Source organism: Homalodisca vitripennis, chromosome 2 (genome assembly GCF_021130785.1).
Source record: "Homalodisca vitripennis isolate AUS2020 chromosome 2, UT_GWSS_2.1, whole genome shotgun sequence".
Classification (NCBI taxonomy): Eukaryota; Metazoa; Arthropoda; class Insecta; order Hemiptera; family Cicadellidae; genus Homalodisca; species Homalodisca vitripennis.
In genome coordinates, this window is record NC_060208.1 from 195,891,029 (window position 1) to 196,023,727 (window position 132,699).

A 132,699-nucleotide genomic window follows, 5' to 3' on the forward strand; every position below is an offset into this window, starting at 1 on the left:
CAGCCAAAAACTGTTTCAAAAGGTCCTGAGTTCGGGCAGCTGTATGCGGCCGCGCATTGTCATGCAGGAGAACTATGCCCGAAGTCAACATTCCCCGCCTACGATTCTGTATAGCCCTTCTCAGTTTTTTGAGAGTGTCAGAATAGACTGCAGCGTTTATGGTTGTCCCTCTTTCCATGAATTCCACTAGAATAATCCCTTTTTTGTCCCAAAACACTGTTGCCATAAGTTTTCCTTGTCGAAAATGTTTGGGCGACATTTCACGGGTTTTCTTGGCGATGACGTGTGACCCCATTCTATTGATTGTCTCTTTTGTTCGGTATTCACATAGGAGACCCATGTCTCGTCACCTGTCACAATCTGACTAAGGAATTCTTCACCTTCTTCATGGTAGCGCGAAAGAAAGGTTAAAGCGGATCCCACTCTTCTTCTTTTTGTGCTCATCAGTCAAAAGTTTAGGGACCCAACGAGCACAAAATTTGTGAAAACCAAGTCTCTGTGTCACTATCTCATACACTAGAGTTCTTGAGATGTTAGGAAAAAGCTCAGAAAGTTCTGTAATCGTGAATCTGCGATTTTCCCTAATCTTGCGGTCAATGCTCGCAACAAAGGTCGTCAGTAATGACAGATGGTCGGCCAGATCGCTTTTCATCGCGGACATTTGTGCGTCCATCATTAAAACAATTGGCACCACTTTCATCAAGGCAGTGTAACTCATAATGTTTTCTCCATATACCGAACACAACTCACGACTGAATTTCCACTGGTGGCATTTGTTTTGCCCACATGAATCAGATAACCGAAACGTAACTTCACAGTAGGCGGGAGACTCGATAATGGCGGCCATTTTGAAAGCAAGGTTGCAGCACAACAAATAACGTCACGACCTTCACAGCGGCACTGCCAGACGGCGCACTGAACGGAGCCACACAGCGCTACTCGGATCATGCCGCTACCCCCACCCGTTCGCCAACTAGCCGACAAAGAAACTTACTTTCTGAACAGCCCTCGTATATATATATTATATATATTTATATTAAATATATTATATATTTCATATATGTATGAAACTATGTCAGTGATGAATCATGCTTAGGCAAAAGTGGTGAGAACCATAGTTATAATACACGAAATAGAAATAATATGGCAGTAGCTTTAACATAACTTACATTTTTTCTGTAATAAAATTGCTGTCAAGCAATATAAAATTAACAGAAAATGATAAATTATTTAAAAATAAACTTAAAAGCTACCTGACTGACCGTGCCATTGTACTCTTTACACTTCTTGTACAGTTTTTATTACAATTCACAATAGTTGTTACTATCATTAAAATTATATTGTATTAGATTTAATTAGATACTAATGTAAAAGCATATTTTAGTAAACTTAACCGTTTACTTTCTTAATCATGTGATGCCATAAGACTTCAAAGAACTCAATGCGAGGACATTCAAGACTAAAAGTGAGACTGAGGCTGCTACAGAAATCCTTTTATACTATTGAAGAGTACTTTAGAGGAGGGGAAAACTGACAATTAACTGGACTCTGACCTTACAATTATAACAGCTGTAGTTTTTTCTCCGAAAATGTATTGTAATTTTAGTTTTTTTTTTCAAAAAGTTTACAATTCTCGAAGAATTTGTAAATAAAGTATGTGTCTATTGTAACATCTTTAACACTTTTAAAGACATTTATAATATGTAGTATTTACAATTTCAATTACAAACAGATTTGAGATAGAAATTTACATAGTATATAATATATATATATTAAAAAATTTGAAAGTGTTTAGATATAGTTAAAATTATTATTCTTATTATTATTATTGTAGTAGATTTATTTTATTGCTGACATGTGTTTGTAAAAAATTGTAATCATTTAGTTTTCTAGAGAATATGCTAAACTTACCTTTTTAAGCATTGCTTCTTAATCTGGAAATGTGCATACAACCAAAAATTAATATTTCTTCCACAAATTTTTAAATAGATTCTAAATTTCTTCTACAATTCATACTTGCCTGAATATTTCCTTTTGTAATGAATTTCTTTATGCCGTTTTACATCGAAAACTAGTGTTGTAAAATGCCCACGTGCAGTTGTTGGGTAGTCACACTGGAAAATAAACACTTTATTGTAGAGAAATTATCTAAAATGTATTAACATAGTCAAAATACAAGGGTTATAACTCTCAGAAAGGTTATAAAAAGTCACAAGGGACTGACTGATATAATAAAATAATATTATTACTTGAAAATTATACTTCTTGGGCCACTCTTCCAAACATAATAAGGACATTCGGATTCTACTTTTTGTCATCGTATAGTTTATACAACAAACGCGGTAACTCATGATCTCTTGGCTTTTCCTCTGGAAATTTATGATTTTGAGATTCAAGAATGTATACAAACGCTTGCTGCAAATTGCGAATTTGTGCACCAGTTTGCTGCCAAACTTGGTGAAAGATCTGTAGAATGATTAACATTACGTTAGAAGTAGAAGTTAAGGGCGCACGGCAGTCTAAGAATTGGACATAATGCTGACATAACTGCTGCAGAACAGCTGTAACTCTCTTGTACAATCTGACCCTAAGTCAAATCAAGTAGTTATATTTACTGCTTTGTGATCACTCGTTGCATCCCATGAGTTGTAACTACTCTATTGGGGTAAAAAAAAGTGATAATATCTTACACAACAGTAGCTATCTCCAAAGTTCTATGAAAAAAAAACACCGGAAACACAGGCATATAAAAAACCAAATCAATAATACTTTATAAACATATATTTTGTTCTTTGGTAACTCATTTTTTCAAATATAATAGATCTTATTAACACTTCCCGAAGAGAAAGACTCCAAAACTTCCAAAGTGTTAATCCTACACAACCATAAGTAATATGAAGTTTATTTTCCCTTTAAAAACACATATCTCCCTTTTGTCTTAATTGAATGTATTTTCTCCTGTAAACTTAACCCCAATCAAGCAGTCAATCTTATTTCTAATTATCTATTTTAGAGACCTTTTTGTTTTTCGAAAAATTGATTGTCAGTTTATGAGGACACCTCCGATAGTCCTTTTTTCTAGGATAAGAAAAGAAGAACTCGTAAAAAGTAATTAGAAATTAATTGCACTTGTTGACTTTTGAATATAATGAAATACGTCAATATTTGTAATCTCTTGTACTGCTAAAACAGTATTTAAAAATTGTAAAAAATATCATTATCAATATGTCATTTAATTTATAGTGGCATAATTTTCCTAACTTGTCCCCACACTGATTAAATGCTTAATACACCACTATTGTCACACAATATTTGAAATACTTTTGACAAATAACAGTTCAATAACGTTTTCTGAATAAGTTCATCACCATACCAGCAGGTAATTATTATATTTTCTACCTATTAGTAAAAATATTTATTTATCCATTTATAAAGTGGTGTTATTATTCATCATATTCTCTTATAACTCTTGTTGAGACCTATCTAAATCAGAAAATTCTAGAAGTTTATTTTATTATTTCTTAAAATATTATGATAGGTCTCTGGATTCTGTACCCTGGTAAAATACAAAAAACCTGACAACGTATTATCAGGCATGCTCCTGGTATGTTTTTACAAATGTTAATAAAGAGTGGACTACATGTTTCATTACTAGGTTCAGGATATTATTTTCCTGACCACACTGGCATAGTGGTTGGTTATTTTTAACCACATCGTTTGTAAATAGTAAAGCCCACTTTAAATAAGGGTAAAAGATGATTGATAGGGCCCCTTCTCGTGATAATAAACGGTTCTAATTGAAATAATGACAGGATTTTAGTGACTTTAAGCCAAAGCCTTAGTTTTATTGATTGGAACACTGGTATATATAGTTTAACTGACTGTACATACTCACAGCCTTTGCAGTGTTCGTGTCATTGTTTCGTCTCATTATTTTAATATATTTATTGTCCTATCTATATCTAAGATTTTCACTAATTGGTACACCACAAGGAAGATTACAATTTAATGCGTTCTTTATATGTTAGGTGTTGTTTGCTGATAAGTGGAAATTCAAAACCTCGTCCATTGCGGACAAAAGTAGTTTTTAAGAACTTTTAGAAAATTGTTACTACCAATCAACAAATGATTGCTGTATTAGACCTACAAAACAATTTATTTATTAAGAACTTGCAAAAGTAAATACAAAGACTGCCTGGAAAATTTGTTGTACAGACACAGGTAAAATAAGTGGAAACCTGTCTTTTAAGTTCAGTATGTGTAAAAAAAACGTAAAAATCGTAAAAATACCTATTGTCCCCAAACGAAATAATAATTAATTTTTGTGAGAATGTACCTGGTAATAAGAATTCCTGTAATCAAACTAATTGTAAATAATAAGATACATTTTAGTGGATTTAGTGCGTAATTTATCAACTAATACAAATATTTCTCATAGTTTTAGGTGAGAAAATGGTAGCTGATAAAATGGTTAAAAATATTGTTGTTAAACTTAGTAATGCTCGTAGTGAGGATGTCTGAACTAAATAATTTGAATAAGCCCATTGCTTCCATGCTTTCAAATTATTTAGTTGAGAACATCTTTGGTAATAAATTATAAACACCACTTACATTTTTGTATAATTAATCTAGTTAGTGCATCCAGGCGATCAGTATCGAACTTGTTTAAAATTTGCATAAGGTAACCTAAACTCTATTTTTTAAGAATCGTCTTTGCGGGAAAGAATTATCATCCCATTTGCTATTATTTATCCTGTGTTTAGTCATAAACAATAGAATCATGTTTAATGACTCAATTCTGAAGGAACCAACAGGATTTTTATGACATTTGCCATCGTTCAGTGAAACAGAAATCAGTAACACTACGTTTCGAGGTCTGCAATCCTGATCTCTTTTTCTGGAAAAAGAACTAACCTAATACATAATTACACAACTAGGTTAAAATAAAACAAATCTTACCAAAGCGTTGGTGGGCACGCCTAAGTCAGGACATATGTCTACATTACATAAAATTTATAAAAAATACATGAATTTAACTATCTAATCATGAATTTAGTTACGAATTCAAAATTAGTAAAAGATGTCCTTAAATATACCATAATCAAGTAGCTATTGTAGTTAGCTACAATGTGACGCAAATTATTGTATAGACATATTACTTAAATGGTGAATAAAATCTGATTCTGATTCAAATATTTCTAAACTCTAATTAAAATATTTATAGTGATAATATCTGGATTGTTTGGTTAATAAAAATGCTTACATATTAACAAACATAAAAAGTGTGGTATTTTAGCTTTCATAGCTGTTTTAATTGTATTTTTTTTTTTCAGCAATTTAATAATGTTTTTTTTTTTTTTTTTTTTTTTTTGAAGGCTAATCTAGATTAAATTTTTTGTATTAATCAATTTTGTTGTTAAGATGACGTGGCAATAATCAAGCAGGGCCTATGTTATTTATAAATAAATAATTCACTGTCTTGTGTATCGCTCCAGGATCAGTATTGAACTTGTTTTAACAAACATGAGTGAAACCAGTAATATAACATCTAGTCTTCCTAATACTTCGTTTCTGTGGAACAATCTAGATGACATCATTCATTGTTTAGTAAAATAAATTGAATCTAGTTCTAGGAGTAAACTTACTTGTAGAGATTGGTAATGTGGAATTTGCCATCGTTCAATTACAATGGTATCAGTAAACACTTACGTTTGAGGTCTGCAATCAGGTCTCTTTTTCAGTACAAAGAACTAAGCAAACGCATTAATCACATCTAGGTTAAAATAAACAAATCTTTACCAAAGCCGTATGTGGCAAACCTAAGTCAGGACATATCTGTGTTACATGTGTATTAGGAAATACTGTTGTTTTGCCATGTTTGGGATTAGCTTATCGATTCAAACATCATAGTAAAAGATGTGCTTACTCAAATGTAGCTATCTGATTGAGTATCTACAATTGTGAGGAACATTCTATCTAGTAATTGCCCTGGTTACTTAATGCTAAGTAAACCAGATGAACTCTGATTTTATGTCTAACTGACGTAACTTAAAGGTGTTTCTGATATTGGACAATAACAATAGGAGATGATTGAAATGTTAAGAATTCATCTGGATTGTTTGACGTTTAGAGGTCATGTTTTGTATACTGGAATACAAGTGCAAGCTTCACTAGACTTGTTTATATTATTGCCAGGTACTCTTTTCTCAGTCAATTTGGCAATATGGATCCTTGAAGGCTAATCCTAGATTCAGACATTTTTTTGTTTAATCAAATTTCTGTTGTTAGATGAGTGCGCCATAAACCTTCCGCCTATAGCTGTATGTTATAAATGTAAGAAATAAATTTCACGGTATGCTCACCATGCTGGATCGCACAGTCTAAAATGTCGTAGTTCAATCAATTGTGTAATTTTAAATGAGATCTTCCTAATCACCTTACTCACTAAGCACTGATTAAATAAAATTGAATCTAGTACGGTACTAGGAGTTTAAACTTTACTTGTAGGATTGAGCTTAATTTCGTAGCCTAGGTGTGCATTACAATGGTATTCAGGACATAGATACAATTTCCTCAACAAAAAGGCAGACTAAGAAACCCTTCCCATCCATATCTGTGTTACCTAGGGAAACTTGCTGATGTTTGCCATGCTTTGGGAATTGTATACTTAAAAAATCATGGCCACAGGTTACTCTAATGTTTCAGTCTTCTTGTTGAGATCCTTTCAGAACAGTCTCGTGGACTTACAGATTTACCAGGAGTTTCTGCTAAGTAAACCAGATGTCTAACTCGCAGATGCTGAAACGTAATTACAGGTGTTTGTCTTGATAGCTGGAAATTAAACAATAAGAGATCAACATGATCATGAATTGAGTTGTCTCCTAGAGAGTAATAATGATTTCATTGTATCACCGAGAATCAAGGCTGTGTTATGTGCTTAAAAAGCAAATAACTTGTTGGTACTTCCTTATGTTCAGTCTTGCTGGATCCTTAAATGGGCGGATGCCGTAATGCAGACAAGTCCAGGATGTGAGACTTTGAGTGCACCGACCAATATGCTGTGTTATAAACTTCTGAACTGACTATGCCATCTACCATGCTGGATCGCATCTGATGTCGTGGTTGACAGTGGAGTTGCCTTCGATTTAACTGTCAAGATCTCTTCTATTCACAGCACCAAGTATGTTGGGTCACAACCAGTATATCGTAGATTACAGCTTGATTTCTGCTGGCACACAAAACGACTAACATTTCATATGCATTACCAAGCATATGAAGATGTTGTCATATACTTAACAATTTCCACAGGTACTCTAATGTTTCAGTCTGGTGGAAATTTCATACAGTGTGGACTTCAGAATCTCAGGATGTTCAAGTCTGTGACAGTGTCAAATCATCAGATGCTTAACCCATTTGGTAGACCACCCTAGTAACAAAACTCAACATTCATATTGAGTAAGTCAAGTAATACTGATTTTAAAACTAATGGTTAAAGTGATTGTGTGGTTTTTTAAAAGGTTTCATCAATAAAACTTATTGGCCTTCCTGTATGTTATACTGACCTTAAATGGGCGGATGCCGTATATATGCCTGCAGGATGTGCCGTACACCGTCTAACTTTTAGTTCTGAACACTAGGGTATAAAATTTGCATTTCTGTATATTGGTGAACAAGTGGGAAGGGTGACATGTTCTTCACATCAGCTCACCAAGTCGATTTCACAAGTATATCACCTTCCCTCACCTTACCGATCATTTCCCTGCCTTCGCCCACAATATTAATGCATTGGAAAAGATAGATGAGATGGACTTGTTACTAATATAATAAGTTCACTTAAGTTTCATCAACATTATCAACACTACGGGCGGGTTATCCGCTTTCCATGATCATTTGGAGACATTTACGATAATAGATTCAACATTACATAAAAATGTAAGTACTAATAAACTTAAAATAATGAACTTTTACTGATTTGTAATGGGTACAACATCTTGGAAACTAGTTAGTCCTACAACAATAATAACAATATTTTCTGAAATACCTTATAACCCTCAAAAAAATTTTGTCGTATAAAATGGATTTTTTTTTCCTGATTGGGCCTTTTTAACTTGGAAATATAGATGGTTTAAAACCATTGTTTAACTTAACTTACAGTAGAGTTCCCGCTAATTATCGAACACGTGTCAATCATTTCCGAGACGTCGGTTAGATTCGAACAGGCTCCAGGAAGAATTATTTTATAACGATAATGAAACAGTTATAGGAAACTTTACTGCTACTTACCAAATAATCTTGAAACTAATGGGTGCTCATTTCCCCTACAACAATAATAAACAATATTGAAAACTGTAATTACCCACATAGACATACAGTATTTCTATTAGGACAAATTGTGTATCGGTACCAGTAAATAAATGTAAATAATTGTTAACTTAACTAATACAGTACAGGAGTCCCGCGAATTGAACACGTGTAATCCGACCGTCGGTTAAGTATCCGGGGTCCATGAGTTAAAGAATTCTGTATTAACGATGTGTATAGGAATCAACAAAAAATTGGAACATACAGTACTGATCCATTATCGTCATTGAGTAAAGAATATTAATTGTTAAAAAGACATAGTTCAGTTATAGTCTTCTGTCGCATTAGACAAGAGAGTCTGTTTTTGGATGACAGTACATTGCTTAACATAGAACTCTCACACTAAATACGGGTTTTACCAATGTGAAACTTATAGGTTAAGTATGAGCACAAACACATTTATTATGTCAAGTGATAATACAATGCAACAGTCAGAAATACATGTTTTAATAAACAATGTACTGATATTATTTACTAGTACAAATATTAGAACCCATTTCTCAAGTTTAAAAGACATAAGTTCAGTTATTCTGTACTTCCTGTCGCATTGAAGAGAGTCCGATGACTCACAATTGTCACATAATCCGAATAGGGCTCGGTCACTAATTACGGTCGGAATTATCGGGGCCTCTACTGTACATTTCGCAAAAACACATTAACCAATATTTGTCAAAGAAATTTTACAATTTTTTGTATTGTTGTGAGGGCCATGTTGATAGCAAACTAATGTTGATGATGTGTTTGAAGAATAGACCCATTCACGTATATTTTAAAACGTATAGGATTTATTTATTTAAACTAAATAATCGAACTAGGGCTAAACAATTCGGATTACGGAGACTCTACTGTTACAGTTTAAACACATCAATACCATATTCTAAAATATTTTTATTTTATGTGTTGCCTCCTTCGATATTAAAGCTATCTTTTGTCGATGTGGTCTGACTGAACATACGATATAGGGGCTATCAAAGGCCTCCTCCACAACTAAATATAAAGTTTTAAATATTGGTTTCATGTGTTTAAATGTACATGTTAACAGTAGCACAATAAACAATGCACCTTCTTCAACAACTGTTAACTTTTCGTTATGCCTGTTCACGATATTAAAGCTTATCTTTGTCAGAGCAGTTCATGTTCATGCCAAAGGGGCTATCGACATTGTCAGACACATGACTATAGTTTTACAAATATTGGTTCATGTGTTTAAATGTATGAAAGTTAACAGTAGCCAATACAAGCCCCATGTTCAACATGTACGAACTATTCGTATCTGTCATACTTTCGTGAGCAGTTCATCTATCTATCGCACAGACATGTTCATTCACAATAGACAATATACAAAATATGTAGGAAACTTTTTATGAGTATTATCAGTCAAATGTTACTTGATACGAACATTCTTTATTTTGATTAGTCTATCATAAGAATGTTCATTCACAACTTATACTTTAGTAATAATCTCTGGCATGTACTACTTAATCATCTATGATGTACGTGCATAGTCCGTCCGCATATGTTACGATGTTATGAAAATAGACAATAAAATAAATGGACTTCAAGTATATGTGGTTACAAACCCTATGATAGTCCTCCACTTATTTGGTTATCACCTATGATTTTTGGGGTATACATTTGATCAAATAAGTTATGCTATAATATAGAATAAATATCCAACAAATGTATTGTGTAACCTTTTATATTTCAAAAGATTGACATTCTCACCAACTCAAACCAATCTTCAAACTGATCAATATATAAAAAAATATATTGTTTGTTTATAATTTGTTAAATATAATATACAGTAAAAATAATATTGCACTGTTTACTATCAAACAGTTTACAAAAAGCCTAAATTTTTGTGTACAAAGTACATCTTACTCTGTGTTTTACCTATCCTCCTTATTTTACCTACACCTTCATAGATACCACTGTTAACACATCACAGTTAGTAAAAAATAACAAAGAAACACTCCATGAAAATTCATTAGGTACATGGTAATTATTAAAGGTACATGGTTTTTTACTGGGAAACAACAATATATTATAAGTTTTGATTAACGTTAGGTGTCTACATTCTTGTACTAGTCAAAAGTCCGCCACCCGAACCAGTTTACATCAGACACCGTTGATAACTATCATAGCTGCCTGATTACGATACCGGCTTACACGCTTCATTTGCAGCGTCGCTTGCTGCAATTTATTCTTATGTTCCTATTTCCATTGGTTCCAGCAATTTAATTATTTAACATTTACAAACAATTACGTGATCTGAGCTTGAATTGAGGTGGTATCTCGAGAGATGATTTTCTTTTGTTTGCCAGAAATGCATGGTTTTTTTAGCCACATAGCCCACACTTCTGGACATGGCATTTATGATCAATATGTTTCAGTACAAATCATCTATTGTGATCTGAGCACATAAAACGAGTAGTGTACGATAAACAAACCCAGTTTTTTTAATTGAAATTATCAAACCATATTGAATAATAATATCTATCCATCATCATTAACTAATACTATTTAATTTTAACAATAACTAAATTATCTCCGCTAACTGTAAATTTATACATTTTCATATTCTAAACACCATTTTATTTTAAAAGTTACTTTTTTATATAAAAAAAAGATAGTTAACTTTTATAAAACAGAACAAAATTACATTAAAGGATGATTTAACTATGTCTTAAGATATTTGTTTTCTCTGTTATTTAAATGACATTTGTTCTCTCACCTGTCTTAATTTTTATCATTTGGTTAATGGTTAATAAAACCGGGTCTATTTATTGTATGCTACTCCAGGAAAGTACCGATCAGAAATGCCCCTGAACAGAAGTGTGGATTTCGGTGGTGCCTTCGGCTAACTATTAGAAACCTCAATCAAAATAAAATAATATTTTAATAACTTATATTCATGGGAATTTTACATAACCTAGTGTAAAAATGTAAAGCCCACCTGTTGTAAAATCTCTGAATCACATGTATAAAAGCTAAATACATTTTTAAAGTAATTAACCCTTTGAGTGCCAGAGCATCGCTATTTGCGATCCTGCAAGAAATGCAAGAAATGCCAGGATCGCTATTTGTGACTTCTCTGCAGTAACACTTATATTTTATGTAGTATTTATCTAAATTGGCTCAATGACTATACATACACATTCCAAAGGCTTCAACGTTAACTTTTGATGAAGGTTTTGTTGCATTCTGATTAGATTCTGATTTTTACAGTGATTGTAAAGAGAGCGCATCAGTCGAGTTTAGAATCGACAGCTACACACGGACAAGCTGTCACATGTTTTGTTTGCGCTGGGTGCAAATGAATGTAAATATTGAAAATCTTTTAAGTGTAAATGGGTTTGTAGTTAGCATCTTCGTATTATTTCGTTTGTGTATGTTGTTCTAGTCTGTCTGTAAGTAGAACAATGACTTGACCGTGATCATGAACAGCTAGTACTTAACTAAATACATTTGTATAGTATGTTTTTTGTGTTTGTTCAGTGATATTTATAAACAATGAGTTGCAAAAACATTGTTGACAATGAAAACCTAGTATTGCAGGCATTAGATTTAACCATTAGCAGTGAAGATAATTACACACAGAGTGTTAGGTTAGGATAGAAAATTTCTAGTTTTTGTAGCATTTCATATTTTCATATTTTCCTAACTTTATTTAAAAGTATAAAAAAAGTATTTATGTGTCTTTTGGTAAAGAATTAAATTAAGTATAAGATAGAATAACTGAAAGTGAAAAAATAAAATATTTCAATAATACTAAGTTATGTCAAAATAAGAAACAAAATGTTTTTTGATCATAAAGTTTTTTGTTAATGTTTTTTTATGGGTATAAACACGTTAAATAAGTAATCAATGTATTATACCTATAAAGAAAATATATTTATCTACAAAAAAAGCAAAAACCCAAAACATTATAGCAATAAATAATTTTTTTATGAATTTTTAACTAGACCTTTGTAAAATCAGGCATTTTCGTTCGGCATTTTATGCATACCATATAGCAAAACGCCACGGCACTCAAAGGGTTTAATAATATGTTACAATTATTTTAACAAACTCACAGCAAGGAATTTTCCAGAATTTTTTTCCTTTCTTAATTTTTTTTTAATTAGGCCTAAATATTTGTTTTTAAATTTTTATGGTGTATAGTTGGTAGCGATTTATTTCACCTGGACAACCATATGTCCAGCAGAAAACACATATTATGCAGAAATGAAGGTATTAGTTGAACTATTATTTTATAGTTGGGAATATGTTATTGTATCTAAAACACTATTAAAAACCAATTTATTAAACTATTAATTATATTAAAACTAAATGAAAAAAGATTTTTTCTTGTTTTTTAATTAGTAGTGATTGTGCGCCTGTCAATATACACAATATATTGTGAGTCATTTTTAAAAGCATAGGCTCATACATATTTCATAAATCAAGAAAGGCAGGTTCAAAAAACCATACCAGTACATACAACAGTGCCTAAAACATATACTCAATCAGGTGTACAACATACTGTAAAATCCCAATATGTAGCTTACCCAATTAAGAACACCTTGGATAACAGATCACGTTGGAAAATCCGGTATGGGAATGCACCCATTAGAAATGTCTCTTTTCCATCAGTACGGGCTAAGCCATCCCGAACTTCTGGCGGAAAGAGAATAACATCTCTAAAGATATTAGGACACCTAAATTAAAGTTCAAATAACGAAAGCTGTCTAAAAGTTTAATTTAACTCTGTTTTCTTTCTTGCCCATGATATGTATATACTTATCTACTCATAACATAACACTCATTAAAGGCTATAATGTGTATGTTTTAAGTTAAATATCACTTTGTATGTTCAACAGAAAAACTTGAATCACATAATAGCAAATAGTAGATAGAGGATTACTACGTCAGCTTCTCAATATATAATGTATTATTATTGTTTAATTTACTTCATCTTTCTGATAAATGCAATCATCTTAAGTGTTATGTTATTAAAATCATTTACATGGACAGACTTTAATAAGCGGCCTACACTCGTTATTCAGTTGTTTTTAACGAATTGTTCGATGTTTTTATCCGAAGACATAATTCAATATTACAATTTATTTAACTTAGCATATGATTTCACCTTAATACTTATAGCAGCTTTAATGTAATCAGTAAACAGCAAGAAGTAATTAATATTTTGAGATTGAAAATGGCGATGAATATGAGGAAAATATATGAGATATTTCTCACAAGTGATGAGATTAGTTTAAGTGGCATCAACATGTACGTTTGGCTCCTGGTAACCCATGGGGAGAATTCTTTCCTCCATTTCACAAAAGCTGTTACTCATTATTATCAAACAGGATAAGTTGTAAATGTTTATAAGGTTTCTTTGATATGTAAATCTAGGCTTTAATTGGTTTTGTTGTTTTGTAATGTTAGTGTTAAATTTATGTTTTATAAAATTGTAATAAATGAGATTCTTCTTGTTACGGCAATTTATTATAACTTATTGTGTATGATTTGTTCATATCGAAGTTGAATAAGGTATTTATTTACCATGGAAAATGGACTTTGTTACATGGGTTGGGCATTTATAGCCAAGTAGTATTATTATCACAGGTGCATATGAACTGGGGGGAAAGTATATTATTGTATTATATTGATGCCTTTCGGACATTATTGCGTTAAGGAGCAGGGGGCATCACGTGATCTGGTATTCGACTTTTGCAAGCTCGAGTTAATTTTTTTTCTAAAAGAGCAAGCAGCAGTGCGCAGTGCGCAGCAGGCAGGCATCGTTGACAGGATTAACGTATTAGTCAGCATCATTTCAGTAACTTATCACTTACCTGTTCAGGTGGGTACAGTTTTGCAGCCACAACCCAGAAATGGTGGATCCGCTCATTGAACTGTTCAAATATGGATAGTGTTGCCAGAGGTACAATAATTATCATAAAGGTACGATAATTTCATAGATTTTATGCGCCGGTAAGATACACGATGGTTAGTTATTATCGTACCATGAAAGATTTTTGACAAATTTATACAAGTAAAAAACCAAAAGTTAATTAAGTTATAACATAATTTATTATACGAACACAACACTTTTTCATTAAATGTGTTTGGTACGATTATTTTATATGAAAGTACGATAATTTCTCGTTGTTGGTATGATAATCGGTTTTTAAAATTTGGCTGTACTGAATTTGAGCAGACGCGGAGTTATAGGAAACTGTCAAAAACTGAGTTTTCAGAGGATTTAAAAAAATCGTAGCTCCTTTGATTTTCGTTGCCAATGAAGTTTTTCTTCAATATTGTTTTCAGGAAAAAAAACATACCTTTCCATGGTCACGTTAATGTAAATTGATACCTTGAATAATATATCGAACAATTCGACAAAAAACAACAGAATAATGAGTGTAGGCCGCTTAATTAAGTCTCCCCATTTACATTCATAAGAGTATATTCCAGTAGTGACAATTTTCAGTTGATACAGTTAATTGTAGTTTTCTTGACGTAAAATTAATTATTAATTAAAATTAATAATGAAACTGAAAATGGGCTCCAATGCGTTAAATCGCCCTTTGAACAATTCACAATTTAGACTGCTATAGCCTGAAGGTAAAAACTATTTTGAAATTATTCTTATTCTACTTACCATTTGTCTTGACGAGGCCACAGTCATCCTTTTTGGACATAGTGGACAACTGTCCATTAACAGAATTAGTTGCTTTCATTATATCACTTGTTTTTCCTTTGTAAATATTCTCACCTTCATCAGTTTTTATAACAATTTCAGTTGTATTTACAGATTTATCAGTTGATATTGCAACAAGAGCAACTGGAAAACTTTTCTTTTTTTCTTGGGTTCTTTAGGAACTACACTAGTAGGTCTAATAGGTCCATCTATGTTTTTAGTCAAAGTTTTTGTTTGCAATGAGCTATTGTTAATTTTTAACAAACTACGTGTTTTGATTGGTCTTAAGTAAGGAGCTTTTGGAAGCTTTAACAGGTTTAAAAGGTAAAACCATAATTGTTGGTTTTTTCCATTAACATCACAAGATATAGATGCAAACTGACTTTTTTTCTTTAATTTTGAGAGATCTTTTGAATTGAATCTGATATACAATTTACCTTCGGAGATGGTTTTATCGTCTGTGTTGAAGAGTGAAGCAATGAGAGAGGACTTTTACCTGAAAGAGTAGAAATATGACTTTTTCCTAATATTCTTCCTTTAATTAAGCAGTTCATTGGTATTTTAACCAAAGGTAATTTCTTTAAAAATCTCGGCGATGGCAAAGGCTTACTCATGCAAACGTTAGCTAATGCTTTCTCTGATTGTATATCCTTTTCTGAAATGATTTGCTCTTCACTCGGTTCTGATTTATTCAGAGAGCTAGAGGCTGTTACATTAGGCGTATTTAAAAATCCGTCAATCTGATGTAGTTCAAGTTCGCCAGATGAATTGATTATATTGAGACCTGTTGAAATATTTGAATAATCAACTATGTTTTCATCACATTTTGATTCTAAAAACAAAATCTTCCCAATTTTCAACATTTAAATTAAGTTCCTCAATCATAACATTTGAAATATTTGAAATATGGGGTAAAATAGCACCTGAACCTTCATTGTTATGTGCAACTGTTTCTTCACTATTAAAATTTAAAAAATCATAGCTTTTTGGCTCATCAAAATCTTCACTCGGTATTAAGTCTGTTTTATGTTTCAACCACTCTTCAACACTCTTTATGTCGTTAAAAAGCACAGCACTTTCATTAATAATTGTTTCCTCTATTTGTTTACAACAAACACTTACAGACCCCTCATAACTTGCAAGTTCTTCTGTTGATCGACCCATTGTGATGAAAGAACTATTTACACTATCACAGTTATCAATTGACACTATATCTCCTATAGTTCTCTGTTTAATTTCCCCGCTGTTTTCTTCTAAATCGTCTGAAACTCCTTCATCAGACATTTGTGGGCCAGAAATAAACAAAGGGGTCTACAAAATCTAACCCATGAAGTTTGGGTGCAAAGGCATACATACAGAAAATAGAAGTTAATGCAAGTGTACCAACATACGTTCAGACACTTTAAAGACACGTTTGATGACAGCATTAATACAAATCTTTGCAGATATAACCTAATAGCAAAATGGTCGTAATGTTTCACATTAACCATAACCGTCATGCAATTGTATTAAGAAATACCATAATTTCTAATGAAAGTGCAACAAAGATCTCAGTCTTTCAAACTGTTAATATTCTCCTTAAAAACATAGGTACTACTATCTAAAAATTGCATATCATATTATGACTTATTTGCTTTAGATTTATTTTAATTTAGTCTGTCCCTATACACTAAGAATAGTAAAGCAGAAATGGTATAACGCATCCAACAGCCAAAACTAGATTGTTGTAAATATTTAATCTATTAATGACTATTTTCTGTTTCAAAAATTATATACCGAATGTATAGAAGACTATTTTAAGATATATTTGTTTTCTTGTTTTGACGAAAACACATTATTCGTTGTTTTTCGCCACCATACCTATGTAAAACAATTTTACTCCAAAATCAGGAAGAATTAATTGTTACCCAAATAAGTATAGAATACCCCTTCAATGTTTTCATTAAAATTACAATTTAAAATACTTAAATATTTTCTTCTTAGAATTTTTTCATATGAATGTATTAAATACGACCTGCGTTTCTGGCAACCAGTGCAAAAAGATTCCTCGTAGTACCAGTCAGGTAAAATATCGATTTCTAAAAGTTTTAATTGTGACTTTTGCCAGCTAAAAGTGAGGACTGTGGCAGCACCGGATGCTGGCAACAAGGAAAACATCCCTTGAAATAGTATTCATCAGTTACCTGCTAGTTATGAGCTCGGCGTGCGCCATCTTTCCTCAAGAGATTCATTGCTCTCAATCCAGATTCCTTCTTAGCATCACTTATTAGCAGATAAGAGGAGGTGAGATGCAAAGGCCCACATGTCCACCAAATGCAACTTAACGGTATAACCCAAAAACGTGAATAATAAAAATGACAGAGCAATATGAGCTAAAGTTGGTATTTCCTTATTCTTCTCCGCAGGAACCATTCTAAGTTAGTATACTAAATCGAAATATCACTGATTATTAGTTATAAGAGATTAAAATTAGGACATGTGGGATTTTGATTGAACAAAATGGACATGTGGGGTTTTACATGGCTCAAATAAAGAATTTGTGGGGTTTTGATTGGAACACACTAACATGAAAGTTGTTTTATAGAAAAACCATAATTGTACCTTATTAGACAATTTGGTCAATAATATAAAATCGGTACTGAGCAATATAAAACTGTAAGGAATTAACAAATTTTAACTTTTGATCTATTTTAATAATTTTTAAAATGTCAATCTTCTATTTAGGACTAAGTTTTGTAGACGGTTGATTGATAATTTTAAGTCCAATGGCATTTAACTGTATTTTAAACGTAAATTAATGGGTTTCAAAGGTGGGTTGCGTGGTCATCCTCACGACACTCACAAAAAACTTAATTAGTTACAGTTGTAGGACACTCAGAAATTACCTTTTTATATCACACACCAACTTTTCCATCACTTTTCCAGTCTTTATCAAACAAGATAGTAAGCGGTTGGTCCACATCTTTCTTCCTAGCTGCACTAATAGGGTTAACCAAGGGAAGTTCTTGTAATGGCTTATTTAGAATACCAACCCAAATGATACATCTTTTCAATAACGCGTATTTCTTTTCAAATCTTCATCTTAAAAATCTGTAGGACTCTTTCTCAAATCCAGTTATTCCTATTTTACCTCTTCTATTTTTTCGATTAACTACAATCCTCTTCTTTTCATTGATCATATGAAGATTTTTCAAACTCTTCCCGAGCTCTTTAATGTCAAATAAAGCCCAATCTGTTCCTGAAAGCTTAAAAAAACCCCCCCAACTCTTCAATGTTCTTCATAATACTCATATTTTTCTACTATCGTGGGCTTCTTTCGTTACAGCTTCTCAACTCCTCCAAATACCTTATCATAGGGTAGAAATGAATGTCCTCGCACTGGAAACTTGGATGTTAATTTTTCTGATGTTTAATGGTCCTTTGTGAGTAGCCAAAAAGTGCATAAGGGCATGGAGCACATGATTGTTTTTATTTTGACCGGAACACCAGTCGCTGAAGAAAATACCGTCGAACCAAGGCCAGCCTGCTCCTCAATCCACATAAAAATGTTGGCTTTTTGTTTTGAACGTCCACGATATAAACATTGTAAAGTCCAAACTGCCGAGCATAAAATGCTTGTTGAATCAAAGTTCTTGGGAGAGGCTGCACTTGATGCATGTCAAAGTATAGGCTAACTCCATCCTCTAGTTTTACCTTTAATAGCTCATAATAAAATTATTTTGCCCTTAACTTGTGAATTCGATTTTCAGTTATAAGCGTTTTGTTTTTCAGTTCCCTCTGCAGTTTTAACCTGTGGCTTAGCATAGTGCAATATCCACAAACATTACTAGTTGGCGAACGGAAACCAATATTAAACTCTTGAAAAAATGTTACGAAACATTGACCTTCAAATACCTTCAAATTTGGTTGAGTTGATACATTATAAATAATGTGGAGCTTTCGTATGTTGAGACTACAGTGGATGTATATTCTTTTAGATGTTTTCCTATTAGTGGCTTTCAGCACCTCGAAGGTTTGCAATGATTTCTTGCACTGCATTTTTTTCTCTACCGATTTGTGGGTAACGCCCCCCTCATTTATTCTCACAAATATGCTTTCCCAGTTGAATTAGTTTCAAAATATACCTTAATCGATCAGCAGAAAATTTAGTTAAACGTAAAAATAGTGTTTTGCATACCGTGATTTCCTAGTCCTCCGATGGTCGGAAATAAGTTGTTGACAAACTGTGTCACACTGTTTAGTTTAGGTTGAGGTAGAGCTAGGCCTAGAGGAGCGGGACGAGGTCTAGGGTGTTTCATTTTGAGAACAGTGGATTACTAACTACTACTAACTATTTGATCTTGTTTCTGATTATCATTTGTAATTTAAAGTTTGTTTCTGAATTGTAGAGCATCTGCAGGTCTGGTTTTACAGCATTGTAATTTTTTATTCGCACGGTTGCACGGGGTAAACAAATTACTACTAGAATGCTTGCAGTATCTTAAACCCTTAGCAACTTCAAAGTTAAAGTCAAAGTCAAAATTCTTTATTCAATACATAATCGAAATAGGAATTGTCAATAAATATAATTAATTTAACACTGAAATAGATTTAAACAGTAAGATTACAACAGTGAAAATTATTTTTAATTAAATGTAAAATAGATTATTTATAAAAGAGATATTAATCTTATTAGTTAAAATATTGAAATACCAACTCCACATCACTGTTTAAAAATTCCTGAATTGTCTAAAATGGTTTTCTTTGCAACCAATCAAGGATCCTGTTTTTAAACTTTGTTAAAGGAGTGTTTCTGGCTGAACTATGTAATTTGTTCAAAAATCTAATTGCATTTATCTGGTGAGATAATTCAATTTTAGCCAATCTATGTTGGAGTATATCTAATTTGTATCTGTTGCGTTTTAAGTAATTATGAATTTCATTCATGCTTGATAAAATATGAATGTTAGTTTTAGCGAATATTAAAATTTGGTATATGTAAAGATTAATGATCGTTAAAATTTTGCTATGAATAAATAAAGTCTACAATGATTTTGTGGTGCCACTCTACAAAAATAGCCCTCACCACCACCTTCTTTTGAAGAAGCAAGATCCTATGAGTTGCAGCTGAATGACACAAGAGAATAAGACCATACGATATATGTGATTCGAACAAACCAAAGTAGCAAGTTTTAAAATATTCTGTGGATATTAAGTCCCTCAGCTTCCACAACAAAAAGCTAACTCTCAAGATTCTGTTACATAACTTGTCTACGTGATCTGACCAAGTTAATTTAGTATCGATCCAGATCCCCAATAAATTTACTGACTGCGACTGTACTGTTGACGAACTGAGAAGAATATTTTGGGGGTTTCCTGGTTACAGTGAAGCCCATTGGAGCTAAACAAGTTTCCTGCTTCCAGTTATGCAGTTTCAATACTAACCGGCAAGTCATTTATAATTCTATTATTTGCAAAAAGCATTATGTAGTCTGTGTAGCTGACTGAGTTTAGATTGAGGTTGTTCGGAAAATCATTTATTATAACTAAAAATACAAAAAGGACCAAGAACGGAATTGTAATATTTCTTTTAGTGTTTTCTTGACTTAACTGTTTGCCAAATATCTAATCGCTCTCAGAAATGTAACCATCCCATGATTTGTACTGACTAAATTCCAATACGTTAGAGTTCGTCCTAAGCGAGGAAATGTAATTATGATCATGTTTATGAGCGTTCTGTTCCATAATGGAAGACAGATAAACAAGTTCCCTAAAAAAATAAGAATCGGAATATATCAAACCGAGGAATGTTCATAATTGAAACTAAACTAACGCACTGACTTTACATGATTAAATTCATCCCGCTTTAACTAATCAAAACACAAATATATAAATAAAATCAAACAAATAATTAAATGATTTTCCCAGAGAAAAATGAACGTGTGTGTATATATATATATATGTTGCTATTCTTGCAACAATACATTAAGAACAATTTAACTCAATATGATTATTGAAGACTCTTGAAGAGCAATTGGAAAATGTTTTAAATATTACTGAATGCATGCAAATGTTTTAAAAAACAAAATTTTGTGGAGTCGCTTGTGATGGTTTTGAAAGGCCTCGTCCAAAAAATAAACAATTTGGAAAAGTATTGTTTTTATTATCATTTAGTAATATACAGTATGATTAGATTATGTTTGTATTGATATATCTTCTTTTAATATTATTGTATATTGGGTTTACCGTTAGAAGTGAAATAAATAAATAAATTTAATAAGTTTGGCGAGAAAGAGTGAACTCTTTCCTTTTTGGAACACTCTCGTCCAGGCACTGTTCAGTCGTTCACCTGAGTGTCTGATACATTCCAATTAAAGGGTCATGTCATGACTAAACGAGTGAACGACACATCTCTACTTGTTTTGAGTTTTTAGTTGTTTGTTGGTTGTTTTGTTTCGTTGGTCCCACGTGCATTCTTCTGTCAATGACTACTCTCTAGTCTATACTCTTGTGATTTGCAAATCGCACAATCGCAGTGCAGTAAAGTAAACTTACCTGGTAGTGGGTGGCGGAGCGGAATGTGCAGACACTAATTTCGTGGATTTATGGACTATTTGGAATATGCATTCAAATATTGTTCAAGACATTGTCCCAACTAAAGACTAGTGTCAATGAACAGACAAATTGATTTTATTTTTGTATTTAATCAAATTGTGTGAATGGAAGAACCTCGAGTAATCATAGGAGTAAGAGGAGCTGAACTTTTGTTTTACGATGGATATTGCTATAGGAAGCGACGATCTGACAGTGTCAAACTGGTCAGGTGGAGATGTTCACATTTTACGCGGTTTTTCGTGTAAGGGAGCCATGGTGACACAAATGCCGGTAAGATTTTTATTCCCACATCTATTCCATTTATTGTATAACGGTAAAAATGTGGGGATGACCCCCCAGGCCCTAGGGGGTTAGCCCATTTCCCATGACAATTTATTTGAAATTTTGCAGATCTGTGTGTTCCTATTGACAGTAAATAGGGAGGTTTATGACTGACCCACTTTTTATTGAAATTGTAAAGTTTTGGACATTTTTTTTTAAACTTATAAACTACAGTTTCATTCAAAATTGTATTTAAGTTATTATTTTTAAGTTCCTACCACGTGATAGGGCTACAGTATAAGCGACCACCAACACAATTGGATTTGGGCTACAGTATAATAAGCAACCACCACCACAATCGGATTCGGATTTTAAATACTGATACTATCGAATATGACATTTGACCTATAGATATTCATAAATAATAATCATTGCCAGCTTTCTTTATTTAGACTAGTGAAGTCATTACCAGCTGTTGTTATTTCGTTTATGCAGAAGTCTAGTGACAAAAATTACAACGGCGATGAATATGCAGACATTGGCTCAAAATGTTTTTATAAACTCTGAGCAATGTTCTAAATGGTTTCAAGATAATGACCTTACTCTTTGAAATCTGAATTGCCCAGCTTTTTATTGATGAGATGAAAACTAGAATTAAAAGGTGGAAATCAAATAGTGTTTCTGTAAGAAAGTAAAGAAACAAACACGGCGTATCTAAAAATGATCTTGAGAATACTTGTTTTGAACATTCTAAATTTGGTATTATGAATATAATAAAAAATCGTGTACAAGGCTATTTTAGATTAAATCAAACAATTACTTTTTTAATTAATGAATGTACTTTTGACGGCATCAGTACCTGCAGAAATACCATTTCAGATTAGCTAAAGTAATCGTAAGTACTACGCTGCTCAAACGTTGTTTAAATAAAGTTTAGTTATTTTATGTAATTTGAAGCAAATACATTTATTTAACATATAAAAGTATAGCTTTCACTATAATACAATTTTAAAAGCTAAAACTTAATCTAAAACTTAATTCAGTTTCGACATTATCACTCAAAATAAGTTTCAAAGTGAATTCGTGTTTGGAAATAAATTCAAAACTAAAATCATGTGTTTCGTTATTCACTAATGGCCGCAAAAACAGTGACGTACGTGTCTTCTTTGTTTCACAAGTAGTCACGTTTATCCTTGAAAAATACATAAAGTAAGTAAATATATATTATAATTATAATTTGTAAATTTTATTAATATTTACACATTCATTTCTAAGATTGAAAACTAGCAAAACCATATTGTTGTTTGAAATATTTATTGCGTTATTTGTTCGGTACATTTTTCGGTCTTTTGGATGGTAATGAATATCAATAATTTGAATCATTCAACAATCATAATCTGGTTGTGTTGGTGGCCGCTTATAATACTGCAGCTTGTGATAGGTCATGAATTTATACACAAAAATTCGTTTCATTAATTTTTAATGGCAAAGCCACGTTTTAGAGTCAAATTTATAACAAATACAGATAATAATAACAATATCAAGATAAATAACAACAAGTACTGTAACAAATATAAGCTAACTCTAACAATAACAATAAACATAAATACAAAGTATTAACGATGAAGGAAATAACAACAAATACATATGTGAGAATAGTGTGTTCATGTATAACATTATATTTTTCCGCAGTAAACTAATGTCAATAGATTGTAAAACTTTTATGCGCTTGACAGCAATACTGGAAACAATTAAAACAAACTAAGGCTCATTGATATGGAATATTCCAGATATATTATTACATAATATGTGTAAAAATGTACACTGCTTTTTGTTTTTCATATAAAAAAACAATCGCTGAACAAAGGACCGGTGTGAAACTGCCAATGGATTCCACAAAGGGGTTTCCCCCCATCATACTTTATTACTAGTTCCCACTACTTCTGTCAGCAACTGGAACAAAAATAATCCATAAAAGTCACTAGCTCATAATCTATTTTCAGCAGCAGATTTGAAAATCAAAGATTTACAGATTTGCACGTACACAGTCCGAACTTTTCCTCAAAAATACAAAACGACTCTAGCAAGACGCATATACTGTGTAGAAGTACATAATATACACTACACAATGACGTATAAGTTAATGCGCATCTGGTTATATGCACTGAGAATTTTTTATAAGGCTACCAATGAGTATTCTTTAGGTTTTGTATGTGGACAGTCAAAACTTTTGTCCATCTCAAAAGTACAAAACGGCTCCATGATGACACATATACCAAATGAAAGTACTCAATATACACTACGTTATGACATATAATACATCTGGTTTTCAATTATACAATCTGGTCCTATGTACTGAGAAATTTTTTATTAGGCGCTATATTTTTATTACGTCTGGTTTTATGCGGAGTGTAATTATAAATGATAAATTTATATTAAGTTATGTAATGTACCAACTCGTAGATTCTTAATTTAGGAAACAGATTACATTTGTAAGTTTAGAGCTAAGGTTTCAATGAATGTCATCCACAATTTTCTTTTCTCACTTCGGTAAATAGTGGGAACTGGCTATGTAGTATGTTGGGAGAAGTGAGGGAAAATCAATTGGTGGAATCCATTGGTGGTTTTACACATCTGTAACAAATGGTACTTTAACATAGCTAAACTCAAAAATTCAATTGAATCGACCAAAAAACAAAAACACACTTTAAACAAAGCAATCATAATGACATGTAATTTTCACAGTAAGTAAAATAAATTCTATTCTTTCTTAATAATGTAGCCTTTAAGGTGCCAGGTAAAACGATTATTCCCAAAATAATAGCCTCTGGATAATACTGAAGTTACAGGACAAAGTAAACAATGGTACTACCTAGACGCGTATTTCACATCTGAAAAATTTATTGGATGGCACACCATAACAACATCATAGTTAACTTAAATTATAATTCCAAAGACTTTAGGAGGGAAAAATGGGTATTAAGTGATACATCAAAACATATCAAATGCATGTGTGCTGCCAGTTGGTGTAAATGCAGTTATATGGTTATTTGGATATTTCAATTGTATACTACATTAAATATGGCCTAAATACGGATCATCTAGCCAATAGGTGTCAGTAATTTGCAGAAGTTTTCTGAGTCTATTATCCCGCAGCACTAAAATGGTGAATAAACGATATTGCATAATTACCCCCAACAATATAATCAACAAATACATAATAGAATAGTGAAGTTAAGTCATCTGTACTAACATAAACACATTTTATTTTAAGATTGTAAACATATTTGATAAGTGACTTCATTTAAATAAAAGTGTTACTTAGGCCTAACTTGATAGAAAAGTGCTAGAAAACTAACCAAAATAGCATTGAAAGATAATATCTTAGTTTAAATATGTTTGTATTGTTATGATTATTTAAAAATTATTTAAATGTATTATTTATTACCTATCCTAATAGTTTGTTTAATGGTTATAGTGCCTCTATTAATCGATTTTGTGATATAGATTAATAGGTTTCTATTATGTGATATATACAGTATCAGTGATGAACCGAATCTTCATATCTTACTCAGCACTACATTTTTTACAAAATATGTTTTAGTCTCTATTTCTTTGCAAAAAAAACTTTAAAACTTTACAATTTACTTTGGAAAAAACACCACCAAACAACATGATAAAAGGGTTAGAGTAGGCTTTCAAGTATTTGTACTAGTTTGATAAAATCTAAACTTTTCAAATACGTAATCACGAAAAAGTTGATTAAACAGTCCATGTTTCCAAAAGACTGTTGGGGGGTTGTAATATGGACCCCCTCCTTTTATAAAAGTTGTCCGATTTTGTCTTTTAGTGCACTCGGATGTTCAGTTACAATTGCACTCACACACTTACAATTATAGTTTTGATTAACTAAATTTGAGAAAATAACAGTCATTATGTTTTTACAATAAAACTAGAGAGGATGATCTACTTGCTCTGCATATTCCCCCAAATATAAGATCTGTATAGTAAGGGGAGTAGAAAGTCTATATAGTACGTGTTTGGCAGAACTGACAAAAAGTGCACTGGTTCAGAGAGGAATCGAGCACTTGCTATTTTGAATCTAGCCTCATGCACGGCCAGCCATTGTTTCTCTATTGAAAACAAAGCTTTTCTTAATCGTAAGTAAAACAAATGTAAACTTATTCATTTACCATACTCAGTTTAAATCATACATTAGTGTCTTGTGTTAGTACAACAACCCACGGGTACTGGAGGAACATAACCACCCGCCCAACAACGCTGAGTTCGAAGTCACACTGTTGAGGCTAAAAATGAGAGATCTGGCAGCGACGAGCACAGGTACCCTAAATTCTTTGGTGAGGATGGTGCTGAGAGAGGCATCACAGGAGGCCCGGAATCTGTTGGAGCCGATACTCGATGGCAATCAAACGAGACCTGCGTCGACTGCGACAAAAGCTGACATCAGGTGAGGAGACGAGGATGTTCTATAGATTTTAAGTGACAATTAAAAAAGTAGTTTTGAAAAATATAATTACAGTTTTGGTTAATGATGCACATGGCATAAATTTCTTCCTTATTTCACCTTTTGATTAGATATGGCTTGTAATAGTATAAAGAGTTTAATGTACACATATAAGGCTTAAAATTATATAAATATCTTGCACACTAAACAGGTGGATCTTTTCCTTTTTTATATTTTTTATGTATGTTATTTTCTTTTAAATGATAGCCTTCTGAGTCATGGAGATATCCTTTTATTTTTAACTTATGAACATCTCGGCTGCAATATCCTTCCAGTAGTTTGTCCTATTTCAATCTTTTACCATAGTACTTTCATTGGCAAATCTCCTCCTCCTCTTCCTTGAAGCAAGTAATTGTGAGAACTATCATGACCACTACATGAGGAATTAGTATTGCTTTAATCTTTTCACGCTGCCATAAATAATATTAACATTGATAAAAATTAATCTGAAAAGGTTCAGAAAATAGCCTATTGTAGGCTATTTACCACATTTTTTCATCTGGAATGAGATTGTAGAATGATTGTAAATGATGTCATTGGCCAGTCCATATACTCTGCCTGTATTGTGAAAATGTCTTTGAAGGAGCCAAGCCTGAAGATGTGCTCTGAAACACCTTGATTCAGTTGTCTTGATTTCTGCAGGCAGTTTATTGTAGAATTTACCACCAGCCTATGTAGGCTTCTTTTCAAATCTTCCAGTCCCTGTGAGAAAGCAGATTGAAGTGATTGCATGGCCTAGTACCATAACAATGGAAGTGTCCATTCCGTACAAGGGCTTTTGAATTAGCTAGGCAGATAGTTTCCAATAGATAAATGCCCTTTGCAGTTAATATTTTACCCTTGAAGGTATCACTCACTCAAGGTGGTTGTTGTGACGAAGCCCCCCAAAGCACGATGCCATACCTTAAGTGTTTCTCAAAGAGTGCATGATAGCTAGTCTTGGCTGCCTGAGGTGAGGCTATAACCAACATCCGTCTCAAAACAAAGAGTGAGCTGCTCAGTTTGCTGCATAATTGGTCAATATGATTTGCCCAGGAAATATGGTCCTCTAGTATGACTCCTAGATGCTTAGTTGACTTAGCACATTGTAAATTAGGAAGAGCACGAATGTCATCTCTCTTGCTTCCAAAGTTTATTTGTACACTTTTGCTTTTCATTTAGAGCAAGATCATTGGAACTGCAATAAACAAGAGCCATGTTGAAGGCTATGTATGTCAAGATCCTCCACAACCCTTGATGAAGTCACAAGGACAGAGTCGTCAGCATACACCACGATTCGACAGTATTGTTCTGTAAATTAAGGGAGGTCAAAACTGAAAAGTATGAACATCCTTTTATAAAACAGTTAGTTATAAAACATAAGGTAAAATATCGACAGTTTATGTTTTCACACAAACCACAACAGCGAAATGTTTAAATTAGGCTTGTATGCTTCTGGTGAATAATTAAGGTCAAGAAAAGAAAAGGCAATTAAATTATTTATTTACCCAATAACAAACATTTAATTAAGTCAATATGTGTAAATTTGCTTACAGATAATTTGAGGGAAGTTAGTATTCCTCAAAATGAAGCGGCCGAAAAACGCATAATCTTATCATCATCGTCTTTGTTATCAGTTTTATATTTTCACTGTCTACCTCATATTCACTGACACAGTCTTCGAATGAACTTCTGTCTCCCAGTCAAAATACTAGTCTCTCTACAGCTTCCCCCAGCAATCATTCTTTGGTCCAAGCGATATCAATAATTATTTTAGTATTCTCTAAAACTATTATCCAACAATCAAGTGTAGTCTTTTCCAAAGCTTGTTTCACAAAATTATGTAATAAAAGTAATACTGAACAACTTCGTATTTTTGCAACATTTCCCTTAATTTGAGCCCATATTAGTTTCTATCGCGTGGAGCTTGACTGTCACTAGAAGTATCATATTTGAACTAAAGTGAACTCCCTTTATTGTAAACCATTCTGTGATTTCTGCCTTATAGCTTTAGCTCCTAGGTGCTTTACATATTTGTTTTGAATGATACGTTGCATTATCCATAGCAATAATTATATCTTTAATAAATATAATCCACTAATAGGGGTTGAAAATGGACTTGTAATTCTTAGAAGAACTTAATTTTTGTTTTTACAACTTCCCTATGTCCTACGTACATGAAATGTGGCACACACGTGCCTCATAACTTACATAGAAAGACAAGAGCATCTTAATGAAGTTTAATTGCCATAGCAGCTAAAATATGATTTCAAATCCTAGAAGAACTATATTTTTATTTTTCATCTTCCCGCTGTCTGAAAAAAGTTGAAATTTGACACACACGTTTCTTGTCATATAAATATATTACAAAAAGTATATTAAAGAAGATAAACCCAGGAATACGGGTTTACATAGGAGTTGCGACCCCTATAATAACTAAGTTTTGTTTTGTAAACTTCCCGGTATCCTATTAATGTAAAGTTTGACATTCATGTGTATTATGTATGCATCAATGACAAACCAACCCGGGGAGCCCATTGTCTTGATAATATTTTGTTTAACTGCCCAGATCAGTTTATTTTATGTAACATCTTTGATTTTGTTTTCTCAGATCATAATGGGCTAAATATTGAAATTAATACTTTGTCTAAACATCTAAAATCTTGCTAAATCCAAAAGGACAAATGACACCTTTTGTTATAATTGTTCCAAAATCCTTGATTGATGATCTGACAATCAATTTGAGGACACATGATTGGAATACCCTACTTAATAATGAACAAGTATCCTAATGCCCAACAATGCTTTCAAGCATTTTTCTCCATTTTAGTTAATAAATTAACATTTTACTCCACAGTGAAAAAAGAACGTTCCACAGTTAGAGATCAAAAGTCGAAATGAAAATGATGGGTATAGTGGGGAACTGGCCCAAATGAAAGAAAGGCTCTAGTTTTTCGACAAATTGACAAAACATTCTACTTGTGATTGGCTTCGTGCTGACTATGTGAATCTCAAGAAATGTTATAAAAAGTCTATAGAAGATGCATAGCAAACTTATAATGTCGCAAAAATAGAAAATAGCAGTAGCAAATATAAGGTCGCTTGGGAAAAGAAAGTACAAACAATTTATCATCTCAATAAAATATAAATATCAGTCAAGATAACTTTAACAATTTTTTTGTCAATTTGGTTAACCAAATAAAGGATAGTATCAAAAAAGCCTCATGTTAATGAGCTTAATAAGAAATTACCATATTGAAAGAAACACATTTATCTTTGTAGAAGTCTCAACTGATGAGGTCATGAAAGCTGTCAAAAGACTTAAAAACTTAGAAAGCAAAGATATTTTTAACTTATCTAACAATATATTTAAACACATTTACCATATATTTTTGAACCCATTAACTATATGTATTAATAAATAAATGTATGAGAAAAGGTATTTTCCCTGATGAATTGAAGTTGTCACGAATCTGCCCGATTTTTAAGAAAGGGTCTAGAAATTTTCCTGAGAGCTATCGCCCAGTATCAATTATACCTGTCTTATCTAAAATAAATAGAAATTGTAGTACATGATCAACTTTTGTGTATCTGGAAAATAACAACTATATAAAAATTTTCACAATTTGGTTTTAGAAGAGGTAAATGCAACATTCATGCAGTTGGTTGATTCACTAAACACTTTTGAGAGTAAGGCCTTTGCTCAGGCAACATTTTTTTACCTGAGCATGGCCTTTGACTGTGTTGACCATGATGAACTGATCTTAAAACTGAACTATTACGGTATTACTGGCAGTCCGGCTAAGTTCTTTAAACTATTTATCAAACGAAAAGTTTGTTTTAATGTAAACTGGTCCAATGAAATGGTGATCAGGAATGGTGTAGCTCAAGGGTCAGCCCTGGGCCCTATTATGTTTTTATTACATATAAATGTTTTTTCCTAGCGCTGTTAAGGCCAAACCTTGTTTATATGCTGACGACACAACTCTTTTAAATATCCATACAAACTTGACAAACTACAAGTTCTAGTCAATGAAACAGTTGAGGAAGCCTCAGTGTGGTATAGATCAAGTGGATTTTTACTAAATGAAGTCAAATTTCAAAACATGTTGTTTACTACAACAAACCCCTTCCATTGACACACCAAATGATTTCTTTTCTTGTGCTAAATTTCTAGGAATATTTATTGACAATAATTTAAAATAGAATCTTCATATTGAATATATTTCAAAAAGATTGTCTAGAGTAATTTTTTTACTTGTGTTACTGAAAACTATGTTAAATCTGCATACTATGCTTATTTTCAACCAATAATCAGATATGGCCTAGTATTATGGGGTAATAGCACTAAAATTAATGAAATCCTTATCTTACAAAAGAAAGCTATCAGAGTAACAACAAAATCACAACCACTAGAACACTGTAACCCACTTTTTATTAAGCTTGAATCGCAAACTGTTATTAATTTAGATAGTTGTGACTCAGTATTATATATTTTCTAAAACATTTCATCATTCATTTGACTAGCAACATGCATAGTTATACTACCACATACATAAAAATAATGTTGTTATTGAGCATTGCAGATTAAGCAAAAAACAAAATAGTTATGTTATAATTACTCAGAAGATTTACAATAAACTACAAAATCTAGTTAATAATTATCCAATAAAAAATGTTCAACATCAAACGGTACAATTTTCTTCTCTAAAACCCATTTTAATGATTTGTCAGAGTTTTTCAGTATGGAAGACATTAACTTTTAGATAGTTTATTTATACTGTATAAAGTATAACTATTTACTTTTTTTTCTGCTTAACGTTATTAACTAATACATACAAAAAAGTTTACTAATAATAATAAATAAATAAATAAAAATGCCTTTATTTCTTAATTGTTTCTCAGTACATAACTTTTTTCAGAATAACTTGTGTCAAATGATATATTTCTAATAACTACTTATCAATTAAATAACAATAACATAACTCACAAACTATAACAAAGGTTACAAAACAATTAAAACACTATGAATTAAATATTTTAAAGCAAGTCAAATACAGAAGTGAAAATTATGTAAATAACATATATAAAAGTTCTAAAACCTTCAAACTAATATAAAAACATCACCACTTAATATTCACCATTTTATAAATAAATGTAATCTGTTTTTAGGTGTTGCCAGGCAAAACATATCCTATCCACAAAAAATACAAGGGTGAGTTGTTTTTTCCTTAGCCAAATCTTGTTTAAAGACATTTTATTTTTCAATATGAGTAAGCATGCTGTGGAAAGATAATATCTGGGTTGTATCACAGAATACCTGGGTAATCTGCACATTGATCAAGCCATGTACTTTATTTCCACTCAAATACATATGAGAAAAATATTCTGTCCATTCAGTAAGTTGAACACTATTTAATTTGCACTAAGGAAAAATATAGATTTCATAAAATTTTACATGTAGGCATATACATTGATAAATATATTAGTTTTAAAATGTTAGTTTTTATTAACTGTTCGTGACCTGAAAAAATATGACGGGAAAGGGGAAGGAAACGGGGGGGGGGGAGAGAGAATAACTTTATTGCTTTAGTGCTGAATTCAGAAATGGGTCAATATAAATAACAAATAAAATCAAATGCAGTGTCAGTGGTCAATTTAGGTAAAAGTTTCACAGCGGCGACAAATTCACTCATGCTGTGTATGGAGTCCTTTAGCAACCAGGTAAGGAGTCTTCTCTTGAAAAAAACTCATATACAGCTTTTTCATTCCAAATTTTTTTTTTTTTTTTCACACTTGCCCCAGTATCTGTCACCTCAGTAGTCTCCCAAGAATGTGGCCATAAATTCATCTTTTTTCTGTAAAATGCTTTAAGTGCTTCAGTGCTGTTTTCAGACAAGTTTTGAATGCCTTTTGCAGCGTTGTTGTTTTTTATGGAATTTGGCAGTGTGTTTGACAACTGAACTGCTGCCTAAAAGTTCAAAAGCTACCATTCTGTGTCTTCCATTTCAGTAGCCTCTGGTTTCATAAGAGTATGTCAGTACCCCTCTTATGGGATTGCACATTGACTTGAAAATAAGAGATGTCTCAAAAATATAGAGGCAGGATAGTGTCAACAGTTTTAATTTCTGAATTCTGGGCTTCACATCTCTCTGTTGGCCGTTTAACAGTAGTTCTGATTGCTTTCTTTTGAAGGATAAATATTCTGGAGAAATGTGTGTTTGCACAGCCTCCCCGCCCTCACAAGATCAAGCAGAAGGATAAGTGGTGGGTAGATAAGTCCATAATTTGTTGTTATGAGGACCTGAGTTGGACAGTATTTTTTATTTGTTTAACTGCCTCTATACATATATGCCTGAGGAATTTTAATTAATATTCAATAAAAACAATATCACAAAAGTTTTAAAAATGACATTGCACAAAATGTATTACAGAATTATAAGTCTATGGTCCATTAAAAGGTAATTTTTTACAATTATAAAAAAAAACAATATTACAAAAGTGGACTCTAGTAAGATAAGCGGCCACCACATCAATTCAATTATTGTATTATTGGTTAAAACTATAAAACAAGTAACAATAAAAATCAATGTAAGAACCAAATTACACTAATTATAAGAATTTGATAGTATAGTTTTAGCTATATTTTATATCTATAAAAGTAATCATTTAATTAATTAGTTAAACTAGAAATGGTTTGGTTGATATGATGATCGCTTATTATACTCCAGCCCAAAAGTGTTTTGAATCATCGCACAATATGTATTAATTACTATTACTATTGTATGTTATTATAAACTTGTAATTATTATGCAATAAAAAACAATTTTACAACAGTTTTAGACTGTCATTGCACAAAAATTTATTACTTTACAAAAATGTAATACCTTTACAAAATTATGTGTCTGGGTCCATTCAGTTTTGGAAAAAATTCACTCGCAAGGAACAGACATTGATAACCATGGGAAAGTGTTTTTGTACAAAGTTGAGGTAGGCATGATATTTAACTGCCCACCACCTCAAAGGATCTTCTTTCTTATCCATCACTTCTTTCCTCCAAATAACGTTTGCACTTCAATAATTGAAATTCAATAATTCACAAGGCAATGACTCTGCCAATTGAGCCACTTAGCACTACAAGGTCTAGTCAGTTAAAAGTGTAAAGCTTTATCCTCAGGAGGGTTTACTTCTGGCAGGTTTATAACCTTCAGTTTAAACCTATACTTACTGGGGTGCAGCAAAAATATATGTATCTGGGCAACTTTATGGATGCCCAACAGCAGCATATCCACTAACTGCGAATGTCGATATACTGCGATAGATGACTTTTGGAGTTGGTGTGGGGGCTCCCTAACAATGTTAAGGGTTGTTAAGGGACGGGTTCCATCCTTGCCTGCTTTGACTAGAGAGGCTGGTAAAAGAGCTGGCTTTCTCCCTTTTTTTGGTAGGAGACAGGACTTAAGATTAATGCAAAAAATCCTTCCTTGTAGATCTTGACAGGAGGTGACCCCTAGTCCCCAACTTTACCCATCCACAATACCTGTTAACTCCAGAAAGGCCAATTTTGTTAGCTTCTTGTTCTAAGAGAATAAAGAAAATGTAAAACTTACAACATTTATATTAGTTTTTGTATACTGTTGCAGGTTACCTTTGAAGCTAATTTATAAATATCTTAAATATTAGTGTATTGATCACTAATATGCTATTCACTTGCATAATTTGCTATCACAACAAGTCTTATAACTCTTTTTTGTAAGTCACTGGAACTTTAAAAATTCATACTTGAATATGTGGAGTTAGGTAATCAAAACACACCCCACAATTAACCTAATTTACTCCACAAATTTGTTAAGAAGGGGACATCTTAAGACATCAATATTATGTTCATCCCTATAATGCGGGTGGGGGGGGGCTCTTTTGCACTGCAAAATGCTTCCTCAATCCGCATAGTCCAGCAGGCACTTGCTCCCCATATGAAGGTACGTTCCCTGTGAGGTGAGACAGCTCTACCTGATTGAGTTGAACGTTCAGTGTCTGTACACCCTCTTAGCAGTAACATAGCTCTTCGTTAAAGTTGTTTCACAAGTATGATGAATGTGGCTGTTGGGAGGAAGGTCATGCTTCTGCTGTAGGATTCAGACAATGATCCTGGATAGTACTCTGCATTGTTTTAACTGATTCTTATAGATACCTGAAGACAATGACCTACCTCCCAGCTGCCACAATCGTTGGTCCCTACCACGAGGACGAAGCAGTGGTCGGTCGGAATTCTTCCGTTCGTTGAGAGTGCTATGTTCAGCAGGTCAGCGTTTGGGTTTGTAGCCACCTGATTGCCAGCTCTCCGATAAGGTGACATGTGTGAAATTTAGGTATTTTTTTATCCAGAGTTTTGTTTTTTTTTTCTTATAATTTTTATTATTAATTCCTTTGTTTTGAGTATTTTGGTACATTTAACTTGGTCCAGCTTGCTTTAATCTAGAATATATATTTTTATTTCTGTTTCTTTAAATGAATCTCTATAACAAATTCACTTTCTCTTTCTCCTCATCTGGACTTATCTCAGAAATATTCTGAGTGGTGGAGTATCTAACAGGAATAAAGTTGGATATTTTTGTGAGTACCGGTAGTTGCACTTAGTTTCTTTAATGAGATTATAAGATCCTCAAGTATTTCACTTGTTTTACATGGCATCATTTTGTCTCTTTGAGTGGTTTTGGTTTGGTGTTGTTCGTCTTGCTGTGTAACTTGTGTAATTCAAAAATTACACAAGATAATCAAAATATAATGGTGATACAAAACATTTCATTAGTATATTATCAATCTGAAATCTGATTCAACAGATTGGTCTAAAAATATTTTTCATTTTTTCCTGCATTTTAAACCTACTCAGCTTTGAGTTTGCATTTTTGATGAGTAAATCTTCTGTGAACTGTAGTTGTGAAGAGTGAATAGTTGACAGGGTTTACTTGAGTTACTGATTCTGAAAGTTGGAGGAGCTCAAGGTCAAGTTCCCAAGATGTGAGAATATCATGAACAACAACTTAAGAGTTAAAAGAATAGATGTTGGTAGAAGTGCAAGGCGTGGATGAGACCCGTTAGGTGTTCTCTTGCTCTCTTGACATGATCATTCTCATGGTAGTAGGGTGAAAACCTGAAGTGCCCAGTTTTTCCCTGTAAATGAAGGTTTAAACAATAATGATTTGAAACTAAACTGAAAGCATTATCTGATTATAATATACAACCCATTTCGTTTTTAGATCTGGTTGGAAAATTCGCAGCTGGAGAAAATGAGGTGAGTGGTAAATAAAGTTTTAATGATATTATTAGAACCAAAAATTCTAAGCTTGTAGTGTTAGATCTACACAAGGGACACAATTATTCGAAGGTAATGGGATCAAGGTTATTTTGAATAAACCGAAATAGCGTATAAAGCAGGCAGACATTAAAAACTTGCTTCCAAGTTTCCAAGTAGCTATATATATATATAATAGCTGTAGTATCACACACACACACCACACATGCACATGTATGCACTTATATGTGAGGATCATTGTTCATTATTTATAGACTTAGAATGTGATAGATTCTTAATGGAAAAAAGAAAATAGCATATCGGTAATATATACAGTACTAAGGCTAACTTTGTTAAGTGGGAAAGTTTACTAAATATCACACATTTATTTACTAAACCCTAACAATATTCTGGGCTTGCACGGGAAACATTGCTACGGCCGACACCACAGTCTTGCTTCTAGCAGCAGTCATTTTACAACTCGCCCACTGCTGTAAGATAATATACAAAACAAACTTTGCAGGGTTTTTATTTAGATGCCCCTCTTTGTTGGGGGGGGGGGGTGTTATAACACCTGTGCCTCAGGTCGCTCAGAGAAGGTTGTGGGTCTATAAGTAGAAGGCTGGTTCTTAGTAGTCTTGAAGGGATATTATAGAAATAGAGCATCATCTTGTTTAGAAACGGTCCAAGGTAGCAAAACAAGAAAAGATACCCAGACATGGAATAGGTAGATAGGATTAGCAGAGCATTAAAATACACTCCTGGACAAAATTATGTGCACACCTCTTTATTTCTTAAGATTTTTATAGGGAATCACTGTTAATTCAAAGCTTATGTTAAAAATTTTGAGTTAAATATGTGAAATATGAATAAGGAGTTTAAAAAAATACAGATCATAGGATATAATAAACATTATTTTATCATGGAGTAAGAAGAGGTTATAAAATCAAAATTAAGCACAAATTCTAAAACAAAATTAAAAAGTCATAAAGAGCACCTCACAACAAGGATAATTGAAGAGCTGTTTTCTCAGTATTCGCATTTTATGATGGCCTGCATAAGTCTTCCCTTTCCTTTGATGAAATGTTAGAGTTGATGTTGAGGGACGTTGTTCCATTCTTCTGTAACGGTGGCTTTCAGTTGAGCCATGGTGCTAGTTTATTTTACCAAGTGGACTTGTAAATGTTTATTTTATTTTCACAGACAGTTTGATTAATATAAGTAATTCAATACTCATAATTTTTTCTGTTTGAAACCACCTGTTTTGGAACACAGTTGTGAGGCTTAAATCTAACTGTGGAACAAAAAGAAGCTATATTTTCTTGTTTGCAAGTTTCTTCTAGTATGCAGATTTACATTTAAAATTCAATATTGGTACCCAGGAACAAAATTAAATACTGGTTTTAATTATATGGCTTACTTGCTTGACTAGTGTAGCTGCTTCCTGTTGAATGTTGGAAACTTATACTCATTAACTTCAGTTGTTCATTTAACTGTTTAATCATTTGTTTAAAAATATGCAACAAAATTCCAACATGCAGATACTTAAAAATAATAATTCATAAATTATTAATTAATTAACTGATAATAATTTTAAAAGCACAATAAATTAGTTCTGAGTTGTGACACAGTGAACTTGAAACTTGGCTGTGAACAACACTGTATCTTGACAGTTGCCAGTATCCAGTTCATTCATGTCTTCTGTCAGGGATAAACCTTCTTATATAACATGTCACTGATTGGAACATCTGAGTACAAGTAAACAAGAACAACCAAGGTCAAGCTAGTTGAACATAGCTGCAGACAACCACTTGTTTACACTGGATTAATAATCAAAATATCTTACCTATAAGAGAAACTCAGATTATTTATTTATTCACTTGATATAATGGTGAATTGAGTAGCTATATGCCAGGTGTTATATGCTTTATAACCAAGAATTATTTTGTAATATAGGCAGATTTAAATTAACAAAATTAAATTAAATTAAATTAAACAGCATAAATTAAATTAACAAAACTTGGAAAAAATATTAAAAAATGGATGCAAGTAAATTCCATGAAGGTGATTTTGTCTTTGCCAAAATAAGGGGCCATGCAGCCTGGCCTGCTACAATACAAACTGTTGAAAAAAAGGGAAATATGTCCATATTTCATGTTATGTTTCTATAAAACCTAAAGAAACGGGCAAATGTCGTTTAAGTGAATTGACTCATTATAGAGAAAGCAAACAACAATTTTCAAAGGGAAAAATTATGAATAACAAAGATTTTTGTTTAGCAATAAAAGAGATTGAGGAGGAAATCAATATAAAAAACAAAAAATGAGAGTTTCTATAAGTAATAATAGTGCATCTATACGGTGCTCAACTCCTGTTCTCCAAAGCTCTATAAACCGATCTAATGTAGGAAGTGACGAAATAAATTTTGCAAGATAAGGCTGTTAACACTCCTAGATATATGGATCTGAATTTTCAAGTAAAAGCTTTGACTGAAAAATGTATAAGCTTAGAACAAAGTATGATAGAAAAAGATGAAATAATTAGTTTGGAAAAACGAATGAAAATATCTTCTATGCTACAAGAGGAACATAATACAAAAGACTTTCAAACTCAAATCCTAATACGGGAACTCAAAGAAGCTAAATATAGAAAATGAAAACCTAAAAAACTGTTATAGCTATGATGCAAAAGGATTATACTGACCTAGAAAACAAATTTAAAAATACAAGAGAAAATACAACTTAAATGTTTAAACTGCTTTCCATGCTTAGATCAAGTCAGGACTAATTCTAATCTTTCAATGAATTGGCAAAAACCTACACATACATCAAAAGTTCAAATGGAAAAACATAGTTCCACAATTTATTGCCAAAACAGTTTTGAGGTTCTGTCTGAGGACAATAGGTGAAGAGGAAGAAGAAATTTAGCAACACTCCTGATACCATAAACTCCCTTAGTAAAAGAACCAAAAATGTAAGTAATACCAGGAAAGTAAACATATTGAAGAAAATCTCTGCACATACTCATGTACCTCTGGCTGCAAAATCCAAATTACTAATAATGGCTGATAGCCATGGGACAAATCTCAGTAATCTAGTGCAGCAAAAGACAAACTTAAATGTAACTGCAGTTGTGAGGCCAGGTGCAAAGATAAATGGGGTAATTAAAGAAGTAGAGGAACTTTCAAGTGGTTTCAATGAAGATGATTTTATTCTTGTAATAGGAGGCACAAAACAATGTTGAAAGCACTGGAAAAAAGCATATCTTGGAAGAGTTTGGAAGGTTAATGGAATGTACAAAGAAAACAAATCTCATTGTTGCGACCTTGCCTATGCGTCATGACAAGCCAGAATTAGACAGTAAAAATTGATACAATAAATACGGAACTAACTACCAAGATTTCAAATACGGACACAAACATTAGAACTACTAGAACTTCATCTATTACCACGTCATCTATATACCAACCATGGTATGCACTACAACAAAAAGAGGAAAAAGAAAAATTGCTGAAGAAGTTTTGAGAACACTGGAATACTCTCGCTCCACTCTGACTGCAACTACGACTCCACAAGTTGTAAGTGAATCTCGGCTCTCCCATTCTCCTCCAAACACTGACTACCCTGCTGGAATTGGACTAGTGACCCCTTCAACTGCACCACGCATTCCTGCTATAATCTGTAGTCCCTGTAATCTAGGATAGTGATAAGAGTTTTTTAGAAAATGTAGAAAACATCAATGAAGGAAAATCTAATATCTGGAAAAAAAGATAAACAGTAGTATAAAAATAAAGGATAATAAATGTCCCGCTATGCTACATTACAACATCCAAGGTGTTAAGAGCAAAATTGGATGAACTAGAGTTGTTAATAACAAACTGTAAATATGATGTACAAATAATTTGCCTTAATGAACACAACATAAAAAATTCTAATCAAACTTTTTTAAATAAATTAAATGGTTTTAAATTAACTGACGGATTTTTTAGAAATAGATCTAGGGGAGGGTCTTGCATTCTAATTAAAAAAACCATTTACAGGGTACTCCTAGACCGGATCTCTCAATCCTAAATGAAAGAGTTCATCTTTGAAGGATCATTTACAGAAATCAAATCTCTGAATTGTTTAATTGTGGCAATATACAGATCACCAGGCTACTCAATGACTAACCTCTTTATACATAAATTAAAAACTTTTAATGCAAATACTTGAAAAAGGACTCAAAAACAAAATTTGTAGCTATTGCTTCAGACTTTAATATTAATTTGTTACAAAGTGATAAATTTTCAGAATCATTTCAGGATTTAGCAAAACAATTTGGATATAAGATAAATAATAGAGAACCAACTCGAATAACTGATACAACAATGAGTTGTATAGATAACATATTAACCAGTTTAAAATGGGGCAGTAGCAGTGTTCTCAACACAGATCCTGGCCTCTCAGACCATAATGTACTTATCGTTTCCTTACCATACTCAAACAATTCTCAAAATTATAAAAAAACCAACAAAAAATATCAGAAATATATAATGGAGACAATTCATTTTGTTTCTTAATAAACTTAGACCGTGAAATGAATGAATTCCATTTCCTGGATTGTGTAGAAGCAAATTATAAGTGTTTTCTCCATAAATTTATATCTTGTATGAATGAGGCTTTTCCTTTAAAGACTGTTAAAGTAAATAATATGAAAAAAATAAAATGGATTACGGAAGGTATAAAAACGTCTGCTAAGAGAAAAAGAGAGTTACATGTTCATAGCCAAAACAAACAAAGATCCAAAATTCCAAAACTATGTTAAGAACTACAAAAAAATGTTTTAAAAAAGTAGTAAACAAAGCAAAAATTATAGCAAATGAAAAGTTTATAATCAATGCAAAAAATAAGTCAAAAGCCACTTGGGCCATTGTGAAAAAAGAGCTAGGAGTACAATGTAGCAGGGATGACAAAATCATTTTAAGCATTAATGGCGATGAGATAAGAAAACCCCCGTGCACTTGCTGAACAGTTTAATGCCCATTTTGCTAACGTTGTTGATACGCTACATATACCAAAAACAGTACAAACACATAACATTGATGCTAGATCAGTAAACAAACTACCAGAGTTAGATTTTCTTCATTTTGTATCAGTTACTGAGGTAGAAAAGTTAATTCTTGATTTAAACAATAGTAAGGCATGTGGCTGGGATGGCATACCCATATCTTTACTGAAACTTTCGTCCAAAATAATAAGCCCAATATTGACCAGGATAATAAACCAGTCATTCCTCTTAGGACATTTCCCAGATAAACTAAAGTTGTCTGAAATCATACCTGTATATAAAAAGAAAGACTCCCCTAAGGACATCTCAAACTATCGACCTATCTCTTTATTGAGCAACATTTCAAAAGTCTTTGAAAAGGCAGTACATTCTAGATTAAACAAAATTTTTAGAAAGAAACAAATTAATATGTGAATGAGCAGTATGGTTTCAGAAAGAACAGAAATACAGAGTTAGCTATGGTTTCGTTTGTAAATAGTGTTTCAACTTCCTTGGATCAGTCAAAGTATACCGCAGGTATATTTTGTGACTTATCAAAAGCCTTTGATTGCGTAAATCATAAATTGCTCCTCTCAAAATTATATCAAATTGGAATTAGGGGTCTAGTCTTTGGATTATCTGCAATCATATCTAAATAACAGGAAACAAAGAACCATTATCAATGAGGAATTCACATAGAGTCACAATCAGATTGGGAAAATATTCTTTATGGTGTCCCCTCAAGGCTCTATTTTAGGGCCTACCCTTTTTCTTATATATATTAATAATTTACCAATCGACATACCAACAAACAATTTATTTTATTTGCAGATTGATACAAAATGTTCTTATTACAGAAAAAAACTTTTTCAATATGGAGGAATATCTATAAACAAGAACACTCTTCAGTTGTTAGAAAATTGGTTTAAATTCTACAGTGGACTTCTGTTAAATCAAACTAAAACCAATATAATAAATTTCAGACCTAGTAACAATGGTAATAGCTTCTTAGAAAATTCTTGGATTAAATCTAGTGGACTCTCACAAATTTTTAGGTATCAAAATTGACAAAAACTTAAATTGGAAATGCCATGTAAACCACCTTGTAAACAAATTGAGTTCGTTCCGATTTGCAATGAAGATTTTAGTAGAATCCGTATCTATAAACACATGTAAAATTGTATACTTTGCATATATTCAGTCAATTCTTAAGTATGGTATAGTAATATGGGGATCATCTCCTGATTTTAAAAAAGTTTTCATGGCACAAAAAGCAGTGGTAAGAGCAATGATGGGAGCAAAACTTCAGAGAAAGCTGCCGTCCTATATTTAAAAAAGCAAAAATACTTACACTGCCATGTTTATACATTATTGGACATTTTTAAATCTGGTCCACAAACATCCAAATATTTATAGTTCATACACAAACCAGCATACCTATAACACCAGACATAAGGATCTTTTTGTTGTTTCCAATTCATAAAACTAACCTTATTAGAGAAAAGTCCTTTATATATGGGTTATTCGTTGTGTACAATAGTTTGCCAACACCATTAAAACATCTTGAAGAAGCTCAATTTCATAAATGTATTAAAAAAATATTATTGAAAAAAGCCTATTATAGTACAGATGAGATATTAAATGACAAGACAATTATATTTTAAATAAATAAATTTATTTAAACATCCCAGCACATGCACAAGCATAATAAGTGTGTATGTTGAATACTTCCTGTCTTACTTTTAGGAAATTCCACTGTTTTACTTTTAAATTTAACATTGTTTATTAAAATTATGACAATGCACCTGTTTGTATTACAAATTGTAATAATGTTCAAATGTAATGTGCAATAAAGACTTTGACCTTTGACTTTGACTAGGTGCTGGCTGTCGGGTGTGAACACGGCCTTTCAGCTCGTTCTAAACATGCTCTAGTGTCCCCACCCCCCCCCCCCCCCACCCCCCCCCCCCCCCACCCCCCCCCCCCCCCACCCCCCCCCCCCCCCACCCCCCCCCCCCCCCACCCCCCCCCCCCCCAATGAGGATGTACGAGGTGTGTTCAAAAAGTATTGCGAATTTTGAATTTTCGCGGGTTACATATATTTGAATTTCGATTTTTTTTGTGGTGTTATGTTGGTACATATGTCTCCTCACTTAATAAATAAATAATTTTTGAAAATACACAAAATTCGCGATACTTTTTGAATATAGTTTCGTATTTACTCCTTTAATATAAATACAACTGAAGCACTTGGTTCGGTTTGTTATGGTATAACATTGGGTACAGTTGTAAGCAATACTATTTCTGTATTAGAAGATCAATTGCAACTGACTAATCACCATTACTAATTATCATTAAAGTGATCAAATCATTATTTTGGCTCTGTAATATTTATCTTTTACATGTTGTCTTTAATCAGTCGGACAAGACTTAACTAAATGAAAATAGTAGTTCTAAACAGGTAACAGCTGGCATTCAAAATGTCTAGTGAGACATGAATATGTTAGCAAACATATTACATGGATAATGGTAACTAATAGTTGCCATTGCAGTAACGTGTTATACCACTTTATTATATGTTTATACCACAGATCTAAAAATATCATGCATGATCCCAGTAGCTAAATTCTTAACATTATCAGTTTTGACCCATTATTAGATTATGTTTGTGCTGTCTTAAGTGCCTGATCAGTAAGTTAGGCAAAAGTGAAGTAGGGTATGTTATACATTTATTTTTATGAAATGTTCTCAATAAATACTTTTCATACCGGTGTAATGCGTTAATAGCATATTTTTACTAGTCTTTTTTTATTTAGCAATACTTAGAAATATTCTTTAATATGATAAAATTTAATTTATTGCTTTATTAGTTAAGTTTAAAAAATTAAGTTCTTAGTATTTTATGCAATTGTAAAATAGTGCATATTTGTTTATATAAATGACAATAGATTTAATTATTTTATTCCTGTTTTTAATCATAAATTTTTATATCAGTTTATGACTTCAGTCATCATCAAGGCTGAGTATTTGTTTGTGAGTAGCAAAATATTGTGTTAATGTAGTGAAAATTCCGTTATGATGTTGTCTTCAGATATTACAAGTGTCATCGAAGTTCACTTTGATATTCTTGTGAAGTTGTACAGAATGGAGTAATAATTGTAATTTTTTTTAATCAATAATTGACTAATTACAGAAAGGTTTTTACTACATTTTACCAATTTTTATCGAAACATTCCTCTGAGTAGAATAGATACTGTTATCACAGCTCTGTATTACAATGTTCTAACTTTTTTGAATTAAAGTGTTGAAGTTGACCTACATTGTGTTTATTTGAAAACTTGTAGCTCAATTTATTCTCAAGGTATCAGGTCTAGCACATTGGTTTCCGGGGAGTACAATCACACAGATGTTTCAAGGCCATCATTTCCATTGACAAAATGTTACTCAACATAATCCGTCAGAAAAATACGCTGGTCTGGATGTGCCTTGGCATCAGAATAAGTCATGAAATATTTTGATTTCTTAATTATAAAAATAATTTTTACCTCTGTTACCAATTTCTTTTTTTTCTTAGGACAAGGATCTTATAAATTGCACCTAGTCCTATAATGACCTTTGCGCTGCTTCCGGAGTAACAGGGTATTCTGGATGGATAAGGTTGGAGGTAGGGGCAACCTCCAATCGAAATCCATGAGGAAGAATTTAGGGCACTAATCCCAAGTCATGTCCCCTCGAAAGAAGGGGAGGCCAACTCTGAACCAGCCAAAGCAGGCAGGGGGTGGCACACTCTTATGTTGAGACTAGGAAGAATCCCTGACACTTAAGGAACGAACCCCACCAACTCCAACAGCCATCTCCCACAGTAGACTAGACCTATTGAATTATCCTTGCACCCCAGAATCTCGACATTTGCGGTTAGTGATGTGCCGCTCCTGGACATCCATAAGGTTGCCTAGATTTAAGTGACACATCATTTTTCATTGCGCTCAGTGGTAGGTTTAACTGGAAGGTATAAACCAGCCAGAAGTCATTCTTGCTGGGTTTTCTGTTACTTTTGAAAAGCAAGCTGCTGATACAATTTCTATGTTGGACATCACACTGACGCTATTATCAGCCTGTGTAGACTTACGACTTACTACAACATTGTCAATAGTGTAACAATGCCGCAGTTGTGTAATGTGATCTGAACCGGCTGAGTTTATACTGTCTTGAGACAAGTTAGTTTTACTCCCAACAGCTAAAACTACAATTATTCCTGAATGCCTCTAAGACTGAATCTCACAAGGTGGGCAATGACATCAACTTGAGGTCCACTAAGAAAGGCTCAACACAATTAGACTTTTACCACCCAGTGTTTTCTGTCTTAGCGACCCACTGCACAAGCCAGTGGTCATGTACCATAAGTGGATGGCTAGGTCGATTGCCATTATGTCCACACCGGTAAGCAAGGTAACTTGGGTCGTCCTTTCAGAAGTATGGTGTGGGGACTCTATCGTTTTGTTTGATATATGCATGTTATTACGCATTATTGTGTGTGGTCTTATGTGAACGGAAAAAAATAATCCTAGTAATTTCACACAAAAATTTCTTGACACTGTAAAACCGATCTGGATAACTCAAAGATCCCGATAAGTAAGGACCTGATTAATGAGTTTATTTTGTATTTTTATTGCTTTCACAAAAGAGAGTCAGGCTTGCTCAACAGCCATGCTCTCTGACTCAGCTGTTGTCGGCTGCTAGCGCAGTATCCTGCGTTTGTTGTTTGGCGTGAAACATCCGCATCAGTATTGGCGGAAGTGCGCAGTCCGTCTGTTTGTTATTTGGCACTGTTCAGCAATTTAGAACTTTTTAATGCTTTCTCACTGTTTTGAGTATTTTTACTGTTTGACTATGTTTCAGTAAACAGGATAAAATAGGTTCTGATGAAATATGTGAACTTTTGTACGATGTTAGTGAGTGTGATCAGCTATTATAATCTGATGGTGATGTTGTTGGTGAGGCTGAGGACTATACATATGACAATGTTATTAGTGACGTATTGAAGAGTTATAGTGAACCTAGTGAAAGCGAGCAGAACATAAACAATTATAATACAAAAACAGAAAAATGTGGTTTGTGCTCATGGAACCATAATGCTGATGGATTTGAACCTAAGACATGTGAATTCGTTAAAAGTAAAGCTGTTTTCATCATTGATACTACTGGATTTGAAAGTAAAGAAATTGATTTATTTCATAATTTGTTGGACTATGATGTAGTTTCACATACAGCAGAAGAAACAAATATGCGCAACAGCACACGACTGAGTTTTCAAAGGTAAGGCGTTGGGTAAAAACCAATCCTGACGAACTTTATTGTTTTTTGCTACTTTGTTCCTCATGTATCTTGCCAACATTTCTTACAAGTTGTACTGTTATACTGACCCCTTGTTAGAACTCCAATTTTTTGTTCAATTCTCAACCAAGACAGATTTTTACTCCTATTGAGAATGTTACATTTAGATGACAATTCACTTAAAAATGGAGGTTACAAACTCTATGAAATTTGTACTGTCATTGAAACTCTCAGAAGAAAATTTACTTCCAGTTATTGCAATGTTGCCCTCTGTGTATATCCGTGTTTCCCAGTATTTCACACCAAAAAACACTTTTGAACATATTGATTTTGTGTGTGTGTGCTATTTTAAGACAAACACAACAATATGCATATTACAAATATGGATGTAATCTGTATATGCATACAGACTTTTGCCAAAAATCAACTAATAAGGATTAAAATTTATTGTATAATTTCGAGTTATTTTGGTTTTTTATGGGTTTTATAACAGACTTTAAATTTATTATATATATATATATATTCTTGATTGGGATATAATGCAAATATAATTAATGGGGAAAAAATACGTAGACTAGGGTAAATTAAAATGGCAATAAATATACACTTTTTAACATAATTTCTTGATCGTGGCAACAAGACAAACTCAAAAATGGCATTGGAAATACAATTCACATGCAAAATCCTAGTAGTTAATAAATTATTTTAATTAGGCATAAATTGGTTCTTTACATGCTGTACTGCTACAATTTGCTCCCAAATAAATTGTCTAGAATAGCAAAAATAAAGCAAAACAAAAATATTATAACCAGGAAACGGGAACATTTTGAAGGGATAAATGACACAATAATTTATGTAAAAATAAACTTTAATACACATATGGAATTTAACATCAAGCTAAGAAATAAGCAAATACTGATATAATTTAAGGCAAAAAGGTTGATAAATATAATCTGACATATCTAAGATAGGTCTAAATATTCTAAACTCAATAATAATCGTAGCTATGATAATTCTGTGCCTGTTTTGAGGGAAAGGGCGCCAGAGAAATTACAGAGACGGAAGACTTCCTGTATAAGATAAATGAAATTAAAAATTTGGTACACAATAATTATTTGGGGTCTAAGTTAACCAAGAAAAGTTTGAAAATTTGAAATCTCCTACCCCTGATAGATATTTTAAATACTTGTTAATCAATTTAAACATTTCTTTCAATTTATTTCTCAGAACTATTCCACAGAAATTCTTTAAATAATGTGATCTCCATTAGATTTTTTATGTTTGTTCTAAATGTTTTCCAAACTACCAAGAATTATCAGTGTTTTCAGAAGTTCAGATTTTGCCAATAAAAACAATTGTCTTTCTCTTATTACAGCCTGTGTTGAGAAAACTACTTTATAAGTGGATCAATCATGTAAAAATATTGTCAATAGGCAATATAAATAATGCAATAAAAATACTAAATTTATTCAAAGCCAATTACATAATTTGTTTTAAAACAAATACTTCAATATAAAATATATTATGTACTGCAGAATACAGCATCTGATAAAGTCTTCAATTTATGTAAGTCTACTGGTGTCATTTCCGTTGAATTATTATTTAAGTAGTATATTTAAAACATTTATAAATTAACCATGTTTTATGAGCAGATGAATCAATCACAGTAAAATTCTATTTACTTTATTACTCATTTAAAAAATAAATACATGCCTTTGGGTGAAATTTTATAATTATTCTGCTTCCATGATTTAACCCTCTCCCGCATATAAGATAAATGGGCCAATGCCATTGTGGATTGACTTGCACTGCTTTACCATCTTCTTTTGATAAGTCTTGTGCTCTAGTGACAATTTCTAAATTATTTTTGTGACAGTGATAATTCGAGTATATTTGACACTAATTCTGACAAGGCAGCAAGAAGGTATTGGACCAGCAAACAGTGTTCTACTATGTTCTGTAAACACCTGCATTTCTTTATGTATTATCATAAAAAATAATTGAATATAAGATAAATGGGCCAATGCCATTTTGGATTGACTTGCACTGCTTTACCATCTTTTGATAAGTATAACAATAACAAATAACAATTTAGTTCGTACGAGTAGATATTGTTAGGGTTGATTAATAAATACTAAAACAATATAGCAAAACCTGTGTGAGCCACATGTACAGCGAGTTATGTGTTCCACATCGGAGTAACGAATTAATGGTGACAGTAGTAACGTTTTACTCGGTGAGGGATCAAGGGAGGAGGTCTCGTGACCATGGCCCATTTGAGATTTAAAAAAAAAAAATACATTTTTATGGGATATAATAATCACACCCGTATTTTAATCACAAAATAACAACTTAATGAACTAATCTTTGAGTATGAATAAATTTCTTTCTAAAATTGTTCTGTATCAAAATTAAAAATCTTCTATTACATTAAAGATAATGGTGAAATAAAACAAATGAAGCCCTCAAGAAAATCAATACTGTTTCGCACCTGGTTGTGCCTGGAAATATTATGAGCAGAAGAGGGTTGAATCTTTCAGTTATTTTGGAACAAAATATGTAACTACATTTCTAGAATGCATTTTTAATACATTTTATTCTAGATCACAGATTTACAACAGTAGCTCCTGAGCAACTCTGGTGTAAGACTATAAGACTATAATACAGCATTAGGAACATTCACCTTAGTGTCTAGCAGTCAAGACTTCTGTCTGTATCATCTCTGACAACAGATGGACGGATAACTCACTCCCTTTTTTTCTTGATTATGATAAAATTGTGCTTCACTGTAATACCAGCTATCACATAGTTACATAATACAAATATTTTTACAATTAAATGTATATTTATAATAATAACTTAGTTATAATACGTAGTAAGTTTTAATGGCTTATCTAAAATTTAAGAAAACTAAGATACTTAAATGCCAAGAAATTGTGAAATCTTTGTTTATTTTTTATTAATCATCAAAATATATTTTTTAAATAAAAAAATTCATTACATTATATGTGTATAATAGATTGTTTGAATTTTTTATTCTAAAAAAAAAAAATTGTGTTTAATAATTCACAAATTAAGTGACACAAATGGGACAACAAAGAAAAGAACCTGTGCTGCACAGTAACTGCAGCTTTGTGCAACTTCTGACCTCAAACGGATATACCAGGACATTATATATGATAAGAAAATGGGGTTTATACAGTCAGTATGATAATTTGTGGTAACAGCTGATACACAAATTAGCGTTGGATTGTAGAGAACGGGAGGAGGGAGGTAGGCAGTGCACAAGGAGAGAAGAGGTCCTCGTATATGTAGAGATAAAGGAGAAAATGCTCAGATCCTTTTCCTTGTTGCTTCTATATTTTACTACATTTTGAATTGTTATATTAATTTTTTAAATGAAACCAACTTCTCTTAAGTACAATTTAAATAAATACCAGTTAATTTATTCTAAAATGAATAGTTATTACTTATTTTTGATATAAACATATTTGTTAAATCAATCAATATTGCTATGTGGTATGTATCCTAAAGTTGAATATTTTTTCTTATTACATTTTACAATTCTTTTCTTTACGAACTCGATGAAAAATCACTATATTCCTCTTTCAATTGTGAGTGATACTGTAGCTTATTCTTCCAACGACTGTGAAAGAAAACGTAAAAACTCATCGACCACAAAAGTAGGTGTTGATTGCTCTATGCGAGGTCATCAATGGGTATCTCATTAGTGGCCCCTTGCAGGGTCTTGGCCCTGGACTCTGCAGCTGCAGCTTGCCTTCTCCGTTGCATTTCTGCTAGTTGCCTCCGCAGCAGACTGAACACGCAGACGGAAATGTGGAGCACGAGGACAAACACAATACACAGCTGGATCACGATCAGGGTTGCCCTGGGTTTCTGCCAGTCCATGATTTTGTAGATGTACACGCGCCCTTTCCTGGAAAAATTACAAAATGTCAGTTTACCTCTTGTTGTAAATGAGTGTTTTTACTGTTGGAATATTTTGTTGTATTACCATTATTTTCCCGAATATCACGGAATATGGAAATTATAAAATACATAAAAAAGTGATTCCAAAAAGATTCCTGTTGTATGTTTCTAATTTCACAAACAAGAAATACTACAAGAATATACTTGATTATAATTATATTAGTTTCTTTATAATCAGGCCAAAAATGTGTATACACAAAAACCCTTAGTGAAATGTGTAATTGCATTTCAAAGAAACCACTGAACAAATTCAAGAAATCAAAAACACAATCTTGCTAATTGCAAAGTAAATACATTTGTTTACAAGATGAATAAACAGGAGCATATAACCAGTTATCAAAAAGCAGCAGGTTTGATTATTATGGACTCAGTTTGTACGGCACCGACAACCTCCGTGTGGTGGGAGATTCTTATTATTTAGAAAAGCCTCCATCTCAACAATAACAGGAGGGGAGGTCACCCTTTGCAACACTTAACCAAACCAAATAGTTATTATACAAGAGTTTGTTTCAATACTGGATGAGAAGGTTACATCTATTTTGGATCTAATTTGTACAATGGAGTCAATCACCTTCATAGTTTAAAGCCACTGTCTTTTATTGGTCTCAAAAGAAAAGTGAAGTTGATGTACAGTACATGTTTGTATGTTGTTTAATCATATGCTGTATTTCTTAATATGTTATACGTTTTATCTTAAGAAAATTATTTACTTTTTAGTTTTAAGGCATGGCATTTTTGTTAAGTTTGCAATATACATTTGACAGGTATACTTTAGAAAAGCAGATGTATCTCAAAAGTTCTCAACTAATAAAGACAATTTGAATTTGTAGTTTCAAAAAGTAACTGTTGGAAATCAACTAATTCTTTACGGATATATGTACATATCTGTCTTGAAAACTAAGAGAAAATTTTATAAAATTAGTAAACTTTTATAAGCATCTCTCAACTCTATGATATGGGCAATGCTTATACCAGCAGTATGTCAGCTCAATATCTTACTTTAATTGGAATGGTAACTCAATTGAGTATGAGAAAACAAAGGTATTGGTGGTCTATCTATTTCAGTGATTTTACAGCAAATTTGAAAAAAAAGCCAAAAGAATATTTCCTTAAGTGAACATAGAAGTGATAATTAAGTACTTACACACTTAGATATTGAAGATAATCTGAGGTGTTGTGTTTCGCTTAATCTTATACTACCAAAACATTCACACCAAAAAACATTAATAACATTTGGTACCTATTTTTTATTTCTAATACCACTCATTCACAAAAAAATATGTATAAACTTTATTGGTATTGTAGATATAAAGTAAAAGGGTCTTCTTAAGATAATCTTAAAATATTAAGAATTTGAAGTTTCATAAACAGCATAAAAGTTAATGCACATGCACTACCTGTCCGTGCCACCAGCCATGTAATAAATGAAATTGAATATAACGTAGACAGAGGAGAAGATGATCGGCCAGTAGAAGTCTATGAGTCTGACAGGATGGGACACAACAATCAGATCAGTCAACATTAGAACAGAGTTTCCAGCATGCATCAGCAAGTTCAGTGCATCCAACTTGTTCTCAGCTGAAACAACAAACAAATGTATAGTTAAATATAACAAAAATAGTGGAGAAGATCGGACAGTAGAAGTTGATGGGTCTGACAGGATGAGACACACAACAATCAGATCAGTCAACATTAGAACAGAGTTTCCAGCATGCATCAGCAAGTTGAATGCATCCAACTTGTTCTCAGCTGAAACAACAAGCAAATGTATAGTTAAATATAACAAAAATAGTGGAGAATATCGGACAGTAGAAGTCGATGCTTCTGACAGGATGAGTCACTACAATCAGATCAGTCAACATTAGATCAGAGTTTCCAGCGTGTATCAATTAATTCAATGCATCCAACTTGTTGTCAGCTGTAACAACAAGCAAATTTGTTATTAAATACTAGCGGGCCCGGCGCGCTTTGCTGCGCATTTCAATAATTTTTTGCAAAAGTTGCCCGCGGCTTCGCACGCAATTTCCCGTTGAAAACAGTACACTATATTCACTTATTCTTTTTCTATCACATTCTAAACATTGCTGAGATAATTGATAGTCGTTCCATCGTGAGCCTCTTGGGCGTATTATGAAGGTATGTACCATATTCCTGCCTCTATCTAGCTGTTACCCACGGCTTCGCACGCAAATCTTAAGAACCGAAGTCCTTATATATTACTTAGTAAATTTTTTTTTTACTATAATAAATTTTAGATTAAATTAGTTATATCTCCGATGCCACGATTGAGCTTGCTTTGTTGTCTCGATCGAGAGAATATGTACACACGGAGTTTTGAGAACCATACTTCTGTCAAAAAAAACAACTAAGGTTGATTTTATAACATTCTTTATATTTGTAGCCAACGTAAGATAGTAATTATGATATCTGCATTACTCTTCTGATCAAGCATGAGCATGGTTTATATTAAATAAATATTGCAGTTAAAGGTGAATTTTTACGTCAAATTTGAATTGTATTATCTGGATAGTAAAGTCTATGTTTAACAGTGATTGCAAAAACAGTTTAAACAAAATTTGTCGTTTCTCTTAAGCTTACTCTATGCTTTAAAACTATAAGTGTAATATATGTTTACAAAGAACAGCTGATTAAAAATTTGAAAAGACGTTAACATATGTTTGCTGCAATGCATTTCTTATGGGTATTTCTGTAACCAGTGGGGCGGAATCCTGAATCGGGAAAGGGATGGGCATAGCTTATAAACCTTCTCCGTGGAAAAAATACATATACGTACAAATTTTCATCATGATCGGTCCAATAGTTCACGATTCCATAAAGGACAAACATACAAACATTCATTTTTATATATATATAGATAACAAAAATAGTGGAGAATATCGGACAGTAGAAGTCGATGATTCTGACAGGATGAGACACTACAATCAGATCAGTCAACATTAGATCAGAGTTTCCAGCGTGTATCAATTAGTTCAATGCATCCAACTTGTTGTCAGCTGAAACTACAAGCAAATGTATAGTTAAATATAACGAAAAAATAGTGGAGAAGATCGAACAGTAGAATTCTATGAGTCTGACAGGATGGGACAAAACAATCAGATCAACCAACATTAGAACAGTAACAACAAGTAAATTTGCAATTGAATATAATGTTGATTGAAAGAGCTGGTATCTTACATGCGATATATTTTACTGATTAAAGTATTTATCAAAGTACAATAATTTATGTATTTTTGTTTTTTTTTAAATTATTAATCTTAGGTGCTATGCAATTAATTACTATGTTGATATAGATCCATTAAAAAATAATCATAAATCCACTGTTTATAATAATTGGTATTATATTTTCTGATGGTATGATTTTAATGTTATGCTATTCTTTAAATTATAAAGAGAATTCTTCAAACACAAAAATCATCATTATTATATTTAAATACTGTAAAGAGTAGATGTTAAGAGGTATGCTAAAAGTTATGAGCCTTTACATACGTGAACTGAAAAGTAAAAGCTCCTGTCCTGAAGAGGACTTATTGAGGTTAGTAATAAGACTTCTCATAGGTCACAATTCCCTTCAGTGACATCTTAAAAACATTAATGTGACTTGTTAATAACTTTCAACACGTTCCAGGTATATCATATTTTTGCCTGGTTCAGGAAGAGAATACAAAAACTAGTAGTAATATACAGTGTCCCACAAAGAGGTTTAAACGTTTGACTTTATATTACTTGCCCATTTATGCACCAAACATTTCAAACTCTACACAATCAATAAAGTGGTTTTAAAAAATATTCTGTGAAAATTAAAGCTCCCTAACAATTGTAGAAACAAAATGGTGAAAAATTGAAAATTTTACACTTGTTTCCTATAAAAATTCATTTCTTGAATTACCTCATTCGATTACTGCGTTGCAGTTTTAAAGAACAGCTGTTTAATAAACCTCATTGTTGAAAACAGCTGTTTGATTCAAGTATATTGCTTTTGCTATAAAAAACATAACCTAACCTCCTCCATTTGTTTTCCTGATATTGAAGTTCGAGAAATGGCTTTTAATGTTGAACAAAAGTGTTGTGCGTGAGCTATTGCTTTTGGCAACATTACAGAAGCAATTAGACAATTTCAGGTTGCCTACCCAGGAGTTGAACCACCTAGCAATCCAACAATAACTAAGTGGAAAAATCTTTTGTTAGAAACTGGAAGTGTTGTAAAACAGTACTCTAGAGGATCAAATGAGGAAAGAGAAGTATTAGTATGCACATCAATGCTCTGCTCTCCAGGTAAACCAAAATCACTAAAGAAAAATTGAACTTGAAACTGGTGTTCCAAAGTCTTCAATACAGAGAATAATTAAAATCAAAATTAAATTTTACAAAAGTCACCTAGTCCATAATCTTCTTGAAGATGATCTGGACAGGAGAGTGGAATTTTGTTCTCGTATCATTGAATTTCATGAGCTAGATCCTAATTGGCATACTCAAATTGTTTTTTCAGACAAGTCCACTTTCTACCACAATGGTGCTGTATATAGCCATACTTGTAATTATTAGAATACCAGTAATCCTCACATTTTTGGACAGACTCTACTCAAATCAAAAGGAATTACTGTTTGGGCAGCTGTTAATTGTAATTGGGTATTATCTGTATCATGACATTTCAGACAGTACAATGGCTGGGAATAGGTATGAACAGGTTTTAAATGAACAAGTCTTGCCTCATTTTATGGTTCCAGAAATGGATCAAGCAATCTTCCATCAAGATGGTGCTCCTCCTCATTTCGCAAATCCTGTCAAGTGATTACTAAATGACCTTCATGGCCGTTGGATTGGTCATGGAAGTGATTTTTTTAGATTGGCCACCCCGATCCCCAGATTTAACTGTGTGTGATTTCTTTCTATGGGGTTACTTAAAGGAACAAGTTTAAACTTGTAGCTTCAATAATGATGAGGAATTAAAACAATCAATTGAGAGGAACTTATCTGGATACTGCAGAATTTCTTTATAAGAGCTTACGATTCATTTGTTAAGCGCTGTTATCAGTGTTTCGCTGTGGATGGATTACAGTTCGAATAATTGTGTACTGTAATTATAGGTTAATGAATTGTGTAGAGTTTGAAAATGTTCGGTGCATAAATAGATAAGTAATATAAAATCAAACGTATAACCTCTTTACCTGTTATACTTGTGCAAAAGACAGTTTAACTTGCTCTCTTAGCGAGTAGTCGGACTGTGTGAGTGGTCATAAGCACAAAGAGCCATAAGGCCTATATGGCACATACTGAAGGCATGATATTTGCAAACCGGAAATAAGATGAGACAAAAAATGTTATATTGTTTGTAAAATAAAATAACAACTGGTATTTGTATCTCAGGGATCGATACCATGTGGTCTTCACCTGGGTTGTAAACGAAGAGCCAGTAGATGCCTGTTATGGCAAAGGCTCCCACAGTACCGCAACTGTGAAGGATCCAGTACGCTCGCAAACTGCCATCCATCTTCATCGCACCTCCATCTTCTTCCTTGTCTATAACCGAGTTCCAGATTAGTACATTTCATCAAAAGATCTCATTGTGAAACTGTCACCCTTTGGGCATTTTAAAAACACTAAAATAAGAGGATAAAATAAATGTCCTTGAGACTGACCTTGTTGTAAACGGGCTGAAGTGACGAGATACGCCCCTAGTACTGCTTGGATGGTGCAGACGGTGAAGCCCCAGTGTGTCAAATAGATTGGCCACTTGGCATAGTGAGCCACTGTGTTCTCTGATCGCCCCACATCCACAATGGAGGCCAAAAGGATGCTGAGAAACATGCAGGCAACAGTCCAGCGATACACTAAGTAGTACATACTGATGCCTGCAGTCTTCTGCCACTGAAACAGGAGGAAAAGATGAATTTACATCACATTCAAGGAAGAATTGGCAATAGCTCAATCTTTCATTAGTACTAAAATATTAATATTAATTAGAATAATATTTCACAGTGATGATGGTGGCCTGCAGTCTTCTGCCACTGAAACAGGAGGAAAAGATGAATTTACATCACATTCAAGGAAGAATTGGCAATAGCTCAATCTTTCATTAGTACTAAAATATTAATATTAATTAGAATAATATTTCACAGTGATGATGGTTTAATACCAAAACACGTATCTGAAATAAAATAATTTTCAAAAACTGTTTTAGTTCACAATTCATTATTCTAATACAAAGATAACCCTTTAATGCGGGTTAGTAACATAATATTAAATAATGTACCTCCAAACATCGGACAAGTTATTTCATCACCTGGGTTGTGTTGAGATAATACATTGTAATAAAAGAGAAAAAGGTCCTTTTGCACCTCTTAAGGACTCCAACCCCCATAAGGAGTTGCTTTACAAAAGGCCATTGCTGAATCAAGAATATTCTAAGAATAGCAGCTCTTTCTGCATTCCAACATGAAGAAACCATCCTACAGCATCTTCACTATACATTGTTAAAATCAGCTTAAACTGATCCACTGCTTCACAATATATATATGAAAACTTACATTGGTTCTATTTCCCAAGATATTACAATCAATTTGACATGCTTCTTTCTCCCCCTCAAGATATTAAATTCGTATGATATGCTTAAATTCTATTCCTCAAGATAATACAATTCACATGATAAGCCTACATTATCTCCTCCCAAGATATTACAATCCAATTTACATGCTTCCTTCTCTCCCTCAAGATATTAAATTCATATGATACGCTTAAATTCTCTTTCTTAAGATAATACAATTCATAGGACATGCCTACATTATCTCCCCTCAATTTATTATTACAATCCATTTGACATGCTTTCTTCTCACCCTCAAGTTATTAAATTCATATTATATGCTTAAATTCTCTTTCTCAAGATAATACAATTCATAGGACATGCCTACATTATCTCCCTCATTACAATCCATTTAACATGCTTCCTTTCTTCCTCAATAAATTAAGTTCATATTATATGCGTAAATTCTCTTCCTCAAGATAATACAATCCATATAACATGCTTATCTTTCAAAATATTACAATCTATTTTACATGCTTACTTTCTCTCTCTAACGATATCACAATTCACATGACAAGCCTAAATTCTCTTCCTGAAGATATTACAATACACTTGACATGCGTACATTACATCCCTCAAGACATTCCCATGTTTCTGTAGTCAGTTAATTCTGATATTGTAATTAATCTCTAACTACTACGGAACAATTTCTATTGAGAGTTTTAATATAAAAGCGTTTGATGTTACTAATCTCTCACAGTTAACCAAAAAGAGGGCAGATTGTTGTTGGTAAACCATAGAGATGATTTAAGAGTTCAGTGTAACCTTATTGTAACTGTAATGTTCTTAGAGATTTCTTGAATAGAGAATGAGAATAAAATTAAAAAATTTGATTTATGAATGAGAGATTTGAATTCATACAACATTAAAACTTGAATCAAACCTTCTGATATAGTTGTGATCAGTTCAGGATCATATGATGTAAGTTTGAATTGGGACAGGGTGCTTGTACCATAGTTGTTGTAATAATGTAATAGGTATTAAGTCAGAATCTCTTTCTTGTTATTATAAACAGTTTAATTAGCTTTATCATATGAATCTGTAAAAATACAATGTAAATGTTTGTAAAAATATAAATATTTTAACATCCTATGGCTTTTTGACTAGGTTGTCTTATATACCTTTTAATCTTGGAATTGTTATTAAAGTTTTGGCAACCAGATTTGGAGCTTTTTGTGTAGGAACCAATCTTACAAAATTATATTTAGCGTGTTAAATAATTTTGCTGTAATTTAAAACAATTAATAATAATAATCTTTATTTCTCAAAATTGCATATGGCAAGGTAAGTAAGTATGACATACTTCTTACAGCTAAGTACAATAATAAGTCTGTAATACTGGTACATACAGTAAAAGAGCATGCTTAAGGAAATATATAGGACTCTAAGGCAAGTCTGTATAGAGGTTTCATCACTGAAAAATGTTATCAGTTTCAGCACCAGAATCAAAATTAAAATTATATAATTTTGTGTTTCACAAAACGTTAGTCATCACAGAATATAACAGAATCGTAAACAATACACACAGAAAGTAGCAAAGAAATATGTGATAGCCAGTCGAAGTTACAATTATATGTATTTTAATTGTTCCCAACATTGGAATCCATATCAAACTACCTGATACATTGTGAATCAATCATCTAAGACATAACACACCTTGCATTGAAGAAAACCATTTTAAGAAAAACATAGAGTCACCTATTTTTAACTTATTTTACATTTCAACGGAAATCTTCATTTTTACAGTTTGAACAAAGTAATAATTACATTCTTCTCAAGTGACTGAAAGTATATATATCATATTAACTGTGAAATTATGAAAGTAGATAAATGTAGATAATAGATTATGATAGAGTGTAACATACAAAAGAACCCTAACCATTGAATTAACAACGCAGATAAAAATTTAAACAGTGAATAATTGATATGAATAAATGATAATAAATAGAATAAACAATAACATTTAATAAATAAGGATAAATAATGATAGACATAGAAAAGTATGATAACAAATTAACAGGATAAAATATATAGAGGTTGTTCAAAAAAAAGATGTCACAAACTTCTGTGGGAGATAATATTCATTATTTCAAAGATAAAATGAATCAAGATCTTTATTAGTCTTTAAACACAGTACACATATGCAATTGACTTTGTCAAAATACTTATCAGTAATAATTACAGTTATTTTATACAACCACTCTAAAGTTTAAAATATTAACAAAATAAAAGATTTAATAAGGATAATAAATAATTAACAACAAGAACATTACAAATAACAACAAATAACAAAAACAAGAGAATAAAAACAACGAAAGAATGAAACGTGTCTAAACACTTATATCACTAGTATCACAGGCAAAGTATTGATTGACACAATAAAATGCTTTTTCTTTTAACCAGCTATTAATTACAGACTTAAACCTATCAGTACTAACTAACCAAGCTCCTGGCAATTTATTAAAAAGTTTTATTTCCATATAAATGTGACTTTTCTTAGTTTTTTCTAGTCTAATTGGTAAGTCAAGCTTATATAAGTTTCTTGTATTATAATCGTGAGTATTTCCTCTGATTTGATATTCATTTAAATTTTCTTTAACTTTCATGAGACAATAAAAAATATATATACAAGGCAATGTCATAATGTGAAATTCTTTAAAAATTGGCAAACACGTCTCTCTGTCTGGTACTCCTTTAATTATTCTAAGAGCTTTCTTCTGCCACATAAAAGCTTTATTAGATACTCTACTGTTACCCCATAAATTGACACCATATATCAAATGTGTGTGAAAAAAAGCATAGTAAGATATAATGAGCATGTCATTACTAACACAGAACTTAAGCTTACGAAGTAAAAATACAACTCTAGTTAACTTTTTACAAACATTTTGTACATGGCAATCCCAATTTAACTTACTATCTAAATAAATACCAAGCAGTTTAACAGTTTTAAAATTTTCAAACATATTATTCATTGTAAAACAAATTTTTTCAGTTTTATTTTCATTTACTACTAAAAAGTTAGCTTGAAACCACTTAGCAGCCATTTTTAACATTGCATCTTGTTCTAATAAAAGATTTTCAATAACATAATTACTATGTAAAAGTGTGGTGTCGTCAGCATAAAGGACAGATTTACATGGAACATTACAGGAAAAGTCATTGACAGCTATAGTAAAAAGAAATGGGCCAAGTACTGAGCCTTGAGGCACTCCATTTTTAATTTCATTAAAGTTAGACTTATCATCACCTTGAACAACCATCTGTTTCCTACAGCTAAGATATGATGATAAAAGATTCAGTTCAATTCCTGTAATACCATAACGAGTCAGTTTATCCAAGATCAAAGTATGTGAAATACAATCAAAAGCCTTGGACAAATCAATTAAAGTTGCAGACTGTACAGCTTTATTTTCAAAACTTAAGATTATGTCATTAACGACAGATTCAACTGCCATTACAGTGTTACAACCAGGCATGAAACCGAACTGTTCATTACACAAAAGATAATTAAGTGAGAAATAATCATACAGTTGCTCCTTAATACAATACTCGAAGATTTTACCAATGATGGGTACCAAAGATATGGGGCGGTAGCTAGATGGATCTAACTTGTCTCCCTTCTTATATATAGGAATTATTTTTACCAGCTTGAGAGCATTTGGAAAAACACCTTGTTCTAACATCTTATTATATAAATATACTAGAGGATCTATAATAACAAAAATGATTTTTTTAACCAAAAAATTAGAAAACCCATAAAAATCTTCACTCTTGGATGAACTAAGTTTAGATATACACAGTTTAATGTCCTGTTTTACAATTTTTCTCTTAAAAAACACTTATCAAGAAAATTATTTAATAGTTGTAAAGCCTCACCATTATTTTTAGTAATATTCTTATTGAGCTCATCTGACACACCCACAAAATAGTCATTAAACTTTTGAGAATTTATATTAGATTGCTGACTCAGGGTCAAACTCTCCAAATTAGTTTTTATAATACTCCATGTAGCTTTACACTTATTTTTGGAATTTTTAATAAAATTATTATTTGCAGTTTTTTTAGGTTGGTCGATTTTGTACCTATATATTTTCTTAGCATGGATATAATCTTTTTTGTATGTAGCTTTATTTTCTACATTTACACAGTTCTTAAACTTATCATATATAACCATTAAAATATCTCTCATTTGCTTTAGTTCTGGAGTAAACCAGTTTATTTTTTGTTCAGATTTGGTTGATTTTCTTTTTACAAGTTTAGTAGGACAATGCAAATTAAATGTAGGACAATGCAAATTAAATGTATCTGTTAAATATTCTATAAATAAAGTAAATGCATCATCTATATTTGAGAATCCTGTTAAATAATTCCAATCAGTTAAAAATAATTCATCCTTAAAATTATTAACATTATCTAACCTTAGGTTTCTAACAGTACTAAAGTAAACATTTTCATTCTTGACACCACTATTGTCAATAAATTTTGCCGAAATTCCAGCATGGTCTGATAAGTTTGGCTGATGTATAATACAATCCCTGTTCTCCACTCCATGGTTAGTGATTACATTATCCAGACATGCACTCTTTCGAGTCGGATGTGAATTGAGACAAAATAAATCGTGAGACCTCAATAAATTTTGAAAACTTTTGGCTTGCTGAGTATTTTTATTGATATCAATATTAAAATCGCCACAGATAATTAGTTTACCCTTATGTTTATTTTTCACAAATTTAATAAAATGTTCAAGTTGATAAAGAAAAAAAACATACATCAGAGTCAGAAGTACGATAGATGCTAGCAATAACAGTACTATTATTAATCACAGCCAGTGGCGTCGGGCCGGGGGGGCACGGGGGGGCACGTGCCCCCCCCCAACATTATGCAAAAAAAGAAAAAAATAATATAAATTATCTTTAAATTACGTATATGTATACACTAAAAGTTACGAATGAATAACTAATATAGATCCCCCGTTAGTCTATTTTTCTGTATGCATCTAATTTGATTCTGTGTGTGTAAAGTATGCGCGTGTTACAACTAAATTTACAAGTGCCGGTGAGCCGACTCTGGCCGGTTGCGCCCGAGCTGGAGCAGCCGATCGAATGCACCCGAGCCCAGCCGACGCCGGCCGAGGGCCTCCGAGCATTGAGACGCCTGGCGGAGGGATATCATACCAGCTCAGTGCGCGTGTGTTGTGTTGTGTAGGTGGTCGCCACGTTTTATTCGTTCAATAAGCTTATTGTTACTAGCTGAGCTGCTATTGTTTGTGTAATTTTTGCGGATGTTCGTTTGTTATCATGTCTAAGAAACAGTCCTCTGTACTAACATTCTTTAAAAAACTTGGAAATTCAAGTGAAAGTGTAAATGAAGATAGACATTTAGCGGGAAGTAGCACTGGAGGTAGTGTTGGTGATGAATCGCCATCTTGTTTACGCCCAGATCGTGATGCTACATTCCAGGGCGAAAGTAGAGATCCTTCATTGGGAGTACAAAGTGCAGATATTGCAAAAGGAGCATTTCAGCCTGTTGATTGTTTTAAGGTAAGCAAGATTCAATCCAAATCGAGGCAGTTCAAAGAATCCTGGTACAGTGAATTTAATTGGGTCGAATATAGCCCCATTAAAGACGCTGCATTTTGTTACCCATGCCGACTATTTTGTCAACATAAGTCTGGTCGCGGGGAGGAGTCATTCACTAAACTGGGCATGAACAATTGGAAGAAAGCTTTGGAAAAATTCAGGAAACAGAATAGTGAAATGCATCAAAAATCTAAACAGTTTCTCAATGAGTATAGAAAAGCAGGAAGCACGGTAGCAGATTCGTTGTCCTCGGCACATACTAAAATGGTTGAGATGAATAGGAGGTATTTAAAATTCATAATTGAAAACATCCTATTCCTTGGAAAACAGAATCTTGCCTTAAGAGGACATGATGAGAGTACTGCTTCATTTAACAGGGGGAACTTTATAGAACTGCTACAACTGAGATCTACTCAAATGGAGGAAGGAATCCAAACATTAATGAAATCCCCAGTCCATTCATACAAAAGTGCCCAGGTACAAAATGAGATAATAGATTGCATAAAAAGTGAAATGCTTCAACAAATTGTCCAAGAGGTGAGTGAGGCTTTGGCCTACTCAATTATTTGTGATGAAACTACGGATATTTCAACCCGTGAACAGCTTAGCATTTGCATTCGATACATTACTAAAATAGATGGACACATTAAAATCAATGAAAGGTTTTTGGGCTTCGTTGATGTGTCAGACACTACTGGTGAAAATTTACATCACACTATTAAACAGTATCTGCAGCAGTTGGGTATAAGCTTAAATAAAATGCACGGCCAGGCATATGATGGAGCTAGTAACATGAGCGGCAAATTCAAAGGTGTTGCCTCAAGGTTCCAAGAAGAAGAGCCTAAAGCTTTGTACACACACTGCCATGCCCACTTGCTTGATCTGGCTGTTCAGAGATTTTGTGAAGAAATAAGACAGCTTCGGAATTGCTTATCCATAGTAAATCACCTGTATAACTTAATTAATGCATCAGCTAACAGGTTTTCAATATTTGAATCAATATGTAAGCAAAGCGGAGAAACAAAAATGAAAAGACTGGTGAGCTTGTCTCGAACTAGATGGACAGTTCGACACAAAGCAATCCATGTAATTCTAGAGCAGCTCCCTGAAGTGTACGAAACTTTGGAAGTTATTGCAAACGATGTATCAAATCGTAAAATTGCAGCCGAAGCTGATGGTCTAGCCAAACAAATCAGCACATTTGAATTTGTATTCAGTTTAAAACTATTGCACAGCGTTTTGAGTCAGGCTGATATACTCTCCAAAGAACTGCAGAGTGAATCTCTTGACATTTCTAAGGTTTTTGCAAAAGTTGAATCAGTCATTGACTGTTTAAAACTGGACAGAAATGATGATGGCTTTATTCAGATGTGGAATGAGTCAGAAAAACAGTGTAACAAATATGGTATGAAAGGTTTGTCAGTTGAAAGGCCTTCACTACCACGCAAACGGAAGATTCCGAAAAAACTTGAAGCTAGTAGTAGCTCTTCAGATGCTGCATTTCATCAATCACCTGAACCTGAACCTGAACAGATGTTCAAGACTGGCATTTACTTTGCTGCTTTAGACACAGTAATTGTAAACCTGCAATCTCGTTTTTCCAAGAACGATTATGATAAAATCAACTGCATTGCCCAGTTACTATTTAATTGGACCGAAATTGACAACAACGCTGTTATGGCAATCCAAAAGTTTTATAACTTGTCTTTAAGTTTCTCTGTACATCTTAAGTTTTTTCACTGTTATGCAAAGAACAATTTTGTCAAAACAGACAAAGCAACCACAAGAATAACGTTCCAAGAGTTGGCTGATTTTTTTATTGAGAATGATCTTCAAGCCAGTGCACCAGATGTTTGGCAGCTACTAGAAATATCACTTTCGTGGCCTATCACAACAGCAAGCGCAGAAAGATCGTTTTCTACACTACGAAGGCTAAAGACATTTCTTCGAAGCACCATGACAGAAGACCGCTTAAGTGGGCTTGCCCTGATGTCTATTGAGCAAGAATTGACGTCTGAATACATGAAAGATAAAAAACTAGATCTGTTAGTTGACAGATTTTCAAATCTAGCCGATAGGAGGCTAATGCTTCATTAGAAGTAACGAAAATTGGTTCGTTGAAAACCATTACTGTAGTTCTGTTCACCTTAAAACTTTGTCTTGTACACAAATTTGTTTTTGTGTTATAAATGTCCTTGCAGTTATGTCTAGAATAGAATAAACTTGTATAATTTGAAATTGAGTCTTTTTACAATCCATCAATATAGTAAAAATTGATTAAAACCAATGTTTAACAAAAATACACATATACTTTACTTTAGTTCTTAAGTGGTAGTTTTCAAAAAAGTTTCCACGGGATCACCCCCCCCCCCGGAGACCCCGTGCCCCCCCAAATTATTAGGTCACGCTACGCCTATGATCACAGCTGCAGTAATTTCAAATACTTTTTCAATACAAAAACTATTTACATTGAAACTTTTAAATTCTATACTATCCTTCACAAATATACAAGAACCCCCTCTAGTTAGGGCAGGACATCTACAATAAATGTCGGCTATTTTGTAACCAGTCGGAACATATAATAAACTTTCATCTTGGTGCAACCAATGTTCATTTAAGGTTATGACATCACAATTTAACTTATCTAATATTAGTTCTAAGGGTAAAATTTTACTTCTCAAGGACTGAATGTTGAGATGAAACACTTTCAGGAGCCTGAAGTCGTCTGTGATGACTGATGGTGGTTTGCCACAGTCGTTGTCAGCTGATCGTTTCCCGCAGGTGTAGCTACACTTGCAGGTTGACTGTCACCAACATCCAGTGCTTCGCAGATCCTCTCCGCCAGCCACCGTTTACCATTCAGATTGAAATGCATTCCATGAGCAGTATGCAAATGTCGTTCCGCACTACTGGATTCCACAAAGATCACGTTTGAGTAGTCCTTGCTCATGATTTTTAGGGCAGTATTTGTTTTTCTTATCTCAACATTAATACAAGACCATTCTAATAAATCATACCTGTTTGGGATGTCGACCAGTACTACTCTTTTGTCCCTAACTTGGTCTAAAGTTGTTTTAATACCTGAAAGAGCCTTGTCTGCCTCATTCTTCGACACGTCATTTGTGCCACAAATTATGACCAGGACATCCTGATTTTGTGTTAGTTCTTCTTTAATGTTTCTTTCATTTAATACACGATCCGTTCTGCCACCCGGATTCACAAAACCGACTGGTGTAAATTTCTTAGAGTTTTTGTTTGAGTTCCACAATTTCTGCCTTAGATACCAGGTCAGGTCTCTACCATGGCTATCTGCGCATATTAACAATTTGTTTTCCTCTTGCTCTTCATTTTGGCATTCATTGCTTTTATCTTCCTCCTCGTTGTCAACAGGTCTTAAGACTTGATAAGGATTGTTACAAACAAAACTATTTTGTATTGTAGGCCTATGTTGAGCACAAGGAGTTGGTATAGGTGTAGGCAGTTGTTTGGATTTTCCAAGAACTACGGATGAAAATAGTTTTTCTTGGGTTGTTTTTAATGTTGAATGCTTAGCCCTTGATATGTTGCTATTGATTGGTGTAGAGAAAAGAGGTAAGCTAATCTGGTGGCGCGATCTCTTATGTGAGACAGTGATAAAAGAAGAGTCAGTTTCCTTTTTATTGTTTTTATATTTCTCAAGTTCTCTAAGCTTAATGATTTCTTCTTCCTTTTTCAATACTATTGTTTCTAGGTTTATTTTTTGATTCCGTAAATTTTTAATCTCTTCACGAGCTTCAGACAGATCTTTATCTAATGTACTTAAGATGTAGTTGACATTTTCAAGTTGTTCTCTTAAAATCTCTTGATTACTTGTATTAATATCAGATTCATCATCACTGCAATCTAAGTCAATGTCATATAAATATAGGTCGAGAAATGACTTGTTTAGTCAGAAACCACCATTTTGCATTTTTTATAAAATACTTATTATCTCTAAAACTAGTTAGCTAAAAAACTAACATTTGCCACATAGTCATGAATAGATAAGAGGAAAATTGTGAACAATAATAATTAATTGTGTTATTGTTTTGAATATTTAAAAAATAGTGTCTGTTGCAGATAAGTTAATTTAAAAAAGTAACCCGTACAGTTACAACACATTTATTAGACAGCAACTATTTGAATAATTTTATTAAAATTCCAGTGGTACTTGTTTCAAAGAAATCTGTCATTGCACAAGCGAGCATGACCTCTCAACTGTAACATGTTAGGGGATAGCTGTATTATGTGTAGTACTATAATTCTTGACCATTGTATTTACCTGACTTTTGACAAACATATCCGGAGTGTAGTGACCCATGATTAACATGTTTGAAGACAACTTGTAGCACCATGCTGCAATCTTCATCACCAGGACATGTGCAAACACCTACACCTGTGGACAAAGATTATGTGAGCATCATAGGTGTATCCAGCAGATGTACCACCGGTGCCGTGGCATCAGCAGGACATGTGCAAACACCTACACCTGTGGACAAAGATTATGTGAGCATCATAGGTGTATCCAGCAGATGTACCACCGGTGCCGTGGCATCAGCAGGACATGTGCAAACACCTACACCTGTGGACAAAGATTATGTGAGCATCATAGGTGTATCCAGCAGATGTACCACCGGTGCCGTGGCATCAGCAGGACATGTGCAAATACCTACACCTGTGGACAAAGATTATGTGAGCATCATAGGTGTATCCAGCAGATGTACCACCGGTGCCGTGGCATCAGCAGGACGTGCAAAAACCTACACCTGTGGACAAAGATTATGTGAGCATCATAGTTGTATCCAGCAGATGTACCACCGGTGCTGTGGCACCACCACTAGATTGAAATTTTGTCTGAGCAGAATGCGATTTTTACACAGAAATCAGATGGCTGCAAGATTTCCATGGCAAAACCTTTTAATAACCGATTCATATATTTATCTAATTATCTTTCATTTTGTAAAACATTTGCCACATATATTAAATGTGTTGTCAACGGCCATTGTGATAGTAGGTGTGCTGTGGAAATATGTTGTTCCATATAAAATAATGGAAGAGACTCGTTGCTTTACTTCCATACATACACAACTAAAGAAGAAATGAATTTTTTTACTTATTCCCCTGTTTTAGACCCCTTTGTAGAAAATATGAACACTCTATCTGATCAAGAAACAAAAAAGTGATCTCTGCTACAGAAAGATTGATGGGATTAAATCTTAATAACTGTTTTAAATGTGAAAATGAGGATTTTTAAATTCTCACAAAACAATTCAATGTTAATTATGCAGAAATGGCAGCAGAATTTAAGCTGTGGAAATCAAAGAAGTATGGGAATACATACACATGTAGTCAGAAATGAATTGACGAAGGAACAAAGTTCCCAAAGTCGTCTCAAAACTCAGCATCATGAAATCCAAGCTCAGATCTACAATGCGACAAAAACTGGCTGCTAACGTAAGAACATGTGATATAATTGACATCTTCAAGAACAGTGTTGCATTCGACCATTTGTTGGATGACTGTTTCACTACTCTGACCACATTGAATAAAAATCACAATTTTATAATTTGTACTGTAAATAAATAAGAAACATGCTGTAAATGAAAATGTTGCTAGGAGGTTTTCATAAATTAGATTTAATGTGAAATTTGGTCAGCATCAAACTATTTACATAGTCTTCATATAGTTCCAAATTGTCTTTTTACATGATATAAAAATAGCTTTTAAATGAAATTTTTTGAAAAATACAAACTGTGACATTTTAAAAACTTAATGCAATGCCTCTGAAGAAAGAATTAAAACAAAATCAATTAACTATTTTTTTTTTCAAACTAGTGTTCTAAAAAAATTTATTATGTAAAAAATAAAAACTAAAAGGGTCTGAAAGCAAAAATGCACATGCTAGCCTATATGTAAAATTGGGGTAAATCGATTTTTTTAACTTTGCGGGGTTTTATGCCAAACATACATCCACACAAACTCATTTTCTAAACAAAATTATTTTGTATCAGAGGATATTAGAATAATTTCATTTAATAAACTTGTAAAAAACAAAGACATTATTTTCTATTCTGTATGATATACAGTATTGTGTTTACAGAAAATGTGCCAAGTAAACGATTACCGCTTTGTTAAATGTTGTTTCCTGCACCGCGACGTGTGATTAAATTATTTGTAGTATTCAGCATAATTGTAGAGAAAATTGGTTTCTTTAATTAAAGACCACTCGAGTCGAACCTCGACACAGCCACTCCTACCTTCGGTCTTATCTTGACGAATCCTCTCTTCTCCGTAACGATCAGTAAAAGGGTCAAGGTCATAGATTCGCCACGAAACAGTTTCAAGCCGTAAGCTTCTATTAATTGATTGTAAACACAAATTACCTCAACACATGTTTGCAAACACAAACAGCCGCGAGACCTCTAGGGAAGTACGAAATCAGAGCTGAGAATACACACACTCATTCACAGACAACAACAGAGGATAATTATCAGAACAAAACATATTGAGAGACAAAGCAAAGCGGCGTCCATACTAAAGAGGATGCGCCTGTGGCCCCAACCTTCTGTGTATGGACAACTAGTCACATCAAGTCCATTGTTGGTCGATTGGGTTTAATTGTGGCAGAATAGCTACCGGCAACATTTCTCTGTCACGTCTTTCAGATCTTTCACGTATGATTATGCAAATAAAATTTATCACGATAAATAATCAATTTAAATTTGTTAGCGATTGTTAAAATAAAACACGGATATTTCTTTTTCAGTAGCCTCTAACGTATCTGTAACAGGTATGCATGATTCAATGTACCTATATTTCTTTAAGATCCACATCCAAGTAAGTTAAGGGATATGAATGGAAACCCTATAAATCAGCAAAGGAAGTAAAGGTAAAACAAAAAGGACGGATCTTGTCATATATGGACGGTAATGTACGTTTCGTATAATAACTTCAAGGTGAGGTGAAGTAATGATAAACCACATGAACAGGTTGTACAATACATGAAAAAATAACATGAAATAATGGTAAAATGCAAGAACAGATTGTGCAGTAAAGGTTATACACAACATGGAACAGTAACGTAAAGTAATGGTAAAATGCAAGAACAGATTGTACAGTACATGAAATGGTAAGGGGAAGTATTGGTAACCGTAAGAAAAGGTTATAGTTACTGGGAACAGTAAGTTGAATCAATGGCAAAAACAATAACACAGGTTCTACAGAAGTCTTGTTAATTTTGATTGTTAACTTAATTGTGTGCCTCAAATCAAGAACGAGGTACTGACCTTGAGTATTTTCAAATGAGTGTTATGTTCTTGTAGTGATGTTATTAATCTTAGTGTTACATCACAAATGGACTTACAGCAACCAGGTAAGCCTCCACACAAGTTAGAAATTATGTTGGGGAATCACACACTTAAATGCATTTATACTAGGAGCCACTTCACATAGACTGTAGTCAGTCAACCATTTTGTTCAGTCACGGTAAGGTGAAATAGGATATAACACAACAACAGGTTCTACGCGTATGGAACGCTAAGGTGACGTAATGGTAAACCATAGAAAAGGTTGTAGTGCAGAGAACGGTAAGGTGAAGCAATGGAAAACCACATGAACAGGTTCTACAGAAAAGGGCAGGGTGAGGTGAAGTAATTATAAATCATAAGAAAAGTTATGGGTACAGGGACCGGTAAGGTGTACCAATGGTAACCACAAGAACAGGTTTTACAGTGCATGGAACGTTAATGTAATAGTAATCTACAATAACAGATTATACAGTACATGGAACGGTAAGGTGAAGTAATGGTAAGATGTTAAAACGCATGCACACTACATGGAACGGTAAGGTGAAGTATTGGTAAAATGTTAAAACAAATTCACACTACATGGAACGGTAAGGTGAAACAGGTTTTACAGCACATGGAACGGTAAGGTGAAGTAATGGTAAAATGTTAAAACACATTCACACTACATGGAACGGTAAGGTGAAACAGGTTGTACAGCACATGGAACGGTAAGGTGAAGTAATGGTAAAATGTTAAAACACATTCACACTACATGGAACGGTAAGTTAAACAGGTTGTACAGCACATGGAACGGTAAGGTGAAACAGGTTGTACAGCACATGGAACGGTAAGGTGAAGTAATGGTAAAATGTTAAAACACATGCACACTACATGGAACGGTAAGGTGAAACAGGTTGTACAGCACATGGAACGGTAAGGTGAAGTAATGGTAAAATGTTAAAACACATTCACACTACATGGAACGGTAAGGTAAACAGGTTGTACAGCACATGGAACGGTTAGGTGAAGTAATGGTAAAATGTTAAAACACATGCACACTACATGGAACGGTAAGGTGAAACAGGTTGTACAGCACATGGAACGGTGAGGTGAAGTAATGGTAAAATGTTAAAACACATGCACACTACATGGAAGGGTAAGGTGAAACAGGTTGTACAGCAAATGGAAAGGTAAAGTGAAGTAATGGTAAAATGTTAAAACACATGCACACTACATGGAAGGGTAAGGTGAAGTAATGGTAAAATGTTAACACACATGCACACTACATAGAACGGTAAGGTGAAGTAATGGTAAAATGTTAACACACATGCACACTACATAGAACGGTAAGGTGAAACAGGTTGTACAGCAAATGGAAAGGTAAAGTGAAGTAATGGTAAAATGTTAAAACTCATGCACACTACGTGGAACGGTAAGGCGAAACAGGTTGTACAGCACATGGAACGGTTAGGTGAAGTAGTGGTAAAATGTTAAAACGCATGCACACTACATGGAACGGTAAGGTGAAGTAATGGTAAGACGTTAAAACGCATACACACTACATGGAACGGTAAGGTGAAGTAGTGGTAAAATGTTAAAACGCATGCACACTACATGGAACGGTAAGGTGAAACAGGTTGTAGGCCTACAGCACATGGAACGGTGAGGTGAAAAATGTTGTACAGCACATTGTACGGTAAGGTGAAGCAATGGAAAACCACATGAACAGGTTGTGCAGTACTATGGTAACAATCACTAATCAATGAATGGAGTCAAGAGTCAATAGACAGATGACGACAATGGCTGCAATGCAGCGCCGTGGCAGAGTGTAGCTTTCCTCTGAATGCAACAGGAAGGTGAAATCGTCTGGCTAATCGGTCTGTTGTGTCCCATTGTGATGTATATATACAACTATCGATACCTAGTTGGTTTATCGTAATAATGTGCTTTCAATAATCACACTTATGCTACAGTTTATCTGCACCTTCTCGGTGAGCTCAATGAGCCAAGGGAATTGTATCCCCAAAGCTTTTAGATACGTATATTTAATAAAATCCCACTGCCATTTATAGAACGAAATACTTATTAATCACTTAATTGTACTTATTAACACTTACATACACTTACATTACACTTTCATTTACACAAAAAAACCTCGTTAAATAATATACAAACAGAGAAACAGTGTTGTATTATAGCCTTAAAAACCTAATTAAGTTATTTAATAAACATTGTTCGTGAATATAGTGGTTCAGATTTCCTTATTTCATCCTATATTTACGTATTTGTCTATATATAAATATGTGTCTATTGAATTTATAATTATTTTTTTATCAGTTTAGACCACTTGGATTGAAATCACATGCAATTCTTATAGAATTGACTAAAAGTGTATTGGTAAGGTAAGCGGATCGTCGTTAGTCAATCACGGTTCATATAACCTATGTCGGTCAATTGACAGTAGGATTGTCAATTGAACGGGGGAATTGGGTAATCAAACCCACACACCTCCGTTAATTGCTTGGCCTGGCCGCCGCTTCTCCACGTCAGACCTACGCTCCGTGCCTTTGTACTGTAGCTTGTGGGTATACGGAACTCCATGATCAGAATATACCCTCAGATACTGAATGATCGAGAGCACTGTACGAACACACAATCAATCGATACACACTACTTGGAATCGATAGAGGAATATACCCTCTGATACTGAATGATCGAGAGCACTGTACGAACACACAATCAATCGATACACACTACTTGGAACCGATAGAGGAATAGAGGAATATACCCTCTGATACTGAATGATCGAGAGCACTGTACGAACACACAATCAATCGATACACACTACTTGGAACCGATAGAGAAATATACCCTCTGATACTGAATGGTCGAGAACACTGTAAGAACACACAATCAATCGATACACACTACTTGGAACCGATAGAGGAATATACCCTCTGATACTGAATGGTCGAGAACACTGTAAGAACACACAATCAATCGATACACACTACTTGAAATCGATAGAGACAGTAGTTTTGTGTCGTGGCAGCCGCACGGTAAAGACGTCTTTCGTTTGCTCCGTCTTCTGTCGTTTCGTAATGAGTGATTGCGCGTCGTGTAGTGATCCCTTGCCTGATGAACCGCTTTCGTTTGCTATTATGTTCCTCGTGTGACATTAAATTATATCTGGAATGTGCTGATATTCTTGAGAAAAACTGGAACCGCATGGGTGATACCAGACGAGGTGGATGGAAGTGCAAAGGCTGTATTGGTGCAAGTAACTCGAGCAAATCGAAGGAAACTGTTTCACAGGAATTATTACCAAAATGCGGACTGAATTCCTCAAAAAAATGGAGGATACAATCAAAAAACAATTTTCCGTATTTGAAGCCCGTTATAAAACAAGACTTGATGACTTTCAAACCTCCTTACAATATTTTTTAAATAAGATTGATGACAGTGTGGTGAAAGAGCTCAAGTTGACAGTTAAATCTATTGAAAATTTAAATTTATCTATTGAGACTCAAAATTTAAACTTTAAAAGAGAATTGGCCACAATTAAAACTCAATTTGAAGAGCTGCAGCAGTACAACCGTAACATGAACCTGCAAATTGAGGGGAGCCCTGAGGTAGATGGTGACCAGATGACTTCCATTGTTCAGAAGGTTGCTGGTCTGGTGGGGGAGTCTGTTGAATTTGATAACGATATTCAAGCCATACATAGAATACCTGTAAAAAATCTCAGAGAACCAAGGCCTATCATTGCGCAGTTCTCTAACCGGCAAAAGAGATATGCAATTTTGAAAAAAGCAAAATTGCATCAAAGAACAGATGCATTAAGTCTTCTGATTTCGTTCAGGGAGTGCCCATGACCAACGTTTATATTAATGAACACTCAACACCTTATAATTAACACCTGCTTCTCAATGCAAAAAAACTCAAAGAGTGTTATTCATTATATAGTCTATCTGTTGTTATAACTTTAAAGTTTATGTCTTGTTATTCATTATATAGTCTATCTGTTGTTATCACTATAGTTTGTCTTGTTATATCGTTATATTACATTTCCTTGTTATTTATTATATAGTCTAACTGATGTTATTACTTTAGCTTATGTCCCTGTTATCACATTATAGAATATATCCTTGTTATTTGATATATAGTCTATAGATTGTGTTTTATATAACTTATTTTAAGAGAGTGTGGAGCATACTCCTAGTGCATGGTCTGGAACAGGATGTTGGCTCGGTTACGGGGTATACATTATATAACTTATAAATAATTGTTTAATGTTACCACTTAGTAGTCTATTTCTTGTTGTATTGTATTGTTATATTTTATTTCCTTGTTATTTAGTACTATGTAACTGTATAAGCAAAAATGTTCTATAGCTCCTTATTGGTGTCAGTTTGATGTTGTATGTTGAAATTTGTATGATTGTGTGTTTATTTATGATTGTTATATAGGTGATATGTAAATTTGTTGAATAAAAGATTTTTTACTTTAACTTTGAAAAAGAGGAATATATCCTCAGATACTGAATTCTAGAACACTGTACGAAAACACAATCAATCGATACACACTACTTAAAATCGTTAGAGGAATATACCCTCAGATACTGAATTCGAGAACACTGTACGATCACACAACCAATCGATAAATACTACTTGAAATCGATAGAGGAATATACCCTCAGATACTGAATGGTCGAGAACACTGTAAGAGCACACAATCAATCAATACATACTACTTGAGATCGATAGAGGAATATACCCTCTGATACTGAATGATCGAGAGCACTGTACGAACACACAATCAATCGATACACACTACTTGGAACCGATAGAGGAATATACCCTCTGATACTGAATGGTCGAGAACACTGTAAGAACACACAATCAATCGATATACACTACTTGAAATCGATAGAGGAATATACCCTCAGATACTGAATTCGAGAACACTGTACGAACAGACAATCAATCGAGTAGTGACTTGAAATCGATAGAGGAATGTTTCCTAAGAATATGATTGTCAGCCACAATAGTTTTGGTGAAGGTCGAAATCGGAGGGTACATATGTAACGATATTTTCAGATTATATACTCCTTACGCGATACTCTTAAAACAGACTGTCAGACACATGCAAATTACACCCTCCTCAGACAACTAGATAAAGGACTGATCTCGCTACCCGCTACCCGCTCTACACTAAACATTATATATAAACTGTGTTATATACAATCTATCATAAATTCTATAAAATTGTATATCAATAAATTTGTGTCTTTTTATTACATATATGTTTTAAATATTTGGGTCGCAGTCCTCTGAGATACCTCTTCTGAATAAAAACACTTCGTGGATCACTCCACGAGAAGTTTATATATAATAGGTATTTAAAGTTAAATATACGGACAATCTTAGAAAACCCTCGCTCTTAAAAAACGTTGAAGTTAAGAACTTGATTTTTACAGTATTTATATCAAAGACAACTGGAGGAAATTACATGTTTTTTACTAACAAAAATATAATATTTCTTTACATAGTATTTTATTACATTATGTAATTTCTGAAGTACAGGCTTTTGTAATAATCTTCAGCAGTTTCTATTTGATTCTGATAACAAAAGTGGCCAAATATCCTAATTTAAATGCCTATGATTTCTTGTGGAGTAATACAGGTTTCTTATTTTTACTATCAGATGAGCTGGCACACGTAAATCACAAACAAACTCCACCAAAAGTTGACATAAAGTAATTTTATATTTAGCTCTATCTCCGCTCTGAGTCCTATGTCCTCAAGTGGATGAAATAGTATCAATTTGTCTGCAGCCTGATCGGTGTATTAAAATGCAATTTTGGGTATTTACGGGGAAACGCGGACCGAGGACGTAACCGTTAAACTACTCACTTCCCGCCAGTAACACTTCCGGGGAAACCAATGGCTGTAAAATTTACGTTTTTGGTTTTTATGTTGCTTTTAATGTGAAAAATGATTGTGAGGCTTATCGGACAACTTATTATTATTGAATTATTTAATTAATTATATAATTTAGAAACATATCATATTGACGTGCAGAGTATTTAAAACTGTTTTAATGAGAAGACATATAAGAATATTCTAACAAATACCTTATTAACAAAGACCAACTCATTAAGGGGGTTCATCTAAGATATTATGTATCTAATTTTATTACAAGCTATTATACAACTCTTACAGCTACAAACTCTTCAAAATACTTTTTGTTTGATTAAAAACAATGAATAAACATTGAACATTTTACCAGAATTTAAGAGATTAAATTTCTTATTAGTGGTCTATTGAATTTTTACTCCGAAAAAGAGAAGATTAGAAGTATTTTTATGTACGAGCACAATGTAATTGTTATACGTTGATATTACTAAGAAACTATATAGACTTTTTAAAACGGTTTCTAATAAAATTCCGTTTGTTCTCAGATAAAACAAACTTTGTTACTCCCTCGTACTTCTGGCCACGAATGAAAAAAGCTACTTTGGATTTGAATTTTATTTGTGTTCATTTAATAAGTTTAAATAATGTTTGTATCCTGAGATCTTGAAAAACATTGTGATTGAAGATAATGGGTAGGAAATAGGATAGGATACGTGGGGCACGCACCACAATTCAGTCCAGATGAAGTGACTAATTTATTTATTTGTCACCCAACGGTGCAACATTGCCCCAAATTAAGAACTGGCAGGACGACTGATTCCTTCTAAAGAACTGACTCTCGGGCTTTGCTCGCTTGCTCAGCAGTGTGGTCAATACAATAGTTTATTTTGTTGGAGGTAAGCTGCTGGCCACAATAATAGACAAGTCGTTAAGTTTCATCTGAATGAGGGGTTTTATATTCTAAACGAGCTCAAAAGTAGCGGTAATGTGCCAACTTCACTTGAACATGATAAAGTTGATTCGGATAGAGGTTAGTGCCAGAGCACTCGCTGCAAGGTGACATCTGAGCAAAGGAATGTCAGCAATGATCGAGGAGCGGGCTGCTTGCATGTACAGGATCGATCGTTAATCTAAGGCAGAGTACTGAAAGGTGTAAAATAAAATAAATTAACCTTATTTGTACTGATCATTCAAAGTGTACGTTATTTATACTAATGTCTCTCAATATTACTTCCAGAAGTACGTACCTTCTCTTAAATTAACGATACTAATAATTTTATTTTATTAATTTTTGATCGAAGGCTTTAAATATATATTTTGAAATTATGATTAATAAATTGTTTAAGGCGTACACACAGGTTTAAATATTTATTCACAGTTTCGAAGCTAACGTAAAAATACTTCTGATTAATTAAGTAAATATTTTGCACGGATTGTTATAAAAACATTGTTATCTGTGAGCTGATACACTAAAGACGCTGGAACTTACGACACCGGCGAAGATCGTACAGACTTCAAAAGAAGCAAAAGAATGTTGCAAGCTTGTATGCTGCTTGCAATATACGCTCGTGCCTGGTTCATGCAGAGGTAAGCTTTATTAATGTTAGGTACGAGTCCAAAAATAGTTAATGATCAAGTTCCAATAATTAAGTGTAAAAAACCAGTCATTAACCTTAGTATTACAAAAAAGATCTTAACAAAAATTACCAATATAAAAAGTTTAATAGGTTAGTTATAGTTGAATGCAAAAAGTGTAAATCGTGCAATAGGAAAACGTAATACGTTTCTTTAAATTTTAAATTTATATAAAGGACCAAGTAAGAACAAGAGTTACAACTGGTGGCATAAGGCAATTGAATCGTCCCATATAAATTAAATAAATACCTATATGCATGAAGAGAAAACATACTTGGAGGCAGGTGGTACACAAATATAAAAGAGATACCAAATGTTAAAAATTTGATTGTTATTCAAACAAACTTAATCATATTACAAAATTAAAAAATAACAATAACTGCCCGCAGTATGGCTAAATGTTTGACGTAAACCTCGTCTGATGTTAATCAAACCGATACTTTTGTTGGGCCGATGGGCTAAACGAAATGTCCGTGCCGCGTATGTTATGTCTGACAACAGTTAGGGTTATACGAATTTATTCTTATCGAACCATTAATGATATAAAACGAAAAAATTTAAAAGTTTTTGAGAATTTCTGATGATAACAGACACACCTCCAGGACCAGAAGAATGAGGCGTTGTTTTATATTGTGAGCAGCACCTAATGCAAGAAATCACCCGCGGTTGTCCCCAGCGAGCAAATATAAACACACATGAAAGCAAATATAAAATATAAAGCGGTCCATCTGCCCACTTGATTCGAGTGTACTGTGAGCGCTCGTCAAGAAAACTGTGTTAATATTGATAACTCAGTAAAATAAGACAAAATAAGGATGCAACCTCGGAATGAAAGATAATAAGCTAAAAATTTGCATACGTCTTTATTTTGATGGTATAAAACTTACCTCAAAAGTCTCATATAATCACGTGTACGCGTCTTTAGATATTTTAAGGTCAAATTTCACGAAAATCAGTTTTTTTGAAAATATCTCGTTTCCCTTACGCTAAATGACTTTGAAGGTGGTTAGAGAAATTGTAGAACGGAAAATTCTCTTCAACTTTTGTCTGAAGTAATTTTATGTACGTTCAACCCTTTTTGAGATACAGCGCAAAGAGTAGGGGACCGCTTACACCTGTATATACGATAATGCGAGGTCAGCGAGTAGAATACAATAAATAAATGAGTTATATTGTTAATTATTCACTTACTATTATTATTATTACTTAATACTATTATTATTGTTAGCATTATATTACATTTTTATTATTATCATTATTATTAAATTTTTATTATTATTTATTATTTAATATTACATATTTATAGATATTAATTATAAATTAAATATTCTCTAAATAATACTTATTTTATTTTTACCAAACATACAATATTAAAAAAATACTTTTCTTCCATATTCCTATATTACTATGAATATTATACCATATGAATATTATATCATCGATGGTGGATTTTTCTTGCATCGCGTTGTATGGAATAAAGATGATACTACCTCTCAATATTTTAAATAAATAAGTCAAATATTTACAAACACATTATGGGTCAAGTATTGTTGTTTGTATTTGATGGTTACTCAGACTACACTAAGAACATTAAAGCAATGGAACAATTAAGAAGAAACTGCTGGTGTTTCAAAATCTTATGAACTAAGAACTCCGCTTTGATGAAACAATGAAATGAAAAATAATTTATAGACATGCTTATCAACAAAATAAAAACTGTTAATATCACTACAAAACAAGCCAGAGATGATGGTGACTGCAATAGCTGTTTCTACAATGAGAACATCACCATCATCTCTGGCTTGTTTTTTGTAGTGATATTAACAGTTTTTATTTTGTTGATAAGCGTGTCTATAAATATTTTTCATTTCATTGTTTCATCAAAGCGGAGTTCATAAGATTTTGAAACACCAGCAGTTCTTCTTAATTGTTCCATTGCTTTAATGTTCTTAGTGTAGTCTGAGTAACCATCAAATACAACAACAATACTTGACCCATAATGTGTTTGTAAATATTTGACTTATTTATTTAAAATATGAGAGGTAGTATCATCTTTATTCCATACAACGCGATGCAAGAAAATCCACCATCGATGATATAATATTCATATGGTATAATATTCATAGTAATATAGGAATATGGAAGAAAAGTATTTTTTTAATATTGTATGTTTGGTAAAAATAAAATAAGTATTATTTAGAGAATATTTAATTTATAATTTAATATCTATAAATATGGAATATTAAATAATAAATAATAATAAAAATTTAATAATAATGATAATAATAAAAATGTAATAATAATGCTAACACAATAATAATAGTATTAAGTAATAATAATAATAGTAAGTGAATAATTAACAATATAACTCATTTATTTATTGTATTCTACTCGCTGACCTCGCATTATCGTATATACAGTAAGCGGTCCCCTACTCTTTGCGCTGTATCTCAAAAAGGTTGAACGTACATAAAATTACTTCAGACAAAAGTTGAAGAGAATTTTTCGTTCTACAATTTCTCTAACCACCTTCAAAGTCATTTAGCGTAAGGGAAACGAGATATTTTCAAAAAACTGATTTTCGTGAAATTTGACCTTAAATATCTAAAGACGCGTACACGTGATTATATGAGACTTTTGAGGTAAGTTTTTATACCATCAAAATAAAGACGTATGCAAATTTTTAGCTTATTATCTTTCATTCCGAGGTTGCATCCTTATTTTACTGGACTATGAAACTTTAATTAATATAGAACACTTATATATGGGATTAAATACAATTTGTGTTTCAAACGTATGATAAAAAGGTACTTTGGTATTATCCTGACACCACTATCTTCCCATCTATTGTTACCTCACATAAAAATCGTACAAATGTAACATTATTTTGATTTTAGATCCATGGAACACGGAGTAGTATAGATGAAATATTAATACGGTATCGACAGATTCCAAGATGGAGCCAACCCGACTTTCTCTTTATTTATTTATTTTTGTACAATAGCTACATAAATATTATCTCAAAACAGATATATTACCAATACAAGTAAATAATAATAAACAATATAATATATAAGTACGTATACGAAAAGGCTCAATTACAAAATCATTATTAGGCTGAGTAAATATAAACTGTTTCTATTACAGCAAGAGAAAAAATAAAAATATAATACAATACATAATAATAATTAAAAACTTAACAAAACTCGGTTGCTACCTTAAGTTACAAAAATATATTTAGCTTATTTATAAATTAATTAAAATTATTATTAAATATATTCAATTCATTTTATACATGTTTAACAACCTAATACCTTAAAAAAAATGAAAAGTTATAAAACTGCACTGTATGACAACGTGGTGTAAAAAAAGGAGGGTCTCAGATTACTTCTTGGAACATACAGAAAATCCTTTACTACTAAAAAAGAGCTATCAACTACGTTATGTAAAATATTACAAATGTTATAAATTAACAGATCGGTCTCGTCTTGTTAACAAAGTTTAAAACGAAAAAAATTCTTCTTAAGACAGTTGTTGACAGGTTTCGCCCACAAGAAATATTAAATCTTTCAAAATACAAATACCTTAAAAACTTGTTTTGAATTAGCTCCAGAGAAGCAATGTTATGTAATGAAAAAGGGCTCCAAGTTACTGCACAATATTCCAACATACTTCTTACGAATGCATTATATACTTTAATGATAGAATTAATTGAATGGAAAAACTTTGTGTTTGTAATTACAAAATCCAACATCCTATGACATTCATTTATGATAAAATTAAGGTGATTGTCAAACGTAAAGGCCGAGTCAAATATTACGCCAAGATCTTTACCATGAGTCGCTAATTGTAGGTAGTTTGGTGCCATTAATATAGTATTCTGGTAGGGTTAAACATTTGTTCCTAGTATATGTCATCGCAAAACACTTCTTTACATTTAAAAATAAGTTGTTGTTTAAGCACAAAAGGCTAAGTATATTTAGCGTTGATTGCAATTAACGCTAAATCAACGCTTAAATATACAGTAGTTCAGCAACGTCGTTATTGTCTCGAATTTTTCTATATGGTTTCAAACCATCAGCATACAAAAGGCATTTAGACCGTGTTAAATAATTAGGAAGATCATTAATATATATTAAAAATAGTAATGGGCCTAATTTACACCCCTGGGGAACACCTGAAGTGCTAATGTACTTTTAGACATAATGTTAGAAACCATAACAAACTGACTGCGAAGCTTTAAATAAGTCTCAATAAAACTGATAAATGACGGGGATAAATTAAAACAAGATAATTTACTTAACAAAATATCGTTATTTACTTTATCAAACGCTTTAGACAAATCTGTATACACTACATCAACCCTGCCACCAGTATAACAGGAAGTCTTCCACCAGTAGGAAGTTCCCACGCGTGTGTGGAGTCGACAAAGGTTACTTTTAAAAGATAGCATTTAAACCCATTAATTGTTTTGGCGCATGAAATAGGCTTGTGGGTGTTTTGTAGCGGTAATTTGCTAAATACAAGATTACAGTCATACTCACGTCTTCAAATCAATCCAGAAAATTGTATATGATTTACTCTCACTTTCTCTGCGATCTCTGGGATTATTTCGAAAAATATGCAACAATTCCAGCTGTGGTCGAAGAGTCTCTGATAGCCTGTCTCGAAACAATAGTGCCCGAGTTTGTATTTACTTATACAACCTCTTACACGTAATAAGATTATTCATTATGCAGAACACTATAAGTAAATCGTGACAACTTTTAAAATTATCTAACAATTACTAAAAATCCGTTGTCGATGTTTCTGATAATTCAATTCGAGAATTTCAAATTAATTCACTAAGCATTCCGATTCGCCTCTTATACTCCAAGTACATTTTGGTCGATATATCATATTTTAACTTTATAGTTTTTATATCGGTATGTATCCGGAGACCACAATTTTTGGAAAAGTGTTTCTTGCCGGGTACCTACAAAAACTACATTAGTAGAAACAGACTATATTTTTCTTACAGTGAAAGTGAAATGTCATTATAACGATCGGTTCATGTTTAATGCCTCCAGAAAGGAGGCCACTCTGTTCCTCTCTAAAGTTGTTATTAGGCTAAGATTAGGTTATCATAAATATGTTACTACTAGTACTAAAGTAGTACTACTAATATAACCTTTACGAGCGCTAACATGACCTGAGCTTGAATTTCGCCAGTGTGGGGTTGCGTGCCGAAGGCGCTACCGAAGATCGGTACTTTCCCGACTCAGCTAAAGTCCCAGTTCGTCAAACTTTCCCGACCTACGCTAAAGTCCCAGTTTGTCAATCTTTCCCGACCTACGCTAAAGTCCCAGTTTGTCAATCTTTCCCTACCCAGCTAAAGTCCCAGTTCGTCACACCTACCCGACCTTTGCTGAAGTCCCAGTTTGTCACACCTACCCGACCTTTGCTGAAGTCCCAGTTCGTCAAACTTTCCCGAACCCTGCTAAAGTACAGTTCGTCCAACTTTTCCTACGTCAGTCAGATCACAGGCTTCGGTGGCGCCCACCCTTCTGGCAAAAAAGAAAAACTTCTCTTGAGATATTCCTAAATTCAAGTTTAGATCATGTGAGCGCCCGATAAATTTTTTTATTTATAATACCAAAAAGTAGCATTGAGGTTTACTTTCAATTGTAAATCTGTAGATGCTGTATTAATATGTAATCTATACTACTCCGGGATCGATGTATCTAAGATAAAAATAATATTATATTTGGACGATTTTGATGTGAAGTAACTATAAATGAGAAGAATACAGAAAGTTTGTTTATAATTCGCTGCGAAATACGATGTTCAGTGCAATAAATATTTGGTCTTTAAGTACGCCAAAGTGTTAATTTTAAAACTGCAATACAGAGAAGTTGTGTAAAAAGAAACCATTGGACTCCTCGGACTCTTGGGATTTTCCATATTATTTCATAACTAAGTCTTTTTTACTCCTCTTTAAGTTACTGTAATTATCCAATCGTTTCTAAGTTATTACCATATTTTAAGGGCTTATAACGTAATTTGTACAAAATCATAATAATATACCTAAGATCAATTTTTTTTAGTCGTACCGGTTTAACACATTGATCGCACAATTGAGTCTAGATATGTTCTGCGTCGTTTTTAAGAGCCACGACATTGACAGTTGTTCTGTGAAACTGAAACTGCCATCTGCGAATGAATATCCGCCTGCACAGGTGGTACGCTATCCAGATGCCAAGCAACAATACTGACTGCTTATTTATAAACATAATAAGCCAATCAAACATGCTGATTTATTACACAATTGCGTCTTTTGTTCCAACATGAATTTAAGGTTTAACTGATTTCCAGATCGCTATTCGTGTAATAACTTCGAGTCACCGAAGCGAGGTCTAGTATAAAACCAATTTTATATACAATTTAGTCAAGTTGCGCGTGATTCTCTACTTTACGTCGACATAACGCATTTCAATCGTGAAAGAACATTAATTTATTTCCAGAAAAATTCGTCTTAAAAATAATATGGTATATAACAGATGTAAAAGTTATATATTTTGTTATGTTTCTCAGATCCCCTGAAATCCTTTTGGAACACCTCGTCTAATAGCATTGAATGTTGAGACAAGTATGTCAGGTTCGGGTGAATTAGAAAGATCGTTCTTCGTGTTAGCATTACCATAAAATTCCCCAAAGACTATAGATACGAGAGGGGACCATAACGAATAGAGTAAGGCAGAGAGCCAATTCATTGTTTCTATACTTCACACTCCTAAGCTGCCTGCTGACCCTCACCATGCTTGCAGATACAGTACTGCTTTTTACATTTTCCATGTATTAAAATTATGTTATAGCTATGTTATATCCATTTAAAAAGGTGGAAAATACCAACTAATAATTTTCGATGTGTGACTATTGTATTGGTACACCCTTGCAATCGTCGTCAGACATCTAAATGATAGTGGTATTTATTGGAAGAGGGTAGGATAGAATACTCAACAAGGTAGACATATTTAGAAGCTCCCGTTTTCTGCTAAATATTAGAGCCTTTTGCATTATCGTCCCGCATTTTCCGTATTATTTACACTTCCTCTAAACACTTATGACGCATATAGATTATAATTCATCATGATCAATTTTAGTAGCCTGAGCTATTTTCGCACTATAAAATAAAGCGGTCGCATCGCCGAAAACTCCCGGTGACCTGTTGTCACTGTTTATTGTTGAAGTCGGTCCATTCTGGGAATTTCATTGTAGTCGATATCGTCCCGCTATTTGATTTAGCTCACAGTATCGGTAAAAATATTCTTTAACATATCGGAAAGCAAATGTTATATTCTTTTAATTAGTTATACATCTTTTTTGAGTTTACTTTTTGTTTTTATTCAAAATTCAACTAGGATAGTGTTAACGTCAAAAACTTTACATTATTTTAATTTGTTTGAAAATTAGTGTGCCCGTTGTAAAAAGGGGGGAAATAAAGCATTAATACTATTCGTATAGTATTTGGAGCAAATATAAAATAGTTAAGAAAATGCGGAGACACATAAGTAATACGCCTACTGGTGTAGTGGTTGAACGGGTTGAATGGGCTGACAGTAATGTCTCCAGCCATCAGCGCGGTGCCTCAGCGAAGGTTGTTATTGCCCTTAACGCATAAATATAACATAGATCAGCCACACCCAACGAAATAAAGACGTATTTTACAAAATGTTCCCAAATGATTCAGAAGGAAAATTGAGACTAGAGTTTTGATATTTTACTGATATGTACTATCTCGATTGAATTTTGACAAAAAGACGCATCATAAATATTTAGAAGGTGATTTGAGTTGGTGTGAATTAGTTAGGAAAATACAAAGACATGATGCAAAGAAACCCAAATATTAAGTATTCATTTAGTTGGGAGAAATTTAATTAACTTTTATGTACGTTTATTACGGTTGGTTTTAAATTTGTAAATCTAATAAAGTATGACCTAAGAATCACTTTTAACGTATGTGTGTGTGTGTTCACAGTTCACAGTTCAAATATGTTTATTTATTAACAGTTTTTTTATTTGATACATGATCCCATGTGCCTGACACAGCACGTGTGGGATTCTGGAAAAAACAAGCATCTTTACTACAATTGTGTGTGTGTGTGTGTGCGTGCGTGCGTGTGCGTGCGTGTGTGTGTGTGTGTGTGTGTGTGTGTGTGTGTGTGTGTGTGTGTGTGTGTGTGTGTGTGTGTGTGTGTGTGTGTGTGTGTGTGTGTGTGTGACCATTTTGGTACCCTCCCATTTCAAACTCACCAAAACAAACGTGCCTAACGACCGATTAATTTCGCAAGGGAAATTACTCTATGGATTTTACGCTAATCCGTTTTCTTATGCAACCCGAATTCGCTCCCGGCTCCCAGACAAGTATGGCACGAAATCGTTACCGAGTCACAATAACGATGAATGGATCGGATCGATCAATACAAGGGCTAGTGAACTGTAGTTGCGGCCAAACACCTAAACTCACACTTCCACGGATTCTTGAACCGGAAGACCCACGACCGCCCTGGGTGTGAAGTTTCTATACGGATTGGGTATTAAGGCAGAGTTTTCGAAACCGAGCTCGCCCAGTGCTGCGTCTCAAAAGTCCTCGGTATCCTGAGTTTCCAAGAGACGGGTAGAATCGAATCAAAATTCGCTTCAAAATTATTTTATCCACTTTCCATAGGTTACAAATACTTTTTAATGTGTGTAAGGAGAGCCGGTGGCCTAGCGGTCTAAGGCGTCCGGCTTTTTGGAACTGAGATAGCTCAGGTTCAAATCCTATCTGTGATTATTGCACTTTTTATCAGTATCATCCACCTTGTACTGAATCAAAGTGTCTGTGAAATTTGACTACACGCGAGCTTCTGGGCATACACTCTTCATTAACTGTATACACGTTGCCATACAATGTGCACAGATTCGAGTTCAACCCTCACGAAGACGCGAGTTTGTACTGGAAAGGGGTCCTCCTCCACCCACCTTCTGAGGTTCTTTGTTATGTCGTTAGAAACGAAGGGGAGCCCAACAAAGACGTCCAACCGTCTGTCGGAAGATTACTAGTAACCGAGTAGCTTAGTAATAAATAGTTGCGGATGCGAGGCATCATGCGGATTAAATGGATATGGTTACCGATTCCGCAGAACCAAATATACATGATTAAAGAACTGATAAATAGTAAATGATTTTATTTCCAACTATAACAAACTTTTACAATATAGTGCAATTTATTTGGAAACTTACTGGCCACTTTTACATATAATATGACCAGGTTAAAGAAAATTGTATTTAAAGACCAAAATAAAAATTATGAGTCTAACGAAATTAACGAAAACCCATAAACTTACAACCCGCCGCCTTCTGCAGTAACTGTATATTAAAAACTAAAGTATTGTTTGGAAAATGTAGCAAATTATAACTAAATATAGATATTACTGTAAACTAAAAATATCAGGGAACCGAGCTTCGCTCGGTATTTTTTCTGATAAATCGTGTTTTGGGATTAATTTTATCATATACTTGTCCGCAAACGATAAAATTATAAATGCCATGGCTGTTTATTGTTCTGTCATCTTCTGCATTAGAGGATGCTGAACAAAAGATGCGTTTATTATTCTTATTTTTTTATGAAACTCTTCCGAGTATGGGTGACGGTTTAAAAAGACGTGTTAATTCATTTGAAAATTTTGGTTGCTCCATTAAAATTCGTCCATGCAAACAACACTCAGCAAAAGAGTATCTATTCATGCGATTAGAACCCCGTTCCTCAGGGAAAAGCACTGCACCGCAATGGATACACAAAATTTCAAACGGTCCTAAGGCGTGGTATTGCACAGCTGCAGTAACGGCACATTTATATGTCGGTAAATAATTATTAAGTTCTATAGCCCTACGATGTCTTCTGTCTCGACGTCTTTGTTCTAATGGGTATTCTCGTTGCTCGTTATTTTCAGAAGCTACACGTTGTACCGCACGCTCTTGTGAAATATTTATAAATCATGATACCTTTCTGATCGTATAATATTATTAAGGTTTGCAGGCATTTGACTTTAGCAGTACGTGTGGGATGAAGTATATGAAATCTTCTTATAAATAAAAATCATCATCGAAGCATCGAAGCCTGTGATCTGACGTAGGAAAAGTTGGACGAACTAGGACTTTAGCTGAGGGCGGGAAAGTTTGACGAACTGGGACTTTAGCTAGGTCGGGAAAATACCGATCTTCGGTAGCACCTTCGGCACGCAACCCCGCACTGGCGAAATTCAAGCTCAGGTCATGTTAGCGCTCGTAAAGGTTATATTAGTAGTACTACTACTAACATAAGAAGCTATGGTAAAAACTTCGACAGCTTATTAGTTTATTTCGAAGCCATTAAAGTTATTTGGGATATCATTGTTTTAAGTGAAACATGGCTTGATGAAAATGGGGTGGGGATTGAGCTTGAGGGGTATAAGTGGTACAAAACCACGAGAGGTGCCAATCGGAATGATGGTGTGTTAGTGTATGTGAGAGAGTGTGTTTGTGGTGTGAGTGTGCAAGAGACGGAGCTGGGCGGTGTGCATGGCCTACTGTGCGACTTTACTTATAACAATAAACAATTCAACCTACTGGCGGTGTACAGAACTCATGATAACGATCTTGACGACTTTACTGCTTCAGTGAGCACTACTCCCACCTGACCAAAACCAAAACGTATATACTTATTGGTGACATAAACGTTAACATTTTGATACCTGAAAACAAGACCGAAAGATACTTAGACGTACTGTATGAATGTGGGTTTATGTGTGGCATATACAATCCAACTAGAGAGGCGGGCCAGTCAGACTTGTCTTGACCATATTTTTATTAAACACGATAATTTTGACAGTTTACACACAAAAATTATCAGTAGTAAGAATAATCCGAAACTTTTTTAGCAAATAATAAATGAATTATCTGGGAGGGTGAATAAAAAAAACAGTTTCCCCATTACACAATTTACAGGTGATAAAACCAAGAACTCGGACTCAGACGTGAAACTGCAGTGTCGACAGGTGGCTGAAGAATTTAATAATTATTTTGCACAAGTAGGTTACAATTTAGCTCGGGCTATTGACTCGAGCGGTCCACCTGTCGTTGATGACAATGACTATACGGTTAACACAGAATTCTCAATTCACACTATCACTGAGACAGAACTACACCGGTACGTTACTAGTATGCGTGGTGGCTCAGCTCCAGGGTATGATTGTATATCTGCGTCCCTCTTGATTGAAAATTATCATTTCCTCTGCATTCCGCTTCTTCACATAGTTAATTTAAGTATACGTACAGGTAAATTTCCAGATGTTTTCAAGATCGCCAAAGTCATTCCATTATTTAAAGCGGATGACGTTACCCTGATGTCAAACTACAGACCGATTAGCCTGTTAAGTGTATTTTCCAAAGTTTTGGAGAAGGTAGTTAAAGACCAATTAGTCTCTTATTTAGAAGAGAATGATATATTAAGTGACTGTCAATTCGGGTTTAGAAAATCTAAAAATATCGCAGATGCTTTTTTTTTAATATCTCTAAGAGTCTGAACGAAGCAATGACATCTAACAAAAAATATTTATTGGCATTCCTCGATTTAGCCAAAGCATTTGATTCAGTTGATAGATACAAATTACTCCAAAAATTAAAATTAGTTGGAATAAAAATTAATTCATTTAATTGGTTTGATAGTTATCTTGAAAATCGTAGGCAAATAACCATAATTAACGGAATCAATAGCAATCTGGCATCTGTAAATTTTGGAGTAATCCGGGGTAGCACTTTAGGTCCTATTCTGTTTTTAATCTATATAAATAATATTTCTAAAATTAGAATTTCTGGGAAGCTTTCACTTTTTGCAGATGATACTGCTCTATTTTTTGAGGGGTCCAATTGGGAAGAAGTTTTCCAAAAAGCGCATAGTGACCTTTATCTAATAAAAAAATGGTTTGATCAAAATTTGCTTTCCCTAAATATATCTAAGTCTAAATTTATGCCTATTGCCCTGAGAGACAGCAGTGACACTCTAATTAATTTAATTAAACTACACACGTGTGGTAATCCCACAAGTCTGGTTTGTAATTGCGGATCTTTAGAAAGGGTTGATAATTATAAATATTTAGGGGTTATATTGGACAAAAGAATGAATTCATCTGCACATGTTCACTATGTTAATGGTAGACTTAGAAAACTCATTTATGCTTTTCGTCAACTTTTTGAATTTGAATTTTTAACTTTAGAAGAAATAAGAGTAGCTTATTTCACATATGTTCAATCGCTTTTAGAGGGGGGGATCATAATGTGGGGTGCTAGTTATAGAACTATTTTAAATCCACTGTTTGTAACTCAGAAAGCAATACTTAAAGCAGCACTGGGAAAAAATAGGCATTACGCATCGGAGGCGCTGTTCACCGAAATGGATGTTTTGGATATAAGACAACTGTTTGTTAGAGTAGTTGTTGTATATATTTTCAAAAATTACAGAAGTATATTCGAATTTCCAACTCACCATTACGCAACAAGAAATTTTACATTCTGCATATTTACACCTAGGCTAAATAGAACCTTTTTATAGTTTCTCACATTATTTATAGAAATTTACCAGAATTTCTCAAGGATATGTTTTTATATAAACTATCAACTTATAAAATAAAAGTAAAAAATTGGTTAAAAAGTGTGGGTCGTGATTATATGGAAAGGATTATAACATCTGATTACGGAATTTAATGTCCAAAATTGGATTGCAGGAGGGGAGCGTGTTTTTATATTTGTGATCGCATGGTGATAGTTGTGTGTGTGTGTGTGTGTGTGTGTGTGTGTGTGTGTGTGTGTGTGTGTGTGCGCGCGCGTGTGCGTGTGTGTGTGGGGGGGGGGTGTTGCGTGGGTTTGTGCGTGTGAGTGTGAGCGTGTGGTGTTGGTGGCCAACGTGGTAGGTAGAGGTGCGGGGTAAGATTAGTTTGGGGTAGGCTAATTGAAAGGAGGGGCAGAGGCCTCAAGCATTGTCCTGACTGAGGAGTCCGTTTGTCTGTCGGTTTTTTATTTCTTATCATCTAACATTTCGTCGTTTATCCTTATTTTAATTACCTACATTCACTGATAAGTATGTTTGCTATTGCGTCTCTTCTGCAACCTCATATTGATTTTTCTTCTTTACCACTATGAGCGTTATCAGTATTTATAATTATAAAATGAATTATTTTTCTATATATATATATATATATATATATATATATATATATATATATATATATATATATATATATATATATTTTTACCAAACAACATTATTTTGACATCTTATTTCCCTAAGAAAATCATTTTTGAATTAATGGGACTCATTCTCTCACGCACAGGTGCTATGAACCTATGTGAGGAAACATTTCCACAATCATTAGAGCAGTCTATATATATATATATATATATATATATATATATATATATATATATATATAAGTATTTAATTTGTTTGCAGTTTTATGTTTTGGTATTAATTACTAAAGTAATTTTATATTATAAATGTAAAATTGTGCACCTATGATTTCTAAATTTTTTGTACTATAATAGAAATAAAGATGTTTTTTGATTGATTGATTGATTGATACTTTAGTACTAGTAGTAACATATTTATGATAACCTAATCTTAGCCTAATAACAACTTTAGATAGGAACAGAGTGGCCTCCTTTCTGGAGGCATTAAACATGAACCGATCGTTATAATGACATTTCACTTTCACTGTAAGAAAAATATAGTCTGTTTCTACTAATTTAGTTTTTGTAGGTACCCGGCAAGAAAAACTTTTCCAAAAATTGTGGACTCCGGATACATACCGATATAAAAACTATAAAGTTAAAATATGATATATCGACCAAATGTACTTGGAGTATAAGAGGCGAACTGGAACGTTTAGTGAATTAATTTGAAATTCTCGAATTGAATTACCAGAAACATCGACAACGGATTTCTAGTAATTGTTAGATAATTTTAAAAGTGGTCACGATTTACTTACAGTGTTGTGCATAATGAATAAGCTTATTACGGTGTAAGAGGTTGTATAAGTAAATACAAACTCGGGCACTATTGTTTCGAGACAGGCTATCGGAGACTCTTCGACCACAGCTGGAATTGTTGCATATTTTTCGAAATAATCCCAGAGATCGCAGAGAAAGTGAGAGTAAATCATATACAATTTTCTGGATTGATTTGAAGACGTGAGTATGACTGTAACTTAATCTTGTATTTAGCGAATTACCGCTACGAAACACCCACAAGCCTATTTCATGCGCCAAAACAATTAATGGATTTAAATGCTATCTTTTAAAAGTAACCTTTGTCGACTCCACACACGCGTGGGAACTTCCTACTAGTGGAAGAATTCCTGTCATACTGGTGGCAGGTTTGATGTAGCGTATAAAGATTTGTCTAAAGCGTTTGATAAAGTAGATCACGATATTTTGTTAAGAAAATTATCTTGTTTTAACTTATCCCCGTCATTTATCAGTTTTATTGATACTTATTTAAAACTTCGTAGTCAGTTTGTATGGTTTCTAACATTGTGTCTAAAAAGTACATTAGCACTTCAGGTGTTCCCCAGGGATGTAACTTAGGCCCATTACTATTTTTAATATGTATTAACGATCTTTCTAATTATTTAACACGGTCTAAATGCCTTTTGTATGCTGATGGTTTGAAACCATATAGAAAAATTCGAGACAATAACGACGTTGCTGAACTATATTTAAGCGTTGATTTAGCGTTAATTGCAATCAACGCTAGATATACTTAGCCTTTTGTGCTTAAACAACTTATTTTTAAATGTAAAAATAAGTGTTTTGCTATGACATATACTAGGAACAAATTTTTAACACGGTCCCTTCAAACAGACGTGTGAGATGGGTGTGAGAATGGGCCTAGCACTGTATCAGGACCGTACTCAGCCTTGGCGGCCCCCTGTATGTCCCGCTACCACGCAGTCCGTCAACACGGTCCCTTCAAACAGACGTGTGAGATGGGGTGTGGGAATGGGCCTAGCACTGTATCAGCACCGTACTCAGCCCTGGCGGCCCCCGGTATGTCCCGCTACCACGCGGTCCGTCGACACGGTCCCTTCAAACAGACGTGTGAGATGGGGTGTTTGAATGGGCCTAGCACTGTATCAGGACAGTACTCAGCCTTGGCGGCCCCCGGTATGTCCCGCTACCACGCAGTCCGTCAACACGGTCCCTTCAAACAGACGTGTGAGATGGGGTGTGGGAATGGGCCTAGCACTGTATCAGGACCGTACTCAGCCCTGGCGGCCCCCGGTATGTCCCGCTACCACGCAGTCCGTCGACACGGTCCCTTCAAACAGACGTGTGAGATGGGTGTGAGAATGGGCCTAGCACTGTATCAGGACCGTACTCAGCCTTGGCGGCCCCCTGTATGTCCCGCTACCACGCAGTCCGTCAACACGGTCCCTTCAAACAGACGTGTGAGATGGGGTGTGGGAATGGGCCTAGCACTGTATCAGGACCGTACTCAGCCCTGGCGGCCCCCGGTATGTCCCGCTACCACGCGGTCCGTCGACACGGTCCCTTCAAACAGACGTGTGAGATGGGGTGTTTGAATGGGCCTAGCACTGTATCAGGACGGTACTCAGCCTTGGCGGCCCCCGGTATGTCCCGCTACCACGCAGTCCGTCGACACGGTCCCTTCAAACAGACGTGTGAGATGGGGTGTGAGAATGGGCCTAGTACTGTATCAGGACCGTACTCAGCCCTGGTGGCCCCCGGTATGTCCCGCTACCACGCAGTCCGTCGACACGGTCCCTTCAAACAGACGTGTGAGATGGGGTGTTTGAATGGGCCTAGCACTGTATCAGGACGGTACTCAGCCTTGGTGGCCCCCGGTATGTCCCGCTACCACGCAGTCCGTCGACACGGTCCCTTCAAACAGACGTGTGAGATTGGGTGTGAGAATGGGCCTAGCACTGTATCAGGACGGTACTCAGCCTTGGTGGCCCCCGGTATGTCCCGCTACCACGCAGTCCGTCGACACGGTCCCTTCAAACAGACGTGTGAGATTGGGTGTGGGAATGGGCCTAGCACTATATCAGGACCGTACTCAGCCTTGGCGGTCCCCGGTAAGTCCCGCCACCACGCGGTCCGTCGACACGGTCCCTTCAAATAGAAAACCCGGTCTGAGAAAGGGCTTTACTGTATATGTAACACATTCTAAAATTTAAATGTAAATTAATGTTTCTGCCTCTCTGGTGAACTTCAGCTGAAAGTGCTAACAGCTGTTGATGTTAGTTAGCGTTAAATTACGTTTCGTAAATATTATTATTATTTTCCCAAACTGTAAAAAATACCATTTTTCAAATTTTTTCTTTATTTTATACGATTAAAATATTGATGTATCACATTTAGGACCTTGTCCTAGTTCATAACGAAACCGCAATGAAAACCGTATCAAAGTCTATTGAGTAGTTTGAAATAAGAATTATGTATAAATTTAGGTAAACAATATTGTACTAGAAGAGAAAGAAATCAATTTATCTAATAATTTTCAACGGATTTATACATAGAAAATATGAATTTATTTGCCTTTACTTTTAAGTGCATTGGATATTTTTGGCTTTCACATGGGATGTTAAAAGCAGTTGCCATTTTGAAATCATAAAGACATAGTTTAACGTTACATTTTAAGTTAAAAAAAACACATTAAAGCAAAAGCTATAACTTGCAAATAATTGATTGTATGTAAAAACAATTGGCAACTAATCGATATTCCAACAGTAGGCCTGGTTTATGAGAGAATGTAAACAATCGGTATGAAAAAATAAGGGAGGGATAAGATACGTTTAAAATAATGCGTTTTAAATACCAATTCCCAGCACATGCAGAACGTAATCGATTGTCCGTGGGGATATTACGGAAACTTGGATTTGGTCAAATTGGTCATATTGAGCTGTCAGTTGAGCTTAGTTGTCCGGGGAGTGAACAAACCCAAGCACGTATTGGGGCCGGCCGCACCTGACCAGGTGGTTGATGTCAATCTACAGCGTAGCGCCGTCATATATATATATATATATATATATATATATATATATATACTCTACTGTCTGGTGTACTAGTATATACTGAGAAAGGCTGGGAACTTGGATCTGGTCATATTGAGCTGTCTAAACTCCGGGGAGTGAACAAACCCGATCACGTATTGGGGCCGCACCTGACCAGGTGGTTGATGTCAATCTACAGCGTAGCGCCGCCATGTACACGCTGTCATATCTATATACTCCACTACTCTCGTATACTAGTATATACCGATAAAGGCTGAGAACTTGGATTTGGTCATATTGAGCTGTCTAAACTCCGGGGAGTGAACAAACCCGAGCACGTATTCGGGCCGCACCTGACCGAGTGGCCGATGTCAATCTATAGCGCAGCGCCGTCATATATATATATATATATATATATATATATATATATATATATATATATATATATATATACTCTACTGTCTGGTGTACTAGTATATACTGAGAAAGGCTGGGAACTTGGATCTGGTCATATTGAGCTGTCTAAACTCCGGGGAGTGAACAAACCCGACCACGTATTCGGGCCGCACCTGACCAGGTGGTTGATGTCAATCTACAGCGCAGCGCCGCCATGTACACGCTGTCATATCTATATACTCTATTGTCTCGTGTACTAGTACGGTATATACCGAGCCGGGTTGAGAACTTGGGCTTTCACTTCCGACACCGCCAGCCAAACATATTTCACCATCTTTACATAAGCCATGTGTTTATGGTTCAGGACGGATTATCAGGCTAGAGTTCCGGATAGTTCAACAGGGAAAGGAGGGCCGAGTGCCGATTTCCGATCAAATTGCAATCTTTCAAATGCTGTGTGTGACCAGGGCACCTTTTATCAGTACCATTGACCCTGTTCTGTATCAATTCTCTCTCTTTATTTTATTTTGTTATTAACACGAAATTGCACCATTTTACAATTTATTTTACACTCATATACACTGTTAACAATAAAAGCAGTAATTATAACAGTTTTAAAAACTATAACCTGTTTATCCTAATTATAATAATATTATAATGAATGCGAAAATTACGATTTGTTTGTTACGCTTTTACGCTGGTCTCAAGTAGCGAAAAATTCTGCCTTTATCTTTAAAGTTGCATTACATCAAACACGTATTACTAATTAAAAGAACTTGTTAAATGTAATCAACTGTCTTGTGTAAACGTTGTTTTATGACACCACAAGAATATGTTTAAATAATTTAACTACTATCTTCATTTTGTTTACATTTATAGAGTGAACGCATTCAATAAGGTTTGTAGTTAAATATCACTAGTACATGAATACACATTTTTCAATATAAATGTTATAGCTCTATATTAACAACACTTCTTATTTCAACCTTTTCTGCAACCGCTGTCCAAAACGGAGTAAGAAAATATCCAATAAGTAGAAAGTTTTAGTAGAAATATAGTTTTAAGTCTACATGTTAGCAAGTATTAAATATGCACTGCTTGGTCAGTATTGAAATGCAAATAGAAGAAAAAGTGACTATCTAGCGTTTAATATAAATTGAAAAACTGTTATAAAACCTAAGTTTGTTGTTTTTTGTAAGTAGGCTTCTAAGACACACACACACACACACACACACACACACACACACACACACACACACACACACACACACACACACACACACACACACACACACACACACACACACACACACACACACACACACACACACACACACACACACACACACCACACACACACACACACACACACACACACACACACACACACACACACACACACACACACACACACACACACACACACACACACACACACACACACACACACACACACACACACACACACACACACACACACACACACACACACACACACACACACACAATTTAATGCTCCTACGCGAACTTCGCAATTTATTACTATTTCAACGCCGAATTTCAGAAAAGAATTTTGTAGAAGACAGTTTTGTTTTGTTGGAAAAGAAAATTTCAATAAGATTATTGTACACTTTGGTAACGACATTTTAAATGAGGGGAAACCTCGTTTTAAAATGAAAGTTAAGAGCGCAATTCTCAAAAACGAAATTAATATATAGTAATGGTATTAGTCTGCATCTCAGAAGCATAGCTTATATATTTTGTGTATTTTGTGTATTGACAAAATATCATAATTAGTAAATCGTTTTAAACTTTGTTCGTATTAAAAATATATTTATTGAATTGTTAATTATATATGGTTTATTGTTGATATTTCTGTTAGAATTTATTGTATATTGTTGTTGATCTGTTAGTTGTTTTCTGTATATTATTGTTGGTTTGTATTTGTTTATTTATTGCAGATGTTTTTGTTAGATGTAGCTTTAAAAAATTTATTTTTGATTTTTAATAGTAGTTTATTTATTAATTGTTGATATTTTTTGTGAAAATTGGTAGTTAAATAATTTGGCACGGAATTTACTGTTCAGATGCGTGTTCTGTTAAATATAGAAAATGCATGTTGTTACTTGAAGTTAATAGTGTTGATATAATGATGAACTAATAATTGTTACAAGACTGGCTGACAACTAATAAAGTATGCTGTAATTAATTTTGTTTCGTATGTTAATAGTATTTCCGCACGAGCTCTGTGAGCTCTTGGAATGTTTAAAAGTATTGTGAACTTTCTTGAAATAAAGCATTTGTCTACTGTCTACTGTCTACTGTCTACACACACACACACACACACACACACACACACACACACACACACACACACACACACACACACACACACACACACACACACACACACACACACACACACACACACACACACCACACACACACACACACACACACACACACACACACACACACACACACACACACACACACACACACACACACACACACACACACACACACACACCACACACACACACACACACACACACACACACACACACACACACACACACACACACACACACACACACACACACACACACACACACACACACACACACCACACACACACACACACACACACACACACACACACACACACACACACACCACACACACACACACACACACACACACACACACACACACACACACACACACACACACACACACACACACACACACACACACACACACACACACACACACACACACACACACACACACACACACACACACACACACACACACACACACACACACACACACACACACACACACACACACACACACACACACACACACACACACACACACACACACACACACACACAAAATGTAAATATTTTCTTGATCGGGAAACAAGGCAAAATCAACCATGGAAAAAATACTAAGACCGGAGTAATAACTTTTTGATATATTTGATTGATCGTGGTTACAGGGCAAACGCAATATTGGCGTCGGAAATATAATTGACTCGAATCAGAAGTGCTTATACACGTACAAAGCCTACGACATTGCGTGCGAAGCCGCTGGACACTGAAAGTGGAATCATAAAGGACATTTAAGCATTTATGATGCACACCATCGTGTTACATCATAAATGCTTTCACTAAGAAAGATAAAAACCTCGACTGTGGTGTTTCGTCACATTAGCTAATTCCAGTTCCAGTGTTAATGAAATCGTTAGAACTATTCAAAAAAATACATTGAGGGTTCTAATATTTGGTTTTGTATATATATAATGTGATGTTATAAAACGTCTATAAATGTATATAGATAATTAGTGGTAGACAATTGATAGTGTGCCTTGAGTAGGCCTAAAGTAGATCAACAATTATAAAATGTAAACAACAATAATATAGGTATAACAACATTAAATAATACATCGAGGAAGAACACCACGTCCATAAATGTTCTGCGGACCAGTAGGTTAGGAAGCTGCAAGCAGAATTTAACTTCCCGCAGATCTACACCCATGTATTGGAAGTCGAGCCTTACACCGACCGTCTAGAAGGCGAGATCTCGTACGTACACTGTCGACTCTACAAAGAACAACATCTTGGAGCTTATAATCAAACTGATAGCTGTCTTGATACGGTATAAATGATGATTAAACATTTAGTGGAATTCAAAGTCTTCCATTGATACCACTACCAGTTCTGAATTATCTCCAAATTATTTTGCAGCTCCACTTGTTGAGAGATAGAAGAGAACTCTCAATTTAACTTGACATCAACTGCATAGAGAAAGAAGTTGCCATTCTATGAACTACCGATGTCCTTCACATACCGGCCTAAAAATGGCCCCAGACGAGTCTTGAGAAACGACATACGCGTATGATACAATAACAGGCCTTGAGAAGGTTATTTGACATACAGCGTGCGTCTAGTCAGATAAGGCGAACAAGGAGCTAGTGACTCTCCATATTCTATCAATAAAATCCTCAAATTATCCATGGTCCATGAGAACGGGCAGAATAAGGCTTAAAAGAAAATCATACTAGCCTATCCTTAAAAAATTAGTTTCAGCCATCTGTCTTCTACTAGAAATTAAAATTAAAAACAGAAGAATATGGCTTGAGGCGTTAGTATTGATGCTAAGTTAATTTTTCAATTTCAACTAGAAAGAATCATTGAACCTCTCCATTTAAGACGTACAGTTCATGATCTGCTTTTCTTTAAGAAGTTGATCTGCTCTGTCATTGATGCACCTGATCTGTTCGAATTGCTGGACTTCCGGGCATCGTCATCTTCGTCACCCCCAGCTGTTTGCAAGGCGGCACTACACCACACAGTACATGTTCCACAGCGCTTTTCCACGTCTTCAACGCCTGGCAAACAACCTCCCCAGACATCTGGACTTCTTTAATATGAGCTGTGATGCCTTCAGGAGAGAGTTGAGACTAGCCTGTCATGACTTACATATCGTCTGATAACTTTTCCCCCATTATTCTTGTTGTGTTGCTCTGTTATTGTTTCTGCTTGTTTTTTGTTACACATTTATAATTACGACTGTGCCTCTTGGTTATATATTTACATTTTATTGCTTGCATTTGTTGTTTTTCTAGTTTTTTTTTCTCTGTTGGTACCTATATATATTTTACTCTTGTTATTTATTTACAGTATTTTCCCCATTGTTGTTTACTTTATATAGTTTATTTGCACTGTTATTATTTATCTCTTTATTTATTAATATGTCACGTCTTAGATAGTAATGTGCATGCATTTAAGTTAAATATGCTTTTAAGTTAAATATTTTTTATTTTTTCAGTTTTTTATTTACCACTATCAGTTATTAATGTTAATATATTTTTACTCTTGTTATTTCATTTTAAGTTTATCTTTCATTGTTGTTGATAATTGTATAGTTTATTTGCACTGTTATTTTTTGTCTGTTTGTTTCTCTATATGGTATCACACCTTACAGTAGTGTATTAAGTTAATATTATCACTAATTTATTATATACTTTCACTAATTTTTTATATAATTTATACTTTCTTATTACATTATTTATACGTTAATTATGCCTAGATCTGATTTAGAGTCCAGTTGCATGTTTGGTTTGGCCCTTTTGTTTAAGTATGATTTAATCATCTATTATAAGTTAATAAATGTAAATTAGTTTTTGACCGTTGGAAGGAAATAAATAAATAAATGACCAGAAATGTTCAGCATCCCCTCGTACAAACACATGAAGTTCTCCTGTTCAAGTTCTTTATGCACGTACACCTCAGCGGGGCGATGATACACACCGGGTTGGTTAGTGGAATACGTAATATTGATGTTTTTGAAACATAGTGAACATTGCTAGTTGTCTAGATGATGACCGATACATATCAGCATTTAACACCCATTATTTCTGTAGTGTAGCTTATAGCTGTAAACGCAACCTCTTTTGCTTTAAGTAGCGTTCATGACTGTCATCTACATTTCCAGTTCACATCGCGTCGAAAAGTTGACAGACCAGATTATGGAGAGCCATTTTCAATCTACACAATATTAATACCAAAGCTGGCAGGACGAGTCATGCACATCCACAGGCGAATGAATGGGGCGGAGCTTCATTGTAATTGGTTGAAGCTGAACCAATAACCGATCATTCTGGCCTATCTGCGATCAACCTCTTATTTGTCACTGGTTGCCGGGTTTTCGATGATGTTATTGCGTTTCCTTGTTGAGGTTATTTTCCTTGTGATTATTTCTGAGGGGTCTCTTACTACACTGGAAACTGTTGTGGAGTTTTTTGCAGACACTTTTTTGTAGAATTATATATGCAGTTGCATGAAAACTGATATGTTCTGATATAGCCGAATTTCCGTATCCTGTGTTCATTCGCTCGCGTGGATACAGGTATTACACTTTCTGTTTCACCAATGTAGACTGAGTCACAACTACATGATATTGCTTAGACTACTACTTGTTAGTTAAACTTAAGCCAATAACGACACATCTCAGCCCTTTCAACTAACATTTCAAGGCGTATTGGGAGTTTTTTTGAATGTATTATTGGGTATTATAACACATTTTACATGAAATCTGAATTAATTTCTTCTAGTTTTTAAATAGAATAATGAACCATTTTTAAGACCAGCAAGCAAGGGTTCGAGTCAATTTTTTAATGCAATGAATCATTTTTTACTTTAATGAAAGAAAGGAGATATTTACTGATTTCAAAAATACCATATATTTTATATTTTCCTAGTAGTTTTCATCACATAAAAAATAAAAGCCCTTTTTTGTATGGTCGACTGAAGATACATTTTATTCTATTAGTCGGATGGAAGGAAACCTGACTGATTACCTGATATTTGAACGTATTTATACATTGTTAAACATCTGATCATGAAACTTGCCAAGTTTACCAACCCTAAAATTATTGAAATAAAAATCCCTTTTTTTAAATAATGAATGAAATATTTTTGTAACAGCTTATCCCAACAAAACTAAATGGTAAGGTGATCAGGCAGGTTTTACCAAACCTTCTGACTAATAGAATAGAATGTGTCTTCAAACAACCATACAAAAAAACGGGCTTGTATTATTTATTTGATAAAAATACAAGAAAAGTATAACATATATAGTATTTTTGAAACTAGTAAATATCTCCTTTCTTTCATTAAAGTAAAAAATGGGTCATTTTTTTATTTTAACATACCCTTTATTTTAATGAAGTAAAACATGTGTCGTTGCATTAAAAAGATTTGACTCGAACCGTACACTCCGTGCTTGCTGGTCTTAAAAAAATGTTATTATAATATTTAAAACCTAGCAGACATTTCATGCAGATTTCATGTGAAAAACCTTACAATATAGGTACTAATAAAATAACTATCACATTTTGAAGATTTGTACCAAAAATAGTTTTTTTTGGGCGTACGAGTGAACGACTTAACCACGTTGATTTCTAAGTATTTTTATTGCGTACAACTTTGCCCATTTAATCTTTGATATATATATCTCACACTTTTCCATGATGCCATCAGTGTCCTTACGTTATAACACTGTCTGCGTACCAATTCAATATACGAGTATTTTACCGAAACTTCACATTACGAGGGAATGCAAGTTTAACATTGTGACTAAAATCACATTTGATAGCGTATTGTATCAATTCTCTTCGAGTGCATGCTTTCCCTGACATTTTAAACTTCGTGGACTCTTTTCACAAGACGAGTAATCGGCATGTAGAAGCATCTTTACCTTCAGTTTACTATGTACTTTACTCATAAGGTTTAATACCAGTATGTCTGTATAGCGATGTTAATAGTAGATCTGGTAAAACTAGCGTCGTCTCGGTTCATCACTTATGTACTGTCAATCGATAAAAAAGACTATCCATCGTTCTCACGGAATAGTCCTCTTTGAAAGAACAGTGTAAGTCTGAGAACAATGCAACGTTTCACGGTAGTGTCCCAGTAATTATTATTAGGTCAATCAATAAGGAGTTTTTCGCTTTATGTCGATAACTCTTGATAGAAAGATTCAGAGACTTGACAATTGTTACACACGTTCCTATTGGTCTATGGAAGAACTATTGAAATAGGGGACAAAGGTTAGGTCCGAGAACAATGCTGCGAGTCACGGTAGTGTCCCAGTAATTATTATTAGGTCAATCAATAAGGAGTTTTCCACTTTATGTCGATAACTCTTGATAGAAAGATTCAGAGACTTGACACTTGTTACACACGTTCCTACTGGTCTAAGGAAGAACTATTGAAATAGGGGACAAAGGTTAAGTCCGAGAAGTCGCTAATCCGTGGGGCAATTGGACTTTCGTGGCGCTGAGATGATGAGGTAAATATTTTTAAATAGTATTCTTGAAAGTAAGACGTTAACCAACCGTTTTACTACACGTTTGAAGAATAGTTAGTTGATTAGGAAAGTATCATAAGTATTTGACTACTTTTTGAGTTTGTAATTAAATGTTGTATTGTTTGACTTAGTTTCATAGTAGGCTATTAGTAATCACTAGTTTTTGCTGATAGGAAGTCGACTGACTGTATTATTTACAGGGCGGAAACAAGTTAACCAATCCAATGGTACCAACTGTACTAAGTGAGTAATGCCATTCTTTATATGTCTTACTTTTTATATTAAATTATACCTTAAATACTAAACACGGAGGGTATCGGAACAGTTAAAAATATGAAATAGTAGTTTTTTCTTCAAGCCAACCACTATTCAAGTACATATGTTAGATCAGCGTTAGCTAACCATTTACAGGCCTTTAAAGAAGCGACTTTAGTCTCTTTTAAGACAAAATTGGCTGTGCTTATTACCGATTGCTTTTTTAGGAAAAATTTCAATATCTATTCCAAGAACAACTAGGTTGTGTGATAGTGCAGTATGCCTAGACTATTAGACTTTATTATAATCTGTGTTAATCGCTGCTATTAATCGAAAATATACAAATTGAAGAAACTTGTAAGTACCGTTAACATAATATCTTATCGTTCAGCATTATCAACAATATTGTTTAGTGTCAGGGTTGATAGTAAGACTGTTACGCCAAAAGGTGGGTCTAAAAAGTCTGTACGGACAACTATGGAGTAACAAAGAAAGAAATATGTTACAATATTCCTAACGAGAACTGACATTTGCCAACAGAACAGTCTATGATCACCGGCACAGAAAGTACGAACACGCACACATCAAAAGGTGTGTCTGACATGTCTAGAAGAAAAACTGTGAGGTAACAAAAATAGAAACCTGCTCGAATACTCCTAACGAAGACTGACATTTGCCAACAGAACAGTCTGTGTCCACAGCCACAGAAAGTGCGATCCCACATACACCAGACCCAGAGATTGTAGAAGCAGGTTGTAGAACAGGCCGCACACGTATCTAGAGCTTTAGCTACGCATCTTCAGTCAGCAACTTTCATAGCCATACCGGTCTGTACTCAACCTAGCTCAGCTACATTGTGTAACGCACACTAATCTTCTATCGTTACGCAATAGACACAATGTAGGCCCAAAGCGTGTTTTGCAGGTTGAGCAATTCTAATGACATCGGTCGAGCCTTCCGCTTTGAACATGTTCGATTCAGGCAAGAAATACATATCGGGGAAGAAACTAAACAAAGAAAATTTTGGTGAAATGAGCAATAGTAAATGGGACATGCATCTGTTTCAACTTTAAACACTAAATATATATAACAAAACTAGCATCTTGACCCTATAACCGCAGAATTCAAGCTATACGATAAACGATGTGTGCCAAGTCCGTCACTAGAAACTAAACAACAAATCTTCGTGAACAGAGCAATCAAAAATGGGACTGGTATCTGTTTAAATTTTAAACACTAAAGATATAACAAAACTAGCATCTTGATCCTATAACTGCTGAAACCAAGCTTTACGATAACAAATGTGTGCCAAGTCCGTCCCTAGAAACTAAACAACAAATCTTCGTGAACCGAGCGATAAAATAGGGCTGGTATCTGTGTAAATTTTAAACACTAAAGATATAACAAAACTAGCATCTTGACCCTATAACCGCTGAAATCAAGCTTTACGATAAAAAGTGTGTGCCAAGTCCGTCCCTAGAAACTAAACCACAAATCTCCGTGAACTGAGCAATAAAGATGGGGCTGGTATCTGTGTAAATTTTAAACACTAAAGATATAACGAAACTAGCATCTTGATCCTATAACCGCTGAAATCAAGCTTTACGATTAACAGCGTGTGCCAAGTCCGTCACTAGAAACTAAACAACAAATCTTCGTGAACTGAGCAATAAAAATGGGGCTGGTATCTGTATAAATTTTAAACACTAAAGATATGACGAAACTAGCATCTTAGCCCTATAACCGATGAAATCATGCTTTACGATAAACAATGTGTGTTAAGTCCATCACTAGAAACTAAACACCAAGACCATGTTGTATCCACATTTCATATAACATTTACAAACAATTTGTGTTTTACAACGGAGGTGCAACACGTATTGTAAGAAGTTTGAAAACAAAATTTAATAAGCTTCTCAGTGCTGCGGATACATCAACGTGTTTGAAAACAAAAAAACAGGTTTTGCTACAGGTGCAGCCTACCTGATCCGTTGATAATGATCAAAGATATTTATAAACTTTTGTTTATTAAATTTGTTCAAAACCTATTTCCACCGTGTAACTTGTTTAAGAAACATTGGCTCTGGTCTGTCGCGGAACCAAAACACGCGGGATTTAAAATGTAATGCCTATCTATCAAAATATTGATCGAACTTATTTCCTTAGAGTAATTTGCCCTAATCTTTATGTATCTTAATGCATTGATTTGGATACTTTATTGATCTAAATAGCTTCGGAAAAGCTAATAAAAATTTAAACTTTAAATACAATATTAGGTATTGTAGGTTATTTCTTGGTGATAGATATATGCCACCACGGAATATTTTTTGTCTGTCTTTTTGAAATGTACAAGTCCTTAGTGCATTATCAATGCAAACAGGTACAAGGTTTAGTGTTTAATAACAGTTAAGGCGTTCAAAAATATCAATTTTCTCATCAAACAAACTTTTCTATAATTAAAATATTGATGTATGGTACCTATAAACCAGCCCTAGTTCATAAGCCGACAGTCAAAACCGTATCAAAATCCGTTTAATAGTTTAGAAAATGTCGATGTACAAACAGACCAACACAAAAAGCGACTTTAATTTATATTATGTATTGGTTATTAACGCCGTAAATATCTTGTATAATATATTTTATAGGGTTTACACACGAGAAGGGAGCTATTACAGTCTGTGACCCAGTACAGTACACTTGACTTGCTTTGTTAAGTAGCCATATTTTTGGAAAGAATTCGGAATCCCAGGTTTAATCCCCTGGCTCACTGACACTACCATACTTTGTAACGACATATTTCTATTTCTTGTGATACCCAATAGTGGAAGATGTCCGCAACTATGTCTACACCCTTTTAAAATACTCGTATGTGTGCCATGACTCGTAAACGCCTCTTCTGTGGTGCAGCAATTGGTTATACCAAGTGAGTTTTAGACAAATATATTTCCTGACTTTTCTTATCTGACCTAATCAAAGAGTCACCGCAGAGTCAAGTCTAAGTCAAAGAACCAGACGAAGTTAGGGTTAAAAAGCACTCTCTAACACAACATGGGGACCAAAGGCTGAAAAGTGACTTCCGAACCAAAAGTCCTTAAAATCTGACAGCATAAAAGACTATTTTTCTGCCGCTTCGATTTCACTCCGTCTTTTACGATTGAGGAATTGATAACGCACCTTACCAACTAGCCCCCTTACATAACCGATTAAACAAATTACGTGCACGCTCAAGTACAAGAAAGTCCCAAAAGTTGGCCGCTACACAGTGAAACACTCAATCCACAAAAAGTTGCAATCCTATGTAATTTCGTAAGACCAGAACAGCGACGTGTTATATAACAAACGAGCACAGTCCACTGCAGCTCAGCACGCGAGAAGTTCGAGTAGCAGGGTCCATTCCTCGAGTTGGTCTGATGCAAGTAGGAAACACTCGGCGGCTGGAGCGAGAGGTCACCAGGCCACTGACACGGAACGGTGAACACAGACTGGACAGGGAAAGTCACCGGACTGTGTAATTAACCCTTTGACACGTATGAGTTTTATTCCACCTCTCATCCAAAGAGATAATTGAAATATCCACCAATAGGATACCAACGCTTATAATTAAGTTCAGTTTTATTTGTTTTAAATGCCACTTAAGCATTGTTTTAATTTAGCTGTCAAAAATATCTGCATGAGGTGAATGACTAGTAAATTTAGTTTGAACGGCATGTGGCTATGCTAGCCTAACATACCCTAGGGTAGGCGTCATTACCAGTAGATAGGCTACTGCTCTCAAGGAATTCTTATAGCTATACTGTATAGGCTAAATAGCATAATAGACAAGAATAGCATTGTCGCCACTCCCCAGCGCGACGGCGTTTAGTGAAACACAAATACAATTTTAAATTATACTCAGTCGTATACTTAATAACCTCCCAGAGAAGAAACCGAATGGAGTAAGAGACTGAATGAAGCACTATGAAAGGTTGACTCATGTCATGTATGAATCCTGTAACAATGAGTGTATTACATTATATATTAGTCATTGTTCAAATTGGCCAATAAATACAAATAAATATCTGACTGCGACAAAAGGAAGCCCTTGTTCGCCTCACATTTCCAAGATACCAAAGAGAATTCAGTTTACGCCATGAACGCGTGTTATTCACTTCAAGTAGACATTTTTACTAACTGATTCAATTCAGTATCAATGAGACCGCCTTACACCTACACAGTCTGGTGTTAGGAGGAATATCAACGGAATATGAATTTGTGGAACGTAGTAAGGTATAAACCAGGCGTACTCGGGAAATAATATGGAATAAAATTCTCACACGACATTTTAAATTTCAACAATGTTGATAAATATTGAAGATAAAAACCAGAACATAAGAACATATTAATATTTGACCTATCAATAATTGTCCCCGTTTATCTGAGAGTTATTGAAGCCTAGGCTGGTAAAGGTATTCTTCAGTATTTTCATCTGTCTATCTACAGACACGCAGGATGTCTCGAAAATGAATTGAGCTACGAGCGTATGATTGTGCATGACATTTCATTACTACATAAACAAGATCGAGTTCAATGGCGGTGCATGTCTCTCCATGGGATTTACCACATCTGACAGGACCCCGAACAACACAGCAACATTTAGTACTTTATGTCGGAAGTTAGGTCAAGGCAGATTTCCATATAATATCAGGATGCCGTCAAGGACCCCGAACAGAATGGTATTCCCCTGCACGACAACACACCAACATTTAGTACTTTATGTCAGAAGTTAGGTCAAGGCAGATTTCCATATAATATCAGGATGCCGTCAAGTACCCCGAACAGAATGGTATTCCCCTGGCACGACAACACACCAACATTTAGTACTTTATGTCGGAAGTTAGGTCAAGGCAGATTTCCATATAATATCAGGATGCCGTCAAGTACCCCGAACAGAATGGTATTCCCCTGGCATGACAACACACCAACATTTAGTACTTTATGTCGGAAGTTAGGTCAAGGCAGATTTCCATATAATATCAGGATGCCGTCAAGTACCCCGAACAGAATGGTATTCCCCTGCACGACAACACACCAACATTTAGTACTTTACGTCGGAAGTTAGGTCAAGGCAGATTTCCATATAATATCAGGATGCCGTCAAGTACCCCGAACAGAATGGTATTCCCCTGGCACGACAACACACCAACATTTAGTACTTTACGTCGGAAGTTAGGTCAAGGCAGATTTCCATATAATATCAGGATGCCGTCAAGTACCCCGAACAGAATGGTATTCCCCTGGCACGACAACACACCAACATTTAGTACTTTACGTCGGAAGTTAGGTCAAGGCAGATTTCCATATAATATCAGGATGCCGTCAAGTACCCCGAACAGAATGGTATTCCCCTGGCACGACAAAACACCAACATTTAGTACTTTATGTCGGAAGTTAGGTCAAGGCAGATTTCCATATAATATCAGGATGCCGTCAAGTACCCCGAACAGAATGGTATTCCCCTGGCACGACAAAACACCAACATTTAGTACTTTATGTCGGAAGTTAGGTCAAGGCAGATTTCCATATAATATCAGGATGCCGTCAAGTACCCCGAACAGAATGGTATTCCCCTGGCACAAAACACCAACATTTAGTACTTTATGTCGGAAGTTAGGTCAAGGCAGATTTCCATATAATATCAGGATGCCGTCAAGTACCCCGAACAGAATGGTATTCCCCTGGCACAACACACCAACATTTAGTACTTTATGTCGGAAGTTAGGTCAAGGCAGATTTCCATATAATATCAGGATGCCGTCAAGTACCCCGAACAGAATGGTATTCCCCTGGCACGACAACACACCAACATTTAGTACTTTATGTCGGAAGTTAGGTCAAGGCAGATTTCCATATAATATCAGGATGCCGTCAAGTACCCCGAACAGAATGGTATTCCCCTGGCACGACAAAACAGCAACATTTAGTACTTTATGTCGGAAGTTAGGTCAAGGCAGATTTGCATATCATATCAGGATAGCGTAAAAACTCTCTTATCCTTTGCATTTGTTATGCAAAAGGTGGTCTGGCGATCTTCTACCTTATGTAACTTATAGAGACAACTAAACAACATACTATAACATAGGCTACATTACATTATATACTAAATAATAATTTTATTTTGTAGTCACTTCCCCCTCTCCTCGTAATGAAGCTCTAGGCACATCCCAGAGTAGACTACTACTAGACTTTATACAGACTATGTTTCTTCTGAAGGCCATTCATTAAATTATTGGCACTAAAGTTAGGTAATAGGCCAATACAGTATTGTTAGCCAGCGGTCAGTCGGTTATAGTTTATGTAGATCCGAACGCGGAGATATTCGAGATGCTTCAGGACATCAAAGGTCCACGACGCGCACATTTTTTGATGCTCCAAATGAGTCTAATGAACTATTAAATATTATACGAGTATACTCTGCTTATTCTTTTACCTGCGTACTACTATTGAATTATTGATTTTAGAATTTTATATCCCATTTACATAAGAGAGTTATATTCAGTGACTGTACACATATAAGAGCGTAGTCATCGGGCTGAAAGATATTTCGTTATCAATTCCATCTTTATAGCGTACAAAGATAGTATAGTAGCTTGTCGGCCGGTAGTGACGTCACTTAACGATCTTCATATCACATGTGGTGTGTCTTACTTGCGTGAAGAGTAAAGTATTATATATATACAAAGTATAGTAGCTTGAAGGCCGGTAGTGACGTCACTTAACGATCTCCATATCATATGTGGTGTGTCTTACTTGCGTGAAGAGTAAAGTATTATATACTCGTATATAAAGTATAGTAGCTTGCCGGCCGGTAGTGACGTCACTTAACGATCTCCATATCACATGTGGTATGTCTTACTTGCGTGAAGAGTAAAGTATTATATATATACAAAGTATAGTAGCTTGCCGGCCGGTAGTGACGTCACTTAACGATCTCCATATCACATGTGGTATGTCTTACTTGCGTGAAGAGTAAAGTATTATATATATAGTAGCTTGAAGTGCCGGCCGGTAGTGACGTCACTTAACGATCTCCATATCACATGTGGTATGTCTTACTTGCGTGAAGAGTAAAGTATTATATACAAAGTATAGTAGCTTGAAGGCCGGTAGTGACGTTACTTAACGATCTCCATATCATATGTGGTGTGTCTTACTTGCGTGAAGAGTAAAGTATTATATACTCGTATACAAAGTATAGTAGCTTGTCGGCCGGTAGTGACGTCACTTAACGATCTTCATATCACATGTGGTATGTCTTACTTGCGTGAAGAGTAAAGTATTATATATATACAAAGTATAGTAGCTTGAAGGCCGGTAGTGACGTCACTTAACGATCTCCATATCATATGTGGTATGTCTTACTTGCGTGAAGAGTAAAGTATTATATATTCGTATACAAAGTATAGTAGCTTGAAGGCCGGTAGTGACGTCACTTAACGATCTCCATAACACATGTGTGAAGTATTTAGTAACAAAATCAATCGAACCATACAGTAAAATATTATATACAATATGTTTTTAAGAGGAAAATACCTTAGTTTACTGTTGCCTGAATCGAATGCTAAAATTGCAATAAAAATAAATTAATTTATTCGTCCTACAAATATTAGGTAAAAATAAAACAGTATTTGGAAGCATTCAAGAATGACTGTACACAGGATAATGTGTTAAATATTGTATAAATTAATAATCAATAATCATTGATAGATAAAAAAAGAGCACATGTTTGTAAAGCGCAATGAGTTATAACTTCTTTGTGAGAACAAATTTAATGAAACATCCCTATTTATTAAAGTTTTTTTGGCAACAAACACTTACACTGTTTATATATTCATTAATAGATCGAAAAAATGGACCTAACTGTAATTACCAGTTTCGTTTTGATAAAACACAATAAATGTCTCACAGAGATAAAAAATAACTCTGTAACAAAACACTATACAAATACTTGCAAACTGAATCACAGTAACTTATTTTAGTCTTGTTCGGTGAAATTATGTACTGTAGAAGAGGACACTCGTAATAGGCTGATTCTGTATAAAACTTGATCTAAAACTGTATTTTTAAATATTCCACAGTAATATTTAGTGGGGAATGGCTGGTGATTCTATAGGTCTTGTTCGGTAAAGTTATGTAGAAGAGGGCACTCGTAATGGGCTGATTTTGTATAAAACTTGATCTAAAACTGGATTTTTAAATATTCCACAGTCATATTTAGTGGGGAATGGCTGGTGATTCTATAGGTCTTGTTCGGTAAAGTTATGTAGAAGAGGGCACTCGTAATAGGCTGATTTTGTATAAAACTTGATCTAAAACTGGATTTTTAAATATTCCACAGTCATATTTAGTGGGGAATGGCTGGTGATTCTATAGGTCTTGTTCGGTAAAGTTATGTAGAAGAGGGCACTCGTAATAGGCTGATTTTGTATAAAAATTTACCTAAAACTGGATTTTTTAATGTTCTAGAGTCATATTTAGTGCAGAATGGTTTTTGATTCTGTAGGTCTTGTTCGGTGAAGTTACGTAGAAGAAGGCACTCGTAGGCCAAAAGTTGAGACCTAAAACTGGATTTTTTAATATTTCAGAGTCACATTTAGTGGGGAATGATTTTGGATTCTGTAGGTCTTGTTCGGTGAATTTATGTAGAAGAGGGCACTGATTTTGTATAAAAGTCGACATAATACTGCAAAATCAGGATGAAAAATAAATTTAATTACGATCACGATGTTTAAAAACGTTATAAATAAAATAATATCAAGAAATTTCCACATTTTTTATAATTCACAAACACCAAAAAGAAAAGTCATTAAGATAACAACACACTGAGTTCCAAACATGAGATAAATATATAAGTTAAATTAATTCAACATGTACATATTTGTCTACTTGTTCTGTTATACAGGCGATTTATTAGTTAACCATTGCACACCCAGAGTTCTAGATATAGTGTATTTGATGTAAAGATTTGTTTACTGTGAATCTACTTCCGAACGTGATAGTGCCACACAGAAAGGTTATATAAATATAACATCTTCTAGAGATATGGTTTGTTTGATGTAATGATTTGTTTACTGTGAATCTACTTCCGAACGTGATAGTGCCACACAGAAAGGTTATATAAATATAACATCTTCTAGAGATATGGTTTGTTTGATGTAATGATTTGTTTACTGTGAATCTACTTCCGAACGTGATAGTGCCACACAGAAAGGTTATATAAATATAACATCTTCTAGAGATATGGTTTGTTTGATGTAAAGATTTGTTTACTGTGAATCTACTTCCGAACGTGATAGTGCCACACAGAAAGGTTATATAAATATAACATCTTCTAGAGATATGGTTTGTTTGATGTAAAGATTTGTTTACTGTGAATCTACTTCCGAACGTGATAGTGCCACACAGAAAGGTTATATAAATATAACATCTTCTAGAGATATGGTTTGTTTGATGTAATGATTTGTTTACTGTGAATCTACTTCCGAACGTGATAGTGCGACACAGAAAGGTTATATAAATATAACATCTTCTAGAGATATGGTTTGTTTGATGTAAAGATTTGTTTACTGTGAATCTACTTCCGAACGTGATAGTGCCACACAGAAAGGTTATATAAGTATAACATCTTCTAGAGATATGGTTTGTTTGATGTAATGATTTGTTTACTGTGAATCTACTTCCGAACGTGATAGTGCGACACAGAAAGGTTATATAAATATAACACCTTCTACAGATATGGTTTGTTTGATGGAAAGATTTGTTTACTGTGAATCTTACTTCCGAACGTGATAGTGCTACAAACAGAAAGGTTATATAAATATAACATCTTCTAGAGATATGGTTTGTTTGATGGAAAGATTTGTTTACTGTGAATCTACTTCCGAACGTGATAGTGCCACACAGAATGCTTATATAAATTAAATATACTATTGTAAATACATACATTACGTCGTACGATTGATTCATTCTATAAAACGCCAGGTATCAAGATGAATGCATGAAAGCAGTGCAGTGTTCTGAGGCCGAAAAGACTATTAAAAGAAAGAAAGTTCAATAAGGCAATCTGAAATTCTAACGTTGGCCTAGGTCCGAAGATTTGAAGTTACTCCGCTGAGAACATACCAGATTTGGTCCAAGTGATTTTTACTGGATGGCAGACACTTTAAACAGTACCAAGGTGTCAAGCCAGTGCTAACCAGCTTTGGAGTTATCCATAGTTAAGGAGGTGCTATCAGTTTTTTATATTCCAGGATCATAGATCTTGAAACATAATTTCAATGTAGAAACATTTAGAAAATATATTACTATTCAATAAGTATAGGCACTAAAAGTAGGAATTTTAGGCAATTATGCAAACAGGCCTAAGGGAAAACGGCACAAGATAATAACGTATTTGTTAAAATAAATCTTGGTACAAGGTAGGAGGTCACCAGACTATATGTTATGTAACAGGTTTCGCTGAAGATGCATGCCTAATTTCATTCTCGAGATATCACCCCGAGTTATAGGTTTCACTAATGCTCAACCAAACCCCATCGAGAGATATGCACCATCATCACATTTTATCTCTTCTATATTCAAATAAACCAGTACTAAAGGTTTATTGAAGCTCCATCAAAAAGTATGGAGTCTTACCCACCTATCGAACAAAGTAAATTCTTTACATGTGTCTCTATGTGTTAACTATTAAATTACTGTACTCAACACTGTTTACGGATTTGTTTATTCTACGATTTTCTCGTTGCCACCATGTATACCCGCAAGATGTTAGCTAAGGCTTAGTCGAATTTCATCCAATGATGTGAAAAATCATCGACCTCGATTTTGCCTACATAGAAATAAAGCTTCGCCCAAAGTTTCAAGCCTATAAGGTCATGTTGTTCTCAAATTATAGTGTAGACAGACATACATGAATGCAATTTTCCAGCACCTCGAGTGACAGGCTTCGATAATGCTCAGCCAGTTATGACTTGTAAGTTTTATATATTGTAATAATTTACGACTTAAGGAAATGATTATTTTCAATGAAATCCAAACTTTCTTCTTTTTTCTATCTTCAGTAAAAAGATTGTGAGTAAAATATCTTCTTAACTAGCACAACAGAATACTAATTTTATTGTAAATCACCCACCCTTGATTCCCCTACGGCTTGATTGAACCATGTTAACATGTTGAATCGAAAATCCGATTAGTTCCTTGAGATTACGTATTTTATCTCGAATAGGCGAGTCAACCAGTATGCTCTAAGGGTATCGGTTATTGCTCACATACTACTGACCATTTGTCTGTGTCGAACCTGGCTTGATAGCCGTATGACAATGTATAAGCTGTATTTACAATGGAGAGTACAACTGCCCGACACCGCCTCGCGACAGCTGTTCCTCTCGTTTGGACTAGGAAGTAATTGTAATCACGACCACTGTCACAATGCAACATCTGTCCACAAACGACAGAAAAACCTGAACATTGTTTGAGTTCTCGTGTACAACTGCTCTGCATAGCCTCACGACAACTCTTCCTCTCGTTTGGACTAGGAAGTAATTATTGTAATCGCAACCACTGTAACAATGCAACAGTTGTCCACACACGACAGGTAATCTCAACATTGTTTGAGTTCTCGTGTACAACTGTCCGACACCGCCTCACGACAGCTCTTCCACTCGTTTGGACTAGGAAGTAATTGTAATCGCGACCACTGTAACAATGCAAAATCTGTCCACATACGACATACAATGACATACATTTTTCATGTTCGTGCCAATTGATAGGCATATTTAGAAGTTCATTAACTTAATCCGTAACTTGGTTTGTAGTATTGACAGTCTGACAACATGAAATAAAATATTTATTAAGATCATTTGAGGATAATTGGATCAGAGGAGAAGCGCGGTCTTTGCCCAAACCAAGTTTCCTAACATTGCGCCACAAATCACTAGATGGCTGTTTCTTTTCAAACATCCAGAAGAGGGGATCGGCCTCTCCTTTTTTTTTTTAAAAAAAAAAAAAAAAAAAAAAAAAAAAAAAAACAGTTTACGTGTGTATCTCAGTCTGGAATTTCGTAGAAGTTGTTTGACTTTATTCCTAATTTGTCGATATTGAACCATTAAAAACAATTACTCTCCTATACAGGGCATCACGTTGAGCCATCAAGCTAAGAATTTCATACGTGACCCAAGGCACTGGGCGCCGCTTTGTTATGCGTTTGGTAACAACTGGTGCATGTTTATCGTATAGCCCCAGAATGGTGGTGTTAAATGATTCAACTATGTCATACACAGATTGCAATGTCTGTAGATTCTGCCATGGGGACGAATAAACATCATACATAAACGAGGCTTCGTTCATTTTTTAAAAATCTCTGTATTTAATAAATTTTATTTTTGGCTTTGGAACTTTGACCTTGATAACAGTGTACACAAGATCGTGACGTGGAACGGCTGGAATTGGAAGCTGCCCTAGATGCGTCACGTCAGAGGGGTCAGTAACAACTAGAAGGTCCAGAAGGGTGTCTGACTCGGCAGTGTGATGTGTCGGACATAGTGGCAGTATAGTCATGTTAGTGGAGTCAAACATTGTTATCAGTAATGTTGCCTAGTATTATAATCTGTAATTTTTAGTAAGTTTTTGTTAAAGTCACCCATGATCAAGACTCGACTCTTGCCGGGCAAGTGGTGTAAGAGAGTATTTTCAAAGTCTATCAGATGACCTATTCTGGGAGGACGATAGCACACATCCATCAATAGGATATCCGATACATATAAACCAATTTCAATGAACATGAACTCAGGCCTGGCCGAGTATTCAGAGGGAGATGCGGACAAAAGCCTACTACCTCAGACCATCTCTGACATAAACTGCAACACCGCCACTAATCTTTAGAATTCTGTCATTTCTCAGCAGCACATAGCCAGAGAGGGCCACCCCACTTGACAAAAAACTCGGCTTAAGCCATGATTCTGATACGCCAATAATGTCAAATGTTTGAGGCCGAAACATTTCTCTGATTTCGTCTATATGTCCAGGTAGTAAATGAGCGTTAATATGAGCAGCTTTAAAGAGTTTCTGATAAGGAGACAGTGTTGAGGACAGGAGTTGAGCTGTGGAGATCACGTTTAAAGGAAGGGAAGTGAGGGCCGGCCCAGGACCGCGGTCGTCACAGCGCGAACCCGCTAAAATGGATTCGCTGGTAGCATCGGCGGGACACGGCCGACCACGCACCCGCACACAAGCTGAACCGGCAGGAGCTCCTGTACACACACACACTCACACTTACATTCATACAACATATCACCATATCAACCAGATTCCAGAAATAGATATATACAAAAGAAAAAAACAAATTTTATGATAATTAACGATTATAACAATGATGTTCTATAGCACTTTTAAGCTCTAAGCTCATTAGTATAGAAAAAAATTATATTTAAAATTTCCAGGGGGTCGAGAAGATTAAGTAAATTAATTAAATTGCATAAATTAGGACAGTGATGTAATCAATGCACTATAAGTAAATAGTAGTAGAAATAAATTTAGAAATAAAATTAAGTATAAATAAACAGTAAATTTAGTATTAGCTATCCTGACATATAATTTAAAAATATAAGATTAAGAAAAAATAAGAATTTATAACAATATTAAATTGACATTATATTATACAGACAAAAATATTTCATTAAATTATAAACGCATTGTTAGTTGTGTAAAATTTTAAATCCACTCATATAAATTGCAATTTAATGTCAGTAAATAGTCATTTATCAATCCATAACAAGATAGAATACAATTGAAGCTTATAAAACTTAACAAAGTAAATCAAACAAAAAAATTTAATCAAATATAAAATGTGTGTGTTTATGGAGTTTCTAAACGGAAGGAATGTCATCTACTGATGTGGTAACTCTCCTTTATCCATCCTTGCCAACCCAGAAAACCCTGCCATCCAGAGTCCAGACACTCCTGGGCCCAAATTTTTCAGTGTAGATAACTAAATGTTTCAAGAAAGTGTTATTAGAATACTCAACAACATTTATATTTATTTTTAATAACATAATTATATTTACTGTAAAACTGTATTTGAATAACAATTTTACTACAACTGCTAAATTTTTAATGCGATCCTTTCACTTTCCGTACATAACTAAAGGTTTCATGAAAGTGTCAGTGAATTATTAGAAATAATTTTTTAGGTAGCTAATTGAAAAGGTGTAAAATCAACATTTTAGGTTTATTTAGAACCCCAAAACACTTTTTGGAATATTCTAATATCGATTTTCACTATCGGGAGAGCAAAATAAAGACTGAAAGTAAAATTAAAAATCTACTTGCTTTCTTACTACTCGTATGAGCAATCCTTCGACACTGCCAGTTTGCTTTAATTTTTGGAACCTCAAATAAATGTATACCCAACTACTTACTGACTATATAATACACCTTTGCATTAGGTGCCAGGAAAAAATGTAGCGGCGGGATTTATGTTGAATAACCTATCAAATAAGACAGTGTATTCTTGGATGCTACACCAATTCTAAATAAAGCACAGTAGTTGATATTTTCAAAAGTCGTATAATTAATTAATTGTTAAGGGTTAATTTAATTGTAAGGATTTACAATTAAATTATAACAATGGACTACCACTAAAAAAAGAAAGAAATGGAAGTAAAACGTTCTAACATTTATGTTATAATTAAGTCTCCATGTGACAAATAAGATATGTAGATTTCAATCCTCGAACATTGTGGTACACATTTTGCAACATATTACGATGGCAAATGTCTGGAATCCTATTATACTTTCGAATATTTATTGTACCCTCAATTAATTGTGTTACAAATTAAACAGTTGATTATTCACTATAATAGTATTACAGAACAGTTTTCACAAAAGTTATATTGCCCGAAATCTATTCGTGACGTGGAGCTATAAAAACATTTCCTGCGAGAAACCACAACGTCGCAGGTTATTACGTTTTTCTGGAGGAAATATGAAAACTATAATATGATGGATTGAATTAAAGGCAACCATTTAATATGTATAGAATTCTCAAAATATTTTAAATTGCATGTGATTACTGCAATCGTCGTACCTACTTCCAAATGAAATCCGCTTAATGTACGATTCACGTTCCAATAGTCCCAATACCTCTAGTGATGCCAAGGTCAGAGCATTTGACCCCATCAATAAATGTCAATCCAGAGATCAAACACAAAACACGGTATTCCGCCTTTGTTAGGTGAGCGAGTGGGTAGTAAAATGCCTTTCAACAACTCTTCATGGGTGCTTCAGTGAAACAACTGTGTCTCAACGTTTAGACCCTCCCTCCCCAAATGGGGAAGCTCCTATTGTACGCAGTACGTTATTTGGAACGATGGAGCCTTTTGCAGTGGGCTGTAATTTGTGGAGTTTGTAGCTATAGTAAAGAATATAAAAGGTGGCTTCTATAAATCATGGGCTACTATTGTCATCGGGCGCTCCCATGAGGCAAGGAAGTACTCTACAATCTAAGAGCCGTGGGCATCCGTCCAAACCTCTTCGTTGAGAACAAATTGTCAATTGTAAACACTCAAATCTAAAGATACCACATAGCTACATGAGTATGAAGAGTCGGCTGCAATGAAACGATCTTCCAATGAGAAATCTCATGCAACAACGTTAAATCTCATGCATTGTCACGCCCTTCGTTATAGACATAGCGTTATGGCAGATATCTCGTTTTAAAGACATAATTAATTCGCATTCAAGTGCTTTTTCTTTTTTTGTAAACTGTATATTTTTCACCATTTAAACGATAAATTAAATCAAAGTTTGAGATATGTTTGAATACCCAGTACAAATATCAAACACCAAAGAATGCGTATTAATTAAAATTTTAAAATGAGACATCTTCCATTATTCCACAATCAAAAATAAGATCGTAAAGGTGCCCGAGATTTAACATCTTATGAGGCTAAACTCAAGATGTTCGCCACTACACCCGAAAAGTACGTTTCAGTCTGTTGTTTTCCGTTACTGAGTCTTGCCGAAGCTAGCGTTCAGCGACGTGACAAACCTGGCTGGTGAAAAGCCAAAAAAATACCAGTACTCCTTTAGAGGAGGAGTGCGATTTAGATCGCAGAGGAATGATTTTTTAAAGTTGAAGAACATTTCTATCCATAAACATGTTATTTGTTCAACACTTTTATTCGTTCCGAAACAGAAGGTTAGGATGTGCGGTGCATGATTAAAGGGTCTAGACATGTTCCTTCAACAATCTTAATATGGGTTGACCTTTGAGCTTTCCTTTAATGGCGAGTCGACGGTCGAATGTCCTGTCCCTACCGCCGGCCGCGCGCCGCCGCTGCTACGGAAGAACGGGACCTGACCGGAGCTTATGCAAACTTGGTCACGTAACCGTGTAGCAGCCCGCGTTCAGCACTGTACAAGCGGTAATGGTTGACACCACTTTATCTCCAACTGACCCACGGCCGGGAATCAATTCAGGTTTTTGCGCAAGAAATTGTCAACTCTACTCGCCGAGTCGTTTTCTGCGTTACCCAATCACCTCGAACAGTACCGTATCCGTATATTAAATCTGTGGCCCGGTGCAATCTACTAGAAAATTATTTATACATCGGATTTCCTCGATACATGAGTGAAATGACATGAAGCTGCATAAGAATGTTAAGAGTATGTTTCTAGATGGGTTTGACCGAAATTCATTAAATTTCATCCAATGACAAGAAACTTACACAGATTAGTGATACTTTATTACAGGGAAGAAGTTACTTCATTGCTTGCTGGTTAAGGCCTCTTGGGAATGGTATTTATTTCTCTTCTTTTCTGTAAAAAAGGGTGCAAACAGTAAATAAGCATTTTCCCAGCTTATCTTTAAATAAAAAATTTTAGAAATAAATTTAAATACCAGTCAAAATTCTTTATTTTTAGATTTTGCTTCGTAATACCGAATGAACTAAAGGTATTTACAATTTAAAATGAGAAGTACCATCATCGACATAGTGCATTATTTTTGTTTGACCATCAGAGTTCAAAGTATCATTTTGAGCTAATAGGCTATACTGTTCAAACAGGTCATACGAGTTTTAAGAGGTTTTAAAAACCTTCAAGTAGAGGCTGACCCTCTTTTAGCTTCATTCTGCCTGCCCTCATGAGCCACGAGCTTGTATGAGTATGGTATTTTTGCTGAAACGTTGATGAGAACACAGACAGGATTCGAAGTTACGATTTCAATCGAGATTCCCCTCAAGAGACGCTTTATAATGTGTGGCTTCGTATTATATTTAACTGAGATAATTGATAAAAATTATCTGTAGGAGTTCCTAGAATATTTCCCCCAAACGATTGAGACGAAACACGACCTAATGGAATTTGACAGTTTGCCATTGGCAGCTCTGGTGTTGGACGCAGTTTTCACCACAGAAACAGAAGTACAGGACTATAAAACAGTTCTTTGCTCGGCCGACTAGCCTATGCCTAGTACTAGTCGGGCGATTCGCTGATTGTCAAGAGGATGACACAAACCCCCTTGTAACTGAGATGGAAGTTATGTCCGCCGCGCCGACTTCCTACACCGCTTATGCAAACAGCTACACTCTACGTAACAGTGGCTTGAAGTAATGGCCGGCACCACAGAATGAGGTATAAACAGCTTATTGCACCCGAGGACGTAACAAAGGCTTTAGTTCCAGGCCCCCTTTCTCGTCTACAGAACGGAAGATAACCGCAAACACTTTCTCACCGTCTGTGAACAAGCGAGGGATAGTAAAGTCAATTACAGGGAGTCCGGAACTTCACCCAATAAGTTTGATAGGGTACACAGTTCCTATCGCTTTTCCGCCTGACTGTCATTTTGTGTATTTCCTTGAAAATCTATAACTTTATAACGGTTTAAAGTTATACAATTGGGCCTGATTATTTTTATAACTATAACCTAACTTACTAAAAAAAATAACATATTTTCCCCATATTAATAAAAGGATTACAGTGTTTGTGCCATCGTCATGCCTAATTTCAGAAAACCCCATTTAAGAACAATTCTGAGGGAAAACCCCTAGCTAATAAAAAGGAAAAACACAATATTAGTTAATACCTCATTTTGTCAGTCATATAAAAAACAACTACGAAAATTAGAATAGATTTTTACTGTAAGAAAAAACTTAAATAATGTAAATTTCTTTATTTATATAGATGGAGAAAATTATTTTTAATTATACGGGCAGAAAAAAAGCATTTCTCCGTTATTTGTCACTAAAGGAAAGAAAGTTTACCTTTCAGATTACGTGACATTTGAAATGTCAATTTTATAACGGCATCCATTTTAAAACTACATATCCATAGTTAAATTTGTATTATAAATTTATATTACAGAAGGATTTATGACATATTGCAACATTGTAAATTACACAGTTTTAGAGTTATACATTTCTGAAAAAGTAAAGAACAGTCAGGAACAAGAAACAACCGGAAAACCAAGCACTATAGGACCATTCATTATATAATACTCCTTGTATATTTTTGTCCTAACCAATGAATAATTTGATGAAGGATTTTCTCAACGCCCTGTAGAAAGCTTATTCTGTATACGTCTGGTGACCCATACGTTGTACTCCATCTGTGTGGATGATTATTGAATAACTGGTGTTCATCACATCGAACATACTGCTGCGTGCTTTGTTACACAATACAACCAATGTCAAGAATATACATGAACGTATTGGCTGGACTCGTAGACACCAATTGTATTCTCATCTATGCGGATGATCATTGAATAACTGGTGTTCATTACATCGAACATACTGCTGCGTGCTTTGTTACACAATACAACCAATGTCAAGAATATACATGAACGTATTGGTCTGGACTCGTAGACACCAATTGTATTCCATCTGTGTTGATGATCATTGAATAACTGGTGTTCATCACATCGAACACACTGCTGCGTGCTTTGTTGTTACACAATACAACCAATGTCAAGAATCTATATCAACGTATTGGTCTGGACTCGTAGACACCAACTGTATACCATCTGTTTGGATGATCATTGAATAACTGGTGTTCATCACATCGAACACACTGCTGCGTGCTTTGTTACACAATACAACCAATGTCAAGAATATATATGAACGTACTGGTCTGGACTCGTAGACACCAATTGTATTTCATCTATGCGGATGATCATTGAATAACTGGTGTTCATTACATCGAACATACTGCTGCGTGCCTTATTAATAACAACGACAATAACGAACTAAAAGGGTTGGATTCAAAGTAATTTGCAACTGATAAGATAAGGCTTTGATTGTTTTAGAGCACATAGCACAGAGTTTAGATAAATGATTAAAATAGAAAATGATTTTAATAAAAGGAGAGTCAATTCTATGCATTTGTTTGATGAATAGCTGCCCGTTTAATAATTAGTCCTTCCGGCTCAGTCGGAAGAATTAGGTAGATTTTGTGTCAACTAAAATATTATTAATTTCTTTCATAGGTTGTACTCAATATCTCGTAAAAAGTTTAAGATACAAAAACATTGTTCGTGAAAAAAGCTTAGGAAAATGAACACTTTTTACCATTTTCTGTAGTTGTAAAAATAACGGAGTTGTGATTTTTTGAAGTTTGGACCGCTGTCATAATGGAACGAAATGGCATACGCCATTGCCGCTGGGCAACCAACCTAATCGATATATTTTAAGATATATTTCGTACCAAGTTTGTACTTGTTTCTACATTCCAGTTTGCCAATGTGCAGACTAGTTTGCCAGATCTGGTGACAGAAACATCCTTATGCGATTTACATACAATCGATATCTCGAAACCCGTTCATTTTGTTACAAAAACATTTTTAATTACAAAATGTTTAGTAAATGTTATACGCATTCCAGAATACTTTATTGTACCATATTTTAAAAAAAATCACGTACCTAGCTGGTCAACGAACTTAGCCGAGATATTGAAAAGATAAATTTGTTTACCAAGTTTCAACTTGTTTTTGCTTTTCTGGGGCTTTTTATAGTTTCCACAAGCCGCATTATATATCATAGTATGTTAAGAGAAAGGGGTTTTGGACTCTGGGGGCTTATTTCAACTGAAATAAGCATATTTTATATGATATACCTAAATTGATCAACATTATTCCTCTTGTATGCAATATGGTAACACCACTAACACACCACAGTAATTTTTATTATTACAGTTTTTTCAATTCGTTGATTTGATATGTTGCCTTACTTGATAGTATATGTGAATAGGAGTTCTTTGTAGCAGTCGTTGCTGGGATCGCCAAATACTGTATACAATCGCTGACCTGTTTTGTTCTACATCTCAATTTATAATAAAATGTGCAGCTACAGAATTCAATTTTGTTTTAAATGAACATCCATGATCAAAAACACTAAACAAAACAATACGAGTCCATCTGGCCTCGTTTTCCATTTTGATTCAGGCAAAACATTTTTAAATTATTATGTGGACTTAAAATCACATAAGAGTCAAAATAATTTGCGACGACTTTATCTTAATAAATCTAAGAGGCGAATCAGCAGAAAAAGATAAAAGAATCGTGTTAACAATCATTCTGTTTCGGATTTTAACACTGCGACAAACATTAAACTATTAACATTCGTCCAGCTCAAATCGAAACAGTATTTGTAATCTACCGACACATCTACCGCAATCGGTAGGGTTCCGATTCTGAAACGCATTCGCAATTATTGTATTTTGCGAAAGAGCTTGTATTTACTAATCGAGCATTTCATCCGTTTGAAGCTGACAAAACAACCGGCAGCACCAACGCTTGTTTACTTTAGATACGCTTTCCTCCAACTTCGTGGAGGTTTATGTCTGTTGTTTCTTTCGTTATCTAGAAAATAACGATTGTGCTATTATGCCTAATGATTACAAGAAGGCTAAAATTTTGTCTATAATTTATAAAAACGATAATTACTTTGTGATAGATGTAAGCTGATTCACTGCAGTAGATTTACATTTAGTTTGAAACAAAAACTAATGTTTTATTCTGTACTATATAACAGTACTTAACTTCATAGTAGAAATTTAAGTTTATGATTGAGATAAATTGAAAACATGACTAATAATTATTTCAGCACTTGGGAAACGAAAAACTGGAACAAAATATCGCAGACACATTACGCAAACAGAAACGTAGTAGTCTTGCTAAAAAAACATTAAAAAACATAATCGAGAATTAAATTTGGTACTAACACATCTGTGAATTTGTATGCTTTCATTCCTTGTAGGAGAAGGTCCCAGGTTCAATTTCAGTCGATTGACAAACGCCGTTACACAAACTCATGAATTTGTGTACTTTCATACCTTGTAGGAGGAGGTCCCAGGTTCAATTTCAGTCGATTGACAAAACACCGTTTCACAAACTCATGAATTTGTGTACTTTCATCCCTTGAAGGAGGAGGTCCCAGGTTCAATTTCAGTCGATTGACATACGCCGTTACACAAACTCATGAATTTGTGTACTTTCATCCCTTGAAGGAGGAGGTCCCAGGTTCAATTTCAGTCGATTGACAAAACACCGTTACACAAACTCATGAATCTGTATGCTTTCATCTCTTGTAGGAGGAGGTCCCAGGTTCCATTTCAGTCGATTGACAAACACCGTTACACGAACTCATGAATTTGTATGCTTTCATTCCTTGTAGGAGGAGGTCCCAGGTTCAATTTCAGTCGATTGACAAACACCGTTACACAAACTCATTCTTGTCTATGAAGAATGTAGTCAATAGGTTAGTTCGAGTTTATATGTCGTATGGATACACAAAATAAAACAAGACAGAAATGATGTTCTTCCAGCCCCTCGAATGAAAAATAAATAAAATAACTGAGGTGTTCGGAGCACTCAGTTGAAATTCAATGCGTTACGCCTATTATCTTGAGGCTGATATTGAACTTCAATCCACGCACAAGGTCAAACGAGTGTATATTCTGACATCTGCTTAAACCTGTTTACGTAAGGTTATCGGCGTCTAATCGTTTACAGCTGAGGTAAGTTGATTACAGTTGTTATACAATTGTAGTCAGCTATAAATAAAATTCATTAGGCGATAAGTAGATGATAAAAGCAATATGGAACAATCCAGATACGGGTACATTTTTGTTAACGCTTTATGGGGACTGGTACACCTTATAAATGTCCAATTAATTACATTTTATTTGTTATGTTCGTTTTATGTTGTGTGATCCTGAAGAAAATAACTCAATTATTGTAACATATCTATTATTTACGAAGATAATTGTTTGAAACTCTCAAGTAATAGCTAATTTACTTGAATTTCTCCCATATCCCTGTTTTTATACTTTGTAGGTGGTACCTCAAATAATAAAATAGCTGCGATAACAATGTTTTTCAAAATCTGTTAACACCTAATACATCTATAGTACGTAATGTAATTACTACCATAGCTAATGCCAAGACAGTACAAGTTACACTAACTAATTAAATTAAAATTTTTGTAATATAAAATGTAAAATTGGGTAGACATTTACCTGTAAGTAGTTTTCCTATAAGTGAGATTTAAAAAAAAACAAAAATCATAAAAATATTGTTATAAGTTGGGAGACTCATTTTTAGATCCCAACTATTTAGTACAAACTGCAAGAAACAAAACTATACTATTCAAATAGAAAAAAACTAAATTTTATTGAAATAGTACATAAAAGTAATTTATAAATTTTATAAAATATGTGAACAGAATTTTATTGCACGAAGATAATCTGTAGACTATGACAAGTGTTTATGATATATATATATATATATATATATATATATATATATATATATATATACCATAAACACTTGTCATAGTCTACAGATTATCTTCGTGCAATAAAATTCTGTTCACATATTTTTCAATATTCAATATATATAATTTCAATAAACATTGAATCGCAAAAATTACTTGCTCCGCCGGGACTCGAACTCGGATCTCTCACTTGCCGGGTGAATGTGCTACCATTACACCACAGAGCCCTCACTTTTCACGATTCAATTATTTTGTATTTGGCCGTATCTGTCACATATGCGTTTTTTTAAATAACCAAACTAACATATGATCGGAAGATCAAATACCTGTCAAATGACTTTTATTTACATTAAATTTGTATAAATGGCAATAGCCTTATTTATTTATATATATTTACACATATTTATTTATATGTACGGCCACATCTTACACAAAGAGCGGAATATGTGGTGGTGGTGAGCATAAGCACAGACGGTCGGATATGTAAATGTATGTCTGACTGATTGAAACCTGTACATGGCATTTTTACAAAATGTGTTAAAGTTGACGATTGTAATACAATTTGAGAAATTGTTTGAATGCAATAAAGATATTATTATTATTATTATAGTAGAGGAATATGCCTTCGATACAACTCTAGCAATGTTAGTGTACGGTCACATCTTACACAAAGATGTGGTGGTGGTGCGCATAAGCACAAACGGTCGGATAGTAGAGGAATACGCCTGCGATACAACTCTAGCAATGTAAGTGTACGGCCACATCTTACACAAAGAGCGGAATATGTGTTGGTGGTGCGCATAAGCACAGGCGATCGGATAGTAGAGGAATACGCCTGCAATACAACTCTAGCAATGTAAGTGTACGGCCACATCTTACACAAAGAGCGGAATATGTGTTGGTGGTGCGCATAAGCACAGGCGATCGGATAGTAGAGGAATATGCCTGCGATACAACTCTAGCAATGTAAGTGTACGGCCACATCTTACACAAAGAGCGGAATATGTGTTGGTGGTGCGCATAAGCACAGACGGTCGGATAGTATAGAAATACGCCTGCGATACAACTCTAGCAATGTAAATATACGGCCACATCTTACACAAAGAGCCGAATATGTGGTGGTGGTGAGCAGAAGCACAGACGGTCGGATGTGTAAATGTATGTCTGACTGATTGAAAACGTGTACAGGGTATTTTTAGAAAATGTGTTAAAGTTGACGATTGCAATACAATGTCAGAAATTGTTTAAATGCAATAAAAATGTTATTTTTATTATTATAGTAGAGGAATATGCCTGCGATACAACTCTAGCAATGTAAGTGTACGGCCACATCTTACACAAAGAGCGGAATATGTGGTGGTGGTGCGCATAAGCACAGGCGGTCGGATAATAGAGGAATACAACTCTGGCAATGTTTTATTAACCTACTAAACATTGTTGTGTTTATAATGTTGCGCGTTGTGCAGGTCTAGTGACATTGTTTATTAGCGTTTTCTTTAATAATTCGTCATAAACTTTCTACATTATCGCGTATATCTCGAAAGGTTAAAATACAACTTACAAATGTTATTTGTACGCATATATTTACTATGATTAGTAACACTTAATGGAGAATTTAAGCGGTTTTATTTTAGCTCCTCGATTGTCACGTAACTAACATTTTAGAAAAATAATGTGACAGTTACACTTAGTCGTAATTTAGAAAAACAAAATAAACGTTTTCCTAATTTACCACTGTATTAGTTCTGGAGCTACACAGTGCTATTTTAAAAGGCCGTACTTTGATGTTTGTATTTTCGTTTTTTTTTTTTTGTTTGTTAATAAACCAACAAATATGGACGTTCTGTCAACGACACCACAATATATGTACAGGTCAGTGCTCAATAGCATAGAGTATCTCAATTGGACAAAAGCATATATCAAAATAGTATGTGTTAAACGGGTGAGGGGGTGGTTTGTAGGTAACAAGCTCAGTCTACATAACAGCTGCTACAGCTAATTTTCCCTATGAGGAGGCAATTCACCAAAAATCACCAAAAGTAAAAAGTATATAGTTCAATGTATGTTATATACGTATATAATTATTGATCCAGACCAGATATTATTATAATTGTTTAAATCCATAATAATTATATTTTATATTTGTCAGCACCTTATTCAAATTTACTACACTTTTTGAAAACGGAAGGCCCGAAATATTAAAGGGTAATCAGAAGTATATTTGTCTTTCATATGTATATACCCATACAAAAAAGAAAGACAAAAATACTTTTGTTTTTTTTTTCTTTTTCATATGTGAATATGTGCACATACATATTTATTTATTATACAAATTCATACATATATCATATTTACATAGTATAATATTAAGACTTTCTGCAGACTTTTTGCCTTAGACATTTTGATCTTAAATTTCAATATATGATTCCTTAGTTTCTCTGATCTTCAGTAAATATTTCTAAAAATCAGTCGATCTTCAATAACTGCAGGATTGCGGCAGCTCTACACATTCTATACGTAATTTCTTTCATAACCTCTATGAATTGACGTACAGGAATATTAAAGACTACACAAAGAATGAGGTGTTAAATTGACTCTTAGTCACCTATTAGAAAAACATAATTAATGTAATTAAACACAACAAAACTTAGAAGTTATTATCTATGTCTGTCTGTGTGTGTTTTAATCACGTAAAGACTACTGGACCGATTGTGCTGATATTTTCCATGGATATTCTCAGGATTTCTGGTCAACACGATGGCCTCTCCAGTCTACGCTCCACTGGTCTTAAAAATACCCTTAACACTCCATTATATTTATGGACTTGGCTTACTGAGCAGATTTAAACGTATGTAATCTCTTGTCAAAGTCAATTACACTTTACAAATGTCATATTACGTGCAGAAGCTTTTCTGACTGGTTTTGTTGAGTTTATCTTGAGATTTTAATCAACTACAATGAAATGCCATAATTTATTACATCCTGCAGACAGACAGTCCTATAGAAAATATCTTTTACATCCAATAACAGATAAAAGAGAAATTGTATCAGCCTACCGAGAGATAGGATCAAGGTCGCACGTAAAAAGCCATGATTGAACATGCACCACCATAGAACTCATTCTTGCGTATGTACGAGTAGAAATGATGCTTCATGTAAAATTTAAAGTCTGCAGATAAGATAATCTTTGTCGAGATGTCATGCTACGTGATACATTCACATCGTTATTTATTGAGGCAGGTTTCATTGCTATGTGTTTCAATAATAAAAGTTCCAGTGAAGTAGTGAAGGTAATATAACATAAAAAGTGTTATGAATTCATATCTTGCCACTAAATTTTAACATTGAATTTCACTCTGTTTAATTTGTTATCTCTCTCTCTCTCTCTCTCTCTCTCTCTCTCTCTCTCTCTCTCTCTCTCTCTCTCTCTCTCTCTCTATATATATATATATATATATATATATATATATATATATATATATATATATATATATATATATAAATGAATGTTTGTGTGTTTGTCCTTTATAGACTCAGAAACTATTTGACCGATCGTTATGAAAATTTGTATGTATATGTATTTTTCCACGTAGAAGGTTTATATGCTATGCCCATTGATGTAACTCACCACCAGAAGGCGCTGCAAAATATATGTTATCAAAGCGCCTGCACATTGTAAACTACAATTACGAGATAGTTGTGTATAATAACCACACACTATGTGAAGGCGCTAAGTTTTTTATGGATATTTGTCTTTCAAATGAATTTCTGTTTGGCCTTATAGCTTGAATGTTAGACCAATTTATTATTAAGTACATGTACGTGTACAATGGCTATAAACATACACTCTTGGCAGATCTTCTTGATAGTGTCAACAAGGTAAACTCTACATCGGCGTTGACAATATAATTCACTTGAACCAGAAGTGCTCATACACGAGCAAAGCTTACAAAAAGTGTGCGAAGCCGCGGGGAACAGCTAGTTACTATATAAATAATCTACATTTGTAAAGTGTCACATGTTAAAATCTCATGTGATTGTACTCACTCAAAATATTTACTAACGCTCAGCCAAAAACCATTATCAAACTCAGCTTCAAGCAAACTTTCGTCTATAAGTCGGTTTGTTTTACGGATATTTTGAGAACATACATACAGATAGACAGACAGACAAAAATCTGTTCAACTCCACGAGTGATAGATTTCAATAAACGAATACAAGGAGGAAATATTTTGAATGAATAATTTAAAGTATACAGATTACACCTTATTGTGAAGTGGTGGCACGTAATATATTCACATTTTTGCCCGTTATGTTAGGTTTCATAGCAGTAAATTATAGAAGTTTACAAACCAAGTTGACATTTAGTGATGATGTATGTGTTGTGGTAGTTAAGCCACACGTATCATTACGTCACATGTTTACTCGTACGACTGTACTCAGTTTGTTTACAAATTGATTTATTCTGCATTTTTTCTTTGCCATCATTGTTACTCATAAGAACAATGCAAAAATCTTCGTCAACGCTCAGCCAAATCCCACGGATGGTATGCGCCATCATCAAACTCAGTGTTGCATTGTGTATTGAAGTAAGCGTCACACAAAATTTCAAGTCAATATAAGTTAGACGATTGCGAGATACCGTGAAGACAGACGGTACATTTTTACATTACATTTTTCTGGTCTCTCGAGGGATAGGTTTCGCTAACGCTCAGCCAATAATACTAGTCAACAAACTGTGAAGCAGTATTTGCGATTCATACAAACCAAAACATTAACTACAGAAAAGAATTAATAGCACATTAGGCATTACAAAACAAACAATAGATGTGGTAATAGATTGTTGTGCAAGGCCTTGCATTGCTGAAATCTCCGCATAATTCACCATAGGTATTATTTTAAAGAAAGACTTGTGAATACAATTTGAGGTATTCATTACTTGGTACGATTACGACCCAAATGTGATCAAACCAATTTGAACACACTGACACACTAGAATAAACACTATCTGGCCATTTTTTTTTCAGTTCAGTCAATCGAGCAAGAATAATTTACAGCTCCAGTTCATTGCATGATCTACAAAAAGCGCGTCATTTAATCGAGAACAACGGGAAGAATACAATTGTTTTTAATTTAGTTATGTTACGGTATTACAGACAATCGCAAAATCAAGTTATTCGAACAAATCTTACTTGATCCTAATTTCCTAAAAAAACAACAACAAAAACAGACAAGTACGTTAAAAATTATTCCAGTACCAAATGGCTGCGTAATTCACATTAAATATGTGGTATTTATTTATATGACTAAACATTTGAAGTAATCATAATTCTATAACATAAAAGAGATACTGATATCTCGTTTAATATTATTTATAGTACAAGACTTAAATTAAAACTAATACTACACACATAACTAATTCATTTATATCGTTAATACAATTTTATGTCTGGAAGATGTTTAAATTATAATACTATAGAGGCGATCAAGATATTAACTTAAACACATCAATCCGTAAACAATCATATCACGAGTTCCAATGCAAAATATTAAAATTGAAAAAAAATGACAGCAAGATAATTATGAATACGCCACAATTTAAAAATGAAATAAGAAACTAATGTTGTTTTAGGTTAGGTTCTCACTCACCTTGTTAACAAACCAGACGCGCTCGGCTGCTGTTCCAGGCAGACTGACAGGCAGGAGCGCGGGACATGCGCACTCTAGCGGCGGCGCAGTGTAACATCGATTCACCCGCGCCTCCGGTGGTCCATCCGTCCAGCGTAGCGTGCCATCAGCTGATTACGCTAGCAACAAAAACAGGATGTTTCTAGCAACGCTGACCATAAAAAATTGGCGACCAGCCTCGCGGCCCACCTTGACCTTGTCCTTAACTACTGTTTCTGGATATTGAAAGACAAACGGAATTTAAGACAAGTTTTGTATTTTGTTAATTTTGTAGATTACTATTTGTAAATGTGAATAGATGAGTGATTATGTATCTGTATATTAAACGATATTTAGTTTTCTCTCAATAGCATTCATTAAAGTTGTTTAAAAAAGTATATAATTGTAAAAAAAGAGGACACTCATATTATACTTGACATTTTAACGTGTAATAATCTAATCGTAATCCCACTAATATTATAAATGCGAAAGTTTGAATTTGAATGTTTGGACATTTGGATGTTTGGAGGTTTGTCCTCGAATCACGCTGAAACTGCTATACGGATTGTGCTGAAATTTGGAACAGGTAGAGCTTTTGGTCTGAATTAACATTTAGAGTGTTTTACCACCCATAACACATTCATTTCACCAAATAAAGTCGAATTCAAATTGAAAAATTAGTTTGTTTACATTCGAATGTTATGATAAGAACGAAACGTATTTTGACAGCTGTTGCAGCTGTAGTTCGACAAACTTTCTGAAACATCTGTTTACATTTTAATTTTATCAATAATAAGTAAACAGTGCTTGATCGGTAGTGTAATGCAGATAGTACATAAAACATTAATATTATATAAATGTTACTCCAGATTGCGCCAGTGACGAATTAAAATCATCTAATGCATTTAATACTGTTATAAAACTAATCTTAATGAACAAAGTTGTGAATGTTTTCACATAAGTTACTTTAAACTGGTGGGCTTCCTTGACATTATGATATTACATTTTAACAATGGCTTACGGAAAAACAGAGAAATGAATACTAACATACCTTAACAATTCATTCTTCCCCTGGCTACAGTCCAAAAAACAAGTGTAACGCAAAACTTTAATAACGATTATTTTGGAATGTTGCATAACATTAATAAGGATTTCCTCCTTATACCGGAAGTACATAAGAAGTAGGCAGGACTTCCCCCTAGGTCGTAATAGGCTTTTCAGTCCTAGCAAACTCAACTATGCCAACACGATTTTGACCAAAATAGATTTCCGAGAACTATATAATCGAACGTATATAGTATTTTAATCGAGGCAATATGGCAAGCTAACCTGTGACATAGTAGGTAAGTGAATCTAAACGGTCTTAAGTAGGCACTTTTTAACCGAAGTAGGCATTTCGGTTCTATGTAATTATATATATTTTTTTCTTCGTCAGAACAAGGCAAACTCTACTATGATACTGGAAATATCTTAGACCTGAAATATATGACAAGGACTGGAAATATACGCTTTTTGACCAAAGTAAGTTTCCGAGACCTGT

General features: G+C 34.1%; 2 protein-coding genes across 2 annotated transcripts; one reads left to right on the forward strand and one right to left on the reverse strand.

The window, feature by feature from the left end:
- The first annotated feature begins 21,802 nt into the window (after positions 1 to 21,802).
- Positions 21,803 to 34,692, forward strand: LOC124355952. The gene is made up of 3 exons (XM_046807101.1): positions 21,803 to 21,913; positions 26,137 to 26,372; positions 34,596 to 34,692. Exons 1-3 carry the CDS (start codon positions 21,803 to 21,805, stop codon positions 34,690 to 34,692), a joined length of 444 nt encoding a protein of 147 aa, XP_046663057.1.
- Positions 34,693 to 46,909: 12,217 nt separating this feature from the next.
- Positions 46,910 to 58,273, reverse strand: LOC124355953 (protein rolling stone-like). Its single transcript, XM_046807102.1, has 5 exons — positions 58,265 to 58,273; positions 55,707 to 55,935; positions 55,459 to 55,587; positions 51,447 to 51,627; positions 46,910 to 49,996 (listed from the first exon to the last, which is right to left on the reverse strand). Exons 1-5 carry the CDS (start codon positions 58,271 to 58,273, stop codon positions 49,759 to 49,761), a joined length of 786 nt encoding a protein of 261 aa, XP_046663058.1. The 3' UTR covers positions 46,910 to 49,758.
- Positions 58,274 to 132,699: the final 74,426 nt, after the last annotated feature.

Bases quoted from the DNA above. Each gene is read 5' to 3' on its own strand.
- LOC124355952 (XM_046807101.1), top strand. From the start codon at position 21,803: ATGGATATTGCTATAGGAAGCGACGATCTGACAGTGTCAAACTGGTCA. The intron at 21,914-26,136 runs GTAAGATTTTTA...GTCTTGTGTTAG, and splicing joins CCATGGTGACACAAATGCCG to TACAACAACCCACGGGTACT. The intron at 26,373-34,595 runs GTGAGGAGACGA...TGATTCTTATAG, and splicing joins GCGACAAAAGCTGACATCAG to ATACCTGAAGACAATGACCT.
- LOC124355953 (XM_046807102.1), bottom strand. The intron at 55,588-55,706 runs GTCAGTCTCAAG...ACTCGGTTATAG, and splicing joins TTCAGCCCGTTTACAACAAG to ACAAGGAAGAAGATGGAGGT. The intron at 49,997-51,446 runs GTAGTGCATGTG...TAATTTTTCCAG, and splicing joins ATGGCTGGTGGCACGGACAG to GAAAGGGCGCGTGTACATCT.